This window comes from Drosophila gunungcola (assembly GCF_025200985.1).
Source record: "Drosophila gunungcola strain Sukarami chromosome X unlocalized genomic scaffold, Dgunungcola_SK_2 000023F, whole genome shotgun sequence".
In the NCBI taxonomy this organism is placed as follows: Eukaryota; Metazoa; Arthropoda; class Insecta; order Diptera; family Drosophilidae; genus Drosophila; species Drosophila gunungcola.
The window spans coordinates 859,299-1,001,045 of NW_026453185.1; the positions used below are offsets into that span (position 1 = coordinate 859,299).

The 141,747-nt window shown below is 39.9% G+C and overlaps 14 protein-coding genes across 20 annotated transcripts; 2 read left to right on the forward strand and 12 right to left on the reverse strand.

The window, feature by feature from the left end:
* The first annotated feature begins 25,086 nt into the window (after window positions 1–25,086).
* On the forward strand, window positions 25,087–51,565 carry LOC128260426 (irregular chiasm C-roughest protein). Its single transcript, XM_052993429.1, has 8 exons — window positions 25,087–25,535; window positions 33,502–33,612; window positions 42,760–43,276; window positions 44,841–45,041; window positions 46,726–46,962; window positions 47,193–47,295; window positions 48,203–48,751; window positions 49,155–51,565. The coding sequence occupies exons 3-8, from the start codon at window positions 42,764–42,766 to the stop codon at window positions 49,919–49,921; spliced, it is 2,370 nt and encodes a 789-aa protein (XP_052849389.1). The 5' UTR covers window positions 25,087–25,535; window positions 33,502–33,612; window positions 42,760–42,763; the 3' UTR covers window positions 49,922–51,565.
* Window positions 51,566–56,310: 4,745 nt separating this feature from the next.
* On the reverse strand, window positions 56,311–57,494 carry LOC128260434 (estradiol 17-beta-dehydrogenase 8). The gene is made up of 2 exons (XM_052993438.1): window positions 57,337–57,494; window positions 56,311–57,261 (listed from the first exon to the last, which is right to left on the reverse strand). The coding sequence occupies exons 1-2, from the start codon at window positions 57,377–57,379 to the stop codon at window positions 56,555–56,557; spliced, it is 750 nt and encodes a 249-aa protein (XP_052849398.1). The 5' UTR covers window positions 57,380–57,494; the 3' UTR covers window positions 56,311–56,554.
* A 3,632-nt stretch (window positions 57,495–61,126) lies between these two features.
* Window positions 61,127–61,606, reverse strand: LOC128260455 (uncharacterized). The gene has a single exon (XM_052993471.1). The coding sequence runs from the start codon at window positions 61,604–61,606 to the stop codon at window positions 61,127–61,129; it is 480 nt and encodes a 159-aa protein (XP_052849431.1).
* Window positions 61,607–62,820: 1,214 nt separating this feature from the next.
* LOC128260430 (serum response factor homolog A) lies at window positions 62,821–64,749 on the reverse strand. The gene is made up of 2 exons (XM_052993434.1): window positions 64,616–64,749; window positions 62,821–64,547 (listed from the first exon to the last, which is right to left on the reverse strand). The coding sequence occupies exon 2, from the start codon at window positions 63,938–63,940 to the stop codon at window positions 62,981–62,983; it is 960 nt and encodes a 319-aa protein (XP_052849394.1). The 5' UTR covers window positions 63,941–64,547; window positions 64,616–64,749; the 3' UTR covers window positions 62,821–62,980.
* A 1,290-nt stretch (window positions 64,750–66,039) lies between these two features.
* Window positions 66,040–67,490, reverse strand: LOC128260439 (transcription initiation factor TFIID subunit 11). The gene is made up of 2 exons (XM_052993449.1): window positions 67,385–67,490; window positions 66,040–66,878 (listed from the first exon to the last, which is right to left on the reverse strand). The coding sequence occupies exons 1-2, from the start codon at window positions 67,443–67,445 to the stop codon at window positions 66,040–66,042; spliced, it is 900 nt and encodes a 299-aa protein (XP_052849409.1). The 5' UTR covers window positions 67,446–67,490.
* Window positions 67,491–69,210: 1,720 nt separating this feature from the next.
* LOC128260435 (UPF0746 protein DDB_G0281095) lies at window positions 69,211–70,016 on the reverse strand. Its single transcript, XM_052993439.1, has 2 exons — window positions 69,962–70,016; window positions 69,211–69,893 (listed from the first exon to the last, which is right to left on the reverse strand). The coding sequence occupies exons 1-2, from the start codon at window positions 70,014–70,016 to the stop codon at window positions 69,211–69,213; spliced, it is 738 nt and encodes a 245-aa protein (XP_052849399.1).
* A 1,426-nt stretch (window positions 70,017–71,442) lies between these two features.
* On the reverse strand, window positions 71,443–73,288 carry LOC128260431 (trichohyalin). The gene is made up of 2 exons (XM_052993435.1): window positions 73,219–73,288; window positions 71,443–72,293 (listed from the first exon to the last, which is right to left on the reverse strand). Exons 1-2 carry the CDS (start codon window positions 73,286–73,288, stop codon window positions 71,443–71,445), a joined length of 921 nt encoding a protein of 306 aa, XP_052849395.1.
* Window positions 73,289–75,683: 2,395 nt separating this feature from the next.
* Window positions 75,684–76,550, reverse strand: LOC128260432 (uncharacterized). Its single transcript, XM_052993436.1, has one exon. It carries the CDS (start codon window positions 76,548–76,550, stop codon window positions 75,684–75,686), a length of 867 nt encoding a protein of 288 aa, XP_052849396.1.
* A 1,740-nt stretch (window positions 76,551–78,290) lies between these two features.
* On the reverse strand, window positions 78,291–79,071 carry LOC128260433 (transmembrane reductase CYB561D2). Its single transcript, XM_052993437.1, is given in 2 exon segments — window positions 78,291–78,359; window positions 78,362–79,071. Coding segments are annotated over 2 exon segments (762 nt in total). The 5' UTR covers window positions 79,065–79,071; the 3' UTR covers window positions 78,291–78,300.
* Window positions 79,072–82,763: 3,692 nt separating this feature from the next.
* Window positions 82,764–85,747, reverse strand: LOC128260425 (uncharacterized). Its single transcript, XM_052993428.1, has 2 exons — window positions 85,461–85,747; window positions 82,764–85,284 (listed from the first exon to the last, which is right to left on the reverse strand). The coding sequence occupies exons 1-2, from the start codon at window positions 85,591–85,593 to the stop codon at window positions 82,829–82,831; spliced, it is 2,589 nt and encodes an 862-aa protein (XP_052849388.1). The 5' UTR covers window positions 85,594–85,747; the 3' UTR covers window positions 82,764–82,828.
* Window positions 85,748–90,048: 4,301 nt separating this feature from the next.
* On the forward strand, window positions 90,049–91,845 carry LOC128260441 (uncharacterized). Its single transcript, XM_052993450.1, has 2 exons — window positions 90,049–90,158; window positions 91,074–91,845. Exons 1-2 carry the CDS (start codon window positions 90,098–90,100, stop codon window positions 91,817–91,819), a joined length of 807 nt encoding a protein of 268 aa, XP_052849410.1. The 5' UTR covers window positions 90,049–90,097; the 3' UTR covers window positions 91,820–91,845.
* A 3,334-nt stretch (window positions 91,846–95,179) lies between these two features.
* LOC128260436 (ras-associated and pleckstrin homology domains-containing protein 1-like) lies at window positions 95,180–96,491 on the reverse strand. The gene has a single exon (XM_052993440.1). It carries the CDS (start codon window positions 96,061–96,063, stop codon window positions 95,353–95,355), a length of 711 nt encoding a protein of 236 aa, XP_052849400.1. The 5' UTR covers window positions 96,064–96,491; the 3' UTR covers window positions 95,180–95,352.
* Window positions 96,492–96,601: 110 nt separating this feature from the next.
* LOC128260428 (glycine, alanine and asparagine-rich protein-like) lies at window positions 96,602–101,411 on the reverse strand. Of its 2 annotated transcripts, XM_052993431.1 has the most exons (4): window positions 101,099–101,393; window positions 99,129–99,202; window positions 98,225–99,050; window positions 96,602–97,527 (listed from the first exon to the last, which is right to left on the reverse strand). In XM_052993431.1, exons 1-4 carry the CDS (start codon window positions 101,154–101,156, stop codon window positions 96,689–96,691), a joined length of 1,797 nt encoding a protein of 598 aa, XP_052849391.1. In that variant the 5' UTR covers window positions 101,157–101,393; the 3' UTR covers window positions 96,602–96,688. The 2 variants fall into 2 exon arrangements, with proteins under 2 accessions (XP_052849391.1, XP_052849390.1); XM_052993430.1 differs by having other exon boundaries at window positions 98,225–99,202; window positions 101,099–101,411.
* Window positions 101,412–133,801: 32,390 nt separating this feature from the next.
* Window positions 133,802–138,794, reverse strand: LOC128260437 (E3 ubiquitin-protein ligase KCMF1). Of its 6 annotated transcripts, none has more exons than XM_052993443.1 (3): window positions 135,110–135,249; window positions 134,982–135,049; window positions 133,806–134,741 (listed from the first exon to the last, which is right to left on the reverse strand). In XM_052993443.1, the coding sequence occupies exon 3, from the start codon at window positions 134,671–134,673 to the stop codon at window positions 133,975–133,977; it is 699 nt and encodes a 232-aa protein (XP_052849403.1). In that variant the 5' UTR covers window positions 134,674–134,741; window positions 134,982–135,049; window positions 135,110–135,249; the 3' UTR covers window positions 133,806–133,974. The 6 variants fall into 6 exon arrangements, with proteins under 6 accessions (XP_052849406.1, XP_052849403.1, XP_052849404.1 ...); XM_052993444.1 differs by having other exon boundaries at window positions 134,982–135,046; window positions 135,106–135,249; XM_052993446.1 differs by lacking the exon at window positions 134,982–135,049 and having other exon boundaries at window positions 133,802–134,741; window positions 135,106–135,249.
* Between the last annotated feature and the right edge of the window lie 2,953 nt (window positions 138,795–141,747).

Genomic DNA, 141,747 nt, shown 5'->3' on the forward strand with positions numbered 1-141,747 from the left:
TGATATGCAAACTGGATTCAAAGACTCGAGTGTGGCATTCCGAGTCACTTGACTGTTGACTGCCTTGCCACAAGCTTTGTGCTCCGAAACTTTGCCACAATTTGCCACAGGATAAACTTGGACTTATCGCTCTAGTCGCACAAATTGAAATGTATTTGGGGAACTTTTTGGTTTCGAGTCTTGCAGAATTTTCCAAACATGTTGGCGCCATCGAACTGGCGCCAAATCATTCGCAAGTCTCAATGACACCTGCACGGACTGTCGTGTAACACTTTGATTTTATTTCTCCCTGCCGCCGTGATACAGACATATTTCTTATTTTTATTTATTTATTTACCTCGCTGCCAACGGGTTTTCAAAGGCGCGCGGGACCACGCGACGTATACGCAACGCGCGGGTCTCGTTCCAGCTCGAAAAAATGTTGGTCGCGTGGGCGTTTCGTCTTCAGACAAAACAAAACAAAACAAGCAAAATACAAAAAAAAAAAAAAAACAGAATAAAAAAATGAGAAGAAATAATATAAAAACCTGCCCCACAACTCTGGGGCCATAACTTTGCATTTTGTTTTTATTTTTATTTTTATTTCTGTTTTTTATATTTCGACTCCGGCCACAGAAAACATCAAATGACAGAGAAAAATGCTAATAACAATAACAGCAAAAACGGGCGACATCAAAACAAGTTTTCGTGTCGCCGCACACTGCCAGAAATTGCAATTGAGTTCGGCTTACTTTGAAAACAAGTTTAAAGTTTATGGCCAGAGAGTCGGGGGCCTTAACTTTTGACATAAACTTAATTTGAAAGAACTTACTGAGGGGTTTATTTTGCAGGCACTGCGGGTTTTACTGTATATTCTGTATAAATTATGGTTTTTTAAAATAGGAATTATATATTACGTTCTACTTGCTTCAAGTTTACAAATTATAAAAACTCTAAGATAAATAGTCTTAGACCTGAAAAGAGGTGGAGTTAATAACTGAATTGTAACTTTTTTATTAACAAAACTTTATTGTTTAAATGTATAAAATTGTATATGCTTAATTATTTTTTAATTATTAAATTCCGATATAGAAAGGAAACACCAATTCGTTTCTTATCGGTTTCTCCAACTGCTGCATGGTATTGTTGGCAGTGCTTAATATTAATCTTAAAATTATAAACGCATTTTATTGTGTCGCCGTTTTGGACTCGAATCGAGTCAAACTTAATGTTGTGTTTGTATACTTTTGCGCATTTAATTCGGACTTCTGCCTTTGTCATTTAACCTACCGATTTTTATTGCAGTTTTGTTTTTAATTTTGGCTCGAAGACTTCGGGCTTTTTGGTCAAAGGCAAATTGAAAATTGTAATAAATAATTTGCGGAGGCCGGACAACAAACGTGTTAAGGAAAATCAATTATCTAATTGTAATCGAATTTGAATTGTGGGCGTTGAATAAAAAGGCAGTCAAAGACGATGATTAAATATTTTGTATTCCTTAGTCGGCAATATTGTTATGACCTATATAAATTGGAAATGCCAAGAAATACAGGAATTTTAAAAGGTTAAAATAACTTTATGTAGGCTATTGAATTTTAATAACTATTTATTGATTACAATTTATAAAGGGTTGAAATTAGTCATTTTTCACCCAAAAATTCATTATATTATCTGCTTCAAATAAATCTCTGGATAGCCAAATTCGGTTGACTTATTAAGCATTTAATTCGGAATATTTCCAATTTGAATGCAAATAATACTGGCACGAGATTAATGGTTTCTATTTCTGGCGATAAGAAGAAGGGTCCCTCTTCCCCCTTCCCCCTTTGCAAATGAAAAAATGTTAACACAATTTATTAATCAACGCCGGCAATTTGTTATATTTCCCTGGCCCTCAAGTTAAGATCAAAGAGCCCCTGAGAGGCGAGCATCTGGAATTAGTCAGTGTTCGAATTTGGCAAACGGATCGTAAATCACTCGCCAGTCCCTCCGAATCAGATCCAGAATGCAAATGCTTCGGTTTCATCATAGTGATCAGCGTTTTGAGGTGATGACACATTTTTCACGGGCTTTGTTGTCGGTTTTAAGCCGATTTCGGAGACATATTTCATTTGGCACCTTAAGATGACTTTAAGATATACTTTACGGGACCGTTTAAAGCAACACGGCGACTTGTGTGGGAATTTAGGTTTATTTGTCCATATAAATAGACCAGCGGGGCCTCTTGCATTTTGCATTGTCTTGGCAGCAAGGTCGTTTTGGTTTTCGCTTTTCGTTTTCGTTTTTTTCCGCAGCTTAAACGAGATTTGAATAATTGCAGCGCCCAGAATTTATGATGTGTGTGCGAGTGCCGGAATTAAGCTGACAATAATAGCGGCAGATCCGCGGTCGCAACACTTGACAAATTGCGAAAAAATAATCACAAACATGACCTCAATTAAAAATTGTTGCCTAATAAAGACTCTCGTTAATTTAGACACTTATTTGATCTATCTGTCGGCTTAGTTGAGGTGGCAAAAAAAGTAATTTTCAGCAATGAACCAAATACAGAATATGGAAACATTTTCAATGGGGAAAATAAATTTATTGATTCAAAATCATGGTGCAAAATACTTGTACTTATCGGAGTTTTTGTTCAACTCCTTGGAAATATTGCAAGAAAAACCAAATAACACTCCACCATCATTTGTTATGCTCAACCCAAAAAGGCAAATCTTATCGGAGGACAGAAGACAGCCCGGAAAAAAAGAAACCCAGTGCGAACCCAACCCAGAAAGCGTTCCTATCAGCGTCTTGTCAGGCCCGCCGAAGACATTACCCAGAAACCAAAACTGAAACCGAATCTGAACCCCGATTCCCAATCCCCAATCCCCAAGCCGAACCCCCTGACAAAAAACCCACCAAAGACCCGCTCACATTTAACCTTTTTTCGGTGGCGTTTCGAAATTGAAAGTTTGGCGCTGAAACTGGTTTATTTGGCCAAAAAACTAAAAGCCAGCAACCGCAGCGGCTAACTGCAACCAACTGCAACTAAAACAGCAGGCACAGTGGCTAGTTTTAATTGAAAGCCCAGCAGATGCTAATAAAGTGAAAATAGTGAATAGTGGACTTATAAATTATACAATTTAAAATAATTTTTAAAAATTTGGATATGGTTAGATGAAATGATTGCCTAGCTCCCACAATTGTATATCAAAGATCTAATAATTTAATAACAAGTCTCAGGCAAATTAAGTAAAAAGATTTATGTTTTTAATACATTTATAATTATTTCTTTTGTTAAAGTTTAATTACAATGTACAATAAAGGATATCATTTTAAAATCAAGTTTTGAAAAATGTCAAATGTTAGTTTACTTCCTTCATAAATTTTTTGTACCATTTTGGTAAATTATATATATATATTTGTGTACTTTAAGGTGCCATAAATATGAACACATTTATTGTATATTATTTTGCTTGTAATTTATTTTAAAATATTTTTTATGGTAAACGCAGGATTAATTGGCTTTGTTTTCATGTTTTGAAATATGCCTAAATTTTAATTTATACACTCTATAACATTTTGGCACTCATTTGATACAAAATATATATACAATTTGGCCAACTTCAAAGTGACATAAATATTCAAATTTTTTATTATATATTATTTGACATACAACTTATTTAAAAATATATTTTTTTAAGGTAACAGGATGATGAATTGACTTTGTTTTTCAGAAAATTCAAACCACGGCCCAGGGGCCCAACCTCAATTTTCCACATTTGGGGATCTTTTCGGCCGACTTTCGGGCTTTATTTTGGGTTTTCGGTTTCGGGCCTTCAGCCAGCGCATTGTCTGCGTTTTCCCGTATTTTATTCGCTCGCTTTTGGCTTTGTTTTGGCTGTCTTGGTGGCTTTTTCTGGCTAATTTGTGTGCACCTCTCCTGTCAGAGGCGTGTAATTGCCATGGCAGTTGGTCGACGGGGGCGTGTTGCCACTCCCAATTACCCAGTTTTTCATTTTCATTTTTGGCTTTTTTTTGTTTTTCTCTTCGATTTTCCACCGTTTGATATTTCGGGGGGCTCAGGTTGTTTGGGCAACTTTTGCGAACCAAACCAAAGCGAGCCGAACTGAGACAAACCCGAAATTATTTACAACTTTGGCCTTTGCACACAACAACGATGACGCATGCACCTGTCAGACAACCGAATTCGGTTTATTTTTCCAGCTAGCAAGCTTGCATCCTTACAGATTTGAGTTTTTTGGCTGAAACTTTTCAGAATTCTTGCGAAAGTGTTAACAAAGAGCTTCCTGAAGGTGCCATAAATAATTACAAACAACTGGCCGAAGTTGGGTCAGAATAATTTTCAACCAGGGTTTGAGGTTTCGCAGGAAGAATGGAGCCCGTTCTTTGCAGCTGGTTCAATGTCTGCGGTCAACTTCTCTGCTAAAATGTGTCTTTGGTTTTGCTCCGCAACTCGAAGAAAGGAGTACAAAATTGTAAGGACAGGACATATTTCCGCTTAACTCTTTCATTTTAATGCGGAAATTAAATAATCAGTGGAATGCACATAAGTTTAACCATTATGAAGTTTAAAATTAAATAATCAGAAGAACTTCTTAAATTTTGATTGTTTTAACAAGAAAAAATACTTACTCCTAACAATTAAAAGTCATGCGAAAAGGCACAAAAATTAAATAAAAATTAAATTAAATTAAAATTAAATATATCCAATCCAATTTGAATATATTTATAATTTAAAACAAATAAAATTAGTTGACTTATTTGAAGGTACCCATCAAAAAGCCACATTTATTAAAAATGATGATATGATGGTCATATTGTTAGTTATGCAAATATTTTCAAAAATTACTGACCCATTAGGCGTATTTTTTAGTTATCCACATTTTAAGGAATAAATTTAATTGCATGTACCTTTGTGATAAATATAAATGTAGAAATTTAATTAATCTAAGCTAATGGTTACTTTTTCCTCAAAGCTTTATCCAAATCATTTTCCACTTTTCCGCACATTTCCCAGGGCTTTTCCGTCTCTTCCATTTCCAGTTGACCTCATCGCTTTGGCTGCTTTAGCATCTGCATCTTGACTTTGTCCATCTGACGGTGGGTCTGCCTGTGTTTAATTGCACTTTAATTAACTTGCATTGTTCAGAGCGACGTGTTAGCCCCCTTTGTTGAACGCCTTTAACCCCCTGGTGGCCCCTTAACCCCCAAGCCCCCGTTTCTTTGCTCTCTTTTTTTTTTTTGTGTAAGGAAGAAGAAAGTGCGGTGGCTGTCAGTTGTTGTTTGTATTTGTTTAAAAAGTGTTGCTGCAGTTGGGCTCAGCTCGCTTCAATGTGTCCGTGTATCTGTGTTTGCACTCGGCGTCTGTGTGTGTGCGTATCTGTGTGAGTTGTTTTGAATGCCAACTCAAACAGTCAAGTGTCGTGCAGTGAACTGTCAATAGAGTGTACCAACATTTCGCTCGGGCAAATAGATGAAACCCGTTTTTTCCTTGTCGCAGATGAAGCAGACAGAACAAAAAGAGTTCATATAAATGTGAAATGGAAACAAGAAGGGCTATATACTCTACAAAGCTAAATTTATTTATATTTAGTACACTTGTCTTTAATAAGATTAGCCCAATATATTTGGTTTAATTCTGTGAAATTATAAAATTTTAAAAAATTTAAAATTTAAATTTGTTAGATGCTAATATCTAAATATATGCAAAGTCAATAAAACGAAAATAAATTCAATGCCTGAAAAACAAAAGTTTATATAAAAACAATTGTCATATAACTTTTTTTAGCTTAGTATTATAAGCAAGTTAAGTATAATTTAATAATAATATTGACATGCTTCGGATTCAACTATTATCTACTTAATGCTTGTCTTTATTATAAAATCTTTATTTAAACTTAGTGGCCAACGTTTGTGGTAAATTGCTTTGGCAAAAGGGATTTTTGGTCCTTCGAGCCTCGTAATAAAACTCTTTGGAAAGTATAATCCCATAATAGTGGGTGGGTTCCACTCAGCTGAGAGTCAGTCTGGGGCATCGCTAATGAGACCACGTCTTGGTCCTCCCCATTGTCCTCGTTCTGGATACGACTTCCTGCTTTGGTCTTGGCTTTTGTTCCCCAGCCTGCACTTTGCCACCCACTCGCCAAGCAGCCATTTCCATCCCGCTTTTCCCACTTTTCCCGCTTTTGCCGCTTTTGCCGCTTTTCCACCTGCTGACTAATCCATTTCATTGAGAGAACTCGCCTTACTCGCCGCTCGTCTGTGATTTATTTTATGAATGAACTCGGCATTTCATTCATTCGCGCTCCAGCTAAATACTACGACTGAAAGGACGAAAAAAAAAAACGAAAAACAAGGGGAAAACTGTGGATGGTTGTGTGGGTTTTCCGGGGGGCTTATGGGCAAGTACATATAGTACATACACCCGAGGACATGCAACGGTATGCAGAAGGATATGCGCTTCCGTCTTTGGCGAATTCCTGCCAATGTTTTTCTCGTCCTGGGCTGCCAATTAAAATGCCACCGCCAGGCAAATGTGAGAGTGCCTACCACAAAACCCGGCGATCCTGTCTAGCACAATTTGCCAAAGAAGCCAAGATGATGATGATGGCGGTGGTGTTGGCGATGGAGATGGAGACGGAGATGATAATGGGGTTGCCACGCGAAGGAGACCCCTTTTAATGACTGTAAATCAAGCGTACTTTGCATTTTTGCCATCCGCCACATCCTGGCATCCTGCAGGCATCCCAACATCCTGCGACACTGAGCTACATCATCGCGATGCATAATCGTATGTATATCTTTTAAAATACCCAGGTACAACAGGTAACTCTGCTTATAATTTAAAGCCCAAGTCACGAGGATAAAAGAAAATTTCCTGTAAACGATAAGTAATACATGTTTTCGGTTTAAAATTTAAACAAGCAAATCTTACTTCCCAATTGCCCATATTATGATTTTATATATTAACATATTTTAACTAAAGTGAAAGATATAAGATTTCAAATTATTCCTAATTTTTTAAATTTTGTATATGACTTCAAATAAATTTCGAAAATAGTCAAATGCAAAGTTGTAGTATTTTAATGTTATAAATAAATAAAAACCGCAATGGATAAAAATCAAAGCGAAAAATATTTAAAATGAGTATAAAATATTTGAATAAACAATGGTGTTTTGTTTTTTTTTTTACCAGTATAGGTATTTATGGTAGCAATTTTGAAGTTGTGCTTACTAATGAAAATATTATATTTATTTTTATACATCTGTATTATTACCATCTCTGTTTAAGTCTACCTAACAATTATTACCTTAATCTCTCTGCATCGCCACAATTTGAATTCCATGTAGTACAGTGCAGCCTGGATTGGGGCAACAAACCCGTGTGACATGCGGCTCGAACTTTCAAGAGCCTTGACTGACTTGCAGACTTTCCCCATCGGTGCTGCCAGTGGTGCTGCTTTAGTGGTTCCTCCTGTCGATTCCTGGTGGCGGTTGTGCTGCCATAAGCTTGTGGGCGGCTTGTAGGCGTGGCCAATTAGCATTTGGACATTCGACAGTTTGTTAGAAGGCAGCGCAAAAATAAGGGAGACTTTCAGAGAGCGTTTTTAAAAACGATATATAAAATACTCTTTTATTAAAATATAAAACAAAATTTAGTTCATTGCCATGCCATGGGCACACAAATTTGAAAAGTGCTACCATCACCCAGCATTAAACAAGCTAAATAATACAAAGAAAGCAAGAAGCACTTGTAATGTAAGAATTACTTAGTAAGCCCGGTAAAAAATATCTGTTTAGAGTATATACAATAATACTGCAATTATACAAAACTAAAAGCAAAACAAAGATAAAATAGTTTTAAAACAAGATTTGTAGGCTTTTAGCATACCACAATAGGGTAAAACAGATGTTCACCTAAATTCGAATGTACGTTTAAAGGGTACCCTTTGGTGACCTTTTAACCAAATCGTTCGATTCGGCAGAGCTGGAAAATAGGGAAAATTAGCAATACCCTGGCAACGCAGGGTGCGACCCACGCAAAGGGGTTTCCCCCGACGCGACGGCGGGCCAAATGAGTCACGTTGCAGCCCAGCCACGGACCGGAAGTGAATGATGCAGAAAAAGGCAGCACAGCAAAGGCAACAAGGACAAGGCAAACAGTCCACCCCCGGAGTCAAGGAGCAGAGTTCGAGTAGAGTTGTGACGTTGACAAATGCCTTGGAAGGGATCTGGATCTGCTGTTTCGGCTTTTTCGGGTTTTTCGGCTTTTTCGGGGTTTTCGGTTGTTCGGGGGCAAGTGACTCAGGCGGTAATCAGTGCACCTGCGCCGGGGCACGCGACCCCCCTTGCGACATGCTCGCATTGTCCGTGAGTCAGCCAACCGAAAAGTGTCCTTTTTTCCATTTGCTTTTCGGGCACGCCATTTGATAAGCACGAAATTATGCAACCGGCAGCTACAAAACACTTTCCTGGGGGAACTGGCCGTCAGTCAATCAGTTAGTCATTCATTCATTGAGTTGCTCCTCAGTTGCTCCAGCACGTGGCGAAAATTAGCCCGTACCGATTGAGTGGGCGAATAATCCATAAACTGAACAGATCTGATCACCCCTAAGAGATACATGATTTTTTAAATAATTATTATTAAAGTTAAATTATCAAAATTAATAATGTAGACCAAACATGAAGAATTGGGATACTTATTTTAATTAAAAATATCAATTTATTTAAGTTTGAAATCCTGGTCCTTCTTCTTTTTTATCAAGTGATTTCCACACAGACTTTAGGCGTGTGACCATTTCCCGAAAAAGGGCAATAAAATCCATAAATGTAAGGAGCTAATATTGAACTATCCTATCCGAAAAAGTACTCATAAAATTGAGAAACGAAGTTTAGGATGATACTTTAATTACAATTTATAGTCCCAAATAAATGTTTAAATTTTTTCTATCCACCGTGAAAACTGAACATTTACCTGTTCGCTTATTATTTATTATGGAAAATTGCTAGAAACAAAAAAAAAGTAGCAATTTAGAAACCCTCAAATAGAGGAATTATTGACCAAATGCTGCGCAAATTTTGCGGAAAATGCAGCCATAAACTGAAAATTTGCAACGCATTCCAACAAATCATAATCCATCCGCAACCCACACTTGTTTTTGTGGGGCAATCGCTGACCTCATTGTCACATTACATGGCATTTGCATAAAAATGTTGGGCTGTCGTTTTTCGGTTTTCGGTTTTCGAATGATTAAGCAAAAATAAAAATTAATTAAACACAAAAGGAGCTGCAACTAAAATGCCGAAAATATCCTGTTTATGAATATATATACGTGGCAAAATGATTGCACTTTGCGGCGTTATTATTTCAGTGAAGTGTTTGATGAAATGAATTACTAATGCACAAAGCATAAAATCCGAAACCCGAAAAATTCAATTCCAAATTAATTTATTGAATATCACAGGCAGCTGTGTGCTGTGCCTCGCAATTTATATAGTTATAGTTAACCAGAGACAAGGCTAATAATCGAAAAACGAAACGAATAATGTATATATTTTAAAATTACGTTTGGTTAATTATCGGTGGAATATGAGTGGTCCAAAATGAATATTGATTTAATTGATGCCGTATTATTATTGGAAATTATTGATTTAAAAATAATCATTTCTCGTTTAAGGGGAACGGATGACCAGACTGTAGAGAAAAATCAAATTATATTATTATAAATACCTGAGCCTTGTTTCCTTTTTTTTTTTTCCATTGCTCTGGTTATATCTGGGTCGGCTGGGATCTCTTTGATTTGTGCTTCTCCGACTTGTTTTCATAATGAGGCGCAAAGAGTTGAGGTGAGAATTATGAACAGGTTACCGGCGGCGGCGGCAGGCGGCGGAGGGCAACTCCTCCGAGAAGTGGACACATTAATTGCCGGCAGAAGGTCGCACACGCAAAGCAATATCCATCCCGTCAAGATCCTACCGCCTCGTCTCGTCTCGTCTCGTCTCGTCTCGTCTCGTCTCGTCTCGTCTCGTTCACAAATTATAGATGAAGGCAAATTATGATTCCCGACGTTCGTGTGGGAAACTGACAATGACACGCTAAAGACCCGCAGATCTCGCAGATCCCGTCCCGACACAATTCCAAAACAATCCCAATTCCAATCCCGAATCCCGAAACCCGAATCTCGAATATCCCCGAACTGCACACGTCTGATTTCTAATCCCGAAACGGCAGCCTCACTTCTGTTTGTTAATTGCACTTGGGTGTGTGGTGTGGTGTGTGTAGTTTTCACAGGATCACAGGCGCATTCCGATTTCGGCTCACAGGAAGCCGTGTCGCCAAGGTCCCAGGGTCAGAAAATAGGACTAGAAGTATTTCCATCGCCGCGGGGGGGTTGCACATTGCCCATTACCTGGCCACAGGTACAAAATGACTTCACACAAAACTAGATAAGAAAACAGCAACAACCACAGGGTCTGAATACAGCGAAAGAAATTGTAATGTTTATAAAAATAACATATAGAATTCAAGCGGAAATACTTACATTTCACAACAAAAAAATTGAAACGCTGATTAAAAAAGTCCATTAGGCAAATCAAAATTAAGCGAATAAACTTAAGGGATTGAATTCTATATATAAAACACATTTTAGTATTTTTCTGCTCACCTGATTTCTAATCTGAGTATAATACTAGAGCAACTAATAATTTTGTAGCTGAATTTCATTTTATTTATAAAGACTTTAGAAGTATAAAAATAAAGCTTAAGCGTTTCCCTCCTTTTTATGTCGTTCGACCAAATTATTCAAGTTTATTTAATATATTTAAGACTTTTTTAACACACCTTATTAAAATTTATTTCACAAGATTTAAATTGAATTGAATTTATTAACAAGTATATTCCACAAGTTATAGAATTCTGGAGCCCTTTTCGTAAAGACTATACATATATCCTTGTTTTAATGAAGAGAAGCTCGTTTGACCAAATTATTGAAGTAAATATAATATATTTAAGTCATTTTTAAAACATTTTATCCTTAAGCTGAGAAGAATTCTAAAGGAGCTAAAGAAATGGCACCAAAAATGCTTTAATAATAATTATTCTAAAGAGCTCGCGAGCTCTTTTCATTTCCCCTATATTTATTTGCTTATCAAGATTTTCATTTGACGCTTTTTCTCACTGTGTAGAAAATATATATCACCAGAAGAGTTAGGACCAACTGCAAAACAAACGAGCGAAAAAATTCAAAGAAATCAATTGCAAGGCCCAACAGGCACGTCGTCTCAGTCTCTTTCTCAGCCTTCGCTGCCTTCTCCGGATTGCTCTGAATGGGAACTGAGGGCTTGAGACACAGAGAATCGGAGAATCGGGGAATCGGGGAATCGCAGAGAAGTGAGACACACGCACCAGTGAAAGACACGCACCGAGCGACGAAGTTGGCCTGTCGATCCTGAGCAGCTACCGGAAATGCAGCACATTGCACCACAGCAGCAACATCATCGCAGTTCTGGGGTGCGGGGGTCGCAAGGAAAGAAAATCCAGCTACGAATGCGGTTCGTGCGTTTGCACTCGATTCTTTCCACTCTCCTTCCACCCCCCCTCCCCGCCCGATATTATTTTTCCTTTTTTTCTGGCATTTTTTACCCCGCCTCGGTCTCGTTTTTATTTTCATTCTCTGATTTGTGTGAGCCGCAGCTGTCTCGGGTTCCAGTGTTTCGAATATAAATATATACATATATCCGAGGGCAATCGTACGAAATCGAGCGATTTTATCTACCACAATATCGAATCATTTTCTGCGGGCATTCTATTTTTTAATGGGGGTTTTTCAGGAAGAGCAGTTCTTAATTGGTGGATTTCTCTGATTGGAATGGGATGTATATAAATGTATACAAATTGCTATCTTTTAAAACGATCGTAAAGGTTCTTGAAGATCAAAACAGTTACATAAATACAAACCTAATAAGAAAATAAAGCAGCAGCAATAATTTAATAATTTTTTCAAAACAAATTGGAAGGCTTGCAATGTTTTTTCCAACTACTGAACTTTACCCCACTGTACTGGCTGTTACTATTCTCTGAAAGCCAAAACTTAATCAGCCGCATTAATCGCATTACAAATTGTCGCTGGTCTGCATTTTTTCCCATCGCAAAGCGGAGCAGAAATTACAGAAAATACTGGAAAAATGAGAGAGTCAAGGAAAATGTTGTAATGGAAAACTAAATGGTATGAAGTGCATTGACGGGATGCCATCATTGCACTTGTCGCACTGCTCCCTCATATATTTTTTTTTTGCTGATTTCTTTTTTTCACATTTTTTCTCAGTGTGACCTCGGACGAACTTTAGAGGAGCAGCTGGGCTACAGATGTGTGGCTGTCTGTGCAGCTGCGATGCAATGTTGCTGCTGTGCCTGCAATGTTGCTGCTGTTGCCACTCTACGATGTTGCACCTCCCGACTGCGAGTGAATTTAATTGACACCCCGGCGATAGGCAGAAATCCGCAGCAGCAATTAGCCAGGCCACAGATCCCACAGCTAAAGATACTCCCGGCAGATACGCAGATACTCCAGTGCCTTTTCCCACACGCCACTGCCTTGGTTTTTGGCCAAGGTTGCACTGGCAGTTGCCATTTCCAGGGCGAACAGCCCACTCGCCCAGTTCTCTGGCCCACAAATTATGCAGAAATGTTATAACTTTTACTGCTGCCAACAAGTTCCGTTCGAGGGCCCATTCTCAAGCGGGACAAGGTTGCCAATTGACTGTGAACCGAGCCAGAGAAATGGAGAAGTGGAGAAGTGAAGAAATGAAGAAGTAGAGAAATGGAGAAATGGAGAATCGGTGGAATGCGGCCAACAGAAACAGAAACATCTTGGTTTTGATGGATGGCCTGAGCAGAATATTGTAAAAAAAAGGGCCACGCCTGACACATTCAAATTAATATGAATGGAATTGAATAACAAACGTGATTTTTCATATCCGCATAGTTTTGGCTTGCTTGTTTATTTTATTATTATTTTCCTTTTCATCATAAAGTATTCAAAATATTACACAAGTATTTATTTGGCTTGTAAATTGTAATTAAAAAATAATATTTCAATAGTAGCCATTTCCCTTTTGTTGCGAATGCTTAAAGTAAGGTAGAAGTACAATATAATCACAAATCAAATGTCAAAAAATTAATTTATTTATACAAACATTAAGTTTAATTTCTGTGAATGAATTTCCCTTTGTAATGTTTTCCCTTTCAAATTGGTTTTTAAGACTTCTGTCATATGATGCCACATGTATCGCGTTTAGCTCCATTCAAGTGCATTTCAAGCAGAACTCAAACAACTCTACGGCCTTTCAATATATTTTGAAATAATATTTCATCAAAATTATGCCTAAGCAGATCTTGGCTTCCTCTTTCGCTGCCGATTTCCCAGATTTCAATTGTCATTATTTTTAACTGCTGCGGAAGCTGAACGAGAAATGAGATTTCAAATGCCCCCTCTCTTTCGCCAGCCCACTACCTGTCCCTTTCGCTAGGTGTGTTGTAACAGCAACAATACGCAGTGAAAGAGGCAACAAGATGGCATTTAATAGCCCCCCGGAGACACGAGGGTTAAGCGTGTGAGAAAAGCCAAATTCCAGGGAAAAGTCAAGGCAAACTAAAGGGCGGTAGGTGCACCAGAAATTATTGTAAATTTTATTTAATTACTAATGAAAATATCAAGGATTGTGTGCGAACGAGCGACCAAAAACAGAGCCAGAGACAATAAAGATTCCAGAACAAGAAAAGGGCGATCATAAAAATGTCAAGCGGGGCCGGAAGATGCGTTCCCGAGACCAAAAGCAATAAGAAAGAGGAATTCAGAGCGGCAGAGGTCAAAGGTGACCAGAACAAGGCAGGAAAGGCAGAGCGAGGCAGAGGGAGAGGGTAGATGCTGGGCAGCCGAGTTCAGACACCCACTCAGAAACCCCAAGATTTAATCACACAGCCATCGATCATTATTGATTATTCAAAAACCCCTTAAGTTGACATCAAAATCATGTGAACCCAGAAAAACTGAAACTGAAATACCCTTTGGGACTTGAAGAAAACTAGGCGTGATCTTGGAAAATCAAGGCTTGATCGTCTCAATTTATTCTGAATTTATGAAGTTGGATATTCAAATAAAAAAATTTAATTACGCATGCACTAGTTTATAATTTCTTGCCTAAAATGTATTTTGCAGGGAGAATAGTATGCATTGTATTTTATAACTCATATTTAAATCAACCATGCAGACTTGCCATTGAAAATGTATTTTTTTTTGTGATGGTAGAAGGATAATATTCAAATTCTATACATTTGATATGCATTTTATTTAATAACTCGTATTTGTAAATATTTCCCACAATTTTAAAACACTTTCCATCAAAGTCAAATACCCAGAGATCGATTAGAAATTTGTTAACCCAAAAACGGGCCTTCAGATCCTTTTCCCTCTCTCTCTCTCTATCTTTGGCACTCTCGCCATCCTTTTCAGTCACGTCGCTGCCTTTTCGACTTCATTATAAACAAATCCTAGGCGACGGATGGATACACACACACACACACACACACACACACACACACGGTCAGATACAAGATACAAAGATACAGACGACCTAATGATGCTCATTAGACGTCTTTAGGGCTCTTCAAACAGGGAAAACCAATTCCCAGACGGAGACGATCTTTCGTAGAATTACTCAACAGGCAAGTTGGAAATTTTCTCGTTTTCCCCTCTGCCTTCCTCATTTCCCGTGCTCCGTAAATTCTAGACAATTTGCAGTTATTTTTAGCTTAAGGGAGTGAGTCGGTCGAGTGTTATAAACTATATAGTCTGAGATTTTCCGGGATTTATGCGTCAGACAAGCGCGGCTTCGGCTGGCAATCGTATATTTAGACAAAGCACTTAGGATTTCTCTGTGTGTGGGGGCGGTAGGAGGGGGCGGGGCGATGTGGGGGGATGTGGCCATATGTGGGGGTCGTTGTATTCAGTTCCCAGTCCAATAACGAGATTCTCCACCCATTGTTAATATCTAAGGGCTAAACACGAATTTTATGCCGAAAAATAATAAAAATATATAAAAAATCTTATAAAACGACCTTTCTAATAGACAGTTTATTAATAATTTATAAAATAACTTACCTTTGTAAATGAGTGCATATATCTATGCTGAAGTAATTCCCTTACTTTGTATTTATAATCTTTATAGGCGCTCCACCGGAGTAAATCTCTAAGCTTTATCATGTGAAATTGAAACCGAAAGAGGTAAGAAAAACAAAAACCGAAAACAGAAGTAAGACAGCATAATTACCGGGCCCCAGTTACTCTTCAAGTCTTTTTTTTCCAGCACCTTTTGCTTTGATAATTTGTATTTTCCGAGGGGAAAGCCCCCCTCCGCTTTTTGTCTCAGTTAATTTGTTGTTTTCATTGAAACTTGCGCAAAGTACACGAAGTTTCCCAGGCCAAAAGTAAAAGCTGCGCTTTGGTGTTTTTCTCGTCGGCGATGCCTAATTAAGTCGGTAGCAAAGTTAACCTTTTTACAGAAAAATATATCAGCTTTTATTGGATTTTCGTAGGGCTTCAAGTTGCCGGGATGAAATCGGTTGAAAAATCTAGGCTCCACTAGCGATGCAAACGAAATTCTGTTGACACGAATTAAATCTAATGAAAATAAAAGTTCGCGATGCATGTGAAAAATGCTAACCGATTTTTCATCATAAAAACTGATTGACAAAGATAAGGCTATATATGTCGGTAGCGCGCTAACAATAAATTCGTAAATTCAAACCCCTTTTCAAAGCTTACCGCACCAAAAAAAAAAAAAAAACTCTGGCAGATGCTTTAATTTTTTTTCTCATCGTATTTCTGTTATGTATAAATCTGAAATAAATCGCTGTCATTTAAAATTCAGTCAATGGCGTCGCAAATAAATCAAAAATTTATTGTAACGCATTTAAATACATGCATATTTCATCTATAAAACCAAAGAGTGGGGTGTAATCGATGATGGGTTTCGATTTATAAACAGGGTTCTGACAGGTCAGCAAACAGGTTGGAAAATTGCCAGATCTGAGCTGAAAACGAAACTAAACAGAGGTGTTTTTAGTGATTTTTTTTTCACACACAAGCATAAAATTCAGCTGTTCGGTCAATCATTAAACGAATTGAACTCTTGATTTTCTCTTGGATTTTCCATATGTTAGACACATAAAAATGTTTCTCATTTCGTTAAGGGATTGATTTTAAGCATCTGAGACACACACAAAAAATCTTAAAAATATTAAAATTGATTTTTTAGAACAATTTATAGAGTACATTTTTAAAATCAATAAAAAGGTAGAATAAAACCCCTTTTTGACCCCCAAGCGAAGCCAAACAAAGCCATCAACCTGACTAGACTCTTAAATACAGTCGTCACTTGGCTAATAAATCCCCTACTAAGCGGAGAAAAACTTAATTGAGCGCTGGGCAAAATGGAACGGAAAAAAAGCGATGAAAATTCGAAAACCACAAGACACAGTCATGCTGCCCTCGAGCGCTTTTTCACATTTTCCATTTCCATTTCCATTTTCAAGTTCATTGTCACTTGGCGGCGGAGAAAATGGGGACCCCCTCAAAGGCGACGACCGCTAACCAAGAGCTCCGAGTTGCCATAATCCAATTATGAATTTTCACATCAATTTTTACCCAGAGCCCCGGTTGAAGCAGAAAAAAAAGCAACGAAAATGTATATGTTTTTGATGGAAGCAACCGAGAGTGTCTCCCAAAAATTCCCCTTTCGATCGGGGCGATTGCTCTCCTAATAATAACAATAAATTTTGTGCATGAAGCGATTTAATGAAATGGGGAAAAAAAACAAGATAAAGAAGGGCTGGCTTAAACACCGAAACTTGCAATACTTTGAACACTTCTTTTCACTGCTTTGGTTGTTTTTTTTCAGTTTTGTTTATATATTTTCAAAATAAATAATTTTTCCAAAACAGGGTTAAAACATTTGAAAAGGTAAAACGTTTCATACAAATTTATTTTTTATTATTGTTACTAAATTTTTTTCTAATTGTTACTTAAATGTTTTGTTTTTCTTATTAATATGTTTTTGCACGAATCTAAAAAGTTGCATTTTAAATTATATATAAAAAGCTATAAATATATAACACACCAATAATATATATGACTTAATCTGAATAAATTCTGTACAAGCTTAACTTATTTTGCAGTTTATTTAAATATAGAGTATGAAGTCTATGTGTTGCAACTTGCTTTTAGCCAGCAAGTTAAAACACATAGTATTCATGCCCAATTCAAGTGCACTAAACTTTGAAAAAAACTTAAGTTGGTGACAATTTCGAAGACTGCCAGATTACTTATTTTTATCAGTCTGTCTGCAAGAGAGAAGCTGATAGTGCCGGGTAATAATTACCGCTCAAAAAAAGAGTTTTGCGTTGGAGAAGGGGGCGGCTTTTCTCGGAACTCGAAAGGGGGGTTCTTTGGCCCCAGAATTTCACGGGCGGACGGAGGAGGGAGGAGGGAGGAGGGAGAAGGGGGCTCGAAGTTGACTCATTGAAAGTCATCAGGGCGACAACGTCAACGTCATTGTCATTGCAGCCTGCAGCCTGCAGCATCCACTCCATTGGCAACCCATCGCCAGTCCGACCGTAGCCCATCCCATCCTATCTCAAGACCCCATCCCAAGTCCCCATCCCAAGTCTCCATCCCATCATCATCATCATCATTATTATCATCATCTGGGTGTCTGAGTCTGCTTCTTCGTCTTCACTGTTCGCTTTCAGCTGCCCCATCAAACCCATCGAGTATGACAATTTCATTTATTTAACATGATTTTTACGCAGCGAGTGTCACAATGGCTGCACACACATATATCTTACTATATATGTATATATAACATATATATATATTTATATATATATATATACCCTGGAGCAGGAGCAGAAGGGCCAAAGATGCAGATGCATCGCTCGAAGTCAAGCTGAGGAAAATGATGGAAATTACTTGGCGCTTTCATTTAATGAATGCCTGATTGAGTTATCTACTTATTCGATCAATCATTCATCGCACTAGAAAACAAATGATTGTTTTAGCGAGTGATTCTTCTACTCCTTGTTCTTTAGTTAATAAAGTAATTTAATATGTATATGTTATACCTAAGGAATTCTCCAATTTTTATTTCCACCAAGAACTTTTTAAATTAAGGTGTGCCTTCACTCTGTTTGATCTCTAATTTAATTCCAGCACAATCGGCGATTGTCACTTTCGATTCCCCTCCTCAATTATTTTTTCGACGCTTATCACAATCAGCCGACCCCCTTCGAGTGATCTGCTCGCACTTTGGGTAATGAGGATGGGAAATGAAGTGCCAAGGGAGGAGGGGAGTAGACCCTCTGATTATCAGCAATTTTCATACTGAAATGAAAAATCGAAGTGGAAAAAGATGAGAGCCGAGCGAACAGAGTCCAAATAAAATTCTGGAATGAAAGCCAAGTGCCAGGCGGCGACGTGGTGAAGTGGCTCGACCCTGTCTCAGCCCCCCTTTCTAGCCCCCTTTTCCCTATACGCCCCTGCCCCCACCCTCCCCCCAGAGGCGTCTCCGATTCTCCGCTTTTCATTCCATCAATGGGCTACGTGCCTTTTTAGCGATTTTGCAGCCTCTTCGGCAGCCCAAATAATAATAACGAAAAACAGAAAGGCAAAAAGAAAAGACAAAACAAACAAATAGCCAAAAAAAAATATATATATATATCATAATAATAATATTAATACAACCTCAACAATGGGAAATCACAATAAAAAGGGGAACGAATCTGAAGGATGGCAAGGTATAGACTCCCAAGGGAACATCAAATTAAACTCACGAGTCAGGATGAGAAACAAATAAGGTAAAATCAATGATTTAATGCCATTTGTTGTAGAAGAGAGCTTTCTTCAGTTTGGTAGATAAATTAACTTTATATTGACTTAATACCCATAAGGAGTAAACGAAATTATTGAAAATTCCAGTTTTTGCTTTTAATTTTAATGCCTATTATCAACGGGATATGAGATTACTAAGCCAAATTTCACCAAAATTATCAACGGCATTTTCGTTTATTTTCCTCAATTTTCGAAAGTGAATGAAAATCCGAATTGCGAGGGGGCGACATACAGTGGAACCCCTGCGGACGAGGACGGGTGGCAAGTACATGCCAGGTTTCGAGTTACAAATGAAGCGGGACTAAAACGTTGGCAATTTTAATTACTTACATTTCACTTTTTGTCAAGCGAGCGGCAGCCGGTCAAGTGCGCCCCCCTTCCCATCAATTCCACTCGCCACCCACCGCCCACCGCCCCTGCCACGCCCCGAGTCCCACGAGTTGGCTCCCAAACGTGCTATAAACCGGTGCACGCACCCCGCCCCTTCCCCCCACCAATTGGAATCCTCTAAAGACGGTCGAGCCTTACAGCTACACTGGGAGAAAACATACAACAAGTTTAAGTAAATTATAAATAGCTTTCAAAGGCTTTCATTACATACGTAAATATTTTATTAAAAGGTTCAAAAGGTAAACAAGACATAATTATTAAAGTATTATTTAGTTATACATCTTTAAACAGGTTTAATGGCTTTATCTTATTTATTCAATGAAAGTATTTATTTCTTGGTGTTTGATTTAATGTTTATAAATATATTTGAAGATGTTTTAATATATAATATAACTTATTTGAAGCTCATTGTTTAGTTGTAAAGAATAAATTGTGATTGGTTGTTTTTCTCAGTGCAGTCACGACTCATCGAGTCGCAGTCACATTCACAGGCAGCTGCTTTTTAACTAATTACCGTTGCGCCATTCACCTTGAGCCGCCCGTTGCTCCCAACACCCAAAACCGTATTTTTTCCCCCCTTACTTATTTGCCAACCCTTTTTTTGTACTCTTTTGGCAGAGGTTGCGATGGATTTTAAGAGAGTTTTGAAACTTAGTACCTTTTATTTAACTTATCTATCTTATATTTTGTTGACACACATAAAAACTGGAAAATCATTGTACTTAAGCTGTTCTGAATAGCATTTACAATTTCACATCACTAAAGATACAATATTTTTAGAGTATTTCAAGGTTCGGTCTTCCTAATCCCAGCAATGGCCCCCCACTTTTTTTTTGCGCAAATAATTTAGACAGCGAAAGTAATCGGCAACGAGTTGGTTTAGAGGCTCGGACAGACGGACAGGCGGTGGAAATTTAAATGAACTTGGGGAAAATAAAAACCCACTCGTACGCGAGGCCATTGGACGGGACGAAAACCCCCCACCCTCAGTTTTCGCGAAGGAAACTGTAAGACTTCATCGGTAGAGAGAGAAAAGTGGGGGTGGGCGGTGAGGTCGGACCCCCATTTCCACCAACAGCTGTTGTCAATGACCCCCAGGAATCGAAGAAGTCGCTTTTCAACCGGCCTTATTAAGACCGTTTCCCAATTAACTGGTGCGAAGTGAGGGATCTCGTCTAGTTGGTAAGAAATACTTCTTGGGTTACATGCTCAAAAAACAAGGTAGCTTATTGGAAAGTATTTATTTTAAAAAAATAAGGAAAAAAGGTGATAACAAAATAAGAGTTTATCATATTAAAATTGTAGGAGTCGAAAACAGCCGGGATTTTTACAAATAATTTCTAAATATCTAGCAATAGATATTTTATCTGTTAGCTCAACAAAACCAAATTTGATTTAAGTCTAGATTGAAATTTTAAAACTTTTTGAGTTTTTAAGTCACTGTGACTGCTTAACCTTTGGCTTATTTACTTTTGGCACTTATTTTTGTTGTGTCACCCCCTGCGAACTATCGCTTTAAACGATAATTACATGTCGTCTTAGGCGCGCAGAGGGGGGGTGGAAAGGCATGGACGGCGGGACGGGAAAATTGAGCAGGGGGGGATGGGGATGACTGGCAAAGTGTTAGTTACATTCTGGCCCAGCACGTAATTTGCTGATTTTGAATTTCGCCAGGCGACGGCGGCAAATGAAATGCTCCTCATTCTGCATTTTAATGCGCCCCAGACTGACAGCCATGGGCGGGGGTTGTCAGGGGGGTGGCAGAGGAGGTGGCAGAGGAGGAGCAGCGGAGGGGGTCTTGATCCCTTTCGCTTTGCATTTTGTTATATTTTTATTTCACTTTATATCTCTTTACTTTATTTTTTCAGAGGGCTGAAAACTATTTGTTGCTGCCGCTGCTGTCAACTCCAGGGGCGGGGTAATCGGAGGGGGGACATTGAGTCAGCATCCCCCTTTCGCATCCCGTTTTTGGCTGGAACATATTTGCACTGTCTGGCAATTTTTAAGCAATTTCAGCATGACTTGGGTGGGACATTTTCCCACTCCACCCCACCACCCCCCTTCTCCACACCGCCCCTGTCCCCCTGGCCAGCAAATGCTGCATCCTGTTTAAATGTTTTCCCTTTCCACGGCTGCTTTTCACAGCCAGGCGAAAAAAGGAAAAGGAAAAGGGAAAATAAAACTAGGAAGAGGAGGGTGCAGGTCGGGTCGTTGAAATTAAAAATAAATTTCACAGTAAACACACATAAAAAGAGACGCTGGCATTGGCCCCTGTACCGAGGGGGGATTGTGGGGTATACATATATGCATATGGGCATTAGGCGGAGCCAAATTCGATAGGTTGGATGCCCTCGAAAATAAATATTTTATTTGAAGCAGCAACGAAATGAGAGATTAGTAAGTAATTCTATTATTTATGAGAATATCATCACTTAAAATATTTTTGTACATAAATACAGATAAATTAATATTGTTTCTTTATTAGTTTACAATAAAAAACGAATTTAAATTCTCTGTTTCCTGATATCTATTTAATATTTTTGATCATAATAATAGTGGAATAGTTATGAAAATATTTCGTTTGCAAAATAATTATTAATAAATAGGCAATACAAAATAAGTAATAAAATGTAAATAATATAGTTGGTACTCCTTGAACTTTTTTTTGACTTGAATTTATTTTAATTACCAATAAGCATGCACATATAAAATAAAATAGAAAACTTAGTTAATGCATTAAAATAATCAAAAACCAAATCAAAAATTTGTTTTTAATTTTGCACTGACCAAACAAAATAGATTGTCGATAATCTCCCGATTTTCCAGGGTGCCACCCCGAAAAAGGAATGAACAAAACACGGGAATTTCCAGGGGAACACGGCGCAGTGCAAAAAAATAAAAGGCCGGACGTTCAAAAATAGTTCGAGGAGTCTGCGAGACTCCCGGGGGATGGACGACGGACGACGGACGACGGACGTCGGACGGAGGCGCTTCTGGAGATTGGCGGTGTCTTTCTGCCCTTGAATCCCAAATCCCGGAGAATCGGGACCGGAGAAGCGTGCCAAAGTACAGCTGTCCGGGAGATGCAAACTCGGATGGGAATGGCGATGAAGTGGGGGCAATACAGACTACGGAATACGGAATACGGAATACGGGATGTGGACTTCGGTTCGGAGATGGGGAACTTGTAACTTACACGTCTGAGTGCTTATATTTAGCAGCCTGGCAACAATGATGGAAAATCCAAATGGGGATGGCGGCGAATGTCTGCATCTGCAGTTGCCATGGAGAGTTTTCCCTCAGCTTTCCTTGCCTTTGCCCCACCTTAATGAGCAGCTAAAACTGTCAACTAACAGGGAAGAACAGGGCGGAAGGTATCGCATTTTTGATTTGATTTGATGGCATGGAAATTGATTCGGTTTTCAAAAGGGATTTTAAGAACATTGTCGGGTTATTGTGCGCCAAAAATAGACAAAGGCCAAGTCAACTAAAAAGAAAATATAGAAATTGAAGAGCTATGTGATATTATACAAATTTATGATATTTATAAAACATGATAAATAGCTTACCATAAAAACAGAAATTCATTTGAAAAACGAACTTAATTATTTCATTAGTTTAAGTGCTTTCATTTATATTTTGAACAACCATTTTAAGGCCACAAATTAGCTCAACAAATTTTTTTTGTAAGGTTAAAAAACTCTTTTCGAGATAAGGAACTGTTTGAAATATATAAGGACAAAGTGTGTGTGGAAATTTACGATTTTAATTGGTAATGCCACTGCATTTCAATTTATGAAAATTCTAGCAAACCCTATCGGTGCTGGAATTTATGGGATCTCGCGATGATCTTTCTTATCGAAAAAGCCTTTTTTGTTTTCTTCGTTTGGGTGTTTATAAACAATTTTCGGTTGTGCATATTGAAGTCGAGTAGAGGATTGGAGGAGTAGAGGAAATACCCTAACTATCCGGCGTTCTGTCTTTATCTGTCGGATTTGTGTAAATTTAGAGCGCATTGCATTGATATTCCCATACGGCGGCCATAAATTACACGACAATTACTTGGGGAACCGGAGAAAATCAGCGGAGCTAGGAAAATCTCCCCCTTGGAAAAGTCAAGAACGAGGCGCGAAGAGAGAGAGAGCCGCAGAAGTAAGCGGAAAATTGGAAGAGAGCTGAGCCGAGCCGACACTTCATCACGGCACCCCCCTCCCTTTTTCCATTTTCCATTTTCCATTTTCATTTTCCGGCGGTGCCTCCCTCACACGCGTAGTTTAAATTGCGTTCGCAGCAATCGTGCCATAAATTTCCCCCCGAAACTTGTTTATTTTGGTCTTCGCATGTCTATGTCTCCAGTGCCGAAATCTTCCCATCCAGCAGTCCATCTTCATCGCAGCTATCTTTGTATTTTGTATCTTTCTATCACCGCATCTCCGTATCTCATGGATCGCCCGGCCTGTGTATCGATTCAATTATGGAGAATCTTAGAATCGACCCATCATGCAGTCGATTGATTAACAAGTCGCATTCGGTAAATGGCTCCCACAGCGCTAAATTTATTTAATCATACTTAAATGCATACTTAAAGTCTTTAAATTATAAATTATTTCTATATTTTAAGACATTACACATTTCCAAGCTTAAAATCAATTGTTGTTCCAATTATTTATTTTAAGCAACATTGATTCGAAAGTGGTGTCTATTTCGGCTCGGTGTGGTTCCCATGGGACTTCCACAGTTTTGTCAAATCAAAGCCATAGAATTTTCCCCAAATTGCTCTCCAAACGCCGAAGTGGACCATATGGCGCACTTTGCAGCCCTTTCGGCATTCCACAATCCGAAGAAAGACTGCAGATTTCTACAAAAAAGCGAAGAATTGTGGGTGCCAAGAGGAGAAGAAATGGAGAACAGCTGCCGTCCCGACAGCATTGACCTCTCGGCGGCCAATTCTCCGTCTTTATCTCAATCTGCAGCTCTAAAAGGGTTTGCTTTTTTATTTAATTTTTTTTTTTTTTCTTCTCCGGCAACAGTTGGTGGTCCTCACTTTCGGCGGAAGGTGGCGCTGCTAACAGCAAATCAGAGCGCAATTAAGGAGAGCCAGATGGACCAAAATAAAAAGACAAACTTTGGATATCCCCAAAATTACTTGCACCGAAAAAAAGTAGCGAGGCAGTGCAGATTTCTCTTTGTAGTTTTGTAAAAAAATGTTGGCTTAAATTACAATCGTACAATAGTTACTAACTCATATTATTAAGATAAGCGATCGTCTCAATATTTAAAACATCTCTGTTCAAAAGGTCACAACGAATAAAACCATCAGTAATACAAAATATCCATTCTGAAGGAAAAATGTATTGTATCTGTTATTTTCAAAATAAATTATAACAATACACAGAGAGAAGTTATAGGTGCAGAAACAGAGTAACTTAACTATTTACTTATACTTTTTAAAACGTATTTACTCCGTTTTTGCAAATAAAACGTTAAATTTTTAGCTATACTTACTATACATTTTTTAATTACTATTTCTTAAAGTTGGCAATAGATGAAGATTTTAATTTAAGAAAAGGAACAGAATTTAATTGCTTTTGGCCAATTCAAATATAGAAACATTAAATGATTAACAGAGGTTGCATCGAACCGCGCTGTTGGCACTGTTGCGCGCTGTTAACTCACGAAAGCGGCGCTTGCAGCCGCAGCCAACATGTTGCGCCGCTTTGTTTTGTTCGAGGGCAGCCGGCGCGGCCAAAGAAGTCGCATTTTCGGATCGAGCTCGCACTTCGTTCCGTTCGCTCGTCCCGTTCGCTTCGTTGCGGCGGAAACTCCGAAACTCCGAACTGCAAGTATCCCACAGATACTTTCTCGAGACCCGAAGACGAGAATTCGAATTCGCCCGAGCATTAAGCAAACCAGACTCTCAATAAAACATAAACAAAACCGAAATCTATTCAAATACAATTATTTTTTTTTGTGGTGCAAAACGCAAGCCAAAAAGTATATATTTTGGTGTGGATTACCAGTGGAAAAGTTAGTGCTAAACATGGATTAAACAAGGCTAAGATAAATAAATAAAAACAAGGCCCAAAAAAAAACCAAACAAGCTGAAAATTGTCACACAACGATTATGGATTAGTGCCTGTGATTGTTCAAAAGCAGTTCAAAATATATACACAATATATAGGACTAAGGACCCCGAGATAAAAAATACCATAAACTGTGAGTAAAAATAAAATAAACTACAAACTTAAACTTAAGAAAACCGCTCTGACTTGGTGGCTTTTTTTTTGTGTGCAAACTGCAACAGCTGCTCCCTTAGTTTGACCTTTTCGGTTGATTTTGTTTATAAAATACAGCTGCCCAAAGTCTCCGCCCCTCAAAAGTTGAGCTTTTGGCCACTTTGACATTTTGGTTACAAGTGTTTTCGTTGGTGTGTGTTTTGGTCAGGGAAAATATGTGTTTTCAAGTTGCAATCAAGGCAAAACTAGAAAATGTGATATAGGTCTTCTGTAGCTTATAATCATGACATTCTATAATTACCAAAAATGATTGCTTAAACTAAGACAACCATACAACAAAATTTTGAACGATTTTTGAAAATGTGAAAATATGAAAATATGACTAAAGGTTCTTAGTTGTAATATATATAATATATATTATTATATAATATATGTATATTTGGATCGTAGTCCTAAAACTTTGAAACCCAACCAACTGGATCTTTACTTTTCCCTTTTCAATAATAGATCTTCTTCTCAAAACCTTGGTCATCTAATTAACTTTTTCTGACCATTTCAACCGAGAGCATCTTCAGAAAAAAAGTGCTCTGCTTAACTGATTCGATCTTTGTCTCTCCTTGGTTTTGCATGATTTATGATTACTTTCAAACAAAAAAGTTGAAGACACAAAAAGTAATAAACAAGAGAACGATTAGCATTCCTTGAGTATTTGAGTTTAAAATTGAAAAAAAAAAAATAAAAACATTTAATGTATGCGTGAAGAAAAACATGATTTGCTGCACTGAAACAATAGTATTTTGTAAATCATATAATGAGTTATTCCCTTTAACTCAAAAAGTGTACATCACAAAAAGTTTAAGCAGACACATATACAAATAAGATTATATATTTTATCTGGATCTATAAATAAATTAAATATTCAGAGCCAAGTTAATAAGATATGCTAAGCGTTTGCAAAACGTCGCAATTAAATTAAATCATTTATAAATAAATTCAAAATTCAGCCTCGAGCTCTTATCTAAGTTATATGCAATTAATATCAAAGAAGTTTTATATTTGATGGTTATTTTTAAAAAATTAAAATTAAAATTTGTATAATTTGTATTTGTGATTCCTAAACGGTGTATTTATTTAAATGAATTTGTTTTTGATTTTTTTATAGTTTAAAAACTTTATGTTTAATTCCTTTTTTATTCACGTCTTTAAATGTGTATGTAATGTGTATGTTCATTTGCTTGGCCTGAAACTAAATATTTTATTTCCTAAGGACATTTTTTCTCAGTGTAACCGAAATAATGTGCCTTCAGCTGTGAATCGAGAAAATGTAGCTGGCAGCTTCGGTGTTAAAGACACAGATGCGAGTTGAAGGAGCTGCAGGCCCAGAAGCTGCACTAATACAGTCACGCATTGCTCACAGATACTCACGCACAGACACAGGCACACGCACACAAATACAGATGCATATGTGTATGCGTATCTTCGGGCACACGCACCTGTCCCTTGTCATTAAAAAAGCAAGCAAAGTTTCAATCTTCAGCAGCTACTTCTCTGCCAAGCTAACCTTTTACTTATGCTGCTGTTTCCTCTTGCTCCATATGTGTGGTATGAATACACAGAAAACAATAATAATGTGTCTTATTACTTCATTTGAAATTATTCTTCTTTTCAGTCTTATGTTATTTGAAAATTTTAACAGATTTCAATGGTTAAATCTTTGAAAACGATGGTCAATATATTAATGTAATACTTTAAGGCCTCATAATAATACCTTTTACGAAATCCCTATTATTTACGCTCGGTGTATTTGAGAGTGTGTGTGTGTGCCGTTTTTTGATTTTATAATTTGGCCCAATTTGCTGGCATTGCAAATTGCTAAAAACGTCTGAAACAATCGACAGGGAAATGGTGAACGGGGTTGGGGTTTTGGCGCAGGGCTGGAAAAAGGGGCGTTCAGGGGCGATGTGGGGGGGTGGCGTGGCAGGAAGTGCAACATGCTCATGTCGCAAGTTGTTGTTGCCTCATTTTTCCCGTAGTTTTGTTGTTGCATTTTTTTGCTGTGCTATCGATTGGCGAGGCCGCATTTGTTGGATCGTTTTGACGCGTCCTCGTCAGCATGTCGAAACTTATTTTTCCTTTTCAATTTCGCCCTGCGATTTTGCATTATTTTTTTTTTTGTTGTATTTTTTTTCCCTGCCTGTCGCTTTGTTAGTTCTTTGCATGCCACAAATTATGTTCGGCACCCCCTTAACCCGCCTTAACCCCTCGCCGGCCCACCGGTTTCACCTTGAGAGCGGACCTGTCAGGCTTTTTGACAGTTTCTGCCGTATCGTTTCCACTGATTTGACTGCTTCACTCATCTTTTGCTACCCTTCTCTTCGACCCCGGCCTCAGTGGGTTAAGGAAAGTTTTCCCTTTAATGAGATTTTGAGCTATTTATATTGGGCATTTAATGGAGCTCATTAACAGCAAACTCTACTTCAAAATGAACTGGAGAATCTTTCCCCCCCACCAAAAAATTATTGTCTATATTTTAGAGCACCATTTTGTTTTAAATTCTTAAGACTAAGTTCGGTTAAATATATAACACAAAGTCAGAAAACAGAATTTCCTACAATTATTGTAAATTCACATACCTTATTAGCTTTAATTGTTGTGTCAAATACATTTACTAGGATACCGAATAACAAATTTGCTGTTTTAGGAATAGGGAAAATATTTATTGCTTGGGATTTGCATCTGCATCTCTGTCTCTGCCAGCTAATTTCTCATCTCGTTTAAGAAAAGAAAAGCAGCCGAGGGCATTGAAAGGCAAACAATTTATCCCTTGGTTAATTTGGTTAATTGAAGACAATTGAGAGCCGCTTTGCAGTTCATTAAGCCTCATCAGCGTTGAGAAACGGGCTCAGAATCCGGCATTCAGTGCTCGGTATTCAGAATCCAGCTCCATTTCCATCTATATTTCCATCTACAGATCTGTTGTCTTGTCGCCAGACTAATTAAAATATTTGCACTCAAATGCTTAAGCAATAAATATTTGTCAAGCCATCATCATTAGGAGGGAATGGTGGGGGGTGGGGAGCGGGGAGCGGGGAGTGGGGGTCTCTAGTGGGGTGTTCTGACCCCAAAAACATAGCACTCTACTTTCGTGGGAGGGGGGGAGGGGGGAGGGGGCAAAATGGAAATGGAAAATGGAAATCTATGAGAGGCGGCATTTTTAAAGTGCGCCACTTTGGCCTGCATTTTTGATGAGCTTTAATGGCGCCGCCTTAATGCAAGTGAAGCATGCAGGAGGGTGGGGGGCTAAGGGGGTTGGTCCACCCCCGCCCATGGTTACCCAGCCCCCTTCCGCCCATCGAGAATGCCAATTAATAGTCATTGATGGGAAAAGTTGGATCCAGAGTGGAAAGCCAGGGAAACTGAAGTGTGCCGTCGCCTTGAAGAACCAGAAACGGGGGGGTGGAAAAAATTGCAGGGGCATTTGGTAACCCCCCTCCAGATTGGGGGTTAAATTGGAATACGGGCGGCCATGTGTGATTTCATTCCCTTGACTTTTCGGTGGTTGGCAGGCGGCCCAGAAGAAAATACCCAAGAAATTCGTATCTCAAATGGGGACAAACATCAAATTAGTCCAAAAACGAAAGAGGGTGATTTGCAGGGTGTGGGGAAAATAGCCAAGGACCGAACTCAAATGGGCATAAAATTTCCTTATTGTCGGACAATAGTTGAAAAAAGTGGCCGGAGTCGAAAAATGCATGCCAGATGGCCCAAAAAAGGGGGAATTTCCATGGGGTAAAGAATAAAGTATCTAAAGCGGAAGCTGGGCGATGTTTAGATGAACAAAAGTATCTGGCATGGCGGGATGAATTTTATTTCTGGTCTAATTAAATTCTATTTGGGGTGAAAACTTAACACAAAAGTGTACAAGATAAATATAGTGAATGTGTAGGCAAATCATTCCTTGATAATATTGAATGTCATGGGCTTCTTCAATGTAAAGTTACTAACTTAAAAAAATATATTTAAGAAACTCATTAGCTTTAGATTCGAAATGATCCTTAGCACTAATTAACTCAATCCGCCGTACTTTCTTTGGTTCCTTGGCAAGTCCCCAGATTTGCACCCTCCAAGGACCATTTTCATCAGCAATTGAACGCGACGCGAGCTGGAAGAAAAAAGCGCTCAGAAATTGAGAGAACTTATGAAAATGTTTTACAATATCCTTTTCGTGTTATTACAAGTGTACGTCCTTGTCGCCAGCTTTGTCAGAATGTCTGGCAACGCTTCTTGTGCACATTTCCCCCATGGTTTTCCCCCCGCTTTTCCCTCCGCTAAGCGTCTTCTTGGTGTAGAACATCTTCACTCCTTTGGGGCGTCGTCAAGTTCGCGCTGCGTTTGAATATGTCATTACTCGCTTGGCCCCCGCATTTTCCCCAACAATGTTGACGCGTTGTCGCAATCCCGTACCCCCCAAAAAAAAAAAAAAAAACCACCCCCTTTCACCCCCTTTCACCCACTTTCACCCCACGTGTGGGTGGTGGTGGTGCTGGTTTCCTTTTCTTGGCCTGACTCCGCTTGGCCCGTCTGACGGAAGTGACAGTTGAACATTCATTCATTCATTCATTCGCTCGCCGGCTCATTCATTCAGCCAGCACTCAGAGAACCAGCTAAAAAAGAACCAGCCAACGAATAAGCAACCCGCGGAAGGGGAAAAATCAAGCAAGGGAGCCGGCAAACGGGAAACATAAAGGAAAAGCGAGGCAGTCGCAAAAAAATACAAGAAGCGCTCGGGAACCTACGAAATTTCTATGGCAATTTGGCCAACAGCGTGAAAAATATCTAGAGATGGCAGCGTGATGATGGTGATCTTGAAATTTATATTCTTAAAAATGCTTAATTAATCTTAATCAACCCTTTTTTTTTTGTATTCAAACAAATTACGAACTCTTCAGCATTTTTCTGAGCAGATTAAACATAGTGAGACCAAATTGCGAATTCTTAAGCTCTACCTTTATTGTAACACTTAATTCAAGTTTTGAATGGGCTGCGAATTCTTAAGCATCGCCCTACGTGGCCTTAGTTGCTACTATTGTCTATTAAGTTATGTTGTATTTCCAAAAAGAAAAAAATTATACAAAATTGCTACTAAACTCCAGCAGTATATTTTTGATATTTCTTGACTTTCGTGCCCCAGTCACGATGTCATCTCAAATGAAAAAAGAAGTAACCATGTGCGATGTCTTCGTCTCCGACTTCTGGGCGGAAACACAACGCAATGACTGAACGGAAGTTTTTTGGAAGCGCATAAAATTATTATGGAGTCGTCCGTGGAGTCTCCTCTTCCCCGTTCGCCGTTCCCCGTTCTCCGTTCTCCGTTCCCGCAATCCGTATCTGGATATATGTATCTTTTTTGCCATCGAGGACGTGGCGCGTCAATTGAGAATTCGAGTCCAGGACCTTAGCCTCCACTGGCACTTCATAGTCCTGCCGCAGTCAGCTTTTTATGGCTCTCCGTTTTCCTTTGTGAATTCACTTTAGCTGCTGGCCCCGGCTGGCTGGCTATCTCTATCTGCCCAACGTTCCACGTTCCACGACCTACGTTCTCCTTGCCGTAATATTTTTATGCGCAAATTTAATATTTACATTTAGCCAAAGTGGATTTCGGGCTATCGCCGACTGTGGCCGGGTATTTTTATCAACTGACAACTTCTAACCGCAGAATGTTCCCAGCCTAGCAGAGATGTATCTGCAAGATAAGCAAGAACATGCCAAGAAGCAGCCGGAATAAAATGGCATTTAGATAAGCCCACAAAACTTTGGACAAACGCTCTGAGGTGGGGGCTGTATGCTAGTAGTATGCTTGGAAACTAGCATGTGAAACACTTGCGGTCTACGAGATGAAAATTCCAGGGCGATGATAGCGGGATGGTCAGCGGGATGGAAGCGTCCTCAAGCCGAGATCTTGGGAAAATCCAGTCAGGAATATGCCAAGCCGCTTTGAATAACAATTAAAATGGTTGAAATTGACAATTTAAAGCAAGGGGAAAAGCCTTAAGGTTTTGAAGGGAGTGAGAAAAGTTGGAGGAAATATGTTCGGTTTAAAAAATTAGGAAAACCTTTTAAAAGATTTGATATAAGGGGCAACAAGAAAAATGTACATTTAATTTTAAATAAATCCACTATTATTTTAAATAAAAGTCCAAAAAGTCAAAAGAAAATATCCATTTCTCTCTGGATTTCCTCGAACTTTTGACACTAAAACATAAATTCTGAACATAATGTTGCGTTTGCTCAGCAGTGTGGGTTAAAATGATACTATAACGGAAAGTTCTAATAAATAATTCATCTGGCTGGGACTATGAGTCATTATGCAACCACCCCTCGGCTGCTCTAGTTTAAGTTTCGATTTTACTTCCTTGTTTTTTTTTTGGGTTTATTTTTTTCGGACAACCACCAAGGAATCGCAGTCACAGTCACCCCGTCACAATGTGAGTCATCGTCATCTGGCAGGACACCCCCGCCGCGGATTAGCAGCTGACTTTGGTCTACGAGAAACAGCTGACAGGGTGGTTTCCCCCATACAATCCCCCTGCAATCCCCGAACACCCATGCCACCTAGCCAACCCAGCCCACCATCCCACAGCTGGATTTCTCGATATTCCCTTTATTTATTTCCATTTTTTATCCACGCTGCTGAATTTGTAAAACATTTCCAAGTACACGAGCGACAAACAGGCAACCACTTAACGCTTGTTGCCACATTCAGCTCCGTTCCAGCTGTCCTGTCTGCGTCCTGAAGTGCGTTCAAAGCCAGGACACCACCCCCCTCCCCCACACTCCATCAAAAATAAAAAAGAAATATAAAAAAAAAAAACAGAGAGACAATCGCCTGATTCGGCTTTCGTGCCACACACGTTTTGTACTTTTTCATTTTTGTGTATTATTTGTATTGTATTGCATGTTCTGTCTGTGTTTGTGTACCTCCGCCCCTGTAAAAGGGGGTTTCGCTGCCCCCCTTCCCCATTTCCACTTCCAAAAAAACCTTAGGCATGCAAGGATATAATCGAGAGCATAGCCAACGGAACCCTCCATGAATCATGTCCGTCGCTTTATCAAACTAAAAAAGGGGGTAAAAATGTCATGGAGGGGGGGTCGAAAAGGGGGTTGGCTTTTGGGGAAGGGAGTTATCTGTGGTTACATTTACAGGTCTGCGGCATAGAGGAACGGGTTTGCAAATGCCCCTAATGCAGGCATCAATTTTTCAATTTGTTTGGATTATTGCATGCCAGTCGAAAATAGTCCTTGGTCTAATATATGTTCATTCTACAAATTTACAGCCCTAAATTGTATAACATAAAATAGTTAACTCAATTATTGATCTAATATGGATAGTGCACATGAGGTTTATTAGTTAAGTTAGAGTTCTTCTCTTAAAATTGTTCGAGAACTATCCCCTGTGGAAATATTTCCCAGCCATAAATTTTCATTGCAACAGTTACCAAAGATCATAATAGAAAATTAAGTAGAAAAGGACTATGGCCCAGCCCAAAGGAGCAAAAAACACACACAAAACGTTGCATAAAAATGTCGATTGTTGACTTTTTATGCGAAAAATGCGTGATTCCCTGCTAGTTTTTCGGCCAGGGGCGTAGAAAGAAGGTAGAGAGGGGAAAAGGGGGGCACTGCTGCGGGCACACATAATGTCTAATAAACATTTTGTGCCCTATAAAAGAGCATTGAATGCGGAAGCCCGTCGCTGCCAAACACGGCCGGTGCGTGTTTATGGCCGAGTTGAAGACGAACAACAGCATTAGGGCCAAAAGAAACATTAGCAGCCACAATTAATACGTACAGAGGCAAACAAATGAAGCAGCACAAGAGCAAGAATTGAATTAATAATCTTACTTATGTTTTTCCCTACCTTTTCCCTTTTTTCACGCTTTTTGCAGATCTCAGGGCCCGAAGACAAACAGAAAACAAACAAAAAAGGAGGGCGGCCAAGAAAAGTGAGAAAGTGACACTCGAGACTTGGGTTCTCTTTCATTAAAAAGGTGTTTAAGGTGAGTCGGAGAACTGAAAGAAAACACTGCATCTTTTATAATTAAATATTTAATATATAATATATACTTTGATAGCAGTTTTCTTATTTTTTCGATTGAGTGCTGCTCTAAAGATTCCCTTGCTCAACCATATATGTACCTACAAGTTTAAACAACTTTGATATGGACACATGACTGACATTACACAATGGCCATAACAAAAACCCAACTCAAGTCGCAACCTCAAAAAGAGGAGAATAATAAAGTTAAGCCAAGAAATACAATGAGCACCGAGAGATACAGATACAAAAAGAATGGCCCACGCCAAGCCCGCTAAATAGTGTGGCAACCCTGGCCCCTCGTAACCCCCTTCATTTCATTTTATCTATTTTCTATTTGCTATTTACCGTCTCGGGTTCAGGTTCCTATTCGTATTCGTATTCGTATTCGTATTCGTTTTCGGATTCGGATTCGGCGTCCATGATAATTAGTTATAATCGGATTTAGTTAGACGCAAGCGACCGAAGGTGTTGCCAGTTGAAGTTGTCGTTATCGTTGTCGTTGTCGTTGTCGTTGTCGTTGTCGTTGTCGTTTTCGTTGTCGTTGCCGTTGTTCGTTGTTCTCGTTGTATCTTTTGTTATTGCAGTGTGGTGCAACCACCATATGTACATACATATATAGATAGATAGATAGATATACCACCCACCCATCCGAGTAGCGTTCAACCACAAGGCAATCAAATGGAAAAGCCAGCGAAAGAAAAACTAACATCCCCGAGTGGGTCGAATCGGTATATCGGCAAATGTGCCAGTATCTCTGGATCTGGATCTGCATCTGCATCTGTATATACATATCTGTATCTCTGCACCTCCACTGCTCTTTTCTAACACGTTTGTTAAGGGGTTTCGGCGAAGAAGGGGGAGAAGGGGGATAACCTGTATGGGAAAGGTCCAGGTCCCGCTCTTATTTATTGAATTGATTCGTATTTGTGTGGAGTTTCAGTCTCCCTGGGTTTTTTGGGACGATTTAAAATAGGTTTCGTCTCTCCATCGCTTGCCGCTTTATTTCTTCCATGTTCTTTTTCCCCATTTCCCCATTCGGGCCCTGCACGCTGCACGTTGCACGTTGCAGTGTCATGTGGTGGGGATATAACTCAATTAGCTGCATGGGGAGAAGGAAATGGGGCATACTGACGGCCGGACAAAAGAATAAGCCCGAGATGAGGTAGCCGGGCGGAGATTGTTTATTTTTTGGGCTCGGTTTTAGGTTTTCGGTTATCGGTTTTCGGTTGTCGGCTTTCGGAGGGAACAGGTACCCCCGAAACAGTGACAGCTGTCAGGTGAGGGTTTTACCGATTCTTTTTTTGTATTTTTATATTTTCTTGGTCAGCCAATTGTCGTTGTGGATGATAATTTGAAATGGAAACATTGCCTATGGGAACTCGCCTCGCAGTGGAGTTTGTTCAATGAAACGTGGTATGGTGTTTAGTTAGCTTGGTACACTTACAATTGCGTGAAGATAGTTGCAGTTGTCACTGGGCTTTAGAAAGTGGCCTCAAGGAACTGAATTTGCTGCATGGGTTTGTGTGTGAAATTTGGTATATGACTTGGTTGGCACTTACATATTGAATATATACACAAATGGCTTTAGGCATTCCTATAAAAACCTCAAGGAACTCGGTCAGTGCTACAGAGTCTCTTATAAAACTTGGTATACAGCTTGGACACTAGCGAAAATGATATGATATATAACTAAAAGCCTTAATTCTTTTTAAAATTTAATATTCAAAACCCCAATGCATAGAAATTATAAACCAAGAGTTGCTGAGAATCCCCACTCTTAGTCGCCTAAGAAAAATCTATGCTTACCATCTAATGTCTATTCAAATACTTTCTGGTCAAGTGCCGCTTTCGAAATCACTAATTTTCACTCTTTGCCAATCGCATCGCATGTGCTTCTCTGGTGGGTTTTCGTTATTTCTTATATTTTTTGTTTTATATGAGGGTTCGGATGGGATTGGATTGGATTGGATCGATCTATGTCAAAGTGGCGGCCCACACGAAAACGGGGAGGAATAAAACGAAATGAAGAAAAATGTCGGTGTGTGGGCGAACTTGGACTTGGAATGGAACTCGAATGGAGCATAAAATATGTTAATAAGGCTTAAAGTTATACAAATCTTGACTGGCTGGCCGGCTGGCTGGCTGACTGGCTGACTGGCTGACTGCGATCGCTTGTAATACAAAACCATAAACATGAATTTGAAAAAAATGCTAAACGTAAAGTGGAGAAGCTGCTGCGGCCGCTGGGGAACCCAAAACCAAGTCGAAAACCGAAAACCGAAAGCCGAAAGCCCCGACTAAACCCAAATCGAAGCCAGCTGGCTCCCCTCGGCTTGTCATTGTTGCAGTGTCTTTTCTTGGCCTGGCTTAATTTCCTGCTGCTCGACTTCAACTTGTTTTGCTTCTTCGCAGCTTCTCCCCTTTCCAGTTAGCCGAAAATAAAGAAAAAAAAAAAAAAAATCGAAATAATATAACCACACACACAAAAGAGCATAAAAAAAAAACCAACAACAAAAAGCAACCACGAAATCAGTTAAGTTCAGGTGTTCAATTTACTGATTGAAATTCTGCTTCGATGTGGCCAAGCAACTTTCATTCGCTCTGCTCCATTCCCCAAGCCCATCTCCTTTCTGTATATACTATATATCGTATATGTCTTGTGTATATATATATCTTTCTGATGATTTTATTTGGAGTTTCGGCTGCTGCGAGTTCGTTTCATAATTTTATGCCTGACCATGTCAGGAATTATGTTAGAATTATGCTAATGAGAGTCCGATCGAACCGAGATGCTTTAATTATACACGGCTAACAAGTTTTTCACCCCCTTCGCCAGATATTATCCCCGCGGAGCTTGAAGAATTGATGAATAACTTAACTCGTTCTTCTGGGTGAGCTGCAGTTGGTAATTATATTAAGGCAAGACGAAGTCTCGGGTTCATTCGATTAGTGTTATGAAATCTGAGCTGGCTTCAAGTTTCGTTTCGGGCTTGTTGATCTTAGTTTTAAACATTGATAGCATTAGTTCTTGTTGGGTTTTTGCGTATGATTTATGGCTGGGCAACTCTAGTCGATCACAATTTCAACACTACTTTTATTGTTAAAGCTATATAAGTATCACAGTTGTAATTCAGTTTAAATATGTGATTAATCATTTTTTTTATGTTTATACATTATAACAAGTTTAACTATTAACTAGCACTGAATGGAGTGTCATATTTGTTTCGCTTTTCAATACTGTATTTGTCTATCAATTGCTAAACTTTGTAACACTGTCTTTTTAAAATGTTGAAGAGAGGCTGCCTTTTTCTGGATTCTGCTAAGTCACTTACCGACTCAAACCCCTATTGATAATTATCAGTGTCCCCTTTTAAGGATGAGCGCTGACCTTTTTAGCTTGTGTTCACTGTTCCGTTAAGTTGTGCTGACTCTGGCCAAAAACTTCTGGTGTGTGGCCCATTAATAGGCGATTTAAGTTTATTTTTTGCCCGTTTTCCTTTTATTGACTTTGGAATGGGGGACCCCGGATCCACATCCAGATCCAGATCCTGGTGCTCCAGATTTAGCCCGGCCCCAGGACACACATTTGTCTCGTAATCAGAGATGGCGGATGGGCGGAAGAAGAGAGGGTCAATTGAATCCCGGCCAGTCGTCATCCTTTGACTTTGACTTTCTCCCACCCCGGATTTCTCCTTTTGCCACTTAGCCGCTGCCTTTTAGTTGATTTGTTCGAGCAAACAAATTGTCAACAGAAAAGCGAGGAGAAAGCAGTGGGCGAAAGGGAGAAATGGAGAAATGGAGAAAGGGGAGGGACCCACACAGACATACGCACAAATTGATTTTAATTGTTAAGCATTCCCTTTTTTAATTGTCCTAATCTTTGCTGAACCCTGGACCTCGACCAATATCCTTTATGCCTTTTCCGGTTCCCCCGATCCCCCGATTTCCCCCCATTTCCCGATCCCGATCCCGATCCCAGTCCCTTTTCCCATTTTCCCTTCCGCTTGTTGCCTTTTCCATTTTGTCAGCAAAAGTCCTTTAAGTAGCCTTCCTTTGGACGAGCTTTCCTTTTTTTCCTTCCTTGTATTTATTTTTTTGTTGTTGTTGGTGAAGGGTTAACCGGTCCCTAAGGGTGAAAGAGAGGAGGCTTCAGAGGTGCGACAGAGACAGATGGAGGCGTCCTCAAGTACAGTCGACACTTTAACTGACAGTTAAAGTTGAGTTTTTGGTTTGTTTTGGGAAACTTGCCGGCTGCTGGGACAGCTTACTCAGGCAAACAGAAAGCCAAAGGATGTGTGCCACATATTCACTTTTTTAACAGCGAATAAAGTTGCTTCTGAAGACACATCCTGTTTTTCTTATGTGCCATTGGTTTTGATCTGCATCCAACAATGTTTTTAATCATGATATCTTATTAAATTAACGTACAACACTGTACCTTTTGCATGGCAATATTTTTGAACACTAAGAAATTTTAATACTCATACCTTTTTACTAATTTTTTTCCATTTAAAAAACGGATCATTGGAAATCGTCTTATTTGGTCGGCATTCAAACAAAAGCAGATTGCCACACCATTGGTGAAGATAATTCCGGCCACAATCAGGGACTTAACCCCCCACTGGGCGCTCTTAGCCCCACGCTGCCAATCGCCAATCACTGGCAAACAGAAAACTCCGATGGCAAGAAAAACATTTCCGCTGCGAACGCTTTCCGCTCCAGTTTTCAATTTTCGCAGCTCTCCGGCGGCAGAGAGATACAGTAATTATTTTCAGGCGACGCTTATCACACATAAATCTCGACTCCCTCTGCCGCCGTTCAACCCTCCATTCCGATCCGATCCGATCCAATCCAATCCAATCCAATCCAATCGATATTGCACACTATATGGGAGATGGTTGCCTGTTTTGTCAGTCAGTCGGCAGTTGCAAGTTGCAAGTTGCAAGATGCCAGTTGCCAGTTGCCAGTTGGAAATTGGCAGCAACTTCCCCGGCCATCGGGCTTCCTTTCTGCAGCTGCTTTTGCCTTTCGGGCCCCTGCCCCCCTTTTTAGCCGACGCCCCTGGCCACCACCTCAACTGACCACAAGATGCAGCTGCACTTATCCAGCATCCAGCGTCCAGCATCCACCATCCAGCATCCTTTAATGCCACAGCCCAAGCATCTGTTGTGATATTTATAGTTGCAAGTTGCAACTGGAATCGGGGGAACAGGTGCTAAGACGACGCCCGGGATCAAGTTGTCAGCCCAGAGCGAGAAAAAAAGGGTTAACTGATTTGCAAAAATATTAAAGACACAACAGTAATCTGAGCCACATATATATATATATACATATACATGTAAAAGGCTTCTTAGCTGCCCCAAATAATATAAATAAATGAATGCAGGTCGGAATAATGAGCTTTAAAGTCATGGTTAAATATTAAAAGGAGAAACCTATAACTATAAATACCGATATTTAAGAAAGAAATTATATGCTACTAAATAAAAACAAGTTAATCGAGTTTATTTTGTTTTATATTCCATGAGACAAGACTGTGTCAGTTAAATATTTTCTCGGATATATATCAAGCATTAGTTAATCACAAATTAAATATTTTTTAAAAATTATTACAATAACAACCTTTTTTCTTTACATAAATTTATAAGAAATAGAAATTTTTAATTTTTAGTACTTTTAGTTTTATTCGACTTCAATATATTTATTTTTAATATATATAAATACAAATTGATTTCAATATGAAACCCACTTAAGCATCCCTGGCTGCTCTAAATGGTTTTATTTCTTTTTCCTGCCGGCCAGTGTAATAACGTAAACCAGTTTCCACGATCGCATTATTATCGCCAGTTCGCTTCGGTTATTAGATGCAAGCTGCAGCGGATGTGCGGCTTCCTTCGAGACTTTTGTCATTTACGGTTTATCTGCCCGCTGCCCCTCCCCCTTTTGTATGCCCCCTGCCCCCCGGCCCCTCCCCCTTTTTCTTCGGACGCCCCTGAAGTTTCTACGGCTGCACCTTCTAAGCACGTCGAAGTGGCTCTCATAAATCAATAAAGAAAGGCCCACCTGGTACAAATAACTTTGAAAAATTTATATTGAACACTCGCCTTGCTTCTTTCTCTTGCAAAAGTTTTTCGGCAGGTGGGTGGGTTTAGAGGGGGCTACAGGGTCAGAGGGGCAATGGCACCACACTTGAGCTTTAGTTTTCCGAGGCGAAAGAGAATGAGATGCCCAGGCATTTTCCAACCAGGTGGCAGCTGCTACTGTTAAGTCTCGGACTTGGCCAATGAGTGGAGTGATTTGTATTGTTGGCCAACCACCACCCCCTGCACCACCCCCTGCACCACCCCCTGCACCACCCCCTGCAACACCCCCTGCACCATCCACACTTTTCCGGGCGGAGATTCGTAGCAGTTTTCTTGTATGACATGCCCTGGATATTGAGACAGTGACAGCGAAACGGAGAAAACAAATTAAAAAGCCAAAAAGTGAAGGAATTTCAAGAGGAAACATGATCAAAGCAGCAGGAATAAATTCTGAAGAATATCTAAAGAAGGAAAGCAATTATCTTAATATTTCATTATAATATTTATATCCATTACTTTGTAAACAGTTTGTTATTTAATTCAATATCCAATGCAAATGTAAAATTCATTATTTTCAAGAACAAACAAGGTAAATAGGACAATTCCCTCGTTACTTTTACTAATTAAAAATATTTATATACATACCAAAAACTATATAAAACTAATCAATAGTCAGCAGCCATCCTGCAGTAAATTCTCTGCTGCAAGATCAGGTTTTCCCATAAATTCTTGCAGGGCAATAAAGTCAATTTCCACCATCGGTACGCAGGCCATCAACACTCTGTTCCCTCGCTTTTCTCCCAAAAATCGAAATCTGAAAACAGATGAAACCGAATCTTTATCGCCCATAAAAGGCAGGGCCTCACAAAAAAAAAAAAAAAAGCAAAAAACTCCCTGCGAGCGTGTCTAAAATCGGATTTAATTGGCTTAGCAAACGCACTATTACCATCTTCAACTGGGAAGTCGGTGATGATTTCGAGATTTTCATCGTTTGGAGTTTCTCCCACAGCCTCCAGTGAATTTTGGATTTCGGGTTTTCGCTTTTTTTTCGGATACAGCTCTAATTTTGAGTAATTTTCGAGGCCCCGCCCCTCGGATTTCTAACCCTTCCGTTTTGTCTTTTCTTTTTTTTTTTTTTCGTTTGAACGGAAGCCCGCTAATCTTTTGCCTCCGTTTGCATCTTTTTTGGGTTATTTTTTTCTTATGGATTTCTTCTCTCTTCTACTATTTCATTTTCTGTTATAATTTCGTTTAATTTGAAGCGCCAATTTCCGTATAAATGCAATAAAAACAAATAATAGCGACGAACTACAAGAAAACGAAATTAGACAGACGGAAGCAAGCCGACCAACACAAAAAAAAAAAAAAATAGAAACAAAAAAAGAGAAGAAACCCTAAACCCCAAGAGAATATACAGAAATAGTAAAATAGTTGCCCAACAACTGGGAAAAATGCGTGAGAAAATTCCAAGTCAGCCGGCACCTGTACGTCGAACTGGAAAAGTGCTGCTGGGAAACAAAGGCGGAAAAGCGGAAAAGCGGAAAAGTGGAAATGGAGAGTGTAGTTTAGTACTTAGAGTCGAGATTGTGCTTCATATATTGTAGCTGCAATTTATTAGGCAAATCTCCTCAAACGCAACTCGAGCTGAAAGTGGGGATTGAGGCTTGGTGGCTGGAATTAAGTGGTTAACAGAAGGAATTTAGCTCAAGTGATGAAGAGGTATTAGCTCGATTCTATGAATCGGAGATCATTTAAGTTAATACAGCGGTGAAGTGGAGTTGGAAACGAAATCTATATATATAACAGAGAATATTAAGGAGAGGGTTGTAAGCTTTGGACATTTATTTTTATTTTTCTATCTTATGAATATAGAATGGGAAATTGAATTTACTAGGAATCGTTTAAGTATCACTTTATTCTACCCAATACAAAATCGTGTTTATCTAATTTTTCTTTGTCTTGCATTACTTTTATATGCTCACTTTTTTTCAGTTTTTAAGACTTGTGCTTTACATATTTGGCCTGGCACTTTGTGGAATATTTTTGCAAGATTTTTACACATTTTGCCCGTTTATGGGCGCCCTTTGTCGTAAACTCCGCGGCCCGCGGCTCAATCCTTTTTCTGCGGTGGCTATCCGTGCACCACCCTGCACCACTGTGCACCACCCAAGCTCCCTGCTTTGACTAATTTGAATGTAATTCGTTTTTGGGGCTCACGTACGGCTGTCTGCACTTGAAAAACATGAATAAAACCGAATAAAATGCGAATGAACAAAAAATTGGGTACGAGTACAGCACAAACAAGTATAAAAAAAAAAAAAAAAAAAAAAACACGCGCGCCAACAGCGAACAATAAACGAACAATAATAAGTAATAAGACCCTGAGGCAATTGTAACCCCCCCTCAGTCCCTCGAAAAATTTGTTCAACAAAACGCGAAACGCGATAAAAAACAAACCAAAAAACGCAACAAAGCAAAACAAAGCGCATAAAAAGCACAGCAAATAAACAAATAGATACATGTGTGCGCAAGAAGAAAAGACAATTTTGTTTGGGGTCTCCATTATGTTGGCGCCTGCTCAAGGCTTCCCCAGAAATCAAAAAATTCAAAAAGCCAAAACTCCAAAATCCGATCCGGTTTCCCCCGGACTTTTGTTGCATCCGAATCGCAGCTAATTGAAGGACTTTAATAGAGGTTTCCGGTTTGACAAGCGCTTCGGGAAGTATTTTCAAACTAGAAACAAAGAATTTCAAGAATACAGCTTAAAAAAAAACATTTACAAAAATGTAGAGTTATGGCAGATATTTGTTCAAAATAAATAGGTACCAAAGTAACACTCTAAGCCAAAAGAAGACGCACCGCCAAAAGATTGCTATTTTTGTTAGTTAGTTGTTAGTTGTGCATGCTATTAGATTGAAAATTTAATGAAGAGTTCAAATTAAAAAACCTTATTTAATATATCTTAAGACTTTGATTGCGGTGTTTTGACGTGTATTAACTTGGGTATTCCATCTATCTTGCAGCACCATGCTGGACACGATGCAGCTGCTGCTGCTGGCCACGATCGCGGGGATGGGCCTGCGAGTGGGCGTGGTCAGGAGCTCGCCCTACACGAGCTACCAGAACCAGCGGTTCGCCATGGAGCCGCAGGACCAGACGGCGGTGGTGGGGGCCCGGGTGACGCTGCCCTGCCGCGTGGTCAACAAGCAGGGCACGCTGCAGTGGACCAAGGACGACTTCGGACTGGGCACCTCGCGGGACCTGAGCGGCTTCGAGCGGTACGCGATGGTGGGCAGCGACGAGGAGGGCGACTACTCGCTGGACATCTACCCGGTGATGCTGGACGACGACGCCCGCTACCAGTGCCAAGTGAGTCCCGGTCCCGAGGCCCAGCCCGCCATCCGGTCCACCTTCGCCGGACTGACCGTCCTGGTGCCGCCCGAGTCGCCCAAAATCACGCAGGGCGACGTCATCTTCGCCACCGAGGACCGCAAAGTGGAGATCGAATGCGTTTCGGTGGGCGGAAAACCAGCTGCTGAGGTGAGTGGTCATTCCTTTTCACCTCTCTATTATATATATTTTTGCGAGCTTACTCCATATATTTAATTAGATTTTTCAATAAACACATAGCCACTGACTGCTTTTGCATTTTCTGCTATATTTAACTATTGAAAAAGTAAATGCTAGACTTATATGCAAACAATTATTGAAATCTTTAATCTTTTTATTCTCTTGTTTTCTATTTTTTTTTTTTTTTACTTGTACTTTTTTAAATTATATTTTATACGATTTCAAAATGAATACATAGCCAATAATATCTTTGGAATTATTTCCCCAATTATTCGGCATTTCTGCAATATTTCACTTTTCAATAATCAAACACTAGCTTAACATATTTTACTTTATGGTTTTAATTCTGTTCTATTTCTTGAACTATTTAACTGATTTCTCATATTTTTATACCCTTGCAGAGGGTATTATAATTTCAGTCAGAAGTTTGCAACGCAGTGAAGGAGACGTTTCCGACCCTATAAAGTATATATATTCTTGATCAGCATCACTAGGAGAGTCGATCTAGCCATGTCCGTCTGTCCGTCTGTCCGTCTGTCCGTCTGTCCGTCCGTTTATATGCAAACTAGTCTCTCAGTTTTAAAGCTATCTGCATGAAACTTTCCCAAAAGTTGTCTTTCTATTGCAGGTAGTATATAAGTCGGAACGAGCCGGATCGGACGACTATAGCATATAGCTCCCATAGGAACAATCGGAAAAATAAATGAAAAAAAATTATAACTTTGCTGTTTTTTAATTTTTTGTTTAGTTCTTCGACATATAGTAATGGTAAAATATTTCCGATTTACGGTTTAAATTTCATCAAAATCGGACGACTATAGCATATAGCTCCCATAGGAACAATCGGAAAAAATAAATGAAAAAAAATTATAACTTTGCTGTTTTTTAATTTTTTGTTTAGTTCTTCGAGATATAGTAATGGTTTAATATTTCAGAATTACGGTTTCAATTTCATCAAAATCGGACGACTATAGCATATAGCTCCCATAGGAACAATCGGAAAAATAAATGAAAAAAATTATAACTTTTCTGTTTTTTAATTTTTTGTTTAGTTCTTCGACATATAGCAATGTTTAATTATTTCAGAATTATGGTATAAATTTTATCAAAATCGGACGTCTATAGCATATAGCTCCCATAGAAATAATAAAAATATATAAAATAACTATCTAATAATTGAGCTGCAAATAATCATAGTTTCAATGTTTTTTTTTAGCACATACTCAAGTAAATCATAATTTAAATGTTTTCAAAAGTATTTAATTAATGCAATAGCTGCAAGGGTATATGAACTTCGGCTTGCCGAAGTTTGCTTTCCTTCTTGTTAAAACAAATTTAAGACTGGGTGTGGAATTATTTCAGCATTATAATATTGATAATCAATATAATATATGATTCTATGATTCTCTCCTAAATATTTATCCATCATGAACTTCCATTATTTTGGCTTACATATTTGTCACAGAAATTGTGATCACATACATATTTAGCAACAATGAACCACAATCTGCATTTTTTCCACCCCGATCCGCAGATTACCTGGATTGATGGCCTGGGCAACGTACTCACGGATAACATTGAGTACACGGTGATACCGCTGCCCGATCTGCGCCGCTTTACGGCCAAGTCCGTCCTGCGGCTGACCCCCAAAAAGGAGCACCACAACACGAACTTCACCTGCCAGGCGCAGAACACGGCGGACCGCACCTATCGCTCGGCGAAAATACGTGTCGAGGTGAGTAGTCCTGCGGCCAGGAAACCAGAAAACGCAGAAAACCCAAAAACCCAGAAACCAAAAAAACCAGCAGCTGACCCCCCGATGGTCGTCCTGCTGACAGGTCATTGCAGGTTTTGCATGAGCCCCACACTGTAAAATTTCACACCTAATTTATAATTAAATCTGGCCAGTGGCCTCTTAGTTTTTGCTGGGATATAATTGGTTTTAGAGAATATTCTCGGAAGTTGTTTAGTTCCAACCAAGTTTCTAATTTATAATTAAATCAGGGAATTTCTTTTACTTTTTATTGGAGTATCTAAATATTTTAGAAAATTTTTGGGACAGTCTACCAGAGCTTGTTATTCTTGGTAACTTATTTTAAATTATACCCTCGAATTTCCCTAATTTTTTTGCTAGGGTATGTACGAATTTTATAAGATATTTTGAGCATAAACAATGAACTAATCATTATAAAATTTTGTAAAACTCAACAGTTTATGGGATGTTTGTTTTATTTCTGATGTTTCTTCATGAGTTTTAAGTTTAAGTTTAAGGCAACATTTTCAATTAATAGTTTACTAAGCCGACTTTAGCTAAATAGATTTTTTTTGAGTGCAATGTGCTGCCGCAAGCCTTATCTATGGTATGAACGGGGCAAAGGAGAGAGCCTGCTATCAGTTTTACGTGATGCGAGGCGCTGCGGAAGTCCCCTTCTTTCCGAGGACAGCTCCAAGCCGGGGGATAGTATTTTTTGAATGGGCTTTTGTGCCGGACATGGCACGACACTGACGGGCTAATTCATGCCCGGACATAAAGGCGCCCATCATGGGTTCTCCAAGCTCCAAGCTCCAAGCTCCTGCGAGCCCCTCATTTCGTCGGGAAGGGTGCGAAAGTGAGGACCCAACAAAGAGCCAACAACGACCTCAGCCCACTTGTCATTGGCCAGGTTTTTCGGGGTGGTCACATGTCCATGGCGCTGACAAATCCCTGACGAAGATGTCGGGCCAAGGAGTGCCGGGATTCGCATCTGATTGAGCTGAATGAGGGCCAACTTGGAGCATGCCAGGACATGGCACATCAATACAACTTGCGTAGTTGTAGGCCAAAAAATGCCCATGAATGTGGTTGCAAGTATAGGAATTTCCCCATTTTTAATGCCATTCAAATAATGTTATGTGGTGTCTAATTTGTGTTATTTATCCTGATTATTCAGCAGATTTCAAATTGATTTTTAAGTAATCATATATAGGCATTCGAAAGGGAACGAAATATAATCTTTAATTTGTAGGCACTATTACAAGTTTGAAAACCTTGTTAATACCTTTAAATTGGGTTGCCAGGAGGGAAAATTCACTATTTTAAATGACAATAAATAAGAATGTAAAATTAAATATACAATTTTACATCTGAGTAGCTCTAAGAAATTAAAAGGAAAATAAATGCAATCATTAATTTATAAACCATTTCAATACTTATTAATTTGGTTGCCAGGATAGTAAATTCCGTTTTTTAAATGTTTAAAAAATTATGTTAAGCCCAAAAAATGTGTATAAATTTTAATTACAAACTCTTGATCTAAAAAGTCCTTAGCCAAATGTTATTTACCTATTAGTTTTGTGTATATTTTCTAATTTCAAACTTTAGATGTGAGTTGAGTGGAAACTTTAGTTAAACTTCTCCATTATTTCACCTCCACTTGCAGGTAAAATACGCGCCCAAGGTTAAAGTGAATGTGATGGGATCGCTGCCCGGTGGTGCAGGTGCATCTGGATCGGCTGGTGGTGCAGTTGGTGGTGCAGGCGGCCATTTCGCCGGAGCCCGTATTGTGGAGCACTCGCAGGTGCGACTGGAGTGCCGGGCAGATGCGAATCCCAGCGATGTCCGGTACCGCTGGTTCATCAACGACGAACCGATCATTGGCGGCCAGAAGACAGAGATGGTAAGTGGCGCTCCTACTCCGATTTTGCTCGATTTTCCCCAGAGATTTCCTCCTGGAAAAACTGGTCGACATTCCAGTTGGCAGGCTGGCGCATAATTAGAGCTGTTGTATAATGTTGGCAATTATTGGAACCAGTTAGATCGCCACCGGAAAGGCCTAACGTTCCCACAATTAACAGCAACTGGAACTCATGGATCGAACCTCTCTCCCCCTTTCCCCCCTTTCTCCAGGTGATCCGCAATGTGACCCGCAAGTTCCACGACGCGATTGTCAAGTGCGAGGTGCAGAATTCCGTGGGCAAGAGTGAGGACAGCGAAACCCTCGATATAAGCTGTAAGTAGTCCAAAAAAATATCATCACTAACAAAATTTAGACGGCAATCTGTCGAACAATTTATTTGATTTTATTTAAATTAATGAATACGAGTTTCACTTCGGTTGCCTTTGCCACTGGCGCCGCGTTGCAAAATCAATGTTTTTATAAATCATTGTTAATATCAAAAAATGAAATAGGCAAATATTCAAATTAAAATTGCATTTTGGTTATTAAAATGCAATGGCAAATCACCATAATAAAATAGAAAGGAGAGAAATATTTAATATATTGTGTGAATGTATGTTTCCTTAGGCAGAATTTATTTTATGCTGTTTTTTTGTGGAATAATAATCATCGACAAAAGGGAATTTTGCTCTTCATATTTAACTAATGTGTAGTTATTTGCCTAGTAATGGGTTTCACTTCGATGTACGCATTGGTATTTTCTGTTTTTAAAGCTTTTGGTCAGAAGCTGTTTATAAATTGGAAATTAAATGCAGTAAATTGCCAATACCATTTGACATTTTATGTAGAATCATACTCTTTTTTTGATTGTAGAAACTTGTTGTATACTTTTTGAAGACTTGATCAATTCAGGAAAATATTTTATATTTAATTTTAGATTGCATTTTGATGAGCACTTCAATACTGGCAAAATTTTACCCATTTCATAGGAGGGGGCTGCAATAGAAATCACTTGTTGTTTGAAATCAATTTATAAGGTGTCCGAAAAGTATGCAGTACAAATATTATTTCCGTTTTTTGAAATATATCCAACGGATTTTACGGTTTTTGAATATACTGTTGCATACTTTTACGCGGCTTTGTAAAGCTTGTTTCAAAGCCACAGTGATTCTGTTGCATTAATATTTATTTACTGCATTGTTTGAGTTAATTTATTTAAATGCCTCCACTTTGATTGCAGATGCGCCCAGCTTCCGGCAGCGACCGCAGTCGATGGAGGCGGACGTGGGCAGCGTGGTGTCCCTCAGCTGCGAGGTGGACAGCAATCCGCAGCCGGAGATCGTGTGGATCCAGCACCCCAGCGACCGCGTGGTGGGCACCAGCACCAACCTCACGTTCAGCGTGAGCAACGAGACGGCCGGGCGGTACTACTGCAAGGCGAATGTGCCCGGCTATGCCGAGATATCCGCCGACGCCTATGTCTACCTGAAGGGATCGCCGGCGATCGGGTCGCAGCGGACGCAGTACGGCCTGGTGGGCGACACAGCCCGCATCGAGTGCTTCGCCAGCAGTGTGCCCCGTGCCCGCCACGTCTCCTGGACCTTCAACGGCCAGGAGATCAGCTCCGAGTCCGGCCACGACTACTCCATCCTCGTGGACGCGGTGCCCGGGGGTGTCAAGAGCACCCTCATCATCCGCGACAGCCAGGCCTACCACTACGGCAAGTACAACTGTACGGTGGTCAACGATTACGGCAACGACGTGGCCGAGATTCAGCTGCAGGCCAAGAGTGAGTACCATCAAAATTATTACTTTATTGGGCTTATTAGTTTATACATGGCTTAAAGGGCTTTGAAGACCTGTACTTTGGTGAATTTGAATATATTTTTTAAGTGCAGGTCAAAATAGCTACAGGCTTTCTATGAGAAAAATTAAATAATTTGAATTGCATACCTAAAGTCCATTTCCCTCTTTTTCTTGCGTCTTTTTGGAAACGTACTATATTTTAATAAATAAATAATTATATATGTATATTTTTTTTATTTTGTTTTAACCTTTTTGCATATTAAAACGTAAGTTTTCTTTTAATACGTTTAGTTACAAACTATCTTTGTAAATTCATATGCAAATTAATTTTGAATTTTCACCATACTCAAGCCGCACTTCCTTTGCCTTTCTTGTGTCCTCCGCAGAGAGCGTTTCCCTGCTGATGACGATTGTGGGCGGCATTTCGGTGGTGGCCTTCCTTCTGGTTCTGACCATCCTGGTGGTGGTCTACATCAAGTGCAAGAAGCGCACCAAGCTGCCGCCGGCGGACGTGATCAGCGAGCACCAGATCACGAAGAACGGCGGCGTCAGCTGCAAGCTGGAGCCCGGCGACCGGACCTCGAACTACAGCGACCTCAAGGTGGACATCTCGGGCGGCTATGTGCCGTACGGCGACTACAGCACGCACTACAGTCCGCCGCCGCAGTATCTGACCACCTGTTCGACGAAATCGAACGGCAGCTCGACCATTTTGCAGAACAACCATCAGAATCAGCTGCAGTTGCAGCAGCAGCAGGGACATCAGAGCCACCAGAGCCACCAGAGCCACCACCACCATCACCAACAGGCTTCCAATGCGCAGACCCTGCCGATGACCTTCCTCACAAACAGCAGTGGCGGCAGTCTGACGGGCAGCATCATCGGATCGCGGGAGATCCGGCAGGACAACGGGCTGCCCAGCCTGCAGTCGACCACCGCCTCGGTGGTCAGCTCGTCGCCCAACGGCAGCTGCAGCAACCAGAGCACCGTGAACGCCAGCGGCAACGGCAACGCCGCCACCAGCACCACCACCCACGTGGTGGTGCCCAGCTCGATGGCCTTGAGCGTGGATCCGCGCTACAGCGCCATCTACGGCAATCCGTATCTGCGGTCCTCCAACTCCTCGCTGCTGCCACCACCCACCGCCGTTTAAGAGGGTGCCACAACCACAATCACAACCATAACCATAACCATAACCACAACCACCAAGCAGTAATGACCCACATTGAGCCACGCTAAGACTGATCTCACGCGGAAAACGAGGCCCCGGCGGCTGCTTTAGGGGGGCATCACTGTGCTGGTGGTGCGTTTTTTCAGCTACCAAAAATTCGAATTGCTTAGGTTTAGGCACTTAGCTCACACACTCACAGACACACACACACACACACACACACACACATCCGATTATATAGACGTAATCGGATTCATCATTTCTTTAGTCCTTAGATCTAGAACTTTTTTTTTTTGTCGTTTTTGTGTTCTTAACTATAGGATCTTATATCGTAGGCTAATGCCCAGTTTGATCTAGAGAGAGACTAAGCTTCAAAGAATGAGTGTTAAGCATTTACAGAACAAAAAAAAAAAAAAAAAATGATAAACAATTAGGAAGATTAGAGAGTTTTACCGCTTGTTGAGAAATCGCCTTAATGTAATGGTTAACTGATTGGTGATTTAACCTCCAGTTACAAAATTCGGTTTTCGGGGGGCTGCTGGCGTGTGAGAACTGTTCTGAACTTGTTCTCAGATTTTATATATTTCGTATCTTTAATTTTAATTTGTTCTCCTTCGTATAGAAATCTATCCATCTAGTAGACAATTTTTCTGTATACTTATGATTATATTTAACTATTTTCTCCTTTTCTTTGAAAATTCTTTCCATTCTTTTTGAGTAATTTTAAAAATGAAATACCCTTTAAAGTCACAAAGTCACCCCGAAAAACTCGCGAAAAAATCTAGAAAAGAAAACAAAAGAATTCAATTATGTATACACGGATATAGTATATGCTAAATGTTAATGATTCTATATACAAGCATAAAGACATTCAGTTGAATGGTTAGCTAGCGAGTAAGCGAACGAAATGCCAAAGTACCTGATAGTATTTAAGTAGGGGGTTGGAGGGCCCTTCAGATTCAGATCGACACCGCCCCCCAAATTCAACTTCTTCTTCAACTGAATCATGTAGCATTATCCTCTCTCGCCCGGAACTCTAGGCTAGAACTTAGATTTCGATAGTGCGTTATACGGTTAAATAAATACAGAAGCTAGATCTTGACAGTCGCCTTAACTTATGACACGCCCATACATCTCAAATCGCCCATGAAGAAATGCAAAAAAAAAAAAAACAAACAACAAAAAAAAAGAAGAGCGTTAACGTATTCAATTCGTCAGTTCAATTGTGCTAAGTGTACTTCTAAGTGTATAACGGTCTAATTATCCTAGTTGTAGCCTAACTAAAGATACACACGCATATTTAAAATATAGACCTAGCCCTAGATATATAGATATATATATATATTATACATGCATTTTTTTTCATAGCCCTAAGCATTATATTTTGATAAGCGAGCGTATTTCATCTAAGGAATCCCAGAAAAAGTAAACATTACTCCGCTCTTTTGCTATATTTATTAGCTGTGGGTATTTATTAGTTTCGCCAATTAAGCGCGAAACGAACAAATGTTTTTTGTTTACAAAATGCAAATGATAAAGGCAAATAAGCAGCATAAAACACACACAAAGTTAAACACGAAAGCAAAAAAAAAAAAAAAAACCGAATAAAAATGTATTGAAAAAGAAGGAAAGCGAGGCATTGCGAATTGGGAGTTCGGGAGTTGGACATCAAAGTCGAAAGACAAATATGGGGAGCGGGGCAGAAAACATTTTTAATTTGCCCAGGTCGGAAGGACCAACTGTCAGCTAGCTGCAAAAAGCCAAAAATCAAACAAACAAGAGTGAAATGAAAATGTTTCACCGCTGGCACCACTTGCACCACCACCACCGCCAGTCATGTGTGTTAATTTATGGCAAGTCGCCTCGGAGTTGTCGGCATTGCTACACTGCCACAAATCGGTTTCGATTCCAGAAACTTTACAACTTTTTGTTAGTATAAATAGTATTTAAGTGTGGACCAAGTTTCGACAGTAAGTATAGCATGTAGAGATAAGCTTTCAAAATATCCATTTGCCATAACTATTTTACAAAATGTTTTTTATTTATTTAATATGAGCTATTTATTTGTTTGTAATAAAAAGTCTCAACTAAAAATGTAAAAATTAAGTACATATACTCGATTTTTCAGTTACATTTTTTATTGATCAACTCTTTTATTGTTATGTTGCTTTAAAATGTTTCAATTTCTCCAAGTGCAGTTTTCCAGAGTTGTAGAGTTGACAGTGCAAACAAACGGCTCGCTAAGCTCGACTAAAAATGCTTAATGAGAGTGCGTAAGGGTGGCCCAGCCGCCCAGCCGTCCAACCACCTACCAATCTACTCCTGACCCGTGACCCCTGACCCCTTTCACCCCCTCCCCTTTTCCACGCCCTCTTTTCGCCGCCCCTGAAGGCAAGTGTTGGCCGCAAGAAATTCTGCGGCTGTGGCCAACAAAGTCGCGCACGACGCCCATTAAACTAAATTAGTTGCCCTTTGTCACCGAACGACCCTCGCTGTCACACGTGGCTTGCTGGGGCGGTGGGTGGTGGGCGGTATACTATAGTGGGCGGTGGGGTGGCATACTGGAGCATACGTGCACTTAGCCAGAAGGAAGTTGCAATTGCGGTTGGCTGTGTTAATTAGCGTTTTTTCTTTTTTCATTGGAAAAAGGCGAAGAGGAAACTCTCGAAAACTGAAACTAACGTGAGTCGGCAAATGTCAAGAGACTGGTGACTGGTGAAAGTAAAGCCAGACCAACTGACATTAGTTGGAGTTGGAGTTTTTTGCTCAGCATTGCTAAAAAGTGTACCCCTAGCTTATTGTTATACCTCTTTTGAATTTTAGTTTTAGTCGTCTTAGTAGGTTGTTCAATTAAGAAAAGACAAACAATATATTTTAGCATATGCTTGACAATAATACACGAGGAAATTATGAAGACTATAGACTATTTGAAAGCCAAAACTAAATATATAGATTTATTTGAGGTCTGAAATTTAAAAAAAGTTTTTTTTTTATGATATGTGAAATATATCTGTTCTAAGGTTTTTTTCCCTACACTCTCAATGTTATTTAAATAAGATATAATAATTAATATATACATACCCAATTATATTTATTTTATTAATTAATTATTAATTATTTGACTTCTGTATTCATTTAACAAATGTTTTAAAACTTCTTAAGTCTTTTGTTTGCTCATCGGTTTCTTATAAGTACAGAAGTATGGCTTAGACATTTAAGATGTTTGTGAAACTCCGATTACCGTGAAGTCGTCCGGAATTTTCCCGGCGCGTTAATCACCCAGCTCTGCGATCCAACATCCTTTTGGGCTCCCTCGGCTCCTTTTTGGGTGCCTTTTTTGTTTTGTTTGCGGACAGGCGATGGCACAAAAAACGGACACGAGGCGCCCGAAGAGTTACGATTTCATTAACATGAGATATGGCGAGTGCCAAAGCGCTGGTCGCTCCGAAGTCGAGGGTTTTTTGGGTGGATTGTGGGCGGTTATGGCGGTTATGGTGGCTATGGTGGCTATGGGTTATGGGCAATGGGCTATGGGCTATGTGGATTCGGGGCTGGGGACTTGGGATTGAGGTTTTTTGGGGTCGTTCCGGGGGTCGTGTTGGGCTGGTTTATGGCTCAAGTGTTGGCTTGTCGTCGCCGCTTGTGTCGCACTGCGTTGTTAATTGCTACAAAGAGAGCGCTCGAAGGAGCGACAGGGACAGGTGGATGCGTGCACTCGGAAAAATTACTGATATTATATGCCAAACTCATATGAGAAAGGAAGCCACCGGTAAAGTTATTCTTTTCAACTTACTTAAAATTTGTTTTTTCATTTCATTTCAATAATAATTCCCCAGAGGTTTATTAGTGTTCAAAGAATTGTTTAGCCCGTGAATTAGAAAGTCCTTATTTCAATCCCATGATATTCTTAACATTTAAAAACCATAATAAGTAGGCTAATTTCTGGCCAAAACAAGCCACACAGCTAGAAATCAAACTATTTTGTCCAGCTAGGAACCTAATCTAGCAGTCCCCATCACTCTTCGACAATATTATAGTTTTGGCCAAATTTTGAATTAAACGTGGTATGGCATTGCAATATATGACCATTATTTTTATGGTTATCGACCAAATAAATAGATTTATTGGGGAAAAATCAAGTACAAGTTTTTACAGCGTTGTTTTTTAATCCTTACTTGGCCAAAATAAGCCGCACAGCTAAATGGCTATCTGGGTTCAGTATAAGACCAAATCACTATCCTATAGATTTTTTCACGTTTATTTGCAAAAATGTTTTCATGGCTTGACAAAATGCAATTCTGTTGTTTCAGTGCACAAGAAGAGAGCGACAGCTCAGGGTCGCTTCATATGATTAGCAAATGTTTTGTTTTTCACTATGCACTAAAAACCGGAGGAAATGGGAAACGCACCAGCTAGCAGCTGTTGGTTCGGTGGGTGGTGTTTTGGTGGGTGGTGGGTGGTGGCTGGTGGCTGCTGGCTGGTGGGTGGGTTTTCCGCCCGTCGACCCTAACCCCAAAATAGCTGGCAAGTTTTGTGTGCGCCTTTGTGCGGTGGTGTCGTTGGTTGGAGGTTGCTTAATGTCGGGTGGCCACTGTAATTGCTGCTCTATGCGTGTCTGTGTTTGTGTGTGTGTGTGTGTTTTGCTGTCTCTGTGTGCGTGGCCAGTTTGGGAGAGTTGAATTTCTTGAATTAATAAAATGTCTTCATTATTTAAATTGCACGCACGACCACAGAGAACCACCCAACCACCACTTAAACATATGTGTGTGTGTGTGTGTCGCCTGACATGCATATATCTCCCCCTGCGACTGTGTGTGTGTGTGTGTGCGACTGAGTTAATTAGCAGCTGGGGAATTGTGAAATATATTAATATTGTACATTTCGGTGGGTCTAGGACCAAATACCCACCCGAAAGCCCCGTCGATAAACCACAACAAGCCGTGTCACACATTCCATTTCCCACTTCGATGGTCCTTTTGTGGTGGATCCAAATGGAAGGGGGATTTCGCGGTGGTTTCACCAAGTGGAGCATAGATTTCTGCTTGCCACTACTGATCGAACAGCAGATAGGAAAATTCAATCAAATATATGTATGTGTTGGGTGGCGAAAGAGCTGTGCTCGAAAATAGGAGAAAACAAGAAAGGAAGCAAACTTCGGTAAGCCGAAGTTCATATACCCTTGCAGCTATTGCAAGAATTAAATATTTTTGAAAACATTAAAATTAAGATTTACTTGCGTATATGTTTAAAAACATTTAAGCTATGATGAATTGCAGCTCAATTATTAGATAGTTATTTTATATATTTATATTATTTCTATGGGAGCTATATGATATAGTCGTCCGATTTTGATGAAATTTAAACCGTAATTCTGAAATAGTTAACCATTACTATATGTCGAAAAACTAATAGAAAAATTGAAAAACGGTAAAGTTATAGTTTTTTTTTGTATTTTTTTTTTCCGATTGTTCCTATGGGAGCTATATGAAATAGTCGTCCGATTTTGATAAAATTTAAACCGTAATTCTTAAATATTTAACCATTACTATATCTCGAAGAACTAAACAAAAAATTAAAAAACAGCAAAGTGTTAATTTTTTTTCATTTATTTTTCCGATTGTTCCTATGGGAGCTATATGCTATAGTCGTCCGATCCGGCTCGTTCCGACTTATATACTACCTGCAATAGAAAGACAACTTTTGGGAAAGTTTCATGCAGATAGCTTAAAAACTGAGAGACTAGTTTGCATATAAACGGACGGACAGACGGACGGACAGACGGACATGGCTAGATCGACTCTACTAGTGATGCTGATCAAGAATATATATACTTTATAGGGTCGGAAACGTCTCCTTCACTGCGTTGCAAACTTCTGACTGAAATTATAATACCCTCTGCAAGGGTATAAATATGTATATGATGAATGAAAAGTGACATACTTTTAGGCATATGGGTTTGTTCTAAAATTCAGCCTTAAAGTACATTTTTTTGTTTATCATTTCTTTAAATTTTAATAATTAATAAATACCTTACTCAAAATATGAGTAAGCTAAAATAATTGATTTAAGGGTATATACATTTTTTGTAGGTATATTTCCCGACTTTTAAGCGATAGTATCGATAGACCAAAAAAAGCTCTACGATTAGGCACAAAGATCGCCACCAGGTGGCGTAGTTGATATAAGCAGACAACATCAACAGGTGTAAGGTCAAATTTCTGATAAGAAAAACATGTTTATAAATTTGGCTCGATAATATGTTTTGGGATAGAGATTTGGGACTTACAATGCATGATTATAGTTAATGGAAAAATATTTTAAAAACAAAAATCCTTACTAATAATAGGCCAAACAGCTATCAGTAAAACAACTTATTCAATTTGCGACATGTATATGTATATTATGAAACGAAAAACTTTACTGAATGGCTGGACAAGTAAATGCAATGTTCTGGGCCCACCCCTGATATATACAGTCGGCTTTCCATAGATCAAACCTTGAGTGTACCCATATTATTTAATATCTCGTCCTAGTGGGGAGGTTTGAGTTATGCAAATGCGACTGACTGTACACATATATGGCATATGTTTTGGACAGTATATCCTCCTTGGCCGATCACTTGAGACCCCCGGTGACCTCGATGGCGGCCCCATTGACGTAGGAGGATTGGGGGGAGGCCAGGAAGGCGATCACCTCGGCGATCTCCTCCGGCTGGCCCAATCTTCCCAGGGGACAGCGCTGAACCACCTGCTGTTTGACGGCATCGGGCACCACGGCCACCATGGGCGTGTCTATGTAGCCGGGCAGGATGCAGTTCACCCGGATGCCGAACTTGCCGAACTCCTTGGAGGCCACCTCGGTGAAGGAGATGACGCCGGCCTTGGTGGCCGCATAATTGGCCTGGCCCACGTTGTTCATCTTGGCCACGATGCTCGATAGGTTCACGATGCTGCCGTGCTCCAGCTTCTGCTCGATCATGGCCTTGGCGAAGGCCTGCGTGACCAGGAAGGTCCCCTTCAGGTTGACCCCATACACATCGTCGTAGTCCCGTTCGGGCATCTTCAGCAGATAGCCATCGCGGGTGATCCCCGCCGAGTTGACCACAATGCTGGGGGCCTTCGAGAATTTCGCGATCGCCTCGGTCACCGAGGATTGGACACTCTGGGCGGAGGAGACGTCCACCTCCAGGGCGGCCGATCGATCCGCACCCAGTTGCAGGGCCGTTTCCTGGGCCGCCTTGAGGTTGCGATCGGCGGCGATCACCAGGGCCCCATCTCGGGCCAAAAGACGGCAGGTGGCACGCCCGATTCCCGAACCGGCACCTACAAAAATTGTATGATCACTATAAACATGCGCCACCTGGGAAATGGAAATGCAAATGGAAATGCGAAACCCACCTGTTACCAGGGCCACTTTACCCGCTAGCACTCCCGCTGACATTCTGGCTGCACTTCTGCTCCGCAAATCACTCAATAAACAGCAGTTTTCGCCTGTTCTACCCTCGAACGTGTGACAAACTCTCTAATCATAAAAAGTTATCGCTGGCCCAGTCAAACAGCTGTTCAAAAGCTGATAGGCCATTAGAAAGCTGAGCATAAGTGGGGGCAAGCTTTTCAACACGATCGTTTGGCAAGCTTTCGAATGGAATCATAACTCGAAGTATGGAGGAAAAAAAATTTCGGAAAAACTTTCGACATAATTCAAAAAAAAGGGGTTACATCATTATTTTTAGCGAAATTTTCAAAATTTAACTGTAAATGCCATTCGATTGCAAATTTTATGACGAACTCAACGGTGTAAGACATTCCACATTTTGACCATTATTTCCCAGGGTTTTGAAACAAAAACCAAGTTTTTAATGTGTATTTTGCGATTTTTGGTGATTTTTAAAAAAATTATTTCTGAAGAGTCTTTTTGTTGTAACTTGCCAAAATAAGACCCAGGGTCAAAAAAGTTGCTATTTTGAACAGCTGGCAACCTATGCCATCCATCCCTGATCGATTGAAAACAATAAGTTTAGTTTTGACAAAAAAAAACGAATTTTGAAAAAAAAATTTTTTTAAATTTATTTTTGTCCAAATTTCTGACTTTTTTGTAAGGTGGTACATCATCATTTTTTGCAGAAATTTGAAAATCTGAAAAAATTTTAACTGTGAATGCCATTCGATTGGAAATTTTATTACGAATTCAACGGTGTATGACATTCCACATTTTGACCATTATTTCCCAGGGTTTTGACACAAAAACCAAGTTTTTAATGTGTTTTTTTGCGATTATTAGCGATTTTTTCAAACAAACTTATTTCTGAAGAGTCTTTTTGTAGTAACTTTGCCAAAATAAGACCCAGGGTCAAAAGAGTTGCTATTTTGAACAGCTGGCAACCTATGCCATCCATCCCTGATCGATTGAAAACAATTAGTTTAGTTTTGACAAAAAAACCGAATTTTGAAAAACGTTTTTTGGAACATGTATTTATGTACAAATTTCTGATTTTTTTGAAAGGGGGTACATCATCAGTTTTTGCAGAAATTTGACAATCTGAAAAAATTTTAACTGTGAATGCCATTTGATTGGAAATTTTATTACGAATTCCACGGTGTATGACATTCTAACATTTGACCATTGTTTCCCAGGGTTTTGACACAAAAACCAAGTTTTTAATGTGTTTTTTGCGACTTTTGGCGATTTTTCAAACAAACTTATTTCTGAAGAGTCTTTTTGTTGTAACTTTGCCAAAATAAGACCCAAAGTCAAAAAAGTTGCTATTTTGAACAGATGGCAACCTATGCTATCCATCCCTGATCGATTGAAAACAATTAGTTTAGTTTTGACAAAAAAAACGAATTTTGAAAAAAAAATTTTTTTTAATTTATTTTTGTCCAAATTTCTGACTTTTTTGTAAGGGGGTACATCATAATTTTTTGCAGAAATTTGAAAATCTGAAAAAATTTTACCTGTGAATGCCATTCGATTGGAAATTTTATTAAGAATTCAACGGTGTATGACATTCCACATTTTGACCATTATTTCCCAGGGTTTTGACACAAAAACCAAGTTTTTAATGTGTTTTTTGCGATTATTAGCGATTTTTTCAAACAAACTTATTTCTGAAGAGTCTTTTTGTAGTAACTTTGCCAAAATAAGACCCAGGGTCAAAAGAGTTGCTATTTTGAACAGCTGGCAACCTATGCCATCCATCCCTGATCGATTGAAAACAATTAGTTTAGTTTTGACAAAAAAACCGAATTTTGAAAAACGTTTTTTGGAACATGTATTTATGTACAAATTTCTGACTTTTTTGTAAGGGGGTACATCATCATTTTTTGCAGAAATTTGAAAATCTGAAAAAATTTTACCTGTGAATGCCATTCGATTGGAAATTTTATTGCGAGTTCAACGGTGTATGACATTCCACATTTTGACCATTATTTCCCAGGGTTTTGACACAAAAACCAAGTTTTTAATGTGTTTTTTGCGACTTTTGGCGATTTTTCAAACAAACTTATTTCTGAAGAGTCTTTTTGTAGTAACTTTGCCAAAATAAGACCAAAAGTCAAAGAAGTTGCTATTTTGAACAGATAGCAACCTATGCCATCCATCCCTGATCGATTGAAAACAATTAGTTTAGTTTTGACAAAAAAACCGAATTTTGAAAAACGTTTTTTGAAACATGTATTTATGTCCAAATTTCTGACTTTTTTGTAAGGGGGTACATCATCATTTTTTGCAGAAATTTGAAAATCTGAAAAAATTTTAACTGTGAATGCCATTCGATTGGAAATTTTATTACGAATTCAACGGTGTATGACCATTGACCATTGTTTCCCAGGGTTTTGACACAAAAACCAAGTTTTTAATGTGTTTTTTGCGACTTTTGGCGATTTTTTCAAACAAACTTATTTCTGAAGAGTCTTTTTGTTGTAACTTTGCCAAAATAAGACCCAAAGTCAAAAAAGTTGCTATTTTGAACAGATGGCAACCTATGCTATCCATCCCTGATCGATTGAAAACAATTAGTTCAGTTTTGACAAAAAAAACGAATTTTGAAAAACGTTTTTTGAAAAATTTATTTATGTCCAAATTTCTGACTTTTTTGTGAGGGGGTACATCATCATTTTTTGCAGAAATTTGAAAATCTGAAAAAATTTTAACTGTGAATGCCAATCGATTGGAAATTTTATTACGAATTCAACGGTGTATGACATTCCACATTTTGACCATTATTTCCCAGGGGTTTGACACAAAAACCAAGTTTTTAATGTGTTTTTTGCGACTTTTGGCGATTTTTCAAACAAACTTATTTCTGAAGAGTCTTTTTGTAGTAACTTTGCCAAAATAAACCAAAAGTCAAAGAAGTTGCTATTTTGAACAGCTGGCAACCTATGCCATCCATCCCTGAACGATTGAAAACAATTAGTTTAGTTTTGACAAAAAAAACGAATTTTGAAAAAAAAAAATTTTTTAATTTATTTTTGTCCAAATTTCTGACTTTTTTGTAAGGGGGTACATCATCATTTTTTGCAGAAATTTGAAAATCTGAAAAAAAACCTATACCATCCGTCCCTGATCGATTTAAAACAATTAATTTTGTTTTGACACAAAAACAGAATTAAGAAAAACGTTTTTTGAAAAATATATTTTTGTCCAAATTTCTGACTTTTTTGTAAGGGGGTACATCATCATTTTTTGCAGAAATTTGAAAATCTGAAAAAATTTTAACTGTGAATGCCATTCGATTTGAAATTTTATTACGAATTCAATGGTGTATGAAATTCCACATTTTGACCATTATTTCCCAGGGTTTTGACACAAAAACCAAGTTTTTAATGTGTTTTTTGGGATTATTGGCGATTTTTCAAACAAACTTATTTCTGAAGAGTTGTTGTAACTTGGCCAAAATAAAAGGCATACCTATACAAATACAAATACAAATACCTTTGTACAGCAGGTGATCAATACCATTCATCCACGGTCGATTAAGAAAAATGAATGTTATGTTGATACAAAAATCGATTTTCAAAAATGTTTCTCAACAAATGTATTTATAATATATGACATTGCTACTTTTCTTCTGGAGAAAGGCAATTTAAATAAATTAATCTTATGGAAGTCATTTGAAATCACCACCCAAAAGTATGCAAAGAAACACACTGCATTTTTGTGCCATGTGATTTTCCGTCATTTCTTTCACTCTATTGGTATGAGGTAGTACTCCTCCAGTTGGGGACCTGCGATATCCGGGCTCCTGACACCACCATTTCCGATACTCCTGGCCAATCCGAACTGCCTGAGCAGCTTCTTGAGATATCTTCTGGGAATCTTCACCAGCTGCCGCCGGATAATGCGCTGCACTCTGTTCCACGGGCGACTTCCACCGCGGCGATCATCTTCGGGGTCCTCCAAGTCGTCCCGGTCGACCTCCCCCTCCTCCTCTGGCTGATTCTCATTCTCATCCTCATCCGCGTCCTCGTCCTTCTTGGGCTTAAAGCTAGACAACTGCTGCACGAGCAGTTGCAACTGCTTCTCGCTCAGCCGACTGAGATCTATGGCATCTTTTTGGGATCGCAACTGGAGCCGCGATCCACAACCATTGGCCAAAATGCCCGGAATCGAAGGGGCCAAGATCGCAGACGCGATCAGAACGGTCAGCAGTCGGAGTTCACCCATGTTTGTCCAGAGCCCCGGGCTAAACGGCCGCTTAAATACCCAAAATGTGCTCCATCATTCGTCACGATCCGATCTGTTCGGTGATCTCGGCCCAGAAATGTGGGTCAAGTGCGTACTTCTCATCAAATTATTTCACTGGTTCTATGCCCATTAAGGCTATTGGCTGCGAAGTAAGAAGCCACAATTGTCTTCTGCTTTTGTTCGCCTCTGGAGATCAACGTTCGCCGATCTTTGGATGAGGTGGTTGATCGCCAAATCATATCGATATATGTTCAGTCGCATATGTGGGCCAAAAATATACATTTATGAGCTATTTGAACTAATATACAATTATGAATTTTGTACGTTCATTAAATCGAATGTACATATTTCACGTGGCTTAAAATTAAACCGATCTGAAATTACTTTTTATGGAGCCCATCGTATATTGTGGCCCATATCATATTTTAAATATTCTCTTTCAAATTATAAAACCAAGCTCACTTTGAAGTAATGCCTTATTTTTGATGATTAGTTATTTTTCTCTACAAATTTTTACATCAAACCATTCGTTAATAATTTAATTTTTTAGCTGTGAATGCCATTTGATTTTAAATTTTTAAGATGAATTCAAAGTATATGAACAGTTTCAAAACTTAAACATTTTAATCTGGGAATGCCATTTGATTGGAAATATTTTTTGACGAGTTCAACTATGTATGACATTCTTAATTTTAAACATTACTTCCCAAGGTTTTGATACAAAATTCGATTTTCGGAGTGCTTTTTTAGGAATTTCGCAGAAATATAAAATCAAGTTTCTTTAAAGCTTGTTTTTGTAACTTGGCAAAAATAAGTCAGCAATCAATAGTGGCGCAATATTTATTGAAGGCGTTGTAAACTATTATTATTGATTTTAATATACTGAGCGAATAAATAGATATTTCCAAGCTAGCTTACATTGGCTCAAAAAACAAAACAGGAGAAAAAAAAGGGGTTTTATTTTATATAAGGCGCAACAAATGTATTACTTTAGATTACATCAACTAGTTTAACCAATGAAATTATTTTAATTAATAAAAATTGTATAATGTCCTCATTTGTGTTGGCAATTTTCGATGGTGCAGTAAACGTATATTTTTGTAATTTCTGAAAATGTGTGATATTTTCTCAGACCCCATATCTCGAAACACCAACAAAAACAACAATCGCATTAGTTTTGAAAGGGCTTTATTAATGTCATATGTCCCGCCGCAGGAAGTGTGGCAGTCTCGAAGTAAGGCTACAATAAATTAGAAAAAAAAAAAATTGTTCATGTCGGCTAGTGGGGGTGGGGGTGGGGGTGTGGGTGGCGGATCGACCGAGTGATCCTGCGCTCCCGATCCAGGAACCCCTTTACACGGCGGTGATGCGATTGCGACGGTTCTTGTTGCGGTTGTTGCGGCGATTCTTCTTGTTGTTGTTGCCGTTGCGACGCCTGTTGATGTTGCCGTTGCGGTTGTTGTTCCTGTTGATCTTCTTGGCCGGCACGCGTTTGCGGACGACGCGGCGCTTGGTGGCGGGCCGACTGCCCGTGTTGAGCATCACCTTCTGGCCGTTCTTGAAGTAGCGCCTGTAGCGGGGCGGGATGCGCACGCTGATCACCTGGCCACGGCGGGCGCCCTTGCGCCGCAGGCTGATGTGGTTGCTCTGGGTGGCCTTGCTCTCGGTGCCGGCCAAGCTGGCGGATCCGGCGGTGCCCTGGACCTCCTGCTCGGTGACCACCTCGTACTCCTGGGCGCCGGCTGCGAGGGCGGCCTGCAGCGCCTGTTCGTCCATCAGCTCGGCGGGATAGGCCTGGGCGGGCAGCTGCGCCTCCTGCTCCTGTTCCTGCTCCTGGTCGAGGTCCTGCTCCTTCTCGCCGTCCTGGTCCTGGTCCTCGTCCTGGTCGTCGCTACCGTAGCGGGCTCCCTTCACAATCGTTGGCCCGAAGGCCCTTACGGGCGTTGGGCTCGTTGTGGGGGAGGTGGTGATGGTGCCCGTGGCCGAGGGAATCGTGCCCGTCGAGGTCACCGTCACCGTGGGCGAGGTGCCCGTGCCCGTGTTCGTGGTCGTGCCCGTGCCCGTGCCCGCACCCGTGATGATGATGGGAATCACCGGCTGGTTGCTGCTGCTAAACAGATTCTTGAAGGTGAGGAACTTCTTCAGGAAGAGCCTGCCGCTGGAGGGATCCTTGGCGCCGGCAGCTCCTGCTGCCCCGCTGGCCACCTCCTTCTCCTCGACCTGGTGCGTCTTCTGGGTCAGCTTCTTCTCGGGAGCCGCCTGCACGGCCAGGAGGCCGAGGGCCAAAAGGATCACTACTGCTGGCAACTTCATCTTCTTTTCGGTTTGGCTTTGTCGGGAAACTACTCGGCGAAGAGAACTTTTCGGGGTGGACCAAAATCTCGGTGACTTCTGCTGCTGCTGCTGCTGCTGCTGCTCGCCGTTGGCTGGACAATCAGGCTCTGATATTTTAATGGCCCGGCTCAGGGGCTTTTATACTGGCCAATGGAATGCAAATGATCGTAGAGTGCCCCAAACGGCAAACGGTAAAATGGTGTGTACACACAATTGAAATTCAATTGATCGCAAGTCGCAAATCGCAAATCGCTGCCAGCTATATTGTGTATTCAACCGGGTTCTGCCGGTCATCCCATTGCTTTTTTCAACCAAGCGGAACGCCATTTCTTCTGGCTTATGGTTTATGGTTACTGGTTACTGGTTTCTGATTTCTGATTTCTGATTTCTGATCTCTGAGTTTCAGCAGCGCCTTGGGCCTTTGCTGGAGTGGGCTCAAAAAAAGTGAAAATCCATTGAAATTGATTTCTAATTGAAGCCGCTGGGTCGAAGGTGGCCCACAACAGCCTGCGAAAGTGACCCACAAAGTGCCACAGCTCGAGCTTCTCGATTTCGAAGATGAATTGGTATAGCCATGAAACCTTAACTAGAAATATTAAAACCATTTTAGTATTTAGCTAAATTTTTAATGGCTCTTAATCTTTAAATACATACATTAGTTGAAGAAATCGAAATAGGTGAAATGGTTCCCATTTTACCTTGTACTCTGTAATGAAACATGCAACTTGTTTATACATAGCTTGAAATTAAAACACACTCGTAATTTTGTATGTACTTTGTTTTAAAACCTATTGCTTGACACTTTTGACATGCACACTTGCTTATAGATTTAAATATATTTAACCCTGAACGTTTCCTTTACTATTTAATTTCGTTGTCTGCTTTAAAATCAATCCAAAAAATATTTCCGAAATTTCTATTGCACTTTGTATTGAAACATTCAACTTGCTTAGAGATTTAAATAAAACACACACATCATTTAAAAAGGAGTCATAATTTTTAAACATATTGCTTGAAATTTATATATTTATTCCTTATAGTTTCCATTATTAACTTGAAAGCCTGAAAAATTAATTTTAAAACATGTAAAACCATAACAAAATGCATTTATATCTAATAGAAACTATTTTAGATGTAATATTTTTATTTTAATGGCAATTGATGGACATATATTTATTTTCACTATACCATTTTGTCATCAGTGTACCAATGGACAGTCTCTCACTAAATTTGATTTATAAACATACTGGCATATCTACTTATTCTTATATATGTATTAAGTATGTTTTTGGTTCAACTATTATTTCCGGGAACACACATAAAGCGATTAACTATGCAACAGTGAGCTTTGATTTTAGACTTTCAACGGCGTTACCATAAGTTATTTGCTTAGCACATGTATACAAACCCTCGGGTTGGTCACTTAGGGCTGTCCCTAGTAAATACCTCAACTAACATTATTTAATCAGAATGGACTTATGTGGAATGGACTTAAGGGATTAAATCTCTTATTATGGTTCTTAAGGACTGTCTCTGCTAAATTTTCTAAAATGGATAGGATAATGACATATATATTTATTTAATTATTTTTTTAAACTGGGTACTTTAGGGATTGAACCTCTTGGGGTGGTCCCTTTGGCTGGTCCCTACTTCCATTAAAAATGGCTTATAGGTACTCCAGGAATTGAACATCTTATGAATTATGAAATGTCCCTGTAAAGTTTTGTAAAATGGCATATTTTTTTATAATTTTTTTTTTTAAGCCAGGTACTTTAGGGATTGAACCTCTTAGGGTGGTCCTTTAGGATGGTCCCTACTTCCATTACAAATGGCTCATAGGTACTCCAGGAATTGAACATCTTAGAACGGGCCTTATGAATTGTCCCTGCAATATTTTGTAAAATGGCAATTTTTTTTTTTACTATAGGTACCCTAGGAATTGAACCTCTTAAGATGATCCCCACTGAAAGCCCCCAGAAAGTGATAAGAGAATGAGCTATTTTGTTCGATATTCGCTTTATTGAAACCATTTTGCATACAGGTCGGGGGTTGTGGGTCAAAGGTCAGCTGTCAGCTCCCTAGTTGCGGCGACGGTTGACGCGACGGCGCATGCGCAGGCGGCTCAGGCGGTTGTTGCGGCGCAGGCGGCGGCGGGCGTTGCGATGGCGGCGGTTCTGCGAGCGGCGCCTCTGGCTGTTGCGGCGGTTGGCGCGGCGGCGCTTGGCCTGCTGACGGTTGCGCACCCGGCGGCGGTTGTTCTTGGCACGACGGCGGTTCTGGTTAGTGCGGCGCCTGGCGGCGTTCAGCTGCTTGCGGAGTCGCTGGTTGAGGTCCTTCTGCCGGCGCAGCTCGATCTCGCGCATCAGTTCGTTGGTGGACAGGTTATCTTTCGATCCGGAGGCGGAGGTGGAGCTGCCACGACGGCGCATGGAGGAGGAGGAGGAGGAGGAACCGGAGGCCTTGGGTGTCGCCAGCTGGAAGCTCTCCTCATCGTTGTCATCGGCCTCCTGGTCGTCCTCCTCATCGTCCTGTTCCTTCATGTACTTCCCCTCCTCGAACTCCTCGTCATCCTCGTCGTTGTCCTGCACCTGGTCTTTTCCATTGTCCAGGAAACGGGGAGTGGTGGGGGTGCTGGTGGTGGGGGTTCCGGTGGTGGGGGTGCTAGTGGTGGGGGAGCCAGTGCTCGTGGTGGTGCCAGAGGTGGGGGTGGTCCCGGTGGGCGAGTCCGTCACCGTGGTGGTCGAGGGCATTGTGGTGGTCGTTATTGGCGGTGGTGGCGGCGGACAGGCGGGCTGCTTCAGGGCCATCAGGTGCTGCAGACTGCGAGCCTCGATCTGAACGGGCTGCTTGAACAGGCGGTACCTGGTCTGCTGCTCCGTCTCCTTCTCCTGGGCGGGCTCATCGTTGGAGCGGGCCACTAAAAGTAAAGGGTTAAGGGCATTATTAAAAATGTGTTTTTTCGAAGCATTTCGTTTCTTGATTTAAAGGCCGAAAAGGCGGATTCTCCAATAATTGTGTTGGAAATGTTGGTTAATATCAAGCCACTAAGAAGCTAGAAATATTTTAGGTAATTATATTTTCTTAGGTGTTCATGTATCAAAACTATTATGAATGTCACAGATATTTAAAAATGTATATAAGAAAGTGTTTTCTTTAAATTTAAGATTTGTAGTCATTTATATGTAGCTTCAAAATTCAAGATTTGTAAAATATTTTATGTTGATTTGGCAATTTATGACATTTTTTTTAGAGCCAATTAAATATTGAAGAATTATTTTAAAATATTTTTAGTGAGTTCTTAGAGTTTTTTTTATCAGCAAATTGCGAAAAGTGGAATAAAATATTTTCCTTTGATTTTAAATTGTATTGCTTGCTGGACTTAGACTTAGACTTCAAGGAGCACCGACTAAGAGCTGAACTCACCAGCTGCCTGGGCAATGATTGCTGTGCCCAGAATCAGCAGAGCGCCGTAGAAGAACTTCATCTTGGGGATTTCGTGGGTATTTCCTTTGGAACTGGACTGGGCCTTCGGATTGAACTCGAATTCGACTGGAGGACTGTGCCTGAGGGAAGGTCGCTGGTGGACTGTGATATTGCCAGCGGCCAGCCGGGGTTATATACCCCACGCTCCAGTTACGGATCTAACAACAACGCAGCCCAGAATCGACGACCATAATTCTCATTATCATTTCTTTTTCGCAAATTTGCACATTCGCCAAAAGTTTTTGCATAAATTTCGGTGACCGCTCGCCGATCGTTGAACTAGTTTGACCCATGCGACATATTTCAGCCGAAGTTCGATGAGGTATTTCGCATCGATTGGGTGGTGATTGATAAACACGGAGTACCAAGTTGAAACATTAGGCTTCACCATTAATTACCTAATTTTAGTTTATCAGTAGGGCATTGCAATTTACAAGTGTGACATAGGATGTTTCTAATTCATTAGTTCATCCTACTAAACACGATTTTTTTATGTTTTAATACTATACTTTTCCATTTTCGCTTTCCAAAACTATGTTAAAATCCTCTCTCTTACAATCGTAAAACAAATCAAAGCTTATGGATATTTTAGAAAAGTGTATCTGTTAAAAATCCCATTTTTCGTTTTTTTTTTTATGTATGTATATATTATATGGGTCAGTTAATTTGCAACTTTCCATTTCACCTTGAATGTTTCTGGGAGAGAATAAAAACTATGTAAAGTTTCTGAAAATTAGCTTCTTCCATTTTTTAACAATTTTTTAAAATGCAAAAATGTTGCAAATATTTTTGATTTCTATCACTTAATCATTTTTTGATGCAGACCGATTGGTTATTTATTGTAAGGCTGTCAAACGTTTAAGCTTCTGAAAAAAACAGGAGAGTTGGTAACATACCCTAAATCCACCCAATCCTCACCCCTTCATTTCCCATTTGTTTTTGTTTTTTTTTTTTTTTTTGGTAATTATTTATTTTACACGCCACACAAGGATGGTCTTTGTTTTCGTGTATGCTTAGGATGATTAAAAGAATAAAACATTTAACAAACTCTCAGAAGTAAAGTTTCATCGCTGATCCCTTTAAACGGATCCTGTAACTTTAAGTTGTTTTTTTTATTCAAAATCATCTTAAAAAAGTATCGCCATCTTAGAAGGTCCCTTAAAAGGTACATATCATGGCAGGCGCATCGTTGAGGCCATTTTTAGGGCATTGTTTCTAAAATAAACGAACATTTAAAAAAAATCAATCCTATTTTAAAAATGTTCAATAACGTAAAAAAGTCATTTCCAAACAAGGTCCACCCTACTCAGCTATGCGAATGACGCGGTTGCGATATGGTGTTCTCTGGCGGCACCTTCTTGAAAGTGGTAACATCTCCATTATCCTATTCAAAAATCCGTCAAAAAACCAAAGGTGGTAGCATTGCCCCTCCTAATAAAAAAAAAATAAAAAACAAATATTGAGTGTCATTTCAGAATTAATTTGCAATCGAGGTTCACCCTAGGAGGCGGTGGGTGTACTCCGGCGGTTTCTGCAACTTTAAGCTGGCAGAACTAAGAGTGAAAAGATAACCAGCGCGGTTGTGGTTGGTGGTGCTTTGGCGGTTTCTGTAACTTTCAAGTTGTAAAACATCTCCACTCCAAGGATATCAAACCAAAACTGGTAACATTCCCCCTTCCTATTAAATGAAACCCATTACAAGTATTGTATCAATGCAGTTTATTCGGGTTCACTTCAGATCTGATCATTTCCGGACAAGGTCCACCCTAGGCGGCGATGCGGATGACGCGGTTGCGGTTGGGGGTGCTCTGGCGGAAGCGGTTGACCAGGCGCATGTTGGTGCGGCGGTTGCGGTGCTGGCGGCGCCTCTGCTGCTGCTGCCTGCGGCGGCGCTGCTGCTGGCGACGCTTCTGCTGCTGGCGGCGCTTCTGCTGTTGCTGCTGGCGACGGCGGCGCTGCTGCTGCTGGCGGCGGCGGTACTTCTGCTGCATCCGCTGGCGCTGCCTCCGGGCGTTCACCTGGCGGCGGCGGTTGGCCTGCGCGCGGGCCACCTGCTGCTGCTCCTCCTCGTCGTCGTCCTCGAGCTGGAAGCGGTTGTGGTGGGGCTCCACCTGCTGCTGCTGCTCCTCCTCGTCGTCCTCCTCCTGGTCGTCGAGGAGCTCCACTTGGCGGCCATCGCCAGTGGCACCGTCGGTGGGCGTGTCAGTGGTGGGAGTGGTGGAGGTCGTGGAGGTTCCGGTGGAAGTGGTGGGTCCAGTGGGCGAGGTCGTCACGGTGGTGGTGCCCGAGGGCACGGTGGTGGTGGTGGGTGCCAGGGTGGTGGTGCTGCTGACGCCCTTCAGGCTGTTCAGGCTGTTCAGGATGTCGGTCAGTTGGCTGGCACTCAGGCGACCTTGAGCCGCGGGCTCATCCCGCTGGCGTCCGAAGATCTGGAAGTTCTGCGGCTTGGCTGTGGATTGAGAAGTCAAACAATCGATATAAGAAGCTCTTGGCTTTGGGATCCAATGGCAAACCCACCGCTGGCAAGGGCCGCCAGGCAGACCACTATCAAAAGTCCCTTCGTCAGATGCATCTTTGTCTATGGATGTGTATCGATTGGATGGGCTCGGCGGTGCTGTAATAAGTATCTCTTGGATGGCCGGGCTGCTGTGACTGACTTCTGGGGTCGGGAGCCGGCATATTTATATGTAACCATGGCCCTTCGCATTACAAGAAGTTACAACAAATGGTCCTACAGCCCACAGGTCACTGAGCGGGAGAGGGAGAGTGCTGTGTAACAGCGGAGAAAGCGAGATGGCTTGTAAGTTAAGGCCTACTGCCAAGAAAGGGCCTGCAAAGGGGCCAAACAAACAGCCAACCGGCGTTGTAAGCGCTTTGCATAATAATGCCATAAATAATCGCCCTCTGACCCGTAACCCCAAGCAACCCAGTGCCCAGTGCCCATTTACCAATGCCAATGCCAATGCCAATGCCAATAGCCAGCCCATCGATCGATCGCCGCTAATCATTTACATATGGCTCGCGAATCGTCGCTGGGCATTTGCATATTCATATTCGATTCTGATTTCAGATTTCGGATTTCGTTTCTTAGATTCTGATTCTGATTCTGACTCTGATTCTGAGTCGCAAGCCTAGAAACCAAAGGGCGAAAGTGGAGGCGACTGGTCAATGAACCACCGAAGCAGTGACCCCACACACAATTCCGCGAAGAAAGACATTTGGAATCGGAGAAAGAGTTCCAGTTCGCACGTTATTACAATACTTTATTCGATTTTATGCCAGTTTGCTAGTGGAATTTTTCTGTTCTGTAAGGAATATTCCATATTCCATATTCTTTTACTCAGCAAACTAGCATTTTTAAAGGATATTTCTCCTATTTTTTCTTATACACAATGAATTTTAAAGAAAATAAACAATCTTAACAGATTTCTACCATATTGTGGGCAATGTATTATTCCATTCTTATCTTTATATATTATAAAATGGAGTTTAAATATTTGTAAATTTTTATTTTGGGTACTTCGTTTAAAGTCTTAAGTCCTTAAGCTCTTAATGCTATTTAATGCTATACAGTTCTAGAAACTAATCACTGTGCTTATCTTTTTTATATTGAGATCTGATCTTGTTATTTTAATTTAATATATTTTATAATGGTTTTAATACTCAAATAGTTTTCTCCTCAGTGATCAGAGATCTCTGCTAGTGGCTATATATATTTGATTCAATCACAAAAGATCTTTGCGGGTGGAACCTGTACGGTTATTCAAACATCACATATCACATATCTGTTTGAAAACCCTTATAAGACATATCATCCTTTATAAGTCTTTGAAATACTCGCTTGATTTAGTAAGCTCCACTTTGGCTATACTATTCCATTTAGGATCCCCCATGTAATAATGAAAAAAAAAATAGGTGCTGTTGTTTTGCATACAAGTTCAGTTTATTCGGGGGGTTCGGATCGGTTGGCTAGGGGTCACCGTTGAGGTCACCACCGCTTAGTTGCGACGACCGCCGCGGCGACGGCGGCGCAAGAGGCGCAGGAGGCGGCGGCGCTGCTGCTGGCGGTGGCGCCGCTGGCGCTGCTGCTGCTGCCGGCGGCGACGGCTCATCTGGGTCTTGCGCTGGCGCTGGCGCTGCGCCCTGGAGCGGTTGCGGTTGCGGCGCTGGCGCAGCGAGTTGCGACGACGGCTCTGCTGGCGCTGGCGGCGCAGTTGCTGCTGGCTGCGCTTTTCGGCGGCCCGCTGGCGGCGCAGCAGCGCCCGGATGCGCTGGTTGTGCTCCCGCTGGAGGCGCTGGATGCGCCGCCGGTTGCGCTGCTCCGCCTGGAACTGGCGCCACTGCAGCTCGGTGGGGCGGACCACGGATCCGGCGGAGTCGGCGGTCTGCGGCTGCACCACGGCGTTGTTGGCCACGGGGGCGTCCACGTAGAAGCTCTCCTCGTCGTCCTCGTCGTTGTCCTCGTCCGCCGAGCTGCCGCCCTCGTCGTCGTCGTCCTCCTCCTCGAAGGACCTGGCCAACTCGTCCTCCTCCTCGTCGATCTCCTCGTGGTTGAAGCCGCCGTCGAAGGAACGACGGGTGGTGGTGGTGCCGGTGCCGGTGCCAGTGCCGGTGGTAGTGGGCGTGTTGGTGGTGGTGGAAGTGCCCGTGGAGGTGCTGGGTCCACTGGGCGAGGACGTCACTGTGGTGGTAGTGGGCGTGGAGGTGGCGGTGAGGCTCGCAATCGTGGTCGTCGTGGTGGTGCCCTTCAGCGTGGCCAGCTTGTTGGCGATCGAGGAGGTGAAGCGGGCCTCCAGAGGAGCGTCCGCGGAGGAAGCTCCACCCAGGCGGTACACATTGCGGCGTTCGGCTGAGGGGTACAGAAAACATTCAGTAGGGAAAAGATACTCAAAGCCAAACAAAAAGAGGGCAAAACTATTGCAAATACAGACTGAGCATAGTCGTAAATAAAAACAAAATAACTATTGAGTAAGAAAGTAAGCAAAAGCGTGTTAAATCAATTCTAAAATATTTATTTCACAAAGCTAATTAATTTATTATTGCAACTTTTGTACAAGACAAAACTAGGTAAAATAAAGTCGAAATAAAAACTGATCTTAGTTGTAAATACTCAGTAAGAAATTGTGTAAAAGCTTGTAAGTTCAGCAATAAAATTAAATGAATTAAAAAATCTTTGTGGGACATTTCACAAAAATAAAAACTCAACTAAATTAAGTCACTAGTATTAAGTTTTAAATTAAGTTTTAAAACAAGAAAATTTAAAAGACTTACAAGAGACCCTTAAAAACAGTGTAGTAATAAAGCAAAATGAATAATTTACAAGCCGATAGAGAAAATGTAGTTGAATATGGGATAAACAATATCTTAGCTAAAGGGAATCGATGTTAACCGTTAGGTTTTTTCAAAAGTTAATAAGATTCGAAAATAAAATTAATAAAATTGAATTATTTGCTCTTTTTAAGTTTCTTAAAAATGATGGTAAATGATGCTTGATAAAATAAAGTTTATAAAATTATATTAGATATTTCAAAGATAAAAATAATATTTTTATAAGTGAGACTTTTTTGCAGACTTTGTCTTTGTTTAAGCTAAACAATTGGTGATCAGAGGGCTTTTATTTGTTGAATAATAGTGGGCTTTGCTGCTGCTTTGCCTTCTTCTCATACTGTTTTGAGCAAAGTGATTTCGCTTTTTCGATGAAGAATCAAAGAATAAGGGCCGTTTATACAGCCCTTCTTCTTGTGTTTAACTTTAGTATATTTTCAAGGACTCACCCAAGGTGGCGGATGGGGCCAAGAGGGCACAAAGGGCCACGGCCAGACTCAGTTGAAGCACGCAATGCATTCTGCAGGTGGTTCTCCTGGATTTCCTGGTAGGGATTTTGGGGGTTTTTCGGGATTTCCTTGACTGGGGATCGAGGGCTCCTAACTCACTTGTTGTCTCTGAGTTTGCACTCACAACTGACTGACAACTGATGAACTGAGCCGGGATTATATAGCCACTTGGAGCGCGTCCAGCTGATCGATGGCTGTCATCCTCGTCCCTCCTCCTCCACATTACCCCCCAGTTTCCAATCTTTTGGCCAGCTCTATTAGCCAAAGTTCGCCCGGGGTCAAAGTGAGCCGGGTCGCGGGTCAGAGGCGTACGAATTTTATGCTAATTTGCCATCTCTTTCGCCAAAAACATTCTTCCATCCATCGCCGAGCAGCCGATGATTGATTGACGTCAAGTCGAGATTGACCCCCGGAATCTGGCCCAAACAGAAGTTCTTTGCTGTCAGTTCTCCGTTTTCTCCAGCTCAGTTGGTACACCGCATTGCCTTGCAAAAGTGTGGTCTAGTTAACTCAAGTTACTTCAATTACAGCATCTGGTTTAATTGTGAACAAAATGAAATTACCCATACAAAATTCTAGCTCTTTTAATTGAAGAGCGGAAATAAATTTCCAACTAACACAAAACAACTGGATAATTTAAAATACTGCTTTGGTTCTTTAAAATGAATGTGGACCATTGTTTTATTCCTAAAATAATTATTTGATAAATAAAATGATGAAAAATACACCAGTATTATATTGTTAACCTTTTAAAATTTTCCACAATTTGTATTTCTTAGCTTACAGGTAGTTCTTTAATTTAGTATATTTACAAGCTGTTAAAAATAAGCTTTATTTCCTGTATTCCACTTGTTAATTTAATCGAGTATAATTTTGTAACCAGATATACAAAAATTCTATATCTTTAATATAGTAAGGTACAAAATACCTTGCCTCTAAGGAATTTTATATAGCCCATTTCTAATCAATTTTCAGAAATAAATATTGATTCGTGCCTTTAATTGTAAAAAATAAATTTTCCCTTAAAAAACAATTATTATTTTTGTTATGTTTTTGTATAATTGATTAAGTTTACAAGTTCATCCCCCGAATGTACAAAGTTGGGTTGGCAAATAAGTATTCCTGTCTCCACGATAATATTAAAGAGAAAATAGCAAATAGTTTGTGGCAATCACAGAAACTGCCAATAAGAATTACTAGCTCTCCTAAATATGAAATATAAACTTCGCTTTAAATAATTTTATATTATACACCCATTAAAATAATTCCAAATAAATATAATTTCACATCACATTTTATTTGTGGCATTAGGTGTTGTATCAATTGTCACATTATGTGTTTGGGATTTACTCTTCATTATTATATTTGTAATGCTCTAAGTATCTGTAAAATTAAGTGTATTTATTTAAATATGGAACAATAATCAGTTTCCAACAAACTACTTTCATAAACATTAAAAAAACCAACAAGAATACAGTTTCCATATCAAAAATCAGGATTTGTTCGGTAGTGCATCTTCATCATAATATTTGAAAGCTAATGGCAACGTGCTCTCAAAATTTGTCAAATATTTAATTAAGTGTGTTATTCAAAAAAAAAAAAATTGACTTCTCATCTACTCTAAATATGGAATCATAATCACTTCATATATGGAAAAGGAATAACTTTCCAATAAATTATTTTCATGGCACACACATAGTAATACAAATTGCCAATAGATGTTATTTTTCCATTTCATTTTGTTAAAATCAATTAACTTACTTTCCAACTTCTATAAATATGTAGTATTAATAACTTTCCAATCAAATATTAAAAAATATATAATAAATAATAATATTTCAAATGACGTCTGTGGTTTAATGAAAGACATTTGTTTGTTGGGATAAGCAGAGATTCTGACAAAAGGAATTTATTTCTCATCTCTTTAAAATATAATCAACCGCTTAATACCTTCGTTCATAACATAGCCCCCTTATAAATTTAAAATAGATATAATTTGTATATCACATTTTATTTGTTGCATAAAGTGTTGTATACCAAGTGTCTCATAGTTCGTGTCCCATTTTCGGGCGTTGTATCTCAACTCTAACATTAGATATAAAATGGCTATATAAATCTTTCTTTATTCAGCTCGGAAGCGAATAGAAAGTATTTGATTTCTGTCGATAAGAATTTATTTCTCATCAACGCTAGATATTATGTATCAACTTTAAAATAAATCTGTTCGTATTATACACCCAATAAAAATTCCAAATAAATATAATTTTCATATCACATTTTATTTGTCGCATCAAGTGTTGTTTACCAAGTGTCACATAATTCGTGTCCTGTTTTCGGGCGCTGGATCTTAACCATAATACTATATAGAGGGGGGTCGTCGGGAACCTACGTTTCCGTGTCCAATCTTAACCCTGGAGGACGACCTGGCCGCGTCGTCTCTGGTTGCCACGCCTCCTCTGGTTGCCGCTCTGGGGGCGGATGACGCGCACGTTGCGCCGGCGGTTGCCATTGCCGCCCACTCGACGGCGTCGCTGGGCGGGGCGACGGCGACGGCGGCTGTTGTTGATGCCCCGCCGGCGAATGTTGCGGCGTCCGTTGTTCTTGCGCCGGCGCACCACCACGCGATTGGCGCGCTCCTCCTCCAGCTCCTCGTCATTGGCTCGGGCGGGGGCGGTGGATCGCTCCATCAGGGCCACGACGGCGCCATCGGGAATGGCGTCCAGGGCGGCACGGGGCACCAGGAGCGCCGCCTTGCCGGTCTTCTCGTCCAGCACGCTCTGGCCCTCGATCTCGATGATGCCGTCGGGCACCATGATGGCACCGGCCTGGTCGCGCTTCACCATCATCTGCTTGGGGGGCACCACCTCGGGCAGCTGGTCCTGCTCCTGGTCGTCGTCCTGCTCCACATCGTCCTCCTGCGGCTGGCTCTTGCGGTAGACGAGGCCGCTGCGGGCAAAGTTCAGGCCGAGCTGGTGCTCCAGCTCCTCCTCCTCCTCGTCGTCCTCGTCGGCGTCGTTCTGCTGCTCCTCATCGTGCAGATCCTCCTGATCGTCCTGCTCCTCGACAATCTCGAAGCCCTGGACCACGGCGCCGGCATTGGCACGACCCTTGGGTATGGTCAGAAAGAGATAGGGATGCTGTGACCTTTGAACCTGCATCTGACCCTGTCCCCGCCCCTGCCCCTGCCCCCGCCCCTGAAGGCGTGGCTCGGCCAGGGCCGTGGCCACAAGAAGGCAGAGAGCCACCAGCAAGCCAGCTCCCAACTTGGACATCTTTTTATTTGAGGAAAATGCGAAAGGCAAAAAAAAGTGATGAAATAGATGAACTGCCGACCGGATCCTAATTGTAAGCAGGGCCCAAACAGAACTGTACGATCTGCGGCGGCGGCATAAGGTTTTTATGGGAAAAAGTTCTGGCCGAAGAAAGAGTCGAGAATCAAGAACCCAATGACAGCTGAAGACGGGAGAGAGCCCCAAACACTCAGACATTCAGATGAAGAACATTGGGCATAATTGCGGTCGATGTCGGCATAATTTCAAGTGGCGAAATTTGTGGAAATGTAGAAAAATGGTATAGAAAAATAGAAGTGAGGGTCAGCGACCCTGGCTGGCGGGACAATAGAAAGAGCGCTGAATAAATCAGCAGTCGCCGAATCGAGAAGTCATGCTAATGACAAAACAATCAGAGACACGCACAAAATACTGCGCTTCCCAAAGGCCAAAATCCAAAATCCAGCTAAATAATCAGCCAAAATGAGCCAAAGAAGACCCGAAAAGACTGAGAAAGCCGAGAAGTCAAGGGCCGATCCGAAGTTCTGATGGACCTGCTCTCTAAGTCAGCGACGCATGCGAAGTGCGAGGCATCCAAACCCCGTCCACGGGTCATATACCCAATCCACCATGGATTTCAATGGGAATGCGAGTGGGAATGGAAATGGATATGGAAGGCAGGGCCAAGATTGATAGACCCTCGTTGGCCAAGAATCATGGCCAGTTCCCGTTCCCGTACCCGTTCTCGTTGTCGTGATTAATTGGCCAACGAAGTGGCCAAGAGACCAACAGTAAACTAATATTTTACACGCGATCAATTCACAGACTCTCATATTCACCAAATTTATTGGGTGCAGGTGAAAGACTAAGAGTAAACTAGTATTTCACATGCGATCAATTCCCAGACTCAAAAATAGATTTTTCATATTTGTCAAATTGGTTAAATTTTGCAATATATTATATAAATCTTTTAAATTATTATAATTTAATATAAAATGAATTTGATAAATATAACAATTAATTTGGAGCTGAAAGACTGCAGTTGAAAGACTAAGAGTAAACTACTATTTTACAAGTTCAAAATTAATTTTCATATGTGTTAAATTCATTTATATATTATAAATTATGAGTTTGGTTACACTATGACTTGCTATTTAATTAGATTTATTTATTATTTATGTAGTCCAATGTAGAAGGTATTTTACAAAAAGTTTACAAATTGAAGATAACAGGAAATGAAAGACTTTTTTCGAGTTTAAGATCATTTTACATCCTCAAATAATAAAATTTTAGCACTCAACAAATCAGGAATCTCAGAAATTTACTTATACAAATTTAATGCAAATAAGTAAGACTAATAAGTGCCGGAATTTTGATAAGTAATTTAAATTAAAGGAGATTTAACAGATTTGAAAGTTAGAGGTGACAAATCGCTCAATTGTCATTAATTAATTAAAAATTCTCTATCTTAAAGACTTCCATTTAAATTGCTTTTAGATTTAGATTTAGATGCTTCTCCTCCAAAATATGTTATGCAGATCATTGTAAAGACGCTTTTAGTATATAAGAGAATAAAAAAATACTTAAAAATAAAAACAAAAACAAATGCATTAGTGATTTCTTGCATACAGCTATCGTTTTATTTGTTGACCATTTAAATATGGATCAATAGTCAACTTAAAAGCGTTAAAGAAAATACTTAAAAATTCAAAGACTGCAGTATTTGTGATTGCATGCAGCCACTACCCAAAGATCACTCTAAGATGAGGTTGGAAAGGTCCTTCATGCTCAGCCCCATGGCTGTGAAATATCCGGGAGCAGATGGACGATGTCCCTGGAGAGACAGAGGACCTCGTAGCCGCTGACCGCGATGGTGGCTCCCAAGGTGGCGACCTTGAGCCACTTGATCTGCTGCGAGTTCCATTCCCTTCTGGCGAATCCCAAGTTGAGGGCGAACCACTGGCTGCAGCAGAGGCACACGAAGCCGGAAAGACCCGCCACCCGGTGGAGCAAGTGGAGCGCCAGGTGGCTCAGGTAGACGAGCACGAGTCCGGTGGCCAGCGAACCACCGATCAGCAGGATTCCCAGCAGGCCACACCATCCGTGTTTGGAGGCGAAGTGCCGATCTCCCTCCTGCTTCCTGCTCTTGGCCCAACTCTTCAGGAAGATGCCCACCGATCCCAGCCAGATGCCCACCATCCCCAGGGCCATGTGCAGCAGGACCAGCCGCTTCCTGGTGGTCAGCTCGTGGAGCCACCACGAGTGGCTCACCAGCAGGGTCTCGCCCACGCAGAGCAGCAGGCCCAGGGTGGAGTAGACTGCGTGCTTTCCACTCCGGTGGTCGTTCATGCCCCGGGACTTAATGACCACCACCAGGGCCAGCACCACCAGCAGGATGTGGGCCACCAGCTCCAGGACGATCCGGTACAGGCTCACCTCGAACAGGGACACCAGAAGGGGCCAGGCGAAGTCGTAGATCACCACATTTTGCGTGGAGGCGTTAACCGCTTGGCTCATATTTCAGTCTCTTGCTTACTTTGCTATTACAACTGGTTTCCAACTCAGAGATTTTCAACTGTCACTCCAGGCGTTTAAAGAAAGGAAACTACTAACAAAATAGTTTTATAACTCAATATTTCCTCGTATATTTTATATATTTTACATACATATAATAAACCGCAACTACTTGAATGCTAATAGATATTTTCGTTGATATCAAAAAGTTATCCACTTTTGCTTCTTGATATTTTTACTGTCTCTTAAACAGACAAAAAATAACTTTGTGATTGCCTATACAAAATTGCTTTTTTAAAGTCTCCAATACCGAAGAACAACGTTTTTGCCATTTTATGATTGTTTTAATTGTTAAGGGCTATTTAAATATTAAAAATGAATCAAAATATTATAAAACATTTTAGTTTCTGACGGTAATAAGATTTATCAACTATTTATCTATATAATTTTTTTTTAGGCAGAAAAAAAATCAGTATCAGTTGGTGCCCTTAAATTTTGTATTACTGCTTTACAATTTTAATCGAAAAAAAATATTTTTTTTTTTATTTTTAAAAAAATTGTTGCTTACATTAAATGATGAAGTATTTCAAGTTCATCAAGTCTTCAGAGAATTTACACCTACAAAAATAGTTTGTATGTATTTTTACAGGTATAAAGGTATACTTTTTTTCCCATGTCTATAAATTTGGTTTTTTTAATTGATAAAATTTAAGAAATTGAAGAAAATATAAGTTATTAGTCAATAGCAAATAATACAAGTTTATAATAAACATCCCAATTTAATTGCCAAATCTTTTTCCATTAATTTTTGCTGGCAAAATAGTGGCCTGGTATAACTTGAAGTCTTTAAAATATTCTAGATTTGTGGCATTCCTTATGCCTTTCTTCTCCTAGTCACACTTCATTAACAAACCAGCAGATATAAGCAAAAAAAAGTCAAAGAAGTCAAAGGTGTTTTTAGGCAAAAAAAAATGTTGTTGTTTGGTCATTCAAAGAATTTATTATTTTTGCCTACAGCATATTCTGATATTACCTAAAAGTATAAATATTCATAATGCAAGCAAGCTGTTAAGACGGTAGCTAAGTTATAGAAGAAAATTTTTATGCTTAGATCATGAGTAAATGGTCTGGATAACTGTTTTGTTACTGATCCAGATTTATTTATTCTCATTTTTGATACATATATCAGTCAGACCGTATAAATTAATTTTGTTCTTTGACGAGGTTCAACTTTAAACTCTGATGAACTGCTAGATAAAACTGGGTCAACCAAAAGTTACCATGTATGGATTGGAGAAATTCCGCTAACGGTTTTCGATTTGTTTCAAAGACCCGCTTATGTTAGCTTTTTCCCCCCCCCCAAAATAAAGAAATCCACACGCACTTGGGTCAATTTTAGATTCAAACATATTTTATTAAAGACAGAGAAATCCGCTTGGCAACAAGCTGCGAAAACTGCGTAAAATTTCTAAAAAAAAATTGTGATTATGAAAAAGAAACGGCAACATAATTTCCATAAGAATGTGCCGATGGGAGAAGTTCAACGGGGTCAGCCGCTGAAAATATGGTATTCAAACGAGACAACGGCACAAAGAAAGCTGCTTTTTTGGCTATTTTGGTTTATAGTTTTTAATTTTTGGCCAACTCCGGCAGATGGGTAATAAATTGACCTAAGTCGGAATTATGGGCTGGGCCCCGATCGAGTTGAAAGTTCATTGTCCGTTCCTTAATTAAATGGCCAAATTGGTAAAAATGGTCGAAATGGTAAAAATGGTCAAAATGGCCAAAAACCGATTCGGCAGGTGCTGACCTCTGCCTGGGGCAATTTATGCCAGCACACTTCTGAATCGGAGAGTAGGAATTCGATTCAAAACGAAACTCTTTCTTCGGGCTTTTCTAATTTGGCATCCAGTTGTTTGGCCACTTGACTGAGCGTTAACCCCGGCCTTTTGTCGCTGCGAACCATTAACGATCGCCGGAATATAATGCTGGAATAATGTTGTCAACTGATCGCGGCTGAAGTGCTCGCATGTTGGCCCAATAGTGTCCGCTCGTTTCGGGATGATTATGCAAATTTCCACCTTTTGGCCCGTGGGCTATGGCCACATAATCGGGCCAAGACTGATGGCAGCTTCTCGTCTCTGGCATCTGGCATTTGGCATCTGCGATCTGGGATGGGCTTCTATGGATCAGGTCCGCTTGACTGGTTAAATGCTGCCCGGGGTCATCAAGCTGGAAAAGAATTTGTGCGTGTTTTATTTGCCCCAACCAAGAGTCGATTGTGCTGGCGAGAGATTTGTAAAGGTGGTGCGAGAATCGCCTACATTGTGAGAATTTCTGATTTCATGTAATACAATTGCGCATAATTTAAAAGTCTCAATATGTAAAGTTTCCTAGACCACAACAGCAAATTAATATCACAGTTTCACATGGAATTTTCAAAAAGTTTCAATGCTTGAGTATTTTCTGTTTCCTGTGCAAAAGTAGAGACGAAATCGTGTTTTACATTAAATAAAATATATCAACAAAGAAAAACATAAATTAACTGATTTGATAATATAAAAACTATTTTTTTACTATTTGACACACGAAAATAATGATCTTGGACATATGCTAATAATTCTTGAAAAATACTTTCGTATTGGTTTTTCTGGGAGATATAAAAAAATTTACGAGATGTTCATGTTTTATATATATTATTATATTTAGAAGCTTCTAGCTAAGAAATGCATCGTAATAAGATCAATGAAATATTTTAGAGAATAATTTATATCATTCCAAAAGTTTAAATAACGCTTTAAAAAGTCCGATCATTGCCATGCTTAAAAATTTACTTAACTCGGCTTTTTCAAGTTTATATATTATCCTGCTATAAAGCTCAAAGCTCTGAGCTCTGTTACCTAACTCTAAAAATATTTATATCCTTAAGCTCTAGGCTCAGAGATCATTTAACAGTTACTAAGCTTAAAGTTGCCAGATAAGAATCAACTTTTTTAAAAACAAAATTTGCACAAGAGCTTCTTTCCGTTTAACGGTGTCCTGACATAAAGTTCATAAAAGTTCTCAGATATCTGAACTACTGTATAAGGCTGCCTGCCATAAAACTCGAAAGCTGAAATAGATCATTGCAAAAGTCCTTTCCAACTATTCCCCAGAAGCTAACTGCTATAAAAGCCGTTTGCAAGGTTGCCTTCGATCGATAATTGCTCTCAAGCAACTGTACGCCAAATACTGTTAATCGGTCAACTAATTTGCATATCGATTCGAAATTAATCTCGAAATTCTTTCAGCGGAATTAATTATGGTTTTGACCCCAGCAGCGAATTTCTTTTGTCGCTGGGCGAATATTAATTATGGAAAGGCAAAAAAAAAGCAGTGGAAGATATTTAAATCGGTCAAGGCGCACGGGCCTCATTAATAAGCCATCGTTTTTGGGATTCAAGATCGGGTTTTCTGGTCTTTAGAGGTTCAATGATCTTGCGCATACGAAAACTTGAACTTTCAACTGGCCAACGCCAAACAATAAAAAAAATTTTGTTATGCTAATAGTTTTCTCTCATTTTCGCCGGCTCTTCAACTTGTTTTTTGGTCAGGCATTAACACACGCAAAAAAAAGGTAAAAAAATTTATTTCTTTGTGGTTTTCACGGGGATTGAAAATCGTTTTGGTTTTGGTTTTGTTTGTCATTTTTTTTTCTTTTGTTTTCATTAATTATTTCGTTCGTTTTGGGCTCGCTTTTTTTTGGAAAGGTCTATAGTTTTACAGAATTATGCTGGAAGTTTGGACTGCTCCTCCATCTTGGGCTGCTCCTGCTGGGGTTCCTCCTTTTTGATTTCTTCTTTCTGGATTTCCTCCTTCTGAACCTCCTTCTCTTGGACATCCTCCTTCTGGACCTCCTCCTTCTTGACCTCCTCCTTTTGCATCTCCTCCATCTGGACCTTCTCCATCTGGACCTTCTCCATCTGGACCTCCTCCTTCTGAACCTCCATCTTTTGGACCTCCTCCTTCTTTTCTACTTCCTCTTGCTGGACCTCCTCCTTCTGCATCTCCTCCATCTGTGGCACCTTTCCGAAGGTGGTCAAGGCCTTGGGGGCCACCTGCTCCTCGGGACTGGCGCTCTCCAGCGACCGGCCCGTCTTTCTCAGGGCGAATCGCCTGTTCTGGGTCAGCAGATCGAAGTAGGGATGGAAGTCGCCGTAGGACACATAGCGGGCATCACCAAAGGCGGGCTGCACATGTCGCGAGAGTCCGGGCTCGTCGTCATCTCCGACCAGGATGAACTCCTGACCACCCTCGCTGGCCATTTGGGGGGCAGCTGCGGCTGTTTCTCCTCCGGCCATCATCTCCTGCTCCTGCTTCATCTCGGTGGCCTCCATGGCGGGCTTCTCCATGGCGGCATCCATGGCCGGGGCCTTCTCCACAATGGTGCCGGGACGAATGCGGGTGGGCAGTAGACCTCCAGCCTTCACGGGCTTGGCGGCAATCAGCACGGGCTGGGCGGAGATGGGTTTGATCGAACCCGATCCGGATCCGGATCCGGAAACCGATCCCGATGAGGAGGCGGAGGAGGGACTGCCATTGCGAGAGGGCGGAATCTGGGGCGGCTGGAAGATGTCCATGAGTGAGGCGTCGGCCAGCAGGGGCACGGCCGAGGCGGTCAACTGGGGACGCTGCTTCTTGGAGCCCGAGGTGCCCCTCACCGGACTGATGGCGCTCTGCGGGATGTTCAGGATCAGGGGCTGGGCCTGGATGCCCTCGGCCAGGGAGACCACGGACTGCTGATCCGGCGGCGACAGACCCAGCTGACTCCAGGGTATGGTGATGTACTGGGTGGGACGACCTTGACGCCTCACGGGCACGGTCAGAGGGGGCTGTGGGAAGTTTCCGGCCACGGGCACTCTCTGCTTCTTGCCCTGACCCTGCACATAGGCGTAGGGATAGGGGGAGCTGTTCAGGTTGAGCAGCTCGGGGGCCAGATAGACGGTCTGCCCGTTGCGGTTCACCAGGAAGGTGGTGGCCTGTGGACGACGGGTCTTTGCGGCGTTGGCTCCGGCCGCAGAGGAGGAGGAGGAGGAGGAGGTCCTCCTCAGGGTGTTGCCCAGTTCGGCGGGTGTTTGACCCCTGGTGAACTGCCTGATCTGGCTGATGATGCTCTGCTGGCCGCGCTGGATGAAGTTGGGCTGGTTCTGGCTGCGCCGCGTGGAGGTGGAGGCGTATAGGGGCTCCTGCTGGAAGTCCTGCTCCTGGCTGTCGTCCTCCTGCACCTGCTCCTCCTCCTGCTCGTCGTCGTCGTCGTCATCGTTGTTGGCCCCCTCGTCGTCCTCCTCCTCGTCATCCTGGACCTCCTCGATCACAGGCTTCTTCTGAGCCTTCACCTTCTTGTTGCTGTTTTGGCTAACTGGTTGACGACGCTTCTGGCTGACCACCACTTGCTCCTCCTGCTGGAACTTCCGGCGCTGGTTCTGCGCCTGCACCTGGGTCTGTTTCCTCTGCTTCTTGGGCTTCTGCTGCGGCCGCAGCTCCAGCGAGTCATCATCCTCGAACTGCTCCAGACTCTGCTCATCCTCGTCGTCGTCGAACTCCTCGTCGAAGCGGTTGCCCTGCAGGTAGTCATCCTCGTAGTAGTCATCCTCGAAGGAGTCCAGGCGGTTGTTGAACCGATTGGGTCGCTGCTGGCGACGTCTGTTGTTTGGGTTGTGCAGGTTGTTCAGGTTGTTGTTGTTATTCAAATTGCCATTCCGGTTGCCATTCCGCTGGGGACGCTGCTGCACTCGCACCACAATGTCTGGTCGCTGGGTGGTGGTCGAAGTGGTGCTGCTGGTGCTGGTGGTGGACTCACCACGCACCGGGGTCTCCACAAGGCCGGGCAGCTGCTGGCCAGCCGCCTGCAGGCGATCGTTGAACCAGCCGGAAACGGAGCCGGCCAGCGTGGAGAAGGAGGAGCCCAGCTGCTGGGCGGGATTCATGCCGAAGAGCCAGGTGCCCGGCGAGGCTGGGGCACTGGAGCCGGGGGCAGCCGGTGCCTGCTTGCCCTGGATCTCCTCCAGCGAGGCCTGGCGAGGCTTGAAGGCGATCAGTGGGTGGATGATGAAGTCGGCCACCGTGTGTGGCTGTGGGGCAGCCTTCTCCTGGATTTCCACAGGTGAAACCTTAGAGGGGGCCTCTTGGACGGCCACTACAGGTGGCTTCTCTGTGGGCGTCTTGGGAGCCATGGGCGACCCCTCTGCTCCAGCACACACATTCGCACACACACAGAACACACAGAACACACAGTAAAAAAAAGTGGCAAATAACAAAGATAACAAACACACAGCACATGAAAAAAAAGAAGAAACACAGGGGGAGATTAATGGGTTTGCTTGGGGAAAGGGAAAGGGGGTTTATCCTAGCCTATCCTACCAATCAGCGCCATGTCGGCGATGGGCGACTCCGTCGACTGCTCCACCTCCGGAGCCTCGGTCACGGCGGCAGCCAGCTGGCTGAAGGCCACTAGCAGGCACAGGCACAGGCCCACCACCACGAACTTGGTCATGGTTGCTCTCGAGGGCTTTCTCGGGGATTTTCTCGGGGATTTTCTCGGGGATTTTCTCTAGATTTTCTCTAGATTTTCTCGGGGGTCTCTACTACACGCACGCAACTCTTTTCTCAACTCGATCTCTGATTTCTAGGGGTCCACAGACAGAGGTTTCTTTTGCCGAACTGTTGGGGGAGCGACGCGACCCGAGCTTTTTATGTGCCGTCTACAAACGGTTTTGGCCAAAAGCCCCTGCTTAGCCGGCCCAAAAGAGCAAGAGATCCAGAGAGTCTGAGAATCTGAGCTGGCTCTAAAGCTCTCTCTTCTCCGTATCTCCGTATCTCTGTATTGATTGCCCACTCGGGGCTGTAAATCAATTTGCGGTTTCTTGACCGCTGGCCAAAAGAGATCGGGTCGCAGGTCGCTCGGCCAAATATATATCTACAAACTAGTTCCCGGGCCCATAGTATCGTTAATATTATGGGACATGTGGTCACGCCCAGGCCTGACTAGATCTCCGATTTGATTGCTCCTCAAGAACTGAGTTTCAGAACGTGTTACAACACGTTGTTGGAAATTTATTTGTTCTTAGGACTGACAAATATTTGAAAGACTTAAAATGAATTATTGCAATGTACTATGATTGCTTAAAAAATAAAAACAGAAAATTTAAAATAAACTACAAACAGTTTTAAAGTAAAATATTTAATTCAATACTAAATTATAAAAACCCCTTGGTGTTTAGTTTCATTTCGTTGCCAATGGCTCTAAACTGAAGTCTAGGGCCTTTTTTTAAACCACATACGCTATATTTGATGCATTCGTGGTATTAATTTAATACTCATCATATTGAAAAATTGTTCATACCCAATAGTTTTAAATTCATGTAACAATATTAAAGGTTCCATGACACTTAGAATAAAGAAATTTAAAAAAATGCTGGAAATGAATATGTTCTTGAGGATTTTAAAATATTTAAGAAACCAAGTATTAAACTTAATTTTAAACTTATCAACTTTAGTAGATGTGATTTATGTTTTTTAATTAATATTTAAAATTTTATTTTATTTTTAATTTATATGCAAGTATTTTTGAATTCAATTAAAATAATGTTAAGTCAAACAAATTCAATTTTTATTTGATTAATTAAATAAATGATTAAAACAATAATTAATATTAAACTCTCTTTTGTAGGACTTTTGTTTGTTAAGAATTTTTCAGATAAACTGCTTCATAGTCAATTTTAAACTGTTATGGGTAAGCCAATTAAATATTTTCAGTTCAAATATTCATTCGATAAAAATTTGTCAAAATGCATTTAAATTTGTAATAAAAAACTCAGATATATCAAGAACACAACTATTTACTGTTATATTTTTGATTTGATTTTGATTTAGAGGCATATTTTTTTTATTGTCAATGTTATTTCAATTTATTATGTGTTTTTTTTTCATGATATGAATTTTTTGTATATATCATGTTATATATTTTATTTTAGAATACTAATAAACAATTAATATATAAAAATTGGCTTTTTACCATTTTTGTCATATTTAAATTTGTTAAATTAAGAACATAAAATTCATGCTTTTGTGAAATGATCAAGATTTTTTTATATTATATTTATTTCAGGCTTTTTCAGGAATTTTGTAAAAAATATAAAGATCTGCTTGAAACGAAAAGTATGGAATCGTGTTCAGTTTTGTTTACGCTTAATTAATGCACAAAATTAGATTAAAATCAACAAAATCGATTGCTTTGATTGATACATGTATGGCCTTAAAAATTCTATTTATAAATTTACATAAACTATTTATACATGTGTTTTAAAGATTTTGATTATTTGAAGTCTTGTAATTCCCAAAATCAGTGCCGTATCCAGGATACTTTTGTAACTTATAATTTTGAACCCCCCTCCTGTTTTTGCCGATGGGTCCGCCACTGCCCTAAAGTAGTACCTTAGTAATTTCCACCCAGCGATTTCTATTCAGCTAATGTGGATTATTGTGCTGATTCCGGGAATCTCTCTTAGCCAGTCCGGTCAAAATAGAACTTTCCCTAATACAGTAACTTTCCAAATATGTTGACCCCTCGGATGATGAGTTGAGATGACCCCTAGTTGGGGGCCAACTTTCTTCTTCGCCACATACACTCATAGCCACACATACCCACACATACAGACTAGAAACCAAAAAAAAAAAAAAAAAAGAATTTGCTAATGAGTATTTATGATTTTTTTATGCATTTCCATTAGCATCAAACATCTTGGCTCGGATCTCTTTTGCTCGTTGCTCGGCCAGACCTCAAAGCTAATGAATACATTGCGCTCCTCCCCGCATAATTTGGTTATTAAAACATTTGTTTATGTCGCCCATAATGGGCCGCAAATATGTTTTCCTTTTTTTTTCTTTTTTCCCTGACCGCCCTCGTCATTACAAAGAACTGGCCAACGGTAGCCGCGGAAAATTTAAATAATTGGCGCGGCAATAACATAAATTAGGTTAACCATCGGAGAGGCTGGCAGTAAAAAGTGGAGCACGAAAAAACATGGCACATAAATTAATCATACCACCCGTGGCCAGTGGCCCAAATTCGAAATTAGATCGCACTGCGGCCATAGATTGGTTCCCGATTCTATAGGTTTTTTAGGGAGTCCAATTAATATTCAGGCCAGGGGATCGATATCGGAAATGATTCGATGCAACCGCCCCAAAGAAATCATTTTTGCTTTGGGAAAGTTTCGCACTGCTCACTATAGATTTTTGTAACGTGCGTCACATAAATGTAATATCTTCTTTTTTTTTTTGATGTCGAAAAGTCATGAGGCAAAATTAATATTCGTTTTGTGGTTTTTGCAATAATCTAAAAATAAATATCTCCAAGGAATATACAAATTAATACTGTTTTAGGACAATAATTCCGAAAAAAAAATATTTTTGTTTATAAACATATGATTTTTTTCTAATTGTCGTTGGCTTATGTAACTAACTTCTCAACAATTAAAAGTCCCAGTTAATTCGAAGTAAAGCTACATTTTTTACTGTTTACTTAGTAAACAATATTCAAATGTAATATTTAAATTATATAAGAAACAAACAAAAAAATGTGAAACAATAAAATACAAACACAATATAAGTAAGAAATAAAAATGTCAAAGTTTATTGTCTTCGAAAAGCTAGTACAATTTGTATGTAAATAGTTGTCCTGTTTTCTCTTAAAAATTTTAAAATTACAATTGACAATCATCATAATTTATGAGTTGTCAAACTTGATATTAACATATAATACACAAACTAGAAAATAAAGTCCAGTAACTTAGTTCAACGGCTCAAAATGTTTCTGTGTCTGTAATAATACTCTTTTAATTCTTTTATAAAGAAATTTGTAAAAGTACCTCTGATAAAAGGAAAATCGTTTCTAAGGTTATATACCTTGTACAAGTCTCCAAAGTATAAAATATATCAGCTTTTTCACAGCAACGTTATAGGCGCCTTTTAAAACTATTTTTAGGCACTTAAGATTTATGTGGCCCATTTTGTAATCTCTTGTCTATTAATTGACTTTGATATCGAACAAAGCCTACGAGACAAAACGTTATTGATTTAAATTGGCGAACAATAGGGGAGTAAAAAATAGTGGGCAATAAATCCCACAAACTCATAATCCGTCTTGCCAATATTCCGCTCGGCTCGCAACTTATAGTTCGCTGGGTTAAATATTTAATCTCTGGCACTAAGTGGAGCCGACTTTCAATGGGATGAATGGAGAAAAGAATAAATTTCGCACTATGATTGATTTAAATGCCCGTTGTTCGTTGCTCCGAATGGGGAACACATGCTGGCCAAAGATGGCCAAAAATGGCCAACAGTATGAGATGTGACCCGAATAAGCCCCGAACTCTGACATCTGGGGGACGAACAGTGGGACCTCGCCCACTTCGGACAGTGACAAATGGAAGCGGAAAATCTCACTTTTGACCTCAAAATTGGCTCAAGATTCTTGGCCAGACGGTTCTCTCTCTCGTTTTTTGGCTATTTGTATTTTTCCGTATTTTCGAGACGACCCAAAATGCAAATTTCTCGACTTTTGGTAAGAGGCAAACTGCAACTGGAAATGGAAATGGACCTGCCAAAAGTCAACGTTCTGGGATCTGTCGGTTGTCCATGTTTTCTGTTTCTGGTTTTTGTGCATAAATCAGTCGACATTAGACATTTGCATAGTTTAATAATTTGCCAATCTTCCAAATCCCCTCCAATTTCGCCACATTTTACTTTGTTCTGCCTGGCCACCTAATTTCTTTTGTTTTTCAGTTGATTTTTATGTGTCTCTGCTGTTTCGCCGCCGTGTTTTCGGCGGCCAGGTGAACGTTCCTCCCCTGTATAAAATGTCTTTGCCGGGCACTTGCTGGACCATTTAATAGAGGCCCTCGTCCAGCGACAGACCCAAGTCCAATTCCAAGTCCAAGTTTAAGGCCAAGTCCCGATCCACAAGTCCAAGTCCGCAGCCTCCACAACCCATCATTATGGCAATTAAGTTGGTAGCCCTTTTGGCCATCGGCCTGGCAATCTTGGCCGTCTGCGAAGGTGAGTTTCCGATTGCTGATAGTTAATGATATTTTTCGCTTTTCCAAGCACCATCATTATCGAATATTCGCTAGGGAGTTGTAATTAACGCGCGCTTAATAATTAATAAAAAGTTCCTGGGCAAAGTCCATTGGTTCCGATTGATTTTTCGACATTTCTTTGGAAATTAAAAGGATAAAATATCATAACTTTTGCCTTTAATTTTAAAACTCTTTTTCATAGGACTATTTTTTCTATAATTGTATTTTTGGTTGATTTAATTACTGGATAAAGAACAACTTTTAAGAATACAGACTTAAGTTCTACTTAATTAATACAAATTTAATTTAACTTTTCCATTTTTTAGTTATATAGTTTTAATGTCTTTCTTCTCATTAATTTGACATTTAAATTATCTAAGTTGCATCTTAATAATTCAGCTGAATTCTGATTTTGTTTATATTTTGGAACGACATTAGCCATGCTTGTTATAAAATCTGAAATAACTAATCAGTTTTGAATATTAAATTCTGATTTTTTTTTTATGTTTTGGAATGATATATGCGATGCTTGTTCCAAAATCTACATTTCTAAATCAAATTTCATAATAATCATTTTTAAGTAAATCAAAAATGGAAGTTTTTTTATTTGGAATAATAATTGGGAAAAGAGTACAGATAACTTCAAAAGAAAAAAGGTTCAAAAATCATTTAATCATTAAGCAATACAAAATAAGAAACAGAATTCATTATTTTATTAATCTTTATAGCGAAACTAATAAATAGTAAAAATATATCATATTTTTATTATATTTGCTTAAAGTAAAGCAAATTTATATAAAATTTTACCAATTAGTGTACCAATATTCCTTCAGAACTTAAGATCTCTTGTTTAATTTGCTTAACCTTATTCCATAATTTTGCTTATTAACTGCAGCCCGTCACGTGAGTGGCCATCGCAGGCAGCACTTCGAGCAGCGGGCGCTCATAGCGAAGCCGCACAGTGGTCCCCAGGGGCGCGTCTTCCCCGGTGCCGTGGCCATCAAGAAGCTGGTGCTGCTGAAGTTCAAGAAGATCGTGCCCATCTCGCTGATCCTGCTGAAGTCGAGCAACGAGAACGAGGCGGAGCTGGTGCCCGTCTACCCCACCGACCAGATTCCCGAGAACGTGCAGTTCATCCCGACGCCCAACGGCATCTCGGGCCACAAGGACGTGCAGGCCATCGCCATTCCCGCCGAGCTGCACGACCAGCTGCAGATCAATGGTTTGTCCAACCTGGAGAACATCGAGGCCCTGCTCCAGAGCAGCTCCATCTCGGCGGCGGACAACGAAGGCGAGACCACGGTGGGCAACAGCATTGCCGTGGCCCAGCCCGAGGATCTGGTGCTGGAGCAGCCGGAGAATGACGAGGATCAGCTGTTGGATGGAGCTGCCTCTCCAGCCGCCGCTCCAGCTTCTGCCGCCCCTGCTCCCGCTGCCCTGCGCCGCCTCTCCGCCGACGAGCTGCTCCGCTCCGGAGTCCGCAACTCCGCCCAGCAGCAGCAGACCAGCGTGGAGGAGATCCCCCTGCTGCTGTACTCCGCCAACGAGGCATCCGGATCCCACTCCGCCGGCGGACACTCCGGCCGCCGCTTCGTGGCCGCCGCTCCGGCGCTGCGTCGTCGCCAGCAGTTCTACAACTAGGATGTCGGAACGGCACCCACCCACCTCTTCCCATCCACTCCTCCTCTCGATGGCTGTCACTCACGGGCTTCACTGTACCACTACTACCTACTACTACCCACTACACCCTACCACTGGCTATTCTTTTTTTTTTTAGACTGAACTGAATATAAATTAACGTTATGAGCGAAATGACAAAAGGGGCGACTTGTGCTTCCGGGTGGTGAAGGGTCTCTTGTGGGTCTGCAGCACAAAAAGGCTACACTGGCAGAAATTCGGGGGTCGACAAAGGGGGAAAATGAACTCTTAGTGCGAGAGGTCACTTTATGAAAGTACTTTAAAGACGGTCCAAATAATGGATAAGAATTTTCCACCATTTTGATTTATTTCAGCTGAAAGCAATTTTTATTATATTTATAAATCATTTTATACATTAATGGCTCATAAGAAAATCTTTTATATATTAAAAGGTATGTTACTTATAAAGAAAATTTATTGGGAACATGATTGTGAAGGCTATTATATTGAAAGTCTTTTTTTTTTGTTTAAAAATTTTATATTTATAAGGAAATGTTTATGGAGTTTTTTTTTTAATGGTGAGGCGTTTTTAAAATATTTTAAAAGCTTGTGAACAAGTATGTGGGGCATTAGAAGTTTAATTTCAAATACAACTAGACTATGAATTTCCACTAATCGAAGGCAGATTTTTTGCAGTGTTGTCGAGAGAGCCGGAGATCCTTGTTTGGGGCGCTGCTTATCAGGCGACTGCAGTTATCAGGCCTTTGTGTTTGGGCTTTGTGCCGCTGACGTGACATGTCCTGTCTGTGCCTCGTCCTCGTCCTCGTCCTCGTCCTTAGTCTCAGTTTCAGTTTCGGTTTCGGTGTACCGATCCCAGTCCCTGTCCCAGTCCCAGTCCCAGTCCAAATCGCAGGCCCAAAGAGTCCTCGTGTGGCAGGCTGCCAACAAATTTGAGCCAACAAACAAAGCAGCCACAAAACACATGGCACAAATTTTGCTTAGGCGCAAAAGTCAACGGCACAAGAGGCCCAAAGAAAGGCAGCCGCACAACAAAAGCGACACAAAGATGGGACACGTTAACCTGACATTTTTGAGTTTAAGCCACGACTAGATGATGTCCTTCGATCGAATTTCAGAAACCAATGACAATGGACATTCCAAAATATATTAATGTACAATCTTACTGCCTTTTTCTTCATTACAAGTATTAAAATTCATTCAAAAAATGTCTTAAACATAGCATTTAAATTGAAAATGTTTCAGGTCACTCAAAGTAGAGACTTTAAATGAAAAAGCTTAGAAATACGACAAGTAATCATTATTGTAAAGCTAATGAATATACGATACTAAATGTCTTCAAAGACCATAGATTAAATATGCTCTTTTAGCCGAACATTCCTTTAAGAAGGAGCTCATTTCCCGGTGGTGAGGGTATCAAAACTTTATTTCTTTTCCAGTGCAGCTACCTATATACCCCCCGTTTACCCTGTTGTGTGTCTTATTTGCCGCATTTTTGACAGGATTCCCCCAAGCAACGAGGCCCCCACCCAAGGAGATTATGCAAGCGTTTTCCGAATTAGCCAGGCGGAGAACAAACAGAACAAAGGACCTCACGGGACAGACATACGCTAAAAATTCTATGCTGTCACACTCAAAAGCCTTCCGGTTTAAGCTTTAAAAGTACATTCTGCTGTTTTTGTTTTACGAGTTAACAAGTGAAATCACAATTTACATGAAGTGAATAGGGTGGGGATGATTTAAAAATGTGTGACCAATATCAAGAGTGTATACAAGTAGGGACAAAATATTTGAGTGCATACTCATACAACAGTGATGGAAATTTTTATGATGAAGAAGAACAATCCATATTTTTTAGATTTATTGAACTTTTAACTAATATTAGTAACTTGTTTTTTATTTTAACTTAAGAATTTTTTCTAGGGATCATCATGAAGCTCTACAAAAACTTGCATAAACTTAACATTTTTAGCTGTAAGCGAAATTCGATTGGATATTTTATAAAAAAATCATTGATAGATGCTATTTCAACTTTTACAATTACATCCTGGGGTTTTGGGTTTTTTGGGTTTTTAAGGTTTAAAAAAAACACATATTTGTAGTTACTTGGTCAAAATCAAACGCACAGTTATGAAAGCGACATTTTGTACAGCTGGAAACCTAAACTATCCATCCATCAAACGTTTTTTCCAAAAATTGATGTTATGGCCAATTTTCGCCTTTTTGATAATTTTTCAAAAAATTGCAAAAATTAAAAAAATTTAACAGTGAACGCCATTCGATTGGAAATTTTATGATTATTTTGAACAGCTGGCAACCTATACCATCCATCCCTGATCGATTGAAAACCATTAATTTAGTTTCGACAAAAAAACAGAATTTAGAAAAACGTTTTTTAGAAACTTTATTTTTGTCCAAATTTCTGACTTTTTTGTAAGGGGGTACATCATCATTTTTTGCAGAAAATTGAAAATCTGAAAAATTTTTAACTGTGAATGCCATTCTATTGGAAATTTTATTAAGAATTCAACGGTGTATGACATTCCACATTTTGACCATTATTTCCCAGGGCTTTGACAGAAAAACCAAGTTTCTGATGTGTTTTTTGGGTTTTTTTGGCGATTTTTCAAACAAAATTATTTCTGATGAGTCTTTTTGTTGTAACTTTGCCAAAATAAGACCAAAAGTCAAAGAAGTTGCTATTTTGAACAGCTGGCAACCTATGCCATCCATCCCTGATCGATTAAAACAATAAATTTAGTTTCAACATTGAAACAGAATTTAGAAAAACGTTTTTTTGAAAATTTTATTTTTGTCCAAATTTCTGACTTTTTTGTAAGGGGGTACATCATCATTTTTTGCAGAAATTTGAAAATCTGAAAAAATTTTAACTATGAATGCCATTCGATTGGAAATTTTATTACGAATTCAACGGTGTATGACATTCCACATTTTGAGCATTATTTCGCAGGGTTTTGAGACAAAAACCAAGTTTTTAATGTGTTTTTTGGGATTTTTGGCGATTTTTCAAACAAAATTATTTCTGATGAGTCTTTTTGTTGTAACTTTGCCAAAAAAGACCCAAAGTCAAAAGAGTTGCTATTTTGAACAGCTGGCAACCTATGCCATCCATCCCTGATCGATTTAAAACAATAAATTTAGTTTCAACATAGAAACAGAATTTAGAAAAACGTTTTTTGAAAAATGTAATTTTGTCCAAATTTCTGACTTTTTTGTAAGGGGGTACATCATCATTTTTTGCAGAAATTTGAAAATCTGAAAAAATTTTAACTGTGAATGCCATTCGATTAGAAATTTTATTACGAATTCAACGGTGTATGACATTCCATCTTTTGGATTTCCCTATGTTTTGATAAGAAAAGTCGATTTTTTAAAAAGGTGAATAAGGGTTTTTGGATAGTCGTTTCTTAGCTGTATTTTTTGTTGCCGAAAAAAAAAACCTATACATATACAAAAAATGTGTTCAATTGGGGTCTAATAAGGCTATGGTTTATGTTTTATCGACCGTAGTAGGGTGGTGGCACGTAGATGGTGACCCTCCTGCCATTACCGCTGCTGCTGCTGGTGCCGTTGTTGTACAACCGACCGCAGGGCGGCGGTCCGTAGTAGGTGAATGTGCACACGGTGCAGCAGTTGATGGGCGTGGCCACCACCATAACGGGCGTCTTCCTGTTTGGATAGGTGGGTGGGTAGGGGTAGGGCATGGGTTGCGGTGGAGGTGGCGGAGGGGGCAGGGGCCTTGGAGGGGGAGGTGGTGGTGGGTAGGGAGGTCTGACTGGGGCACAGCAACTTTGGGGGGGTGGTGGAGGAGGTGGCGGGGGAGGTGGCGGATAAGAGGGATCCACCACGTAAGTCTCACAGCAGGTCTGCCTCTGGAAGGCCTCCAAAGTGCAGGGCGAAACGCACGAGTTGAAGAGTCCGCTGATCCAGTCGTAGATCAAACTAAAGGTCCGCCCCTGACGCTGGGTACTGTCGTAGGGTCCGAAGGCATCTACCGATGTGTTCAGTGACGGCGATTCCCGTCTGGAATTCTCGGGGTTTTCCGGCTGCAAGTCCTCCAAGCGAGACGACGAGTGGTTAAGGTACACATACTCAAAGTTGTCGTTGATCGAAGTGGCCCTGGTCGAAGTGCTGTTTTGGGGGCGTGGCAGCCAACGCTGCAGACGAATCTTTTGCTGAGCCCGATGCCGAACTAGTGGTTTAAGCATAATTTAAATAAATAAAGTAAAAGGAAGATCAAAGAAAACATTCCATGTCTTTTACCGATGTGGTGGCATAACTCTTTCGTAAAACACCTACTTGAATAGTGGATTAAAAGTCTGTGTACACAAATATGTAAATATAACAGAAACAATGTTGTTTTAAAACAGTGAAACACAATCAATTAATTGAAAAACATTCACCAATAATCAGCAGCGTTTAAGAATATAAAAAATGTAGTAATCATAAGCAACAACATTTAAGAACCTAATGTTGAGGAAGACATTTAAGACATTCAAAACAACTATATTAATTAATCAAATATGTACAAAAATATTGAGTTCCATTCAACAACGTTCAACAACATTTAACAACATTCAACACCATTCAACAACATTCAACAACTTCCAACAACATTCAACAACATTCAACAACATTCAAAAAATTGAATAAAATTCAACATCATTCAACAACATTCAACACCATTCAATCATTTAACAAAATCTAACAACATTCAACAACACTTTAAAAAAGTGTAAAAGTGTGTTTTAAGTTAACAAAATGCATTTTAATTCTCGTGCTTTTGCGTGAGTGACAAAAAAAAGTGGGTGTGTGTTTAGGGAATGAGTAAAACTAACGTCCGTAAAATCCGAAGCCACCGAAGCCGCCGAAGGCGTTGCTGTTGGCATTGGCGCCACCACCGCCAAAGCCGCCGAAGCCACCGCCATTGGCGCCGGCATTTGCGCCTGCACCACCGCCATTGCCGACACCACCCGCATTCGCGTTAGCATTGGCATTGGCGGACTGGCCATTCTGGGCGGTGGCCGAGGCACTGCTCGAGGCCGAGTTGCTCACGAATCCGCCGGGACCACGCTGGCTGTTCGTCTGGGCATTTGTCTGAGCGGTGGCGTCGCCCTGGCCATTGTTGCCCTGGAAGATGCTCTGGCTGTTGGCATCGCTGCTGGCATCCTGCCGGTTGCCTTCCCGCACCACCTGCGAGTTGGTGTTGGCCGTGTTCGTCGAGGAGCCGAACTGGTTGTTGTTCGTCGAGGTGGAGCCGCTGTTCGAGGTGTAGGTTTCGCGATCGCCCTGCTGCGTGTGGCCCGTGTTGGCGTTCGCACTGGAGGCCTGCTGCTGGCCCGGTCTGAAGTTCAGGGCCTGGCTCTGCGAGTTCTGGCCGCTCTCGAAGCCGCCGTTGGCCGTCTGGCCCTCGTGGGTGTTCGTGTTGGCGGATGACACCTGGCCACTGCTGCCGTCCTCGGCCAGGTTGGAGCCAATGGAGCTGCTGCCCGTGTTGCCGGGACTGGCGTGGTTGTTCGTCGAGGCCTGCTGGTTGAAGCCGGGTCCTCCCTGGGCATTCGCGTTGCCCTGCGCCTGGTTCTTGTTGCCCTTCTTCCTTTGCTGCTGCTGCTGCTGCGGCTGCTGGTAGTATTCGTTGCCAAAGCCAGGTCCTTCGCCTCCAAAGCCAGGGCCTAAACGGGGGTTCAGAGGTAATTTAAAATATCAGTTGGTTGGGGAAAAAACAATAGAGCTTAGAATTTTAACATCTTCTATATTATTAACATCTTTTAAAAGCTATATTTCGTTTAAAAAAATGTAACCACTATTACACACTGCGTATACGTAATATTAAAAAATTACATTAATACGCCATGTTGCCTTCAATTCTTAGTCATTTTAGTTTTGGCATAATTGAATCAAACAAAAATGTTGCAATCAGTAATGACTCAAATTTCTACGAAAATAGTCATTTTTTGCATTTACTTTAAATAACTTGAAATTTCTCATATTAAAAATAAAAATTGTCTTTATCAATAGATTTTTTTAATCTCTAAAAATATGTATATCTTTATAAAAAAATATTAAATAGTTAACTTTAAAATTTCATTTTTTTTGGTATTTTGAATTAATTTTTTAATATTCAAAAAGTTTTTTTAATATTAAAAGATTATGTCAAAAGGTTGATCAAACGAAAAACGGTCTGTCCTCTGAAAATATCACTATGATGGCTTTAAAATGTTTGATTTTTGCATAGTTAAAAGCGTTTACCCAAGGCTAAAATTAATATTTTTATATAAAGAATAATGTATATTTTTAACATCTTTAATATTTCTAAACAGGTGCAATCATACTTGAACTAGAAATTGCTAACTAAACTGACAGACTTACGTCCTCCAAATCCTTGGCCTCCGAAGCCTTGGCCGCCGAATCCGCCGCCGAACTGCCTGCGCGGCCTGTCGAGACCCAGACCGAAGGGTCCGGGGGCGAAGCCACCGCCTGGGTAGCCGAAGGGCACGAACTGGGCCCTCCGCTTGGGCCGCCTGTAGGCCACCTGTTGCTGGAAGGGACCGCCGAAGCTCTGGCCATTGGTGGCCGCAGTGCCGCCAAAGCCACCGGTGCTGGCCGAGGTCTGGCCCCTGCGCGTCTTGCCAAAGGCATTCGAGTTGGCCCGCGTATCGGTGACGGTGACGCCGCCAAAGTGCTGAGTATTCGACTGCGAATTGCTGTTCGAGCCCGCCCTGGCGCCCTTGCCCTGGGCATTCACCTGGGCCTGGGCGAGCGTATTCGGATTGGCCACGTTGCGATCCAGGTCGAGATTGAGGAGTCCCAGGCCCAAGCGCAGGTCACCGTCGGAGCCGCGCCTCAGGCCGAAGCCATTCTGCAGGTTCTGGGGCGACAAGGAGGCGCCCAGACCTACGTTTCCGATCCGGAACTGATCGGAAATGCCCTGCGACACCTGGCCGTTGGCATTGGTGCGGGTGCGGGTCAAGGTGTTGCCCAGCTGCAGGCCGCCCAGGTCCACGTCCCTCGTCTGGGCCTGGCTGTTGGTCACCACGCGCTGCCCGTTCTGCTTGGTCACCGCCCGCGAGTTGGACAGACCCTGCGTGTACTCCACATTGTTGCCAAAGTCCACCTGCCGCTCGTAGGCATTGGTGTTGGCCTTCGACACTGATCCCTGTCGCTGGCGGGGCTGCTGCTGGAACACCTGCTGCGGCTGTTGGTAATAGACCAGAGGTTGAGGTTGAGGTTGATACTGCCTGTACTGAAGCGTCTGCTGCGGCTGGCGGTATACCTGTTGCAACTGCGGCTGCTGGAAGGCGAACGGCCCCTGCGGCTGGAACCCAAAGCCTCCGAACTGCGCCTCAGCTGGAAAAAAACACAATAAATATTAAGGAATGAATAACATTAAAAAAAAACACATTAAAGCTCCTCCTTTCCAAATGAGTTTAAGGCACTCTATCTCCTTAACAAAAAAAACTGACTTTCCGCAATACACTACGTATACGTAATACTATTGCTCATACGCCACGATGTCCGTACATTGTTACCATCTGAAAATTCTGGCACAATAAATTTTAACACTTATACTAAAAAAATTGATATTTTTAAATTTCAGCTACACATTTTTTTAATAAAAAAGCAAAGGCTACCGCCATTTACTGCGTATAAGTAATAATATTGCTCATACGCCATGGTGTTTTTCTTCAATACTATCTGAATTACTGTTACAATCAATCACTTAGGTTGTTATCACATTAAGTAATAATATTAATTTATCTTCTTGTACAACTTAAACTATTATGCTTTTACTTTGATACTACCTTACAAATAAAAGTAAAAACAGATATATTAATAAAGTCAATTGCATTATTTGGCATCTAAAATAATTAAATGTTTTATAGTATAAGTATAACATTTTTTGAAAAAAAAATCATTTTATGACTGTTTCTACAACAATTTTATGACCACCAAATCAAATGACAACATAAATTACACATTATTGAGGCAAAGAATAATGCTTACATTTTTCTTAGCCTCAATCATAAATTTCCAATGAACTTTAAAGTACGCTTCTTAAAACTGCAGAGCTGTGCATTCAATAAAAATTAATTCATTACAGGCTAATAGGTTTTGGGATTCAACCGAAATTTCATCGTTTTTACTTGCAAGTAAAGCAAGCGTAAAAAGTGATAGCAAACATCAGTGGAAAGTTCCGCAAGTTGCCCTGACAGCAGTCAAAAGCAAACACAAGTCCCCAGCGCGATGCATTTATAATCTTTTCGCAAAACTTGTTCCACACATTTTATTTCATTCTATTGTATACCTCCACCGTTTTTAAATTCTTGTTCGTTTTTACTTTTTATACGGCACAGAAACGAAAGAGATGGATGAATGCGAGAAAAAGGTGGATGTGGGGAAGATCTCTAACTGGTTTTTCTCAAAGTTTAATTTAAAAATGTCTGGCAACAGGTATGGGAAGAAAAAAAAAATATTGTCTTCTCTTTCTCTTTCGTTACTAGATTTGGTTACTTATTTATTATATTTATTTAAAAATCTCTAAGAATTTGTTTAACTAAAAAAATGTCTGGCAACAGGTATTGTTAGAAAAAACGATGGAAATTATGGTATTCTCTGACTCTTTTGTTACTATAGTTCAACTGTTCTGAAAATAATTTATATTGTTTTTGTAAAGTTAATCAAGACTAGATTTATTTAAAAAACGAATAAACGAAGATTATTAATGATTTGACTTTGAGATAATTGGATCATATGGACCATATCATAATAGAAAAGTAAAAAATACATTTTTATTGGCATGTTGTTAATATTTTTTAAATAGAGGCTTTGAGTTTTTAATAATAAAACATAAAAACTATAAGCAAATATAAACATATTTAACGCAGGTCAATACTGATCCTCCAGAAACCTCGTGTTTTTCCGATAATACGGCTTAAAAGGTCTAGCAGCCTTTAGGCTTTTGATGCCGTTTCTACCTCGCCATCTTTCTCTTTCTTTCCCCACACTTCTGTCTCTTTCACCGTTTGCGAAAGAACACTTTCCTCTGTTTTTCTGTTGACAATGCAACGCACGTAGGCGCAAAATCCAGCGATAATTTTGCAATTATTGCTGTAATAACAAAGCCTTGTGTGTGTATGTGTGTGTGTGTGTGTGTGTGTGTGCGTGCGTGGGGGTATATATCCTGTCATTATGCCCTGTCTATGCCCGATTCCCGGCACCATGGCGTATTCCAAAAATATTTACCTTGCGGTTGACAAACTGCCAGCCAGCACACAATTAATCCAACAAATGCGTGTCGCATCCTGGCTGCGTATCCGTATCCGTGCTTCTGCGTCCTCCTGTTTTCCGTACACCCGTGCACCCGTACACTCGTAACTCTCGTTCTACCCGTACTCTGAAAATCCGTATTCCGTTGCCGTACACTCGCCGTCCTGCTCGCACCTCAACTGGGTGGCTAATTTTCCGTTGCCGTTGCGAAAACAGCGCACGCAATGAGCGCGTTTTTGGCCGCTGGCCGACTTTTATTGTCTCTCCGCCGTGTTTTTTTTGCGGTCCGCTGTTCAGTTTGTTGTTCCGCCGGTTATTCTCCGCTCTCACTTCACTGAAAAAAAAATCTTCTTCCCCCAAAAATATATGTGAAATTATCTTTAGCACTTTAATTTTTTTTCTTCGTCAAAAGACATTTGGGTTGCCAGGCAACTGATGCACAGATATATCACCGCGTTATAATCTTTTTGTGTAAAAAAACATATTTAACAAAATATATATATATATATATATATATATATATATATATATATATATATATATATATATATATATATATATATATATGTAACGCAATTTTAATTTTTTCCTTTCGTTTACTATTATTAAATTTTATTTATATTTCCAAAAAAAAAATACTTTTCTTGGTAGATTTATACAAGGAGCATTGAAATTTCATTAAAATCACTGAGTAATTTATATTATAAATCTTACTATCCTTTATTTCTATGTTTTATTTAAGAAAAAATCTTTTTTTATTTAATTGTTAAATGCTTTTACTTAAGATCCCCAATTATTTTCATTTCATTAATATTAAAGTGAATACAGTTTTTTTTAATTTATTAGGGAGCAACAAATTGGGAATTTGTATTTTTCTTCGTGTACCTCTCTGGATTTTTTGGGTTTTTAAACACGTTTTTGGAGAGCGCGATGGAAGCTGTTGGGCGTCGGACGTTCCGTTTCGTTCTAAGCCCGTTGCCGGTTTGTTAATCGGGCTTTAAACTAATCAATAATTAACGCCCGACTTGACGTCCAACCGTCAATATGCCTATTGTTCGCTGCGGCAGACCCCCGAAAAAAAACGAAAATCACGTTTTTCTCGTTTGGTGGGGGAAACAATAAACAAACACTTTGGCTGATCACTTTTCGACGTTGTTTTTTTCCTGTTTCGATCACAAGTTCGAATTGTTAATTTTTTTTTCTTTTAGGCTTACGTTAGAGGATTTCTCTTTCGGGGGATTTTTTTTTCACGGAGAGAAAGGCTTTCATGATTATCCGGGCATATATTTGAATCACTTAAGGTTCTCCAGTCAAACAGAGAAAGCCCTGAAGTTAAATGATGCCTAGATGGTCATTATTATATTGATTTTATTTGTAAAAATGTTTTTTAAGTAAGCACAAGGCATTTAAATTGATTTGAATTTATGAATTTATTTGTAAATAAACGCAACCACATATTTTTAATAATCTCAAACCATTTTAAACTACTTTTGAACTGCAAAAAAATGTTTAAAATATTCTCCAAAACATAATTAAATTCTGAAATAATTTTACAAGCCTTTAAAAATGATTTACATTCAACGAAATAAAACAAGATAATTATTTATTTATATTAAACATTTTATTCTGTATATATAATGCTTATTTTTACAAAACATTACGGTACATCTTAATGGTTTAAATTTTGGCATAAACATCTCGTTTGAATGTCGTATAAATACACACCCAATAATTGTACTTTAACTGACTTGCTAAACCTTTTGAATGACTCTAATTTTTCTGGGTAATTCCCATCATCGACCTTAGCACAAGTGGGCGTTCGTATGAATCCCCGGCTCACAGTTTCGGTTTTGATTTCCGTTGAGCATCTGCCACTTCATGGTCAAGTTTTGAACTTCAAATGAACGCGCTGTAGGTCAATTGAAATCCGTTCGCTGGGCACCACGTTTTGGCCCCCTCTAACCCCATTTTTGGCCGTCTGCCACCCCGCTTTTAGCCACTTGTAAACCCCTTAAAGCCCCTCCCGAAAAAAACAAAAAACGGCAGCCTCCACATTTGGTCAGCAAACAGACAAACAAATAGAAGCATCGACAAAAACCCGTCTTAACTCGCCTCTTTTTTATTTGTTGATGTTTTCTTTTATTGACAAAAGTTTTTAGCGCTCTTTTCGGGTGGCAGGGGTTAAAAGAAACCCGTCCCGAGAACAAAGTGTGTGAGTGTGTGGAATAAAATTAAGCCAGCAGGTTCTAACTAATGAACTTGTAGATACATTTGTATCTTTCGAATTGGCTGCTTCCCTTTATGAATTAATTGAGCTGCTAATAGCGCACATAGCGATCGGATTTGCCGAGAAAGGAGCTAATATAAAAAAAAGCCTTTTTTCGACTAATTAAATACCAAAATATATTGATTTAAATTCTAACCAAATATATATATTTAGATTTGAATATTTAAAAGTTTTAAACATTTTTATAATTGGCTAAAAATCATTTGTATATGGAACTTTAATCTTTGATTATACCTAAAATAAAAAGAATAGCTGGAATAGGATTTCTCAATCTAAATAACCATAATGTTTAAACCAATAGTGAATAATTTAAATTTATATTATATTGAAAATTTCTGTATTTGTGACATCTTCAACTAACAATATTTCTGGCTAATAATGTGCTATTCTGTTTTTTTTTTTGGTTGAAATTTTGTTTACAAATCGAAATTTTTACACTGCAAGAAACCAGTGAACGGTAACAACAACAAGGCCAAAGTAAATTGGGTCAACACACCCACACACACACACACAGAGGCAGCATTCGCTGGAGAGAGGGAGAAAGAGAGAGTGTGTATGTGCGTGTGCGAGAAAGGGAAGGCCTCACTTCAGTTTGGTGTTCGATATAAAAAATTGGTTTTTATTGTTATTTCATTTCTAGCGTTTATCGGTCTGGCGGCATCTTTACGCTGACGATTCCTCCGTATACCCCTCTCTTTTTGGCCGAGTTCCCCGTCTCTTTCCGACCGAGCTCCCCCCTTCTCTTTCTGGGCGGCTTTTATGGTTCTGCCTTGAACGCGTGAAATGGAGTAGAAAAATTGTTTTTCTATCAAAGGCAAAATATCGCAGCAAACTCTCAAGCCCCCCAAACGTACCCTTTCCAAATATTTTTCCGTTTTTCCTCCCATTTTGAGCCCCTTACCCCGCTTTCCCCGCTTTCTATCAATTTAATGCCCACAACTTTTCTGGACACGCGGCTTTAACTTTTTTGTAACTTTTTTTTATTTTTATATTTTATTTTTGGTTTGGCCGCTGGTCTCTGGTTCCATTTGCCGATGCTCTCGATGCCACTTGTCCTTCGAACGAAACTGTCTGACTTTGATTTGCGCTGCTAATTGGAGTTTCATTTGCTTTCGAGGGGGAAACATGCATACGTATAGAGCACTTTATGGAGGGCGAGTCCAGGGGTAAACGTAAACCCTTATTTGAATTTGAATTCACTTCGGTGCAGTGCTCTGAGTGTTTTCCCTTGCCGGGCAAGTTCAATTTAATTACATTCCCAGCTAAGGCCTTAAACAGTAATTTTTAAGTAAATAAGTAAATTTGGAACCCGTTCTTGGATCAAAAGTTCTAAAGGTTTGTTTAAGAATTTATAAATATGTTGCAATGAACGTAAATGCTCTTACAAATTAAACGACATTTCCCAATATATTGCAATTATTTTTCTTTTCTTATTTACTAAAAATAAACCGATATTACTTAGTTTAAAAAGTGAAGTGTCTTCTTATTTTAATTAATAGCATTATTATTATTATTACCAAGTGAGCCTAACTTTCTATAAAACCAATAAACATGTTTAATAATTTTGATTTTCATATTTTATACTATTAAAGTATGCTTGTTTTTAAATATAACTAATGCCTATTGTTTGAAGTAATAATATTTATTTTTATTTATTTGCATCTGGAATATAAGAAAACCTGAATATAAACTAAAAACCAATTAATGCTTTTAATACTTGTAAAATATGATACATTAATAAATCTAGATCTACACTTCTTTTGTATTTATTGATATATCAAAGAGGACTTTTTATCTTTTAAATTTTACTTTTGTTTGGCCTCTTGAGATTCTTTAATTTTTCGTCGACTGATGAGCATTTTATGATAATTTGTTTTGACAAATTTTTTAAGTTGCAAATTTTGTTAGCTGAAGTTGGCGAGATGCAGACTCAGACACAGATACAGTTGCGGATGCAGATACATTGTGCATTCGGTGAGCCATATGTTTGTCTAGGGTTGCCACGCACACATATGCCGCTCATCCTGGTTGCCCCTCCTTCGTCCTTCGTCCTGAAGGTCCTATGTTTGTTTCCAGTTTACTTCTGCCGCGTCTGCATTGCGTCTTTTGTTATTATTACATTTTCATAAATGCAAAAGATACAGATACAGATACACACACGAGGGCTCGTTGATAAATTCAGCAAAGTTTTGTCTGCCATGCGGCTCGTTAGCTGCTCGTCTTTCGTCCTTAGTCCTTCGTCCTTTGCCGTGCAACCCCCAACTTTATACGCATGAAAAATTGCCTCCAACTGCAGCGCTGAAATAAGATATTTCAATTTTGTATTGTAATTTCAGAACTTAAAATGTAATTTTTGAAGACATAAGGGAGTCCATTGTTTGGCACCCACCTCCCCTGCCCCCTCACCCTCCCCCAATCCCTGCCCTTATCTTACGTTCGGTTTCCTGCTCCTTTTGGTCCCCTTTTCCTTTCAACTTGGGCTCCTAACTTCTTCCGAAGTAAACCCTTGTGTCTGCCGGATAGATGGTTCAATATACATATATATAAATATATAAATACATATATATAAATGTATAAGCCAGACACAGCCAACTACAGAGAAAACAATATTTGCATATTTTGTAAAACTATTTCTTTTATAGAAAGCTTAAGAAAATTGGTTATTTAACATTTTATGATGCTACCTACATATAAATAAATATTTTATTAATTAGTCCCTATATTAATATAATTATCTTGGGCTCATTAAATCTAAACGATATTTTATAAAAATTTATAGAAAATTAGAACATTTCAAAAAGTGTATTTAAGTAGTCCAATTTTTAATACATTTTTTTCACAATATTTTCACAAGTATTTTCGTTTCAGGCATTACCGTATAAAAAATGAATAAATAACAAATGCAATTTAGTGCTGAATCCTGACATTTTCTCGCTGTGCTTAACCCACCCCGGGCCTTATTTAACCCCTTGTCACCCCCAATTGTTGCTTCTCTTTGGGAAATTATGCAAACAGGCCAAAAAACGACGGGGCCTCAACAAGAATGAGATGTCTCTTCCTCCTCCTTCCGCCGGACTCGCTTTTTGCCCTGTAATAAAGTAGCAACTGCACCACCACCACCACCACCACCACCCAACCACCTTCTTCGTTTTAACTGCATAGGCGGCACTTTTTGAGCCCGATACCCTGGAATAGGCCGTAATAAATATCGCAATATTTGCCCAAGTTTACCTGGCCAAAAATTTTCCTTATAAATAAAGTATTTGAGGCTGCTCCCAAAGGATTTTAGTGTAAAAAGTCACCCGCTGTCTTTTTATACGGAGTAAGGCCTTAAAATTACAGCCATAAAATCAAAAAAATGCTTGTCAAGGTGATACTATTTACCGAAGGGTAATATTCAGAATGTAGCATTCAAAAATGTGTTTAATTTTTTAAATTATTAAATTTTTAATAAATTTGGTTTTTTTTTTTAAGTACAAGAATAATTTAAGGGCTTAACTATTTTTATCTTGTTGTCATGAGTAGATAAGGTAAAATACAATTAATAAAAGTTATTTATGGCCTTTAAAGTATTTTCTACTATTTAAAGCATATCTGCAAACCCTATATGTAAATCTAAATCGACTACGTAAGGCTAGCCATTATATTCAAATATGTTTATCAATAAAAATTTCAAAATAATATAAAAAAAGAAAAATAAACATAATGCATGAGTCTAATTTTCTTGCGGTTTTCAAAAGCTGGCTAGTGGGTCTCTTCGGGGTCGTTTCTGCCCCAACCGCAACTGTAGCACTTTAACTATTTTATGTGCGACGGGGGGCTGGGCGGCGAGGGGGCGTGGCATTTGTGGGTCTGCCGCCTTAGGGTAGCCTGCACGGGCTCAAGTTTTTGGCAGCGCTTAAGAACTTAACACACAATGCCAAAATGTGCAAGCAACAAAAGGGTGGGCGGCGGATGGGGGGTGTGCCACGCCCCCTGGCGCACAGCACACGCAAAAGTTTGCAGTAGTCACCGCCTTAGCCCATTCCATTTCATTCCATTCCACTACCCCGCACCGCCATTTTAACCCACTGAAGCCCCACCACTGGTGACAAAGCTGGCAGCGTCGTGTGTTGTAGGAAATGAGCCAAATTATGGCAAATTGTTGGCAAAAGTATTTAAAATGAGTTTATTTTCGAAATAAAAACTTCTTGTTGCGAACTTGTGGGCGGAACTTTTGCGGGTGCGAGTGCGGGCAGCAGCCGCTAGGTGGCGCACGCCGATGGTGGCAATGGCGAACTGGCAAGCTGGCAAACTGGCATACTGGCACTTTCAAACTCGCATGAGACAATTAAAATGCCATTAGACAAGCAACTGCATAAATGAGCGAATCAGTCGAGCGGCCCGGGGCCAAATTTTCGAGTCGAGTTCAGATGAATCCAGGCGAGCTGCGCTGAGCTGAGCCAAATTAATGGCCAGCGGAGCGTGGGAGCTGTCGGAAAACGGATTTAAATCATCATCAGCCGAATCACTCGAAAATGAAGTGCGAATGGCGGCGGACTCCCGGTTCTCGATTCCACAGAATAGTCCCATAGTTATACGCAACATTTATAAGCATTTTGGGCTTTTGGCTTAATCCCACCTCGATGATAAATAAAATAATACAAATATATATACAGCAAGGCCAGGGCCAGTTTAAACCCTATTCATGATTCCCGATGCTTGTTTATTCCCCTCTACCATTTAAATAAATTAATTCGCACTTAGAGCATCACTCAACTGCCCAATTACTTTGAAATATTCGCACCCACAGACTAAAAGCCGGAGACAACTCGTTGACAAACCCTCCATTTGGGGGGAACTCACCAGATCCCGATCCAAATCCGAAAACAGAAACTGCAGACCACACAATTATGACTTGTCTTTGGGCGACCCTAGCTGTAAAACAAAAATGTTGAAAAGCATAACAACGGAATGTAAATCCTTTCAATTGAAATGTTACATTCAGGGGCTGCCAGAGATTCAGAATCGGATTCACCAGCCCCAACTCGTCAGCAGATTTTCCTTGTTTGCTGGCTGTTAAGTTATTGTTACTGGTGCCAACTGGCTTAGCGACTCGACTTCGTCTTGTGGGTGGGTGGCACCACCGAACCATCGAAGCACCCCTCCACCCCTCCACCCAACCACCCACTTTTCGGTCCACCCTTGTCCCCAAAATCCCCCTTTGAATAGTCGTCCTGAGTGGAATGAATAAGTACATGGGGAAAAAATCATGTATGAATACATACTCATGTCATACTTTAAGCAAAACTTAAAACCATCATGAAATCTTAAATAGTGTTTTGATTTATGTTTATTACCTATTTTTATGCTAATTTTTGCTTTTATTTTTAAGTGCACTATATCCTAAAAATATATTTTTTACTTTACATTAAATGTTTGTTCAATAGTAACGGCAATACTTTACTTCCTGGCTATTAATTCATAATTTGTAATATTTTTTTTAAATTAACATTTAATTTTTTAATTGCTGTGTGTTTTCCAGTGTAGCCTTCATATTTTCTATTTGTGTGTCTCCCTGAAAAACCCTATTTTGCCCCGGTTTTTACCCCTCCAAATGTGTGCGTGTGTCAACTGGCTTAAAGCTGTGCGTGGATTTGTTTGCTAATTCCATGGCAAGGCATTAGCATAAAATTGTGCACATAAAACGCCACTTCAGCTGCCACTTCTCCATTTCCATTTCCATCTCCATCGCCATCGCCATCTCCATCCTCGTCATCTTGTTCTTGGGACTTGCTTCATCATGCTCAGTGTTTGCCAAATCTCATTTGCAGCTCATCAACAGGTGCAGTTCCTAAAAAATACAAAAAATGAGACCAAAGTGCGAAATTGGACAGCAAACAACAAAAGAAAAGCAGTTGAGAAAAAGCCCCAAATAACAAATTACAAATGCCCTTAGCTACAAAATAATGGCGGCAGTAAAAAACTAATTTTGAGAGGAGTTACCAAAAAGTTCATTTTATTCAATAGAACAAATTTAATATTAAGTGAATATGAAATTAAAATAAAATGTTATTATTCACCAAAATAATAATAAATCATGTTGATTTATTTTTAGAAGTAAATATGAAATTAAAATAAAAGAGGTTTTTGTGCACCAAAATAAATCATGTTGATTACTTCTTACAAAATCTTTTATTTACAAATCTCATTTCCAGAGCAGCTTACATTTTCTTTTAAACTAATTTAAATGAAGCACTATATAATAACTTCTATGCCATTGTATTGACCCAAGAAAGTAATAGAGTATTAAGACAACTCAAAGCAATGAGGCAAAGTGCCAAAGACAAACGAAATGAAAGTGATAAAACGAGCAAAGAAAGCCAGGTCCAAGATGTAAAGTATACACTGAACTTCGCTGGAAAAGAAGTCAAGTAACAAAGAGTATCTAAGTCAAAAATTACTATAAGAGTAACTAAGTCAATAATTACTACAATATTTAAAAATATATCAAATTGAATTTAGTGTATTGCTCAAAATAAAAATAAGAAATGACACTTTACGTGCTAAAAACCGAATAGGAAAATAATAATTAAGTGTATTATTACAGCTAGATGTAAATTAGACGTTTAGGTAAACAGATTACAATATGATTTTATACAAAGTAATACAATTAAAGATCGAATTTGACAAGTAAATAATATGTGGATTACCTCTGGTCAGGCTATAATTATCCTTTTTGACAGACAGAAATTTTTTGCTCCCGAGAACATAATCCACGTATTGCTATGGTGACGTATTCCGTATTCCTGCGCCCAAAAGTTTTTTCCGAGCGTAATGCTGAATCAACAGAGCTGTCAGCTCGGACAATCCTCGGAGCCATTTTGGCGAGTGTTTGCCTGAGCCCAGCGATTGCGTCCTTGTCTCCGCATCTCCGTATCCTGGAGAGTCCTTTCTGGCTCTTCCGTGTCTTATTTTGCCGGCTGGTAACAAAAACCCAGCGTGAGATAGTTAATTTGTTTTCACTTCAGCAACAAGAATATCATCCACAGTCCCCTGGCTGCCCAGGCCCACTTTCACCCCACTTTCACCCCACTCTCACCCCCTTTATCCGTCACTTTCTTTGGCCCTTAGCCGCTCACCACTTTTGGCTCATTTATTTTCAGTTTGACGCCTGAGCGCTGCTTATTTGCACAACAATACACAGCAGAAGGAGCGGTGCTACAAAAAGGGGAAACAGTGAAGGGTGCACTGAAAAAAATACAATACTAGCAAAATGTAATGAAAAAATGGATTATTACCAAAAAAATAGCTGAACATTTGCATTTTAACAACTAAATAACTAAATTAAAATGCTTTATTTCAATAATATATCTGATTCAAAAATATTAAGATTATGATTAAAATTAAATTATTTTGAAATATTGTTATACAATATTAAATACAAAAAAATAAATCTTAAGACAGCTTGATTTAGTTTCTATTGATGCTTTAAAATAGTTTTCTGCCAGTGTAGCCATTGAAGAGTGGCTGGCAGCGAGGGGAGGCTGAGAAGTAGCCGCTGTCAAACTTATCAAATGGCGAAGCGAAGAAAAAAGAAAAGATTGCACAAATGAAGACAACACAAGGGTGTAGTCTAGGCTTTGTGGAGGAGGGGTTTTCGGCGAAAAGGAGGCACTTCCGACAGGCAGTTGACAATTGCGAAAATAAAGAAGTAGCAGGACGCTGGGGATGGAGATGACTATAAGGATGAGGAGCAGGATCCTGAGAAGTAACAGAGAGATTGTCACAAAGCAAAATTAAAAACGCAAAAACAAAGGCTGCTTTCTGGGGCGGGGGCTTAAAGGGGGGTTCAACTCAAAATGTGGAGCAAGTGGCTGCAAAGTTTTATGGCAACACCGAAAGGAGAAGGGAGATAGGAGATAGGAGATAGGAGAAAGGAGAAAGGAGGCCTTCGTCCTGTCCAGTCGCAAAATTGTCACCCGTTTCTGTCACGGCTGCAAAATGTTTCAATTTGCCATTTTATCCCAGCGACAATTGTTGTTTTGTTTTGCTTTGTTCGGCGGGTGGTTTTCGGCTGCTTTTCGGCTGGTTCACTGACATATTTTAATTAAATTGTTTGACGAGCTGAACGCCTTGCCAAAGATCCCCGAAAATCATCAGCACTTTATGAGAGGGATTTATTTTTGGGTGCAAACGAGGCGAGAGGAGAGAGCTGCTGATAAAAATAAGTTACAGAAGATTAAAGGACTGCTGCAGGCCTAAAATTAAATGGGGTTGAATATGTCGATATTAAAACATTACTACGAGATCTTAAAACTTACACTACAATTTTATAATATTTCAAATTCACCAACAAGTTTTTATTAATTGTTCTCAACAAACCAGCCTGTTTGGCTGACATAAATTGGAATTTATGTTTTTCTTTTTCCTCTGCTTTCTTTTCTCTCTTTCCTAACTCCCTTTTCATCTGTCCATTGTTCCGTTATGTACAGTCTGGGCCATTGTTATCATGCTATCTGTATTTAGCCTGTTTTCTCTCCCTACTTCATAGTTTTCGAGGCCATTTTGAAAAGCACCTTTCCCCTTGAATTTAACCCTTCTTATTTTCCATTGTTTGCCAATACACTTGGAGAAATGTATGGCTAATTTGCATTTCATTATATAAATTATAAGATTATTAATATAAGATTGAAATTTTGCATTTTTTTATGTTTATTTTTATTTGAATTATTATTCTTTTTAAAAAATTCGATTTAATATTTTCAGCTATTTTTAACATTTGATTTTACAAATATCTGTAGCTATGAACCCTTTTTTGTAGCTATTTTAAAATGCAAATGTGTTTTTGCCGTGCTGTGATCAATGAGATAAAATATATTTTATTATGTACACAACAGTACAAAACAAAGAGGCACAGAATGGTAGCGGATACCGATTGCCAGGGAGCCACTGAGCCGATCAAATATTAGAAGAATTATGAGAGGTCCGCAGTTCCGCCATTTCACCCGGCTTTCCTGACTTTCCCGCCCAACTCTCGATATTAATTATGCACTCGCATTCAGTGCTAAATTCGCACTATTCAAACATTTTGCCATTTTCGGCAAACGAACAATTAAAAGGCCAACATTTTGGGGCACGCAGAACGGGGCATGGTATTAAATTTGTTGGCTTTTGTGATTATTTGATGGCCAACAGTGTAATAAACAGCTGGAATTTCCATCGATGGCATTTGCCAATTTTTTGATTGCCCTGGCCGGCCACGCCCCCAATTTCCTAACGCCCCCTTGTGGTCTTTCCCAAAAACGTGATGAACGCGTAGTGGGCCAAAATCACGAGCAATTAAAAGTGGCTTGAAAATTAATTCTATAGCCCTGAAACATAAAAAGGACTTAGGCTCCTCGTATTTTTATTTTTTTTTTGTTTGCTTATCTTTATATTATTATTATTATATTATATCGATATTATTCGGTGGACTGTGATATTGTCAGCGGCCAAACGGGGTTATAAACCAGTTCTTCCAGTTACAGATTACTGATCTGGCAACAACACCGCATTGGCGGCCGAAATTCTCATTATCACTTCTTTTTTGTAAACTTTACATTTTTCAAAGTTTTTGCGTAATATTTGACTTTACAATCAATTTAATTTTAATTTTAAATTTCTAATAGTGGGTCAGCAATAAAGTATTACATTTTACAACTAACGAGGAATAGCAAATTAGGTGAATTAAAGTAATTTGTCTTACAAACATAATGAGTTGTTAATTTTGTAACGTATTATAATTTATTCTTTTCTTTTTGGTTTTTGTTGTAGGTTGCCTTTCAAATCTGAAATATAAGCGGCTTTATTTCTACATATAATATTCACAGTGAAAATGTATTTAAATTATAATACCTAAAATAATGTTGAAATTATGTAGGTAATTAAAAACTTGAATTGTCTAACTTGGAGTCAATACCATAAATTATACTCTGCAGAAATAATAAAGAAGGAAGCGAAAGACATTGGCGACGAAGTGAGCCAGCTAAGATAAATAAACAATGAAAGACACAAAAAATGAAGTACAAGAAACAGAGTCGAAATGATTTTCTAAGTAAGTGCAAATTGCGTTTTAATTAAAATGTAAAAATAAAATACACAAACAGAGCGAGTCAAAAAACAACACTACAAAAAAATAATAAACATTAAACAATACACGAAATGAAGATGGCGAGAAAAAAATAATTAAAATTGGGCAAAGTAAGTCGGAGATGTATTTCCGTTTCCCATTTTCCTGTTTTCCCGTTTTCCCGCCCTGCTCGGTGACAGCTGCTTTGGCGTCGATTTTCCAGCCATTTTTCGCGCTTTCCGCGTTACGTGCCAAAGTATTAACTCACTCTAAGCTCACAAAACGCGTAAATGTCACAATTCCATTTATTTTTCTTATTTATATTTTCTTCGACTGGCCCCGCCCACCTAATGGGCCGCCCATTTTTCGCTTTTCCGGCACTTTTCCTGTCTCTCTATCATTTGGCCGCCCTATCAGCATACCACATCCCCAGCGTAAGCTCTCGATTGGCCTGTGAAAAATTATTTGACAAACAGTTTTCCGCACGCGTTTTTCCTTGGCGCTTTCCCTTCGCTTTTCTCGCCTCCCTTTTCCTTCCTTTTTTTTTTGTTTTTGCCCGCCTTCCCCTTGGCACAACATCTTTTTTTCCGCGAGGCTGAGGCATAAAAATGCAAACTTTTTAATTGGGTTTTTGTGTGATCGCATTTGGCTAAGGCTTGCTTTAGGGGTTAGCGAATTTTTCCGGGGGCTGGGAAAATTCTGGGGCGTGGAAGAGAGGGGGGGGGGGGGGGATAGGGGGATTAATTGAATTGGTAAGTCCGCGGGCCCGAAAATCCCCGTTGATGGCAGCCATTTGACGTCGCCAACTGGTGTGCTCGAAATTTTAAGCCGCTTAGCTTGACCAAAACTTCCTTACACCAAACACGGCCAAAACCCCTTGTTCGCCCCTGGCCACCTAATGAATTCGCGCAGTATGAAAAAAGTAAAAACAAAACGGCAAATGTTGACCAAAATTGAAGGCAACACGCTGGGGGGGCAAAAATTAGGTTGGCTCAGCTTAAAATTTTGACAGCTTCATGGACTGCTCTAAAGTATAACAACTATTTTTGAGATTTTTAAGGGTATCAAATAAACTTATTGGACTTGGCGATAATCAATAAAAAGTAAACAATTGAAAATGATATAAAAAACATACAAACAAATCTAAGAAAACAAATAAAAACAAGCTATTTTTCTTAAAAATGTGGAAAACTTTTATAAATATAAATTCTAAGAAAAGATTCTGGCCAACAAACAACATTATTATCTTCAAATCTTAAAAAAAAAAAAAGTTCCCTTTGAATTAAAATGATTTTTGGCTATTTGATAGATTTGTTATCGATCAAAAAATGTAAATTAAATATATTAAACATTCAATAATCAAATGGAAGTAGAGTGCTCTATACAATTAAATAATTTGTTAAGATTTGCTCCAACAACCCTTCTTACAAATTCCCTTTTTGAATGTCTTTTTCCATTGCACAAAAACAGTTCCCAATATATACGTGATACAGGGTGAATCCCCAGAGATAGAGCTGCTCGAACTCTTTGCGGGCTGTCATAAAAGTAGTGTGTAGTATGTATTTATTGATTAAGCAATTAGTTGAAATTACACTAAGCACACAAAAGATACATCTCCACGCAGTTAATGCCCGGGTGTTGTGGTGTTTTACTGATGGCAGTGACTGTGACTGTGACTGTGACTATGGCAGTAAGCCCACTAACCCACTCGCTTCAATCGCACTTGCACCACCCAGCCTTTTCAGTGGTTGTGGCCCTGTTTAAACATACGCAATATCAACACAGCAAAGGGGAGATAGCCATGGGTATGGATGTGGATGTGGGTATGGGTATGGGTTCCCTATTCCGACCATCCGACTATATAGCCATGTGCTATTTATGCCTGGCACACATCGCAAACACCAGACTAACAGACTAAAACCGAAGCCCCGCGCTGGGTGGCAAATAACTTACTCGGAGTCCACATTTTTTCAGGCAGCGAATAACAAATGGTTTATGAGCTGGTTTAGCATATGCTCTGTACGAAAGGACTTCACTATTAGCAGGGGTCATGAAACAATGCCGGGGAATCGGTTATAGGTTAGGGTACCCATTTCATTTAATTAGCCAGTAACATATATAGTTTTTTTCTGTTTAGACTGTGTTTTAAATAATATAATAGCAAAGCATTTCAAAATAGTAAAATTAGTCTTCATTAAAGTATAATGCATAAATTATTTGGGGTCACTTTACTGGTTAAATATTTTGAATTGATTTTTTCTTTCATTTTAAAATTAAACTATTACCGATTATATTGCAAAAAGTTTATAATTTTTAATGTTTTTGTGTCAAAAGATAGTGAAAGGTGCTAAATCTTTTTTGAAATACTTTTCGTAATAACTACTTAGTTTATTGAAGAAATATATTATTATTAAATAAATAAATAATTACAGATTTAATTGTAATAAATAAAATAAATTTTCCCTTTTATGTGCCAAAACAAGAATTGAACTAACGATAGTACTAAGATTGTTTTTTCTTTCCAGTACCTATAATATGATCAAACTATTTATGAGATTTTGAGCTTACTAAAAATGTAATAATTGCGTCTTTAATAATTTCTTTTAAATTAGAAATTTGATTATTGTGTTTCGAAGCTCATCTGATGTCGAGCATTTAGAGCATTCCGATTTCGTTTTGGCCGGGGATCGTTGGCTGATTTCCTTGTTTGCATTCGCTTTGTCGGCTTTAACTGGCGGCGCTTTAATTGCTGCCGGCGGGGGGAGGGGGCATGGACGCTGGAGTGGGCGTGACAGGAGGGGGGAGGGAGGTCCTAAAGCAGCAGGAGACCGGCAAAAGCCAAGCCAAGGAATCGACTCCCAATGGCGGCGAATTCTCTTTGGCTTTTGGCTCGCATGTGTTGCCATCGATTTGGCCGTTTAACATCTATCGCCAGGGGTTTGGGGCAACAGAGGGTTAAGGGCCAAGGGGAAGAAGCAGCAGCAGCAGCAGATCAATATATATGTCCAGCAATTTTGCACATTTTCCACTGCGTGTCACCTGCGCAGCCCAGATAAATGGCCAAGAACTAGGATACGACACGAAGGATGCTTAACCCATTTCACTCCATGAAATCAAAGCCATTCTCAATGAAGTTTATCTTACTAAATATAGTTATTTATTTAAGTTATCCAAGAAAAAAAATATTAGTTTTCATCATACCTTATTGCAAGCAACAATTCATAAGAATAATGCAATAATAAAATATCTTAAATTTTTAAGACAATTCAAAATAAAAGATGCAAAATAAGTTTGGTAATATAATACAAATTATTTTTATAGGGAAGAACGAGTTTTATGGATTTATCCAAACCTTTAAAATATTAATAGCAAAGTGGCTTTGAATATTGTTGACCACTTTTGCCCCCGGTGGGTTAAGAATTTTCAGGACAAAAGTCTGGAAAATTTGGGGAGGCTGAGGGGAGCCAGTAACTGCCGCAAAAGTTTCGCAGCCAGCGGCGATTTGTCGATTTATGTGCTGTGAATTGAAATGCAGCCAAGAAAATGCTCTAATGCAAAGCCAAACCGATGGGCGGAAAGGCGGAAGTGGAAATGGGGGCTCGACCGGTGTCACCTGCTAAGCCAGTGTCCTCCTGGGTTATTAAGGACCCACCCCCTCATCTCCTTTTGCTCCTTTTATTATCTCACTCAATAGGGAAAATAAAGAAAATTTCCAAAAAAACAAAAAATAGAAAAGCAAGACTGGCGAGAAAATGGCCAAGCGCTGAAGCGTTAGCGACATTGTTGACCGTTAGAGCCGAGCACCGAGTACCGAGTGCCGAGTACCGCCGGCAACATGGGTTAAGGCGGGGGCTTCTGTGGTCGGGGGGGGGGGCGCATTTGACCCCAGCTGGTCCGCTGGCTGTCCAACTTGTCGCTGCGATGATTAATGGCCAGCAAACTGATAAATCAACTTTGTCGCTGTTGCTGTCACTGCACAAACACGCCGCAAAATGCTGCGCCCCACCAATGCACTGCGATAAATACTCGGATCACACCAGTAAAGTGTGAAAAATTTGATAATAATGTTAGGCTATGAGCATTGGGTTTTTGTACCTCTTAATTTTATTATTAAAGTTCTTTAAAGATAAATGAAAATAAAGTATGTTTTGGATCCATATTTAGGTAATTTTTTTCAGTATCCAAGCGCACGGTCGCATTTTTTGAGAGGGGTTAATCGGGGGGGCTTCTTTTGGTGTGCCCCACATTCCTTGCATCGTTCCCGGCTAGAAATTCGATTCGTTTCAATTCGTTGCGGCTCACTTGAGTTTTAGCTAATGTTCGATATGGCCACGCCCCCGGCCAGCCCCTCCCCCTCTGTCCGCCTCCTTTGAGCCGCCCCTGTGCGGCAGGAACACAAGCGACATATGCAAACATGACCATTTTGAACGTCGTCCAGCTCGGATGCCCCTGCTCCTCTGCCTCGCTGCCTGTATGCCCCTCTGGTCACTCCTTTATTCCATCCTTGCCGGTGACGTTCCGAAAAATTCGATTCTCGACTGCCCATTGTCTACCGGAAATTATTTTGCAGCTAAGCAAAGAATAAAAGCGAAGCGATTCCAGCGAAATAACGAACTTTAAATGCCCTGCGAAAAAAAAAAAAAAACAAAGAATGATTGATCTAATTGTCTGTAGCGACCATTTAGCGATTTTTTTTTGCAAAACATTGTCAGACAAGCAATGAAGCTTTAAAATAATTATGCATTTAAAAGCTTTACATGTACTTACAAATTTATAAACAAATAGGGCACATATTATAGTACTTTTTTAACATTAATAAGTAAAACGGCTACCCAAAAATGTTAAACAGTTTTGTAATTATCAATTGAAATAATCATTAATCGTTTTTTAAATACGTAACATTTATTATACAAGTCTTTTTGTTCAATGTCAGTTTACAAACCCTTGCAGTATATTTAAATAATTATATTTAAGCCCTTAAATGCAAGGAAACCTCCAAGCAATTGAGCAACAATAAGCACATCTTTGAGCTCTAAAAACCGAATTAAACGTTTTGAAAAAAATCCCCCACCCTTTGGCCACTTTCCCAGCATCAAATTCCGATTTTCGTGCAACTTTCTGCCGACTTTTATGGCCGTGTTCATTCGCATCGGTAATCCTTTGTGCCATTTTCAGGACCTCGCATTGGCATTCATTGCATTTCGCCATTTGGCTCATTAGACACATTTCGTTGGCAATTAAGTAAATAATTTGCAAGCCGCAAAACGTTGCAGTGGCTCGTCTGCGGTCCTCCCCTTCCAACCGCCAACCACCACGCCACTCCCCCGCCCAGCCACGCCCCCGCCCTCCGCCACCCTCTTCGGCGGTCGCGACCTGTCCCGTTTATTATGTCGTGTGGGTCAGCGGAGGGGAATCCGCTGTGGTCGCCTCCTGCGGTAATTTATGTTACTGCACCGAGTAAATGCCGCCAAAGCACAACTCACACGGCACTGAGAGCAAAAAGTGGGTAAATGCAAACATAAATGCAATATTAAAAAGCTTCTGAGCTTGGCGTATAAAAAATATTGTTGAATCTACATGCTTTTTAAAGTAAAATTGTATATATAATCATTAAAATTTAAATATAGCCAGACACAAAAAACAACAAACACATTTCAGGAGAGAAGATTTAGCAGTGGGGGTAGCATAGGGTTAAAGTTGTTGCCTAACAACTTCAAATGTCTATTTATATATTTTTAAAGAGTAAGGTATCGGTAAACCACAAATTAATATTAAAAACAATAGAACTTGGCTGCTTTGCTCAGTGTAACTGACTTAATCAAAGGCAACATTTTAATTAACTTATGAGTATAGATTTTTTACACTCTAAATCAAAAACAACTTAATTGATCATCATACATTGTTGAATGTAATATAATAAATTGAATCGAGCATTAACAAAAATTTAAACACCCTTTATCATTTCCATATACTTTTAAAATCAAAGAAATAGTTCTTGTTGCAATTAAAAGCCTTTGGTAATTCATTAAAAATATTATACGCCATTCTAAAGTAAGAACTATAACTTCTTTTATTTACAAAGTCATTTATCCTTACAAAAAAATTTGAATTTATATTCGTAAGCTTCCCAGAAATTTCCCTCAGTGTCAGCGCACACAGTCACACGGTATTCACTCAGCCAGACACATACACACACACACACACACACACACTGCACACACACACACCAAATTCCCTGTTTGTGTTTGCGCTTTTGTTGTTCTGTTTGCGAATTGATTTGAAAATCGCAGCAACAACAATCACAGCGGCCGCGTGGCCTTCTAATGCCGAAAACATTGCGCTGAACCTGCCCCACCTGCCACGCCCCCCACTGCCCCTCCGCTGCCCCGCCGCCGCCACTGCTTTTTCGCACGCACTGTTTGCCTGCCCCTAAAAGTATGCAGCTCGCATATTTAATTCTCGCTAAGCTCTCGACTTTGGCGCGTTCCGTTTGGCTCAGAATTTTGGGAGGTAGCGCCCAACCCCCCAGCGAAAGCAAAACAGCCCCCGCCCATGTCCTGATTGAATTTCATGGCAGTCGAGGGATTTTATATTGAAGTTCTTCAAGTTTTGTGCGTGAATTGAAAGTTGAAGTGCAACGAGCGAAATAAAGTGAAGTTCATATAAAACATTAACATTATCAGATGATTGAACAGTACTTTTGCAATCACTTCGATGTCTCCCATTTTTACAAAAAAAATTTAATTTTAATAAAATGTTAGAATACGTTTTACAAACTGAAGTATAGTAAGTATTCCCAAACTAATAATTTATTTATTTTTTGTTTATTTGAAAAAAAGCTAGAATAACAAATTAAGACATATTTTCAATTAATGGTTTATAAAAGAATCAACTCCAAATAAATATATATTTTACATACATTTTTGTAATTTTTGAGTAACTTGTATAAAAGAGCTTATTCAGCCATAGTAGCGTTATGAAGGACTGAAATTAAAAGCGGCTTTAAATTAGAAATCGAATTCCATCCATGTCCCGTCATCATTATTATTAACCCCCAATCACCTGAGCTGCGCCCACCTCCGGAATCAAAAGTGTCCTTCTCCGTCGCCATCATTCATCCAACTAATCTGGATCCCGGGATTTCAAGGGAGGATGGGTGGTATCTGATAGGCTGGGTGCGAATCTATAACTCAGATATGGCCAATAGTGATGCCAACAGCTGGGAACTGTGACAGGAACAAAATCATTTAACTTACTCAATGTTACACACATAAAAACATCACATTAAATTCACAATAACATCTTTAGAATATACACAATTATTATATTTGATGAATAAAATGCTTACAAAAACTGAGATAAAGAGCTTAAGTATCTATGACATTTAGAAACCAATTAAACAATGTGCCTAAATATTTTTTTTTTTGAATAATTCAAGCTAAAAAACTGATTTACATATTTTGAAATGTGACACTGAAAAACTATATGTTCAATGTAATGTTACAAAATAGAAACCATTAAAAAAGCCAAAAATCTAAAAGGTGAATCGTTGGGTGAAAATCGTTCTAAATATCACAATTAATCACCGTGACTTTGGTGCACCTCTGAAAATTGTTGATAAGCGCGATGCCAGCAATTCGACACATCCCCATTCCCGAACCGTCTGGTCAAGGACAATGGCCAAAATGCGATGCAGACGCTTTTCCCCATTTTCCGACCGGCTTTTCCATTCCTTTCCACCCCGTTTTCCCCATTTCCCATTCCCCATTCCCCATTTTCCCCTTGCCATTTTCCACTTGCCATTTTCCACTTGCCATATACCACTCGGCGTGTCCGAGCGTGGCTCCTCCGTTATGACGATGTCGCAGTCCCATCATCGTTGGCATCGCCTCCTGGTCCTTGTTTCTGCCACTTGTTTATGCATGTCATTGTTTGCATGCAAATTCCGAGCACAGCCTATGTACGACTTGCCCCCTGCCCCCTGTCCCCACTTCCCCCTTTCCCCCCAACTGCAAGTCCTTTAAAGACTTAAAGCCAATCGCCGCCTGCCGACAACAATGTCCTCGCCAGAACCTAGCTTTGTGAGTAGGTAGGGACATTAGGAGCGGGGTGCTTGGGATGTGGCTGTGTCTGTGGATGTGGCTGCCTTGGACCTCGGCTGCCATTTTAATTGAATTATGGCGGCGGAGGCGACTTCAAAGCAGCCCGACAGCCTGATAAGAACAAAAGTATGCTCGCCGCATGGAATTTCCCCTGGTTCGACGAAGGGCAAAGGGCAGGATCGAGGGTAGAAGCGGGGAATGGTGTAATGGTGGCGTCTTTCAAATTATAAAACACCGACACAGTGTGGCCAGTGGTGAGATTTTAGCTTAGCACTCAGGGAAACACAATATATTCATGGCTCTTTCGAGCGGCTTTGGTTAAAACTACTGGCAGTGTAATAGATTTTGTATGCCTCTGGAAACCATAAAATTAATCAAAAAAAAGAAAATAAAATGAAAAAAGGTTACAAATGAAAACTAAACGCTGAAAAGGGAAGCGAAAATATTTGTTATGATATTTACTAGATTTAATATCTGATAGTATGGACAATTACGTAAGTACAAATGCTTTCATTTACTTTTTCAGGATTCAAACAAAACTATCATGCCAGTTTTATCATAATTTTCTTTAGACTGTTTATTAATTTTAATAAATTTATTATTGTATCATTTTTATAAATTAATTTTCTTTCTTTATTACTTAGAAATGCCTATTTTAAAGCACAACGGCTACTATTTGTTTAGCTCAGTAGTATTTTTATGCAATATCTATTAATAAAGAAGACACTTTTGAGAAGTACAATGTAGGTCCTATAACTTTAACCTTTTGTTAAACTTTAGCTGATTAATTGTCTTAAAATGGTCCTCTAATGCGCAGGTTTTCGTATGCGTTGGCAAATTTAATTATCCTTGAGAACCTTTCATCATTATTTTCGACCCACAGTGTTTTATCCGTGATTTTTTTTTTTTTTTTTGCTTCACCCAGTCTGGTTTCGCATTTCAGGCGTGTTTGGCTACGTGAGAAACTCGAGACTTGGGTCTCGAGTTGGGACCTGTTGCAGAATCCTCACACAGTTCGCAGCCGGCGGCCGGCGGCCCAGGAAAATGCAGTGCATCGCCAGAACAGGAAGTGGATGTGGATGGAGAATCCAAGGATCTGAGGAGCGAAGCAAAGCCCTGCCCACAGAAACAAAAAAAAAAAAACTGAAGGAAGGACGCGGGGTGGCACCGCAAATTATGCCAAGAAACTTGTTAAACTTATTAAAACGAAACCTCAGCGTTAAGTTGCCAAGTGCAAATACACATGCTGAGACACTGAGATTCCTGGTGGGTGGAAGGGGAAGGGAAATGGGAAGGGGGATGTGCCACGCCCACTTAGGGAAGAAAATCCAGTGGAAAACGGGTAGGCGAACAAAATGCCAGCGAGCGGTAAACAAGTGGGCGTTTGGCATTACATGTGTGTGGGCGTGGTCTGGGTAGAATATATACGCGTTGGTGTATGCTTCACATATATCTACATACCATATATGCGAACATAAATGTTATAATGTGTGTGTGACAATTAAAACGCAAGGATAAGGGAGAGAATGAACGACAAGTTGCGGCTTGGAGGCTGCATTGCAGCAAGAGCTATAATTTACTTTGTAGGGGAACACAACAAGAACTCCAACAACAACTACATCGAAAACAAAATCAACAACAACAACGAAATAATAAGAACAACAATATGACAGGTATGAAGTACAGCAACAAGCACTTTATAAAAAATCAACAACAAAAAACAGCTGGTGAGACAAAAAACACAAGTGCAAGTACACCAACAAGTACACCAACAAGTACACCAACAAGTACACCAACAAGTACACCAACAATTACAACAACAGCTTTTACACCAAAAGTAGCACCAAAAAGCAACTTATTTAACAAGACCTACAACAACGATAGCAACAACAACAATTACAGCAACTATATAAAGAACTACAACAACTGGCAACTACAATTGAAGGCAACGAAGTTTTTGAGCCAAACTTTTGCCCAAGTTGAAATCTCAGCCATGTCGTAAATATCGAAGCAGACACTCAAAGACTCCGACCCCCCTTTCGGATGGTAAAAAGGGGGCTCTTCAAACCCCCCTCATCTTGTCAGGAATCTTCAACTTGAGTTTTATGAGGGAACCAAACAAAAATAGAGCGAAAACAAAGCGAAACGAGACAGATGAGAAGAGCTGCTAAGATTCGCAATATCCCAGCCTTTTTCTACCCATCCAGAACCCCTCTCTTTCTACACGAAGTTCATTTGCAGCAAGAGTGGGCAGAACAAGAAGAATAATTAGCCATGAGATAAAAGTCAAGCAGGAATTTAATGAAACTCCTTGGCAAGTAAGCGAATGAAATCTGAGAGCGATCTGCGAAGACGGTGAAGGGGATTCCGGGGACAGAGGAAATATATAAGGGAAAATATATAGGTGAGTGCTGTACATGGATTAGGGCAAGCACGAACTGAAATTTAAGATAAGCTTTTAGTAAATTGCAGATTAATTGTTATGGATATCACAAAAAGCTTAAACAACAAGAACAGTGTTATATAAATAAGAAATTTAATATAACAAATAAAATCAAACATTCAAATGCGATATACATATATCCAAAAAAAGATTTGTATTAGCAATAATAACAGCTAGCTAAAATATTAATAAGCTTGTGGAATTCTTCGTCCTGACCTTAACTTTGAAGTAGCCAAAACTACAGAAAGCGTTTAAGTGTCGATAAACAAACCACTCATTTTCTGATGCCTGCGGGCCAAAAGCCAAACTTCTTTCTAATGATTTAACCCGAAATTAATTGTCTTCGGCCTGGGGCCCTTTTCGACCGCAAAGAACTTGGCCAAAAGTTTGTGGCCCACCGAAAATGTGTCGCCAATTTTCGTAAAAAAAAAAAAGAAGGAAAGGACGAGGAAAGGGCAACTAAAAATTCGAAATTGAATGGCAATCAGCACAAACTTTAAACAATTTGTCATTTCGATCGGTTTTTGGCTTTCGGGGGCCTGTTTCTTCGTGCTGCCTTGGCCCAAAATGGAATTACGCATACGCCACGTGATCCGGCCCTCGTCACGTGCCCGGCCACAAAAAGATTTGTTGCGCAATGTGGTCGCTCCCATCGACTCCAGTGCACTCCATCTCCAGTCCACACCATCCGCATTCGCATCCGCATCCGCCAGCCCTACACTCCATCCTATTCCAGACTGGTCCTTGGTCTTTGTTTTGCTGCAAGTGTTGCAAATAATTGCCAGACGAAATGAATGTCCACGTCCAGACAGGGGCGGAGTGGGCCCCTAAGGGGGCAGGAGCGGAGTCAAGTGGCCGGGCATTAGGTTGCACAAGAGCTGGGCCACACAGCGAGAAAACTGTAATAAACCTTTGACAAGAAAAGTAATGTGAGGATTTAAGTTTAAGTATATTAAAAAAGTACTTCAAAAAAATACTTTTTTTTTGGTTTGCTGTATTTTTAAAAATTTTATACCGATTAAATTCCAATGAAACTGCCAGCTATCAGTTTATTTCATTTTCTATAAAAAATTTATTACATTATCTATATCAATTTGAATTTGAAGGCAAAAAACATTTTGAAATTGCCAAAAATTGTTAAAATTCAAGTAAGACCTCTGTTTTTCATAGTTTTTTTGCGGCAACTAAACAGCAAATAGTATTTTCACAAAATTTCTCACAAATTTTTAGTTATCAATTTTTCCAAGCTACTACACAGTCTTTTAATTTTAACATATTGAAATTTAGTAATTCAATTTAACTTACAGGGCCTCATTAATTTTAAATTAAGCCTCCTTCTTTCTCGCAGTGCATCCAAAGGCGTTGCGGCAGATGTCATAGTGTTTGCTGACTTTTAATGCCGTCTGGTCTCGCTTTTCCCTTTCCCTTTTCCTTTCCTTTTCCTTTTCTGGCTGCCCTCGCATTACGTAAAACCGCTGGCGGATCCGGCGGAATGGGCCACGAATCGATGTCATCGCTGACTGTCGCCACATTCATTAATCAACTGGGTCAGGGTTCAAGGGTCAGGGGGCAGGGAACAGGGGACAGGGGACAGATGGGTGCCATCATCTAGCCAATGGCAAACAAATGAATGCTGGACATTGATGGTGACAGCCTCGTGTTTATAATTACAAAGCCCCAAAAGCCAGAAACTTTGATTTCCCAAGAAGTTGATGACATTAATGAGTTGGTAAGTATGCCCGTTCCGTTTCCTTCCTTTGCCCATGTAATTAATACACTACACAGCGACTGCTGAAATGCGAAGAGTATAGGTGCGGGCACTCATACGCCCCGTTGCCCGGCTAAGCAAACGGAAATTTCAATCACGCCCTTTAGCCTCTTAGCCTTTTACCCTTTATCCCTCCGCCTCCGTCTCCAGCTCCGATGCAATTGCAAACTGCACAAAAATAATGACAGGCACTGTATGCATTTTTGCCACTCATATCTGGATTTTTCGGCCTCCACTTGCGTGACTCACGTAACGAGTCCCGAAAGGTATAGGAAACTCTGGCCAAAGGAAAAGCGAAATCCAGCAAAGTGAAAATTTTGTGGAACGGCAAAACGGGCTCGGCTAGATTGAGCTTTGAGCCCAGGGAAACCCAAGAATGTGGAATGGTTTTATAGATTCCAATTAAAAGTATGATGCCCTTGTGAAGTTTGGAAACTGCAAATGTTTCGCCCTAAATTTCAATACATTTTCAAGTTAACAAGCTGATAACTTTTCTCAAAATTGGAAAAAGTGCATATTATTTGTGGCAAAAAGGTGTGATTAGAATTAATTTTTGTCCTAATATTCGTTTAATATATACATTTTCTGACAGTTTTGTTAACATTTCCAACGTTTATTTTTTAAGCACGGAAATACAATTTATTGATGAGCTTTTATTTGTTTTGTTTATAACGATGTTTAATTTTCATTGATTTTTTGTTTGTAGCAATGCGATAAACTCAAACACAATGTTATTTAATAAAGACAGATAGTTGAAGTGAAAATTGCTGTGTTCCCCTCATTTTCAATTAAATTCTCATACATTTAAGACCTTTTCTGTTACTCCACTGAACACACCTGCAGCCAATATTATTAGCGCTCAAGTTTGGCAGCCAACGAAAAATTGATGAAAAGCTATGGGACTCATTGCACTTATACAGTGCCAGCCAAACCCCTTTTGCCTGGCCATTAGGCATAACAAATTTTCACAGGCGGAGAAATGGAGTAAAATAAGAGGGAAAAAAAAAGGAAACACGACAGAAGCCGACAAAAAGTTGAAGTTGAAGTTGAAGCCAGACCAGCAAAGGTCCAAAGGGGAAAGTGTGGGGAAACTAAAGTTTGCACTAAACATCCGGCGGGAAAAAGAGGAAAGCGCCACTGACGTTGGCAGGCATTTTCATAAAATTAAACACAAAATCCAGCCGATCGAGGACGGCGTCCGCCAATAATAGAAAAATACTCAACGGCAGCTTACAATGTTGCGGTGATGTACGAGTCGGGATTGCAGTCGGTCTATTGCAAGTTCGACAAAAGGCTCAGCAAAATGTTTTGGCACGCACAGTCAGTGGGGGGGTTGAATAGTCCAAATCTTGCCGGAATGGGCAACTTTTCTGGGGCCAATTGCTCTTTAAAAAGCCATATTTATTGCAAGCAAAGTTTTCCTTGACTTGTTTTTCTTTTCATCAAGTACCAGTGAGTTTTAAAAGAACCAAAACGATTCTTGTTTTATTTGTGCACTTGTTTATTTTAATATTAACTCGCGATCCAGATTTTGTGATTTTCTTTAACAAATATTACAAATATTTTGTGTTATCAATATTTTATATTAAGTAACACATTTAGGTGATGGTTAAGAAAAAGTTTTTCCTTTTCCTATCACATGATATTGACAATAAACATTTCACACAATAATAAATTAAAATAATATGCTGTTTTAAAATAGAAACAGATTTAAACTGGATTAGCAATACAAAAATACTGCTTTCATTCATTTCTCAAAATGGCAGATTTCAGTTGAGCCTTTTTTATTTATACTATATGTATGGCTTAAAGGCCATATTTTTGTAGCTGTCTCCCTGGGTTTTTGGGTCCTGAGTTTGGGGTTCAAGGCCAAGTGGCGAGGCTAATGGGAGGGACGCACCTTTTTTTTCACAGTGAGTGTGTGTGGCAAGTTGTCAAATGGCACTGACACTTGACCCCTCACTCCACGCACACATTTATAAATATTTATATGCTCCGTGTTTGTGTTTCCCCTACATCGTGTTCCGTGTGCGAGTGTGTGTGTGCGGTGTTTTTTTCGGGGCTGTCCTTCAGCTCATAATCCTTTTTTATTGCAAATGACCACGCCAAGGAGGCGTCGTGGGTGGGGGCGTGGCACTTTAGTCAGCTCATAAGGCTCATCAACAAGTTCATTTTACGGTCAATTCATTAAAAAATAAAATAGAATATATAACCAAAAAAAAAAAAAAGCGAAGGGGGACTTTTTACATGTTCTCTCTCCACATTATACCCTTTATGCATACAGGGTACTGCGGAGCAGTTTGCTAAGCAATAAGTTTGGAATTTTTAGATTTTACAAAATTATACAAGTATCAAAACACATAAATCAAGTACTTAAGTGGGGAATATTAAAGTATTTGTTTTTTTTCTCCACTATAAAAAACAAACAATATCCAGGGTATTTTCACACTCCATCACATGTTATGCGGTGCATCACTCTGGGTTTTTTCTACGTTTTATTACAATATTTAGCTGGCTCGGAGGTGTGGCACATGTGTATTGTGTGTTGACCCTCATTTGCTGACATTTAGTGGCAGTTTTCAGCAGCAATGTCAACGGCGGGCGTGTGTTTGTGGGTGGTTCTTTTTTTCCAGTGTGTTGCCGTGTGTGTGCGTCATGCTAAACATGTCAACCAAACCCTTCACCTTCTACCACCTGATAACTTTTTCTAGTTTTTTTTCTGGTGCCATGTGTGGCGTTCCTCGTTTTTTTTTATTTATTTATTTGGCTTGGCTTTAATTTTATGATTATTGTTTTTTCCCCACAGCCGCGCCCACCTTTTGGGCCAGTCTTTTGTTCATTTCTTAAGTGGCGCTTTATAATGTTGACAGTTTTATTGAGGCGCAAAATGTGTTGGTCATTTTTGCCTTTGTTTAGTTATTGCCTGTGAGCGCCCACACCCAAACCCAAACCCAAAACAGAAACAGAAACTTTTCTCAAAGGTATGACAGATACACAAGGGTTTTCTGTGCGCGTTTCGTACTCTTTTTTTATTGGGGCAAGGTTGGCTTGTTTGTTTGCTATCCCAAAACCAAACGGTTAAGCTATAGTTCAGGACTTAAGTCCTCTCATTTGGCAAATACCAGATTTCATCGCATACTTTCGGGCCAAATTGGTTGGCTAACAAGCTTGGCAATAGTTGGTCCAAACCGTTTGAAGTGGCCATCAAAGACGCCATAAGTTAACCAACTCGTAGCTTAGCCGAGAGCACAACTAAAATTCAATTGAGCCCGACATTTGCAGCCAAATAATATCAATGAAATCGCATTTAAAACAAGGACTTTTAAGCAAGAGGTACAAATTTAAAAAATAGACTAGTTGCAATTTATTTGAACCTTTCAGAATTTATTTTATTTTGATATACGTATATGATATTATTTTAACCAGTAATGTAATTAGCTGTATGAATAACCTATAGATTTCAGCAATTTTCCCTAAAATCTGAGTTTGGTGATAAAAGTTAAAGCATACATTACGTGGATTTTTTTTCTAATATTATGTCGCCAGAGCAGCTTTTTCGCAGTGACAAAGTTTCTGCATAAGCGAGCAGAAACTGTGGCCTACATTAGGGCGCTTTATTACCCACCTTGCCAAAATCTGGGATATCAAGCCCGATTTTCCCTGTTCATTTGTTTTTTTTTTTTTGTTTTCTTGGTTGTATGATTTTGCGGCTCATTTGGTTTTATTAAAATTTTCACGTTTTTCACGCTTATCAAACGCTTACAAGCTTTGATTGTGGCCCATCGCTCTCTTGTATCCTGTATGCCGTATCCTTTTTCTCCATCCCAGAAATCCAAAAATTTTACAACACTTCAACCCCCCACTTTTTATCCCGAACACAGACATCATCCCCTATGTGAGCCCTTACTTTTATGCTAATTTCCAAAACTGAAATGAATAAATGTCTTTTCGGGTCTGGGGGCCCCGCTGCCTTTTTCGTTGCTTTTATTATTGTTATGGAAATTTTTATAGTTTCCCCATCATTTAGTTGCCCACACACAGAAAGGCGAACAATGTCTAAACGCTTTTTCAATTCAAAAGTTCCCCAAACATTTTTTGCATGGCGGCAACCTTTTTGTGTGCGGCCAAAGTTGAACATTTATTTTAAATACAGACAGCTGTGCTCAGACCAATAGCTGTAATAGCTGTAATGCTTTTAAAAAATATTTCGGGATAATAATCGGTAATACATTTTTTTAGCTTTAATTTTTGTAATACAAAGAAAGTTATGCAGTTGCTAATAAAGTACACGACAAATAGTATACTAATTTTTTGCGCATAGGTGTAGCGGAAAACACCCGTCCCAATTTCGCTGTCATTTGTTCTAACAGAATTGTATGCAATAAATAAAAATTACACGTTCAACAATTTCTATCTGGGCGCTGTGATCTTATTTCAACAATGGCCGGTAGGGTTGCCACCCTCACTTCGGACCCTTTTCTCGCCGCCCGCCCTTTGTGGCCTTCTAATTGGATATGTTCAACGTTCGACGTTCGTCTTTGACTTTGGCTTTTGACTTGACTCAACTTTGCTGGCCAGACAACGGCCACATTCCTTTCGAGGATAACCCAAGAATGGAGATGGGGGTGGGCAAAGAAAAATGTCGCTGGCAACTCTTTTTCTTTGTTTTTTTTTTGTGTGTGTCGCTGCAACCCTGCCGGGGCAATCAGAACTTATGTTTACCCCAATTAAGGTGAACACGAGACCGTTTTTTGCGATCCAATGAGTTAGAAACAAGATAAAGGACCCAAAGCCCGGACAATAAGCCCAGGCTCTGCTCTATCCGGGGTCCCAGTGCCCGACTCTGCTGCCTGGTATCCCACGTTTCAGGACCCAGGAACCAGGACCCTGTTCCTTTTCCTGCTCCTGCTCACACTGGAAATATTTAATAGGGTCTTAAAAATTACAGGCCAGATATCATTTTTTTTTCCATTTTTGTTTAATTTTTATAAAATAATGGGAAAATCGTATGGTTTGATTTTAATGGTAGTTTTATTGTTTTGTCTTAAACTTTCTGAATAGTTTTACAATCTATTTTATTATGACTGAAATCTATGTATTATTTTTGGCAATATTAAAACCTGTGACTCGAAACACATTATTTAAAGCGATGATTTTAGTTTAACTTTATACTAATTTTTTTTTTTTAATTTAATTTTCATGCAATAAAATCTTAATGATTACGCATTTGAATAAGATTGAAGGAATTGTGAAAACTGTATTATTATTTTCTTTAGTAGCCTTTTATTTATATTTGTAACATGATACCTATATTTGTTGTGCAGTGCATGCTTGCCGCCTGCTGCCGTGCATGTTTATGTGTCCTCGTCCTTCCTACAACAATGCTCCAGGATCGTCGAGGGGCGGTGCAAAAAGGGGTTGGCCAGGGGCGGGGAAAAAAGGGAGCTCGAAGGACCAGCTTTGAATGCCGGAGCAATGATTAAAAATTGTGCAAGCGTGTGGCGGCCAGCGATGTCGATTGCGGTTCAACTTTCAGTCGCAAAACTGTGGCAGCTCTTCAAGGGGCAGAAAATCGAAGGGGTGGCGATAGGGGGTGATTAGGGGGCTAAACCTCCCCCGCACCCCTTGCGCACACACACACACACACACACACACACACAGATAAACGCAGAGAGAGGCTCAGGCAAGTTGCAAAATCCAAAATCCAAAGTCGTTCCCTTTTATTGTCATTTGTATGCGTGCTGTGTGGAGAAAGAGTAAGGGCAGGGACGGTGGGCGAGGTGGATTCTCCGAGGGGGGTTATAAGGGGATCAAGGCGGCCTAAGCCTGCCACTTGAGATGCCGGCGTGAGACGAGCCTAAAGTGAAGGCCACTTGGGCCCAGCGGAAGTGCAGCTAAAATAAGGTAAAAGGGTAAAACAAAATGTATGTTTATTAACATGATAATAAAAAGCGTGTCGATGCTAGGCGATCAGTTTTTAAACAGTGATTAGTCATTAAGAAAAAACACTTAAATTAAAAATTAATTTTTATTTATAACTGTAATCTAAATTAATAATTCTCTAATTTCCTGTTACTTTTATTTTGTTTTTTTAAAGAGAAATAAATTAACATTTTACCAAATAGTAGTTGGTTTTCAAAGGTGGAAGGATTACCTTTAAGGAATGACAAAAGAATATATTTTTTGAGGATTATAACATGTTGAATAATTTATTTAGTTATAATGTACCCTCCCTATCAAGACTTAATTTAATTAAATCTATATCCAACAACTGCAGGACCGCCCCTCGTGACTCACGCACGCCGCGGGTCGCTCGAGAGTTCCGAATTCCGAATTCCGTATTTCGGATTCCGGATTCCGCTTCCACTTGGAACTGCAGCCTTAAACCTTTCCTGTCGGCCGATAACTTGCAGTGAACACGATTCCCCGATTCGGCCTCAAAATACTCATTAGCCATAACGACCACCCTTCTGGGAGGGTATATATGAACAGTTAGGGGCTTTTGGGGCCTAGGAGGCAGGAACGGAGGGAGGACCCAGGACGAAGGACATGCCGGCTGTGTCGATGTCCATGTCTATCTATTGTCAACCATCAGCCACGCATGCAGCGCCGGGATCAAAGGCAAAGGAAAGGAAAGGAGCCAAAAGCTGGAGCCCGGGCTACTGGTTACTCTGCTTTGTTTTCGGCTGGACGCTGTCAGGCAATCCCTGCTACACCGCACTAAAAAATAAACATGTTTGTTTTGAAATATGGTAAATTCCCCCAAAATGAGGTTATTTTTGACACTGTTAAGGGGCTTGCTCCCAAAATTTAAATTATTTTGATTATTCACACTCTGTTTACGAAACTATTAATATAGCATAGCATCAAATTACTAAACGGGTACAAACTCATTCAAGTTCAAGATGAAGTTTAATTTACCCAAATAATGAACAAAAACTGGAAAAATTCCGCTACTTATTTAATTAAAATCTTAAAGTCCCAAAACAAAACTGGGGTATTGGCAGAAACGTGTGATATTTTGTTTTTGTGCTATATATAATATGAATTTACCCTAAAGTAATTTCTCAAAACTAAAAAAGGTGCCAAAACACTACTTATTTATTTGAAATCTTAGTATTCAGTATTAGCCGAATAAATATAATTTTTTTGAAATTTGATTTCTTGCAGTGTAGATGGGACCTGGAGACGTGGCCTATCTGCGCCCTTCCACTATTTACACTCGGCTCATTTTATCTAGTTCGATTGGCAATTTATCTGGAAATGCTTTGTCTGTGCTTACCTTTATAATTGGAGAGGCGCAATATCGGTTTTTGAATCTTAATTTCTGAGAAGGCTGGCAAAAGCGGGCAAAAGTTAACTAAGCACAAACTGTACGTCGAATCGCAACAAATGGAAATTCTGTCAGGCCTGAAATCCTTTTATAATGACAAAAGGTTTCCTCTAAGCCGATTACGGCGACAGCAAAAGCAACAGAAGCACTGGGAACTGCAGACTTGACGACCAAGTAATACCCCCAGGAAGCACCTGGTTTCTCGAAGGAGCAGGAGCTTACTCCACACTCCTAATTAGTTGGGCTTGCGATGGCGAGTGTGGCTTAAGTTTCCATAAATGGAAAATGGTAAACAATAAAAACTAATTTAAAACAAAATTATGAGCTAGGGAATATACAATTAAAATGTGTTTCCAATTGTGAACCCGAGCTCTAAACTTGGTTTTATGCATTCATAAACAGGTCAATAGAAACCAATGCTATATCAATAATTTAAGTTCTTTTAAAATATAAATTGTTTCATGATATGTTCGATTCTATAGTTTATGATTCATTCCTTATTAAGTACTTAATTTTGCAATTTTATTTTCGTTAATTTGTTATGATATTAATGAGTAGGGATCCGAATAGGGAGTTTCTTATAAAAGCAGGTCTTATCCGCAAATGACATCTATAAAATAATAATAATTCATTTTGTTTTGCATTTTTTCAAAGTGTATTTGTTTATTAAAGTGTAAATATGTTTTAAGTGTGCTTTTGTGAGTGTCTGTGCTTGTGTGTGTGTGTGTGTGTGCGGCTTAGAGTGAACAACAAGAAAATATATATGGAAGTAAGTGTGCTCCTTGGACATCCTCCATCCGATCCTCCATCCGATCCTCCAGATTCCGCTTCAGAAATCGACGTCCTCATCGCCGAGATCCTCTTCCACTGCAAACATGGGCAGGATGAAGCGCACCTGGGCGCGCTGGTGCTGCAGCTGCTGCTGCTGCTGCTGCTGCTGCTGCTGCAGGGTGCTCCCCATGAGGTCCAGATTGCCCAACCCGGACCACTGATAGGGGCCGCCACTGAAGACGGACGTTGTTGTTGTTGGTGGTGGTGGTGGCGGCGGCGGTGGTGGCGGGGGCTGGGGCGAGTGCGGGGGCGATTGCGGGTGCCCCTCCAGCAGGCGCAGCAAGGTCGTCGGATGCTCAATGGCCATGTGGTCGACCAGATTCGTCACGCGGTCCGGACACGAGGACGGCACGGACACGCAGAGCGGACAGATGACCGGCGTGCGCACCGCCTGGTGCCGCTTCTGGCAGTGCTTGATCAGTTCGCCGGAGGTCATGCCCATCTCGCCGCACAGCGGGCACGTGAAGCTGTCGGCGCACATGAACGGAATCTGCTCGCCGCCGAAGTGCAGCTCGCGGGCGGCGCGGTCCAGCAGGCACTGGAACGGGTGCGCCGGCGAGTGGTCATCGGTCATTGGCCCGAGCTCGTAGCAGTCGGAGCACAGGTCGAAGTCCGCGCACCGCAGGCACTTGTAGCGGTAGTGCCGAAACTGCGTGGTGCCGCAGCCGTCGCAGTTCACGTTCCAAAACAGGGCCATATCCGTCTCCGTCTCCGTCTCAGTCGCAGTCGCAGTCGGAGTCGCAGTCTCAGTCTGGGTAGGCAATCCTGCAAAAATTGCAAGAAAATAAAATAAGTTTCGAGGCTACGGAAACTTGCCTACACAAGTTAACAGTCAGTTTTGACAGAGCCAGCGGCTTCATTGACATGCTTTGCAGGGCACACTATGTATTTTGGCAATACCTTTTTCAGACCCTCAAATGTGTGTGTGTGTGTGTGTTTGAACCAGTGTACTATAGAAGCCAGAGGAAATTAATCATTTCACTAACTTTCGGTTCATTTCCTTACCTTAAGCAATGTTTTTTTTATTTTTGTCAATTTACTCATGCCAAATTAAAGCATTTCTTATTACTCTTCTATGAACAAATATTTGTTTTCTTATATTTAAGGTTTTTCTATGAAATATGCATACCGACCTTCTTTTTTGGCACGTTATTTATGTTCTTGGGTATGTCTTCAAATCCGAATCTTGTTTTCGCTTTATTTTGTGCACAAAATGAATAAAATTGCTTAGAGAAAATTATGTCTACGATTAATTCTTTATGAACAAAATAAAAGGCTGCTGGGGTTTGAAAATGGGTGACACTAATATCAAAGGTTAGAAAAGTATGATTTAAAATGCACAGCCTTCTATAACACAACTAGTAATATTTTCCAGATAGTTTAATTTTCTTTCTATTTAAAAATTTAAGATGCAATTTGTTTTCGAAATACTTACGAAAGTAACATGTAGTAAAATTTATTAAAATGATTTTATTTAAGATTGTATTCGTTTTGTACTTTAGCGTGTACCTTTTTTTTCAGTACGCAAATATTAAAACAAAAATTAAAAACCGAATTTATGGTCAACATTTTTGTAGCACAGTGTGGCCCATTGAAGGCCTTATCCGCGTCGAGTCAGATATATGTTTAGCCCCAAATCCACGCCCCCAACTCCTTGGAATAGCAAATTTTGCGTCGTTTTGGTTTCGTTTGTTCGCGCTTTGTACATAAATTTCATGCAAATTGACTAATTAATTTTTGCGCAATGGATTCTTATCGCATGCACTGGGCAATATATTTGATATTTGCATAATGCACGTGTATTGGCTCGGTTGCCTTCAGGTGGGTTCAGGTGATGGGCCTCAGGCCAACCCACGCACTCGCCTTGGCCCCGGGCGGCTACACTGAAAACAATCTATTGCGGTTCAACTACAAGCAAATAAAACATGTGCCTAAATCACCAGACCCTTAATGTCCGCAAAAAAAATGTTTCTAAATATCGCAAACATTTTATTTAAGCTTAGTTACCGTTTAAAAATAAAAGTATAGCTTAAGCTTACATTGGGCTTAAAATGTAAAACAATTTCTATTTAATTTAATTTGTTAATATTGATAATGTTATATTCTAACTATTCATAAAACTACATAAATAGTATTAGTGACCGTTTAAAAAGACAATTTACCTTGCACATATAATTTTTTATTTAATTTTTTTTTTAAATATTGTTATATGATAAAACCTTCCTAAAAGTTCAAAAAATCAAACTATTTAGACTTAGGCAAGATAAGGTACAGGTAAATAAGAAATAATAATAAGACATTTCGGCTTTCCTGCAGGGAAGTTATTATTTTGATGTTACCAAACATTTTCTTGCAGTGTCTTGCTGCTCCTCTGCGGTGCGGTAAAAACAGGAACCATTTTAATGACGGATATTAAGCATAACCACACAACTAAACGCATGGCAAAGGGGCTACACTGCGGGAAAACGGGGGGCACTAAGTGCTGTTGAGGAGGAGGAGCAGGAGGGGGGCAGGGAATTTTACAATGCTTCCGTGTTTTTCCCGCAGGACAGCGACTGACTTTAAGCCTGCCAAATATGCTGATTGCAGCAATAATGATGATTATGTTTGCGCGGCCTGCATGCGCGGCTCGAATTTGTTGGCCACGGCGGAAGGAAGTCGAAAGCATTGACAATGCCAGCGACACGGAACATGGCCGAAAAGGGGTTGGCCTGCCCCCTCTGGCCACCATAGGGGCGCCCCAAAGGGGGGCAAGTGCAGCCACAATACCAACGACAATGACGAGCTGCAAAGGCATTTAACGACTTGCAAATGCCACCACTCCTGCCACTTCTGCTACTCCTGCTACTCCTGCTCCTGCTCGTCCTCCTGCCACTTGACTACTTGACTACTTGACTGACTGACAAACTGACTAACTGACATCCAACAAATGCGAAAAAGAAACATCCAGCGGGTTGGTAAGCGGCAGCTTATGGAAATATTACACGAGCGCAGGGCGCCACTCGGTGTTTGAAATACTCTTCCCGCAAAATAATATAACAACAGCTGAATTTGTAACACATTCATGTATGGTATAAACCAGAAACTCTCTCAAAACATATAAATAAAATAAAATATATTTTGAACAGTATCTTAACAATGGAATAGTATTAAGAAGGTTTTACTAGCGGACTCCTAACTTAAGTATTAATATTTATTCCCTATTAATTCCAAACATTTATTTTCATGAAATTAATTGTTGTACTTCCACCCAGAGAAAAAAATGCTTAACTCTACAACACCTTCAATCAAATCTATATTATATTTATATTTCGAGTATAAAAATTTTAATTTTTGAAAGAAAAATATTGGAATTCATTGTTTTTATGTCATATAAGTAAGATTTAGTTTACTTTAAGCACAATTATGTTTAAAAACAACACAATAAGTTCAAATATAAACGTATTTAATTTACTTTTTTTACATTTTTCTCTGGATGTCTTTAATTCATTTTAAATATATATTTTTAAATAAATAAAACAAAAGTTTATGATTTTTATAACAAAACACAAAATTTTGGACAAACATTTCATTTTCATTTATTAGTTTTTAGAGCTACTTAAAATTCAAAAAACCCAACTGCCCTTAGGGCATACACTGTACAACAAAATTATTGCATTGCGTGCATAAACTTTTGCAGGCCCTGCGTATCCGAAACGCAGTCAGCTTTCCCCACCGCTTTTCCACTTGCCCACTTTTCCCCACTTTCCCAGCCCTCGGGAAACCGGCTTTTCTATTCCGGATGAGTCTTTGCCTGTGTGGCCATATTAGCAAAGTGAATTGGTTTTTATTTGTAACGGAAATGTGGAAAATTATTTTCAGCTGTTCGGTCGTTTGGTGATTTGCATAAGTCGCAGGTGACAGTCGTCGCTGTATTTTCCCAGGCACTGTGTTCTTTCATCCCCCCCCTTTTTTTTTTTTGCTGTGTAGAGGGCCCACACACTGATAGATGAATTTTGAAATAACACAAATGGGCAGTATCAAGTTATATACATATTTTTGTTTAGTTTGTTTGATGTGTTATGAAATTACAAATCGTAATGGGTTGTGATATTTGGGTTTGGCCTTTTGAAATTATCAGGGGATTTAAAAAAAAGGTTGATATCAACTGAAATAAATCGCATAAGCCTTTGGCACATTGAATTATTCGTATTACAATGTTTTTGTTTCCAGGCAAAGATGAAATACACATATTTAATACCATTTCTACCCTGAAATACTATTTTAATTATGGAAATTAACTGAGACCATCTAGCTGAAAAGTTCTTGGTTTTTTCTGAGCAAAATATTTCCCTTAAGCTTGGGCTATACATTTTTTTCTCAGTGCGACCGAGTGGCCCCAAGAATTTAAAGCAGCAGCAGTGGCTTAGTCCGATTTGCCTCTTGCCATGCATGCCCAAAGCGGCTTAAGTGAGCACTGAGCGGTGGAAAAGGGGGAGCAGCATTGCGGGGATCAGGAAGAGAAGCGGGAACTGGAACTGGAACAGGAACAGGATACTGAGGACGAGGACGAGTCCTTGGACTTGGAGTCCCTCGAATAACCCTCCACTGGCGACGACTGACCGGCGGTGATAAGAATTCCCGGCCAGACTTTTCCTTTTTGTCCGCCGGTTATAAACACAAGACACTTGAGTGGGGCGATTTGGGGCTATTTTGTTTATGTCTCGAAATCGGACTCGACTTACGTGCGGCTCGGCGGGGAGGCGTGGCTTAGGGGGCGCGGCACAGGGGGCGGATGGCGATCGCTGGCGGTGGCGAAAAAACAACTGAGAACCTAAGCGGATTTTAGCCATTTGCCATCTTGATGATTGATTCAATGCATGTTTTCCTTCGGGTATTTTTTAGGCCATTCGGCAAGCGATTTTGGTATTTTATTTATGGCCTTTTTATTTCCACAGCTCTTTGAACAACCATAAAGTTTATGTTAAGCAAAGGGTATAACAATTCTGGGAAAAATACATCTGTTCTTTAAAATGGGATTTGGCATTATATTTTCCTTCATATTTTTTGTGTCAGACCAAATATATACTACACATCCTGTATTTTAAGCTTTAAGTTGATTTATTAATTGATGCCAGCTGGTTGCCGATGTTGAAGTTTGGTTTTTTGGAATTTAATTCAATTTATTTTTCATCTCAGAGCTCGAGACTGGTGACTTTTGGCTAGAGGTCCTGCGGGAGATGCAGTGGATGGATTTTCCGCCAGCGACCCACCTCCATCATGAATTTTCCAAGCCACCCGGCTGCCACAGTTCGCCCTTTGAGATGTGTCCTCTTTGGGTTTCCGTTGGCTGCAGGTTTTTATGCATGTGGCCATTAACTGTCGGCGTTCCCCACCCCCACTCATGGTCACCCGCTTTTCCACCTTTCCACCTATGCGCTTTTCCACTTTTCCAGCCCCCTTCAAAAGCCAGGGCCGGTCATCAGCATTGCAACATTTGCTGGCTTGCCTTGCAGCTGCTCGTGGGAAATCAGTTTAATGGAAATTATAGCATTCGATTACATGTCAGACTAAGCCTACCTTGCTCCGCTCACCCGTCCGATTTTCCTCCGCTTTTCCATCGTTTTTCCAGCCCACTTAAGTGGCCCGGATTGCGGCTCATCAAGGCAGAAGCAGATGCAAAGGCAAAGGCAAAGGCAAAGGGAAAGGCATCCAGGAAAATGGTCTCAGCTCATCGGTGTTTTTGTCAAGTGCCTAAAAGTATGCAGCAAAAGAAAAGGGGGAAAGCCCTGGAAAATGCAGATGGCGTTGGCTTGGAAAATCCTTCTGCTCCGAGCAGGTGAGCGGCACTTCCCTCCTGCCATTTGTCATTTAAGTGACAAACCAACGGACACTGCCAAGGCAGGCAATATAGCTTCGCACAGATATGAGGAAAAAAGGGGCAAAAATAGAAATAGGAAAATAGCATTATCTAATCTGATTATTTCGGGGTGGGTCCAACTGTATGCACAAATGCTCGCCGTCTCGTCACCAAAGTTGAAGAAGAAGAACGACTTTAAACACATTCAATTAAAAATAAAAAAGGTGAGCTTAATAGAGAAAAAATAAAAACTGATTTTAACAAAAGGGTAAGAAATGGAATTGAAATATTTAATTATATTTTTTAAACCATTTATTTAAGATAATAATACAATAATTAAGGTAGGTGTAAGTCTTTTCGTTTTTTATTTTAAATAACCTACTTTGCAAAAAGAAAAGCAATTAGACTGATTGTTTTATGCAGCTGGCAACATATGTTTTCAATTCCCAGTCGATTTTGAAGAAGTTTTTCCTATGACCATTTTTTTCCTTTTTGACAAGGTGAAATATAATTGTGAATTCCACTGGATAGGAAATTTTTTGACGTATTTAACGATGTATGGATTCCTTACTTAGTGTGGTAAACTACTTCCCAGGGTTTTAATAAAAAAACTTATTTCTTTAACCTGTTTTCCTTTTTTTTGAGGATTTGTCAAAAACTTCTATACCATCCATCCCTGATCGATGGAAAACAATTAATTAATTAATTTCTGATTTTTTTGTAAGGGGGTACATCATCATTTTTTGCAGAAATTTGAAAATCTGAAAAAAATTTAACTGTGAATGCCATTCGATTGGAAATTTTATTACGAATTCAACGGTGTATGACATTCCAACATTTGAGCATTATTTCCCAGGGTTTTGACACAAAAACCAAATTTTAATGTTTTTTTTTGCGATTTTTGGCGATTTGTCAAATAAAATTATTTCTGAAGATTCTTTTTGCTGTAACTTTGCCAAAATGAGACCCAAAGTCAAAAGATTTGCTATATTGAACAGCTGGCAACCTATACCATCCATCCCTGATCGATTGAAAACAATTAATTTCGTTTCGACAAAATAACAGAATTTAGAGAAACGATTTTTGGAAAATTTATTTTTGTCCAAATTTCTGACTTTTTTGTAAGGGGGTACATCATCATTTTTTGCAGAAATTTGAAAATCTGAAAAAAATTTAACTGAGAATGCCATTCGATTCGAAATTTTATTACGAATTCAACGGTGTATGACATTCCAACATTTGAGCATTATTTCCCAGGGTTTTGACACAAAAACCAAATTTTAATTTTTTTTTTTGCGATTTTTCAAACAAAATTATTTCTGAAGAGTCTTTTTGTTGTAACTTTGCCAAAATAAGACCCAAAGTCAAAAGATTTGCTATTTTGAACAGCTGGCAACCTATACCATCCATCCCTGATCAAATGAAAACAATTAATTTCGTTTCGACAAAAAAACAGAATTTAGAAAAACGTTTTTTAGAAACTTTATTTTTGTCCAAATTTCTGACTTTTTTGTAAGGGGGTACATCATCATTTTTTGCAGAAATTTGAAAATCTGAAAAAATTTTAACTGTGAATGCCATTTGATTGGAAATTTTTTTACGAATTCTACGGTGTATGGCATTCCACATTTTGACCATTATTTCCCAGGGTTTTGACACAAAAACCACGATTTTAATGTATTTTTTGTGTTTTTTGGCGATTTTTCAAACAAAATTATTTCTGAAGAGTCTTTTTGTTGTAACTTTGCCAAAATAAGACCCAAAGTCAAAAGAAATGCTATTTTGAACAGCTGACAACCTATACCATCCATCCCTGATCGATTGAAAACTATTTTGAAAAATTAATTTTTGTCCAAATTTCTTACTTTTTTGTAAGGGGGTACATCATCATTTTTTGCAGAAACTTGAAAATCTGAAAAAATTTTAATTGTG

What these genes read in the sequence shown, in the direction of transcription:
- LOC128260428 (XM_052993430.1), bottom strand. Translation starts at nt 101,156, where the DNA reads ATGCGACACGCATTTGTTGGATTAATTGTGTGCTGGCTGGCAGTTTGT. An exon ending in GGCAGTTTGTCAACCGCAAG is followed by an intron (nt 99,203 to 101,098) that starts GTAAATATTTTT and finishes GTTTTTTTCCAG; the next exon opens with CTGAGGCGCAGTTCGGAGGC. An exon ending in AGGCCAAGGATTTGGAGGAC is followed by an intron (nt 97,528 to 98,224) that starts GTAAGTCTGTCA and finishes ACCCCCGTTTAG; the next exon opens with GCCCTGGCTTTGGAGGCGAA.
- LOC128260435 (XM_052993439.1), bottom strand. Translation starts at nt 70,016, where the DNA reads ATGCATCTGACGAAGGGACTTTTGATAGTGGTCTGCCTGGCGGCCCTT. An exon ending in CCTGGCGGCCCTTGCCAGCG is followed by an intron (nt 69,894 to 69,961) that starts GTGGGTTTGCCA and finishes CTCAATCCACAG; the next exon opens with CCAAGCCGCAGAACTTCCAG.
- LOC128260434 (XM_052993438.1), bottom strand. Translation starts at nt 57,379, where the DNA reads ATGTCAGCGGGAGTGCTAGCGGGTAAAGTGGCCCTGGTAACAG. An exon ending in TAAAGTGGCCCTGGTAACAG is followed by an intron (nt 57,262 to 57,336) that starts GTGGGTTTCGCA and finishes CAATTTTTGTAG; the next exon opens with GTGCCGGTTCGGGAATCGGG.
- LOC128260431 (XM_052993435.1), bottom strand. Translation starts at nt 73,288, where the DNA reads ATGCATTGCGTGCTTCAACTGAGTCTGGCCGTGGCCCTTTGTGCCCTC. An exon ending in GGCCCCATCCGCCACCTTGG is followed by an intron (nt 72,294 to 73,218) that starts GTGAGTCCTTGA and finishes TGTACCCCTCAG; the next exon opens with CCGAACGCCGCAATGTGTAC.
- LOC128260436 (XM_052993440.1), bottom strand. Translation starts at nt 96,063, where the DNA reads ATGCTTAAACCACTAGTTCGGCATCGGGCTCAGCAAAAGATTCGTCTG.
- LOC128260439 (XM_052993449.1), bottom strand. Translation starts at nt 67,445, where the DNA reads ATGAAGTTCTTCTACGGCGCTCTGCTGATTCTGGGCACAGCAATCATT. An exon ending in AATCATTGCCCAGGCAGCTG is followed by an intron (nt 66,879 to 67,384) that starts GTGAGTTCAGCT and finishes CTTTACTTTTAG; the next exon opens with TGGCCCGCTCCAACGATGAG.
- LOC128260437 (XM_052993446.1), bottom strand. Translation starts at nt 134,673, where the DNA reads ATGGCCCTGTTTTGGAACGTGAACTGCGACGGCTGCGGCACCACGCAG.
- LOC128260441 (XM_052993450.1), top strand. Translation starts at nt 90,098, where the DNA reads ATGGCAATTAAGTTGGTAGCCCTTTTGGCCATCGGCCTGGCAATCTTG. An exon ending in AATCTTGGCCGTCTGCGAAG is followed by an intron (nt 90,159 to 91,073) that starts GTGAGTTTCCGA and finishes TATTAACTGCAG; the next exon opens with CCCGTCACGTGAGTGGCCAT.
- LOC128260432 (XM_052993436.1), bottom strand. Translation starts at nt 76,550, where the DNA reads ATGTCCAAGTTGGGAGCTGGCTTGCTGGTGGCTCTCTGCCTTCTTGTG.
- LOC128260455 (XM_052993471.1), bottom strand. Translation starts at nt 61,606, where the DNA reads ATGGGTGAACTCCGACTGCTGACCGTTCTGATCGCGTCTGCGATCTTG.
- LOC128260430 (XM_052993434.1), bottom strand. Translation starts at nt 63,940, where the DNA reads ATGAAGTTGCCAGCAGTAGTGATCCTTTTGGCCCTCGGCCTCCTGGCC.
- LOC128260426 (XM_052993429.1), top strand. Translation starts at nt 42,764, where the DNA reads ATGCTGGACACGATGCAGCTGCTGCTGCTGGCCACGATCGCGGGGATG. An exon ending in CGGCGAAAATACGTGTCGAG is followed by an intron (nt 45,042 to 46,725) that starts GTGAGTAGTCCT and finishes CTCCACTTGCAG; the next exon opens with GTAAAATACGCGCCCAAGGT. An exon ending in GATTCAGCTGCAGGCCAAGA is followed by an intron (nt 48,752 to 49,154) that starts GTGAGTACCATC and finishes TGTCCTCCGCAG; the next exon opens with AGAGCGTTTCCCTGCTGATG.
- LOC128260425 (XM_052993428.1), bottom strand. Translation starts at nt 85,593, where the DNA reads ATGACCAAGTTCGTGGTGGTGGGCCTGTGCCTGTGCCTGCTAGTGGCC. An exon ending in CGCCGACATGGCGCTGATTG is followed by an intron (nt 85,285 to 85,460) that starts GTAGGATAGGCT and finishes GTGCTGGAGCAG; the next exon opens with AGGGGTCGCCCATGGCTCCC.